The 119014-nt window shown below is 48.7% G+C and overlaps 1 protein-coding gene across 1 annotated transcript; it reads left to right on the plus strand.

Moving 5' to 3' along the window:
• Window positions 1–1901: 1901 nt before the first annotated feature.
• VSTM2L (V-set and transmembrane domain containing 2 like) lies at window positions 1902–106990 on the plus strand. The gene is made up of 4 exons (XM_081196747.1): window positions 1902–2440; window positions 78115–78284; window positions 87488–87538; window positions 104516–106990. Exons 1-4 carry the CDS (start codon window positions 2329–2331, stop codon window positions 104849–104851), a joined length of 669 nt encoding a protein of 222 aa, XP_081052873.1. The 5' UTR covers window positions 1902–2328; the 3' UTR covers window positions 104852–106990.
• The last annotated feature ends 12024 nt before the right edge of the window (window positions 106991–119014 follow it).

The following is a 119014-nucleotide window of genomic DNA, read 5'->3' on the forward strand; positions in this document are numbered from 1 at the left end:
TAAATCTGGCACTGTGCAGAGGTCTTCTATCTTACCGCATTCCAGAAAACTTTAAGGAATTGGGTTGAGTAACTGCAGTGCTGTGTCATGACCGCACCAGGGAAGACTGATTATTCACACAGTTACAGGGAGAACTTAACTTTTGCATTGACCTTGTCACCTGAGGACCAAGTAAGGGCTGAGGCTTTCCGTAGCTAGGCTAAGAGCCAGTGTAGTGTAGTGGTTAGGGTTTCAGACTAGGACGAGGGTTCAAATACCCCACTTGACCGCCATGAAGCTTACTGGGTGACCTTGGGCCAGTCACTGCCTCTCTCCCTAACCTACCTCACAGGGTCGTTGTGGGGATTAAATAAGGAAGAGGAGAGAACCATGTACACCTCTTTGGAGAAAAGGGTGGAATGTAAACACAATACATACATCATCAACATCATCATCAACAACAACAATAGTCCCAGAGTGGCTTAAGAACTGAACACGTAGTGACAGACCTCTGCTGCCCTCTTCCCAGGGGCCTGCTTAGTCCATCAGCCTGACAGCTTGAATAGGCCCTAAAGGTAAAGGGACCCCTGACCATTAGGTCTAGTCGTGGCCGACTCTGGGGTTGCGGCGCTCATCTCGCTTTATTGGTCGAGGGAGGTGGCGTACAGCTTCCGGGTCATGTGGCCAGCAGGACTAAGCCGCTTCTGGTGAACCAGGGCAGCGCACGGAAATGCCGTTTACCTTCCTGCCGGAGCGGTACCTATTTATCTACTTGCACTTTGAGGTGCTTTCGGACTGCTAGGTTGGCAGGAGCTGGGACCGAGCAACGGGAGCTCACCCTGTCACGGGGATTCAAACCACCGACCCTCTGATCGGCAAGTCCTAGGCTCTGTGGTTTAACCCACAGCGCCACCCGCGTCCCTGAATAGACCCTAAAGTTGACCCAGATCTGGAAAGGAATTCCAATCTTGCTCGGGGAGAAAGGGCGCTGTCCCTCCGCTCAGGTGCTGAAGCCAATCGAGCGCTGTCCACAGACATGGTGCTGAAAGCCCCCGTCCTTGGCCGCTGGCGCTGCGGGAGCTGTCCGCGGGCCGGTGCTGAAGCGGTTTGCAGCTGCACCGCCATGTGCTCCGGGCCAGCTCCTGACCTCTGGGTGCCGTCAAGCGACAAGGCCAGGTCCCCTTGCGAGCAACGGTGCAGAGCATTTCCCAATTGTTAGGGAACAGGGAACAGGATGAGTCCCCGTCTCCAAGCTCAGGAATGCACGAGCTTGCAAAGAAATGCGCTTTGTTCTCAAGGCAGGCAGGCGCGTTCCTGTTAAAAATAACACCATAAATTATATATGGTGATAAATAAAGCAGGAGAGATCTAATCCACTTCCCGGGCGTGTCTCGAAGAGATACAGCACCACAGAGTCTGATTCTGTAGTAAAGGTGGGGCGCCTTGTAGGCAGCTGGGGAGGACGAGGGGGGCATTCAGCTGCTCCCCCTTCCCACTTCACCTCCTGTCTACCAATGTCAGGTCAATCCTCCACGCCGATGCATGTCCTGGAAAGCATTGAGGCGGGCGAGATGGAGCGAAGGGGATAAGGACTGGGCTCTTAGGTGGGCTTGAACAGACCCCCCCAGCCCTGTCACCAGAAGAAAATGTGAAACCACCCCCCGCCCACTTTTTAGGTAGTGAAGTGGGTGGGGGAGGCAACAGTAGAATCGCTGCCGAACTAAATTTCACGGGTTTAAATACACGAGACGTGCACACCCTCATGTTAGGTGCCCCCCTTTTATTTTTCAAAAGTCAAGCATCTTTACTGCCCCCCAAGCAGAACAGAAGGCGGAGAAAACCGCCGCCTGTTCTGGGGAGCTGCGGGTCTCATCCGCGCGCCCACTTCCAATTTTGCAAGACGGTGCCTGTCTCTCCCCCCTCATTCCCCCCCCCCCCAGGCCAGGGACGCGCCGCCGCGGCTTTAAAACCGATCCCCTTGGAGAAACTTTGCCGATCAATCAAGCCCTCGGCCGGATCCCTCCGCCGGACGGCAGAGCGAGCGAGCGAGGCGCGCGGCAGCCGCTGCACTGTGGCGCCCTCCGCCGTAGGGAAGAGTCCCGCAGTCTTCGGCTGGCAGAGCGGAGCCGAGGAGGAGAAGGAAGAGGAGGAGGAGGAGGAGGCGAGCGGGACGGGGCGAGGCGAGGCGAGGCAGCGGCGGCTCAGCATCTTTCTCCGCGGCTTCAGCACCACCCGGAGCAGCGGCGGGGGCGACGGATCGGGCGGGGGCCGCCGGCTGCTTCTGGCCCTCCCTGATGTGAGACGGGCGGCGGACGGACGGACGGGAGGAGGAGGAGGACGACGACGAAGATGGGGGGCGCCTTCGGCCTGACCCTGGCCCTTTGCCACTCCGTGGGACTCTACCTGCAGCTCGGAGCCTCCTCGCGGCCCCCGCAGTGGGAGAACCAGATCTCGGGCAACGGTGAGTGGACCGAGCGGGGGTGCTGAGCCGCAGGGTGGGGTGGGTCCTATGGGTGCCCCCGCACCAAATGATCAACTGCTCAATATCCTTTCGCTCCGCATAGTTCGCTTTGTAACCCCCCTTTAAACACCCACCCACACCCAGCTTTGTAGGGCACAAAGTCGTATCTCTCCCCCCCCCCCATTTTTCATGGGTGGCGTGTTAGTTACCCCGTGTTAGTTGCTGCGGGGGGGGGCAAGTCCGGAGCGTTGGCGCAGAGTCCGAATAGGGTTTCTCCGGGAGCGGTGGCAACGGGCACCCCCTGGCGTCCGGGCAGAATCGTGCCTCTGCCCAAATTGGGACCGCGAGGCAGAATGTGGTTCTTCTCCTATTGCTGTCTACGACCAACGCGTCCCCCCCCCCCCTCACCCATTCTTAACTGCTCGGGATGGAAATTGCGAGTCCTCCGGTTGTGGATTGGGAAGTGGAGGCGATATAATTTTTGCCAGTTTGCGGGGCGTTGATTGGGGTGGAGAGAGAGAGAGAGAGAGAGAGAAGAGACCCGGACTTGGTTGTTTGTAAGCGGCAAAGCGATAGTGAGGGCAGGGCTGGCGGCGCGGGGGAGGTCGAGGCAACCTCTTTTCTGTCCACGAAGGGAGGCAGAATCAGTCCTGGCGATTCGGTACGGGAGGCAGGATATGCGCAAGTTAGGAAGAGAACTTTTTTTATGCGGTGTGTGTGTGGGGGGGTGTCTTTCCTCGAAATCCCACCCTTTGTTTGGAAGGAAGACTGGGAGACCCCTCCCCAGGGAAACCGCTCTCCAGTTTGGCATAGCTGAGCAGGAGATGTATGGGAGGAAGAGAGGCTGCGTGGCTGTTGGGGGGGGGAGAGAGCCCCCAGTTAAGCATATGGAAGAGTCAGAAACCTCACATCTGGGCCGGATGTGTGCACAAAACCGAATCTATGAGGGGAGGCACGCACACTACATGTACACAGGCACAGACAGATTATTTCTAACTTCTGGAGTTTCTCTGTAGGGCGTCCTTCCTTCCTCTCTGCCCCACTTGTGGCCACGATCTTGGTCCACATTGCAGGGGGTTGAACTAGACGACCCTTTGGATCCTCTCCTACGCTACAATTCCATGATGTTGTGATAAATACTTTCTGTCCATAGGGAGTCAGCAGGTTGGAGAGGGTGGGCCTTACCTGTGGAAGGTGGGAAACACCTTATTCCAAAGCAGAAGGTCCCACTTTCAGTCCCTGAAGGAGTATCTACACACGGCTTGGGATGTCACCCTTACCTGGAATCCCAGGAGAGCCCCTGTCCCACAGCTCCGAGGATGCTCCTGCCCAGAGTAGCTCTTTCATGCTCTTAGCATCTGCCCAGTTTTCCAACACAGACACCCAAGAACTCAGGTGGAGTTTGAGCATCCCCTTGCAAAGCCTGGCTGCTCAGGATGCTTAAAAAAGAACCCCAAACACCTGGGTGCCCTCCTGGGTGGTTTGGTCCCAGAGAAACTGCCAAGGGGGCACCCTGAACTTCCTTCATCAAGGCAGGAGCCTGAGGGTCTTAGCTGACTGCAAACAGCGTGGTGGCAGGAGAAGGCATAGAGGGTCTCCAGACAATAGCCTTGAGCAGGCACCACCGCAATGGCCTTCCTTAAACCTCTCAGATAGCAGAGGAGGAGGAGGCAGGAGTGTCCTGTGTTGTGCCCAGCTTGTGGGCTTCCTTGAAGGCATCTAGCGGGTTGCTGTTGGATGGAGGGCTCTGGACTACATGGATCCTCAGTCAGATCCTGCATCCTTCCACCCACCCTGGTGCCAGCACCAGCTGGGGTTGGAGATTTTGGAATGGCACAACTCCCTTCCTTCACAGGCTTGCTAAAGTCCAAAGACCTCCTAGAAAGTGTGTAGGACTTTTTGGAGCCGGGGTTAAGGTGAGGATGAGCTTGGGCACAAATCCAGGAAAGAAGCTGAGGGAGAAGGAAGAGGCTGCATCCTCTTTGGGAACAGCAAATGAGCTGAGTGCCTTAAGATAAATAAATCAGGCACCACAACAAGCTGAAAAAACCAAGGGGAACCCTATATAAAAAGGAACACCCCCCCAACCCTGGATGTGGTGGGAACCAGATACACCCCCGGAGGAGAGGCAGCAGTTTGAGCTGGCAGTGTTTGGGGAAGTGTTTCCATCACCCTGCTTTTTTCCCTTGCCTTCCATAACACTTCTCCACTCCTCCCCCTCCATTTGCCCAGGAAGCCAGTTTCTGGCAAGGGGAAGAGGTGCAAGCTGTGTTAGCAACTGGTGGGGCTGGGGGAGTTAGTCAACTTACCCTTCTGGGGACAGAGCTGGCTGCTTTCACTGACCTCTGGTGCAGAAATGTCCTGGAAGTTTAATATCACCCTGTTGCAAGGCAGGGACTGGACCGGATTGCATTGCATATCTGGCTGTGCAGTGGTGTGAGGCTTAGGCAGAGGGGAAGGATTTCAGTGGCGCGCCCATTAGGGAGCAGGCCCCAGGCAGCTTTCTGGGTGCAGCAATCCCTCCTTGGCTTGACCAGCAGGCTCTATGAACCAGCCTGCCTTTCCTAAGTCTGGAAGAGTCAGAGACCCATTTGTTAGGGGGTGCTGTGTTTTGTTTCTTGCAAAGCGGGGAAGCAGCGAGAGCCCCAGTATTGCAGAGCCTGCGTCCAAGAGTAGTTCTGCAGCAACTCACTTAATCACAACCAAAAGCCTTTATTAACGAGGCTGAGGAGCAGTGAGTAAGTGGGTCGTGTATAATAAGCCACTCGCGATCAGTAGGTGAATACCAATTTGAGGGAAGTGCAGCTTGCAAGGAACTGGTATCAATGGCTGTTTAGCAGATTGGAGATTGGCCATTTCATTACTTGCTGGAACAGCTTCCTCCTGGCACAGCGAGATGGGGAGGCGGAGGAGGCGGAGGCCACAATAACTCCCTGGGAAGCAAGGAGCATGAACCACAGAGCTGGTGGTGACGTATTGAAAAGAAGGCAGGGGCAGAAGGGGACTGGCTAGATAATCTCCACCAGTGACACCTCCTTTTGGCCGTCATCGTGACACCTTCCCTGAACTGGACTCGGGCAAAGCCCTGGCTCAAAGGCTGGGGGAACCAAAGGGATGGGTTTGCTCAGGCAGCTCCCCCACCATGAGGTGACTTCAGGCAGTCACAGGCAAACCTGTGAAGAGAGTCTCACAGGAGGAGGTAAAAAACCCCAACCACCTTGAATGTGTATGTTGGTGGAGATTGCATGAACCTATTCCAGGCACCACACAAGTCCAGGAGATAGAGGACACTGTGTGGAAATGGAGGAAGACTGAAGCCCAATAGGCATGGTGGGATCAGGAAGGGTGTGAGTTTAGGGCTACAAACATGCCAACCCTTTTGTAGCGCACACAAAAACATGTGTTTTCTCCATCCGGAATCATTCGTGCACATCTTCCCTGCTAGCTTTTGACCCTTGAGATGTATGTCTTTATGACTGTGTAAGCTGTTTCCAATTGTTTTTGATACTGTATTTTAATGCTGCAAACCACCCTGGGACCTTTGAGTGAAGGACAGGTGATTAATGACAAACATAACCATGGATCCTGCCATCCACTTGGGTGTGGGGGATTACCTGATACACATTTGAAAAGCCTCCCCTTGATTAGGCTCTCTGTCCCTTTTCCTTTCTGCATGTGCTCCAGATGAATGAAGAAGGAATTATGGGGATTATGATCTTGCTATATGACCACCCACAGCGTCATTGGGGAGGTGTGGATATGCCCCCTCCCTGCATTTCTGGGACCACCTACATGTGTTTTCAAGTGGATGCAGTAATGCAGAATCAGTCTGTGGTGAGCTTTTGTTTTCAGAATGAAACCAGCTTCTCAAGAAGCACTTTTCGGGGGCAAGAAATATGCAATAGATTTAGGTTGGGGGGGGGGCTATGTAGGTGGTGGGAGAGTGCTCCGTCTCCATTGATTCTGGAATAAAATGCTGGGTGCACATAGCCTGGGAAGGGTTGAAACAGAAGAGCATCTCCTTTGCAGCAGAAGGTGGCAGGGTCAGTCCTTGCTGGTATCTTCAGGAAGGGCTGGGAGAAAACTCTGCTTGCAACCCCAGAGAGCTGCTATCAGCCAGTGTAGACAAGGCTGAGCTCGATGGACTTACTCAGTCCATCTTATACTGGTTCTCACTCAGTATAAAGCAGCTCCCTATGTTCTAAGCCAGCGGTTCTCAACGTGTGGGTCCCCAGATGTTGTTGGACTACAACTCCCATCATCCCTGAGCTCTGGCCTTGCTAGGTAGGGATGATGGGAGTTGTAGTCCAACAACATCTGGGGACCCACGGGTTGAGAAAGGCTGTTCTAAGCCAAAGAGCAGCAGGGAGCAAAGAGGGGAAGCCCAGTGGGAGCTGCTGACCAGCCTCATGGCAGCCGCTGTAAAAGAAGGCAGGAAGAAACTGGGTGAGCCAGACCCAAATGAAGCAGGGAAGTATTGAGGGCAGGTGGGGCCTGATTCCTGACATGCACCAGCAGGTGGCCCAGTTACTATTCCAGTAATAGAACCATAGAACTGTAGAGTTGGGAGGGACACCCAGAGTCATCCAGTCCAACCCCCTGCAATGCAGGAATCTCAGCTCAAGCATCCATGACAGATGGTCATCCAACCTCTGCTTAAAAACCTCCAAGGAAGGAGAGTCCACAACCTCTCAAAGGAGTCCATTGTCAAACAGCTCTTACTGTCAGAAAGTTTTCCTTGATATTTAGTCAGAATCTCCTTTCTTCTAAGTTGAAGGGATTGGTTCGAGATCAGGAGAAATCAAGCTTGTTCTCTCTTCTATGTGACAACAATTGAGATATTTAAAGATGGCTATCATAGCTGTTGTTGTTGTTGTTGTTGTTGTTGTTGTTGTTGTTGTTGTTGTTGTTGTTGTTGTTGTTACCTGGTCCATCTGACTGGGTTGCCCCAAACACAACAGTAACACCATAAGGCTGCAGAAGAGAGGCCAGCGTGCGCCCAGAAGGAAAACCACAAAGCTGAAACTCCTTAAGCCAGGAATGGCAGAGTCTGTGGCTCTCAAAGTATCATAGGACTCCAACCCTCATCAGCCCCGGTTGGTGTGGCTGATCATTGGGGATGATGGGAGCTGTAGTCAAGCTGTTCCTCTCCCCTGCCTGAAGCCCACAGCCTCTTGCAGGAGAGACTTCCCTTGCCCGTGGGGACCAGGCACACTCCTCCCTACACCTCCAGGACCGGCTGCTTGATATTTGCTGCTCTGCAGCTCCACTGCTGCAAATGGCCAGAGGGTGTATTGCATCTCTCAGGCTCAAGTCCCCTGTGGATTTATGCAATTGCTTTGAGGAAATTGTTGCAGGGTTCAAGCTGAGCTGCCTCAAACAGCTTGGGAGGCCCACTCTGAAAACTGCATCTGGTCTCTGAAAACTCCCCAGGAACTCATTTCCACGATGCTGTTGGGTGCAGGTCCAGCTTGGATTAGGTCCTGTGGAAAAGCATTAGGGCAGGGGCGTCTTTTTTGCCCAGGAGATTGAGGAGGGGGCTTTGCTCTGGGTTAGGCTGCAGGTCTCGGTAGTTTTGTAGATCACAGGAGCTTGTTGCCCACCGCTATGCAAGGGACTGTACTGCAAAGATCACTTCTCTGCTTTCATCGGAGTTCTTGAGTTGCTCAGTCTACACACCAAGGTGTCATGAGATGGGAATGAAACATGGTGATTTAACTTGACAAAGTTATTGGGATCAGGTGGAGATTGGCATAGCACTGACTGTGTCCTTCGCAGTAGGATTAAGCCACCCAAATATCTCTTGCAGAAGACACCACCCAAACTCCTCTGATGCCAGTCGGAGGCTTCAGTTTCAGCCCATTTCCCTGTCAGGGTTTTTTCCTGTGTAGCTAAAGGACACCTTGTGCTGAAACTCCAGCCTTTGACCTTCCATCCTTCACAGGTTCTTCTCTCTTCTGCCTGACCCACGACCTCTGCAAACTACCCAACAGACCCTCCTTGCGCCCGGGTCTCAGGGCCTCCTTTCTGCCCACCATAATTTCCCAATGTTGCAGTGAGCATGTAGCCAGTTAGAATCCCTTCTTTCTTTAATTGGTCAGCAGGAGTGGATGGAGTCCCCTCCTCCCTCCCTCCCTTTCCCCCCTTGAGCTTCCTGGAAATGTAGGCTGTGTGCTCTGCCAACCAGGCAGGCAGCAAAACAAAGCCTCCAGCTCGGCGTCTCTTTCTCTGTGTCCAGCAGCTAGCCAGGCTCCAGGGCACCCCAGGAGGCAGGTTTTACTGCAGTGCACATCCCTGCTCCCTCCTTCCTCCTCTTCCTCCTCCTCTACCTCCCTGCCTCTTAGCTTTCCCCTTCAATTATTCATGCCTCCATTGCTGGCAGTCAGCGAATGCCCGGCGGTGCCACGCCTGCTTGCCCTCCTTCCCTGCCAGCAAGAGACTTTCCTCTGCCTGAGCCTGACAGCGGACGGGCATGCTTTGCTAGGCAGCTACAGGAGAGTAGCACCAGGTGTGTGGCCATCCTTTCCCACTGCATTTTCAATCTCCATCGATAAACCACTTAGTGTAGTGGCCGGACAATTAAGAGCCCCTTGCTGGACCCCTGTCCTCATTTGGCTGCTCTCCCCTTTGTCTCAGCCTCTGATGATTACTCTCTCCATTATCTCCCTGCAAACACTTTGCATTCAGCTGGATTTCCTCAAGCTTCCAGTGGCGAATTCTCCGCCCACCTGTGTTTTCCTGCTGCTGTGATGCAGGCCTTCATCCAGTGAAATTGCTTCTGACACAACTCCCCACCCCCACCCCATAAAATGTCCCAGCACCCCATCTCCCAGCCCTGAGAGGCTTGTTTGCAATGGCCAAGATGGAGGGAAGTGGGATTTCATTCCTAGTTTTGAATTCTCAAAACATGTGCGACAGCAAAGCCAAGAACTAAAGCCAACCCCTTTCCTTGCCTAGCAGAGATGAGCTCTGTTTGACACCGTGGAATGTGGCTTCCTCGGTTCCTATGATACTGAGTCAGGTTATTTGTCCAGCATTGTCTACTCTGACTGGCAGTTGTACCCCAAGGTTGTAGATAGCAGACAGGGAATGATCCCGGACTCTTTCCCTTGCAAATAAGGTTTCTGCTGCTGAGACAGTTGAAGAAGACGCAGAAAGAAGACTGAGAGGGGAGGAGGAGGAAAGCAGCTGAAAGGAGATAGCAGTCAGCATTTTGCAACCAGCTCTCCATCTTCCAGCTGTTTAAGGTTTAGGTCAGTGGTCTGCAGCTGGTAGCTTGTGGATCAAATCTACCCCATGTCATACTGGTTGACACACAACCCCTCAGTGCCCTTCTCTTGGCTAAACCCCAGAAAGGAAAACTGCCCCAACCAGAACCTGCGGTGTGGATTTTAGCTCAGGATGCTTGATGGAGGCAGGCGGGTGGTTTGAGTGATGGCTTCTTGCCTATGACCCCCCCCCCCCAAGTGGCCCACTGAGGAGGCTAGTGGCCACCCACAGGTTTCAGGCATACCCAAGGTCACAATCACACACCCATGACAAGGCAGTTGGAGAGATGCTGGGGTTGTAAAGAGCATGTTTTCTGGGTCTTTTGCACGGCATCCTTTTCAGCCTTTGCTAGGTCTACAGTTACCTGCTGCAACATCAGTAGGGCAACGGATGACGAGGTCCCTGGGATGTTTTCGCCATATCTGGCAGGAAGTGTGTTTGTGTCCTGTGCAAGCAAAGCAGCAGCTGCCCTTGAGATGCTGGGTCTCCATCCACCATCACCTCTTGTTTAACCCTTGGTGGCAAGGAGTGGGGTGTTTTCAAGACCTGCCATGCGTCACACATCTTTTAGCCCCTCACCTGCCCCAATACTTAGTGCGATAAAAGAGATGTCTTCTTTTGAGGCCTCTCACACACAATCTGTGCACTGAAGTGGGTGAATAGAATAGAAATCAGGACTAATGAATAGAAATCAGGACAGAGAAACAAAACACCCATTGCTGGAAGCCACAGGAGGGGAGAGGGGTCTTGTGATAGAATCCTGTTTGCGGGTTTCAAACAGGCACTTGGCTGGCCACTGTGAGAACAAGATGCTGGGCTAGAGGGGCCACTGGCCTGATCCAGCAGGGTCTTCTCGTGTTCTTGTGTAAGTCAATGGTGACTACTCATGCTTAAGCTACCTGGACTAAAGCTCTGGTGGTTTTGTGAATGAACAGACTCTTCTCAGTGTGTGAAGTAGCTTAGCGTGTTGAGTTGGCAGCCTTGAAATCCTCTTCTGCTGTGGTCCTCGGTCTCTGACTGGGACGTGCTGAAGCAGCCACAAGCAGGCAGGCAGTCTGGAGGAGGCTGGCAAGGTCTTGGCCTTCTCACTGGGGCCGGGCTCAGGAGTGACATCCAGAAGGTGGGCAGGATACTCAGCACACCTGCTACCCTATTCATTACCTCCGTCGTCAAAACCTGATTAAAATCTTGCTCCTGTAATAATAGGTTTGCTTTATTTATTTCACACAATTAAGGAACAACATGAGGGTAAAACAACAACAACCCTCAAAGTGGTTTTACAAAAATGGCAGAACAATAAAATCATCAGTAAGAAAAATTAATATTAATAATTTAAAACTTTCTAAAAGTCTGTTAAGGACAGATTAAAACTTGCATCAACTTTCTAAACATCTAAAGGTAAAGGTACCCCTGACGGTTTGGGAGCTCACCCCATCACAGGGATTCGAACCACCAACCTTCCGACCGGCAAGCCCAAGGCTCAGTGGTTTAGACCACAGTGCCACCCGCATCCCTTAGAACACTTGGGTAGGCTTGTCTAAACAAATGTGTTTTTAGCAAGCACCCAGAAGGGCTCGGCGAACGCACCTGCCTGGTGTCAATGGGCAGGGAGTTCCAAAGTGTAGGTGCCCCACTAAGAGATTGAGTCCTTGCAAATGTGGAATGGGTATTATGTGATGCCTCTAACAGGGGCAGTTCTGCTGATCAAAGTAGTCTAGTATATGGTTCCTGTTACCCCTCTGGCTCCTATGAACTAGCTCTTTCCAGTGTTCTCCTTTTTAAGATTCATTCCAGGACTCTTCCCTCTCTGCAGGCTGTGGTTTTATGGATGTTCAGAAGGCCTGCTGTCTTGGATTTTGAAAGCCACTTCTATGTGTAGATCTGAGTTCATGGGTGTGTGGCACACAGGCCACTTTATTAATGGTGCTCTGTGAATCGTTGAACGAGGGACCCTTCCTGCTTCTGGATGTTTTCACAGGCAGATCTCTTTGTCTTTCTCACAACGCTTCTCAAAGGAAATGTGTCTGCTTGTTTCCAGGCTTTAAAACTGAGGTGTACATTCAATTTGTGGTTGGAAGGAACGGGGGCGGGAAGTGAAGTGTCTCTTGTGGAAACAGACTTCATTTCTGCAGCACTTTTTGGTCATTTTCTTGCTAGATACTAGATCTCTTGGCATCTGTGCAGAACATGCTGTGTGTGTGTGTGTGTGTGTGTGTGTGTGTGTGTGTGTGTGTGTGTGTAGTGTATGGCATATCCCTTTGAGGATTCTAAAATCCATTTTTTCAAATAAACATCTGGATTGCCAACACTGAGCGTTGTAGGCATCTCTTAGGCTGTGCGGAGAGAAGTAAAGGGAGAAGTTTAGATCAGGGGTCAACAAACTTTTCAGCCGTGGACCGGTCCACTGTCCCTCAGACCTTGTGGGGGGGGCGGACTATATTTGGGGAAATGAACAAATTCCTATGCCCCACAAATAACCCAGAGATGCAATTGAAATAAAAGGACACATGCTACTCATGTAAAAACACGCTGATTCCCAGATCATCCGCAGGCCAGATTTAGAAGGTGATTGGGCCGGATCCAGACCCCAGGCCTTAGGCTGACTACTTATGGTTTAGATGATGCAACTTCTCCGCTTACTGTGGCAGAAGCCACACCTGCCCAATCGCTCTGTACTGCTTCAAAACAAAAGGAGGCTGCATCTCCCTCTTCCTTTCAGCTCCTTCTTAGGAACTTTGGTCCTATTTTTGATAGAAAGCAAATGATGGAAGCTTTTAAGACTCATTTGCAGTGACGTCACCCACATCCACACTCAACTGATTCCATTCATCCCCACATTTATTTATGCCTGTTAGGTGCTGTTGTGCTCAAATCCTCCTTGTGGGCTTCCCACAAGCACCTGGTCAGCCACTGTGAGACCGGGATGCTACGCCAGGTGAGCCACTGGCCTGTTCCAGCAGAGTGGTGCATGCTCTGGTTATCTCTCGCTTGGACTACTGCAATGCACTCTACGTGGGGCTACCTTTAAAGGTGACCCGGAAACTACAACTAAGCCAGAACACGGCAGCTAGACTGGTGACTGGGAGCGGCCACCAAGACCACATAACACCGGTCCTGAAAGACCTGCATTGGCTCCCAGTACATTTCCGTGCACAATTCAAAGTGTTGGTGCTGACCCTTAAAGCCCTAAACGGCCCCGGTCCAGTATACCTGAAGGAGCGTCTCCACCCCCATCGTTCACCCTGGACACTGAGGTCCAGTTCCGAGGGCCTTCTGGCGGTTCCCTCCCTGAGAGAAGTGAGGTTACAGGGAACCAGGCAGAGGGCATTCTTGGTAGTGGCGCCTGACTTGTGGAAAGCCCTCCCATCAGATGTCAAGGAAATAAACACTATCTCACTTTTAGAAGACACCAGAAGGCAGCCCTGTATCTGGAAATTTTTAATGTCTGATGTTTTACAATTTTTAATGTGCTGCAAGCCGCTCCAGAGTGGCTGGGGAAACCCAACCAGATGGGTGGGGTATAATATGCTCTTCTGAAGTTCTTAAGGGATTATATTATAGAATCCCAGTCAAATGTGGTTCATATAGTGAGCATATTATACCACTATGAAGCCCATCAGATTTGGCTATATAATACTGTCACAGGGCAAGGGAAGTCTCTCCCCTCCTTCTACACCAAACCATTGGCCTTACTCTCCAAATGGGAGGGAGATACAGTGGTGCTTCGCAAGACGAAATTAATTCGTTCCGCAAGTTCTTTCTTCTTGCGAGTTTTTCGTCTTGCGAAGCACGGTTTCCCATAGGAATGCATTGAAAATCAATTAATGCGTTCCTAGGGAAACCGCTTGCCAGGCTGGCGGTGCGGAGAAGGGCTTTTCTCCGCACCGCAAGCCTTCAGGACAGGTACGGGAACAGAGGGGAAGGCGCGCAGCGCTTCTCCTCTGTTCCCGGGGCTTGCGTGGGAGGAGGGTTTTTCCTCCCCACCGCCAACATTCAGAACAGCATTCTGAATGTTGGCGGTGGGAAGGAAAACCCTCCTCCCACCCCAAGTCTTCAGGACAGCCATCCGATGCCGGGCTGCGGGAGGAGGCGTTCCCCCCCCCCCGCCCGGCATTGGAGCTTCGTTCCGATGTCCGTTGGAGGGAGGAGACGTTCCCCCCCCCGCCGGACATTGGAGCTTCGTTCCGATGTCCGGCGGCGGGAGGAGGTCCGAGGACAGTGGGGAAGACGCGCTGCGCTTCCCCGCTGTCCCGGAGATTTCCCTATGGGCTGTCGTCTTGCGAAGCAAGCCCATAGGGAAATTCGTTTTGCGAAGCGCCTCCAAAACGGAAAACCCTTTCGTCTAGCGGGTTTTCCGTCTTGCGAGGCGTTCGTCTTGCGGGGTACCACTGTATCTGCATTGCTCAGGCAACTGGATGGATGTGTTCCACAGAGGGTTTCCTTGCCTGCCAGCTCTGTGAAGCAATGGTTTTGCCTTCATCCAGCTCTCATCGTTGGTCATTGGAATAAATCTGGGGTGTGCAGCCCTGTTCTGCTGATCTATACAGGACCAGGGTGGTGGGTTCTCAGCTTGGCAAGGGGGATCTGTTCACATTCCCCTCTCCTGCCAACATCCAGCCCCATTTGAACGTTTTTGCACCCTTTTCCAAAGGGATGTGAACAATTGCTGAAAGGCGTGCTTGCAAGTGGGGTTGCATTTTGTACGCAACTTTGGTCAGTGCCCCCTTTTGGTTCGTTTGGCAGCTCAAAGGAATTCCAGTGTGGGTAACACCAGATTAAAAATGCAAAGTGTTTTGCTCAGACTCCACTAGAAACCAACAAAGTAGCAACAAACAGAAGGCGGCCTTTGCAAATGAGATTTGCTATCCCTTTGCAAACAGGCAAGTGTTCCCGAGAGACGGGCCAGGGACTTGCATTGCGGGAAATTGAGTAATAAGTCTGTGAGTTCTGAGCTCGGCATCAGAATTGTTGGAGGAGCCTTGGGAACATCTTTGGCACACAAGAAGTTCAGCTTACAGAATCATAGAATCACAGAATTCAAGAAGAAGAAGAGGAGGAGGAGGAGTTTGGATTTGATATCCCGCTTGATCACTACCCAAAGGAGTCTCAAAGTGGCTAACAATCTCCTTTCCCTTCCTCCCACACAACAAACACTCTGTGAGGTGAGAGGGGCTGAGAGACTTCAGAGAAGTGTGACTGGCCCAAGGTCACCCAGCAGCTGCATGTGGAGGAGCAAGGAATCGAACCCGGTTCACCAGATTACGAGTCCACCGCTCTTAACCACTACACCACACTGGCGAGAGTTGAATGTCATCTAGTCCAACCCTTGCAATGCAGGAATCACAGCTAAAGAACCCCTGCCTGGTAGCCATCCAACCTTTGTTTTAAACCCTCCAATGAAGTAGAGTCCACCATCTTCTGAGGGAGTCCATTCCATGGTCGAAAGCTCTTCCTAATGTTTAGTGGAATCTACTTTCTTTTAATTTGAATCCACTTGTTTGGTTCCTACCCTCTGGAGCACCTGAAAACAAACTTGCCCCATCTTCCCTGTGACAGCCCTTCAGAAGTTTGAATATGGCTGTCCTGTCACTTTCACCAGCAGAACCTCATTGCACGACAGATTGCAGTATCTCTTGTGCACTGAAGTCACCAGCAACCTGCTTCTTCATTCTCTTGAGCAACAAAGTTCCACCGGCGCCAAATCTTTCACCAGCGGAACAAGTTTACCACTAAGAGACTTAGCTCCGCATTGGAGGCAGCCCAAGACAAGGAAGTAGTAACTTGAGAATTAAAAATAGACTTTCAGAATTCAGCTCAGATCGGACCTCTGAAATAACACATTCAAAGCTAATTTGCATGGATTTCCAACCCAATCAATCCCAGGATGGAGCACAATAATTAAAGACAGAACAAAACACTTCAATTCCATTCATAGTTTTCATCCCACCATTTCACTAGGGAGCTTGGAGCAGGGAATGGGGTTCCCCTCCCATTTTAATCTGAAGGAAATGCATTTTATGTTATCTGGGCCGAGGTTACTCCATGACTGAGCTTTCATTTTATCCCCATCTCCAGCACCATTTCTGTCCCACACATGAAAATCCTACCAGGTCCCCAAAGATGGAAAATATCTGCAGCTCTCCTGACTTCAGCCACAATGTTTAATAGCAGTTTGGAAGATATGGAGGCCAATAGCAGGCAAGTATCCAGAAATAAGGCTATTCACAACTGTGAGGGAGCTATGAGTGGTTTTCTATATGCCCATGATGCCAGTGTGGTGTAGTGGTTAGAGTTTTGGACTAAGTCCTGGGAGAGATCTGGGTTCAAATCCCTACTCAGCCATGACGCTTGCAGCACCCTCAGCTCAGCACCCAGCGCAGGCAAACTGGTTGCCCACTGCTAAATCCACCTCTTGCTGTTGTCAGCAAGTATGTGGGGAAAATCAATCAATCAATCAATCAATCAATCAATCAATCAATCAATCAATCCACCTCTGTTCAGTGGCTACTAGCCATGATGGCTTTTTTCTGCCTCCAGGGTTGGAGACAGCAATACCAGGTGCTGGAAAGCACAGGAGGGGAGAGGGCTGCTCTTGTGCCCAACTCCTGTTTGCTGGTTTCCCACAGACACCTGCTTGGCCACTACGAGAAGAACATGACGCTGGACTAGATGGGCTGCTTCTTCTGTTCCTCTGCTTGGCGGTTCAGAGGTCCTGCTAGCCAGAGCGAAATCCACTCACCCAGATGGCTGCTGGTCCAGATTGCTTAACAGAGGGCACTGGAGAGCCTTCTTCTCCATGGAGAACCGTCTTCCAAACTGCCCTTCTGCCTGGCTTCATAGACTCTTGGCAGAACCCAGCCCAAGGAGAGGTCTCTGCCCAGCGTCCCCTCCACCTGACAGCACTAAACCAGAGAGCCCTCTCCCTTCCACGCACCCACCTCCATCTGTCCCCCTCCCCTCCGTCGGGCTGGTGCTGGAGGAGAATTAGAAATGCCTGCAGGTTTCAAGGTTAATTCAAGTGCCTTGGCAAAGGCGCACTCCAGTCCTGATGGCAATCTCCGAGCTGGCTGGGCTTTCTCTTTCTTTGCCTCTAATTTACAGTGCAAATTCGAGATAATTCTGCCACTAATATGACAATAAATAGGGTCAGGGAAACTATTCTTCTCCGCCCGCTCAGAAAACAATCGCCCTCCCCTGGTGCCTGGCGGCACGTTCTCCGCCACTTCCCCGCCAAGGCCGGCACTTTCATCTGTGGAAAAGGGCAATTGCATAATTACTGGAAGGAATCGGCTCATCAGTTGATAGGGCCCTCTCCAGTTTTACAAAGCGAGAACAATAGAGGCCAGATGGCTTGCAGGAGCATCTCCTGCCCTGCTGCCCGCCAGATACCAGCTGAGGGCAAGCAGCACTCTCAGAGAAAAAGGGCCGGATGGAGGAGAGCGAAGCAGCTGCGCAGGCAAGGGAAAGGCTGGCCTGTATTCTCCATCACTTTTGCCTGTGATTCCTGGCCAGTTTGTGCCTCTAGACTCTTCGGTTTTGAAGGGGTTACTTCCTATAGGCAGTGCTGCAAATGGTTAGTGTTAACCCCCGTCCAGTGTAGAAAGTAGATATTCACCCAAGGATGCAACCTCTGACTAGGGCAGACAGGGTCTACTTAGGACATACGAACATAATGAGAGCCCTCCTGGATCAGGCCCACCTAGTCCAGCATCCTGTTCCCACACCAGATGTCTGTGGGAAGCCCAGAAGCAGAATCCTAACACAAGAGCAACTCTCGCCTCCTGGGTTTTCCAGTAACTGGCCTTCAGAAGCAATACTCCACCAGCTGTGGAGGTAGAACAAGCATAGCCTTCATAACTAGTAACCAGCGATAGTCCTCAGAGGGTCACCCAGTCCAATCCTATGCAGTACAGCAATCTCATGTAAAGAATTGTAAAGCCAACAGTGTGACGCGGCAGCTAAAAAAGCCAATGCAATTCTGGGCTGCATCAATAGGAGTATAGCATCTAGATCAAGGGAAGTAATAGTGCCACTGTACTCTGCTCTGGTCAGACCTCACCTGGAGTACTGTGTCCAGTTCTGGGCACCACAATTCAAGAAGGACACTGACAAACTGGAACGTGTCCAGAGGAGGGCAACCAAAATGGTCAAAGGCCTGGAAACGATGCCTTATGAGGAACGGCTAAGGGAGCTGGGCATGTTTAGCCTGGAGAAGAGGAGGTTAAGGGGTGATATGATAGCCATGTTCAAATATAGAAAAGGATGTCACATAGAGGAGGGAGAAAGGTTGTTTTCTGCTGCTCCAGAGAAGCAGACATGGAGCAATGGATCCAAACTACAAGAAAGAAGATTCCACCTAAACATTAGGAGGAACTTCCTGACAGTAAGAGCTGTTTGACAGTGGAATTTGCTGCCAAGGAGTGTGGTGGAGTCTCCTCCTTTGGAGGTCTTTAAGCAGAGGCTTGACAACCATATGTCAGGAGTGCTCTGATGGTGTTTCCTGCTTGGCAGGGGGTTGGACTCGATGGCCCTTGTGGTCTCTTCCAACTCTATGATTCTATGAATTCTCAGTCCAGTATTGGAAACTGGGATTTACGTTAAGAGGGAGCCTCCCTCCTCTCAGCTTTGGTGACTGCTAGTGTTGATATGAATCTGCATTGAAGGCAGTTGCGGGGGGTCGAGTCGTCTCTTGGAAAGGCCCCCCAGAAGCGGAGTGTGCAATTCTCTGCTCCCTTCTCAGTCCCACAATCATTGTTCTCATATATGGAACCTTCTCCAGGCTTCATCCATGCAATTCACCCAACACTCGTCAGCTAAATTCCAGCTGCAGAATTAATTTTAGCAATTCTCCTAGTCGAGTGGGGAATTTAGGAGAGGGGGATGTAGGTCACAAGGAGCTGGAAGGACCCAGAAAGCAGGGACGGGGACCAAAGCTCAGTGGCAAAGCAGCTGGTTGGCCCGCAGAGGGTCCCAGGTTCAATCTATCGACGGGGCAGAGCCGGATTTAGGTTTGATGAGGCCCTAAGCTACTGAAGGAAATGGGGCCCTTTTATATGTCCAGCTGTCCTTTGTCAACAACCAATTGTCACTGCTTTTTGTGTTGAATAGATGCTATATGGCCCTAAAGCCATTTGCACATGTTGCTATGCTCCCATGCAGAATGTCGGCACCCTATAGAAAGGAGCAAACCAGTGATATTTGAGGGAGCAGGCTAGCAGGCGGGGCCCATGACTTACATCATAGGAGCTGACACAACACAAACACTGTTGCTGTATGTAGGTTTTATTTTATTTGTTTTTTATTTTGGAAATGTGCAGTGGTACCTCGGCTTACATACACTTCAGGTTACAGACTCCGCTAACCCAGAAATATTACCTCGGGTTAAGAACTTTGCTTCAGGATGAGAACAGAAATCGTGCTCTGGTGGCACAGCGGCAGCGGGAGGCCCCATTAGCTAAAGTGGTGCTTCAGGTTAAGAACAGTTTCAGGTTAAGAACAGACCTCCGGAACGAATTAAGTACTTAACCTGAGGTACCACTGTACATCCAGGGGTCTTTTCTTTAAATTTTTCGGGGGCCCCCAAGAGAGTGGGGCCCTAAGCCAGAGCTTGTTTAGCTTATACGTAAATTGGGCACTGTGAGGCGGCCACGGTGGCTCAGCTCTGCCTCCACGGCCAGTTGGTGGGAAACGCAGGACTGGAGAGGACCCTTGTGTTCAGGTCCTGCTTGCAGACTTCCCAAAGGCTTTTGGTTCACCACTATGAGAACAGGATGCCGGACTCAGGGGCCTTTGGCCTGATCCAGCCGGCCCTTCTTACATTCTTATGCCGCCAGTCAGAGTAAGCCACTTCTGCCCTTTGGAGGAGGTGGAGTTGCAGGCTTCACGGCCCCAGTCCATGTGCGAGTGGGGGGATTCCCAGCCGCATCACCTCCTGGCCAGCCAATCGGCTGCTCTGGGGGTGTGGCCTGCCTTATTTAAAGCAGGACGCGGCCGGGGATCTCCCTCTTTGCCACCTAGAATCATAGAATCATAGAATCATAGAGTTGGAAGAGACCACAAGGGCCATCGAGTCCAACCCCCTGCCAAGCAGGAAACACCATCAGAGCACTCCTGACATATGGTTGTCAAGCCTCTGCTTAAAGACCTCCAAAGTAGGAGACTCCACCACACTCCTTGGCAGCAAATTCCACTGTCGAACAGCTCTTACTGTCAGGAAGTTCTTCCTAATGTTTAGGTGGAATCTTCTTTCTTGTAGTTTGGATCCATTGCTCCGTGTCCGCTTCTCTGGAGCAGCAGAAAACAACCTTTCTCCCTCCTCTATGTGACATCCTTTTATATATTTGAACATGGCTATCATATCACCCCTTAACCTCCTCTTCTCCAGGCTAAACATGCCCAGCTCCCTTAGCCGTTCCTCATAAGGCATCGTTTCCAGGCCTTTGACCATTTTGGTTGCCCTCCTCTGGACACGTTCCAGTTTGTCAGTGTCCTTCTTGAATTGTGGTGCCCAGAACTGGACACAGTACTCCAGGTGTGGTCTGACCAGAGCAGAATACACTGGCACTATTACTTCCCTTGATCTAGATGCTATACTCCTATTGATGCAGCCCAGAATTGCATTGGCTTTTTTAGCTGCCGCGTCACACTGTTGGCTCATGTCAAGTTTGTGGTCAACCAAGACTCCTAGATCCTTTTCACATGTACTGCTCTCAAGCCAGGTGTCACCCATCTTGTATTTGTGCCTCTCATTTTTTTTGCCCAAGTGCAATACTTTACATTTCTCCCTGTTAAAATTCATTTTGTTTGTTTTTGCCCAGTTCTCTAATCTGTCAAGGTCGTTTTGAAGTGTGATCCTGTCCTCTGTGGTGTTAGCCACCCCTCCCAGTTTGGTGTCATCTGCAAATTTGATCAGGATGCCCTTGAGTCCATCATCCAAGTCGTTGATAAAGATGTTAAATAAGACCGGGCCCAAGACAGAACCCTGTGGCACCCCACTAGTCACTCTTCTCCAGGATGAAGAGGAACCATTGATGAGCACCCTTTGAGTTCGGTCAGTCAGCCAGTTACAAATCCACTGAGTGGTAGCAGAGTCAAGACCGCATTTTACCAGCTTCTTTACAAGAATGTCATGGGGCACCTTGTCAAATGCCTTACTGAAATCAAGGTAGGCTATATCCACTGAGTTCCCTTCATCTACCAGGCTTGTAATTCTGTCAAAAAATGAGATCAGGTTAGTCTGACATGACTTATTTTTCAGAAATCCATGCTGACTATTGGTGATCACAGCATTCCTTTCTAGGTGCTCACAGACTGTTTGCTTAATGATCTGCTCCAGAATCTTCCCTGCTATTGATGTCAGACTGACTGGGCGGTAATTATTTGGGTCCTCTCTTTTCCCCTTTTTGAAAATAGGGACAACATTTGCCCTCCTCCAGTCTGCCGGGACTTCGCCTGTTCTCCAGGATTTCTCGAAGATGACTGCCAGTGGTTCTGAGATCACATCTGCCAGTTCTTTTAATACTCTTGGATGCAGTTCATCTGGCCCTGGAGACTTGAATACATCTAAACTAGCCAAATATTCTTGTACTGTCTCCTTAGTTATTCTGGGCTGTGTTTCCTTTGCAGAATCATTTGCTCCAAATTCTTCAGGTCGGGCATTGTTTTCTTTATCGGAGAAGACTGAGGCAAAGAAGGCATTGAGGAGTTCAGCCCTTTCTGTGTCCCCTGTTTGCATTTCACCATCTTCTCCTCTGAGTGACCCCACTGTTTCTTTGTTCTTCCTTTTGCTACGAACATACCCATAAAAGCCTTTTTTGTTGCTTTTAACCTCTCTAGCAAGCCTGAGTTCATTCTGTGCTTTAGCTTTTTTGACTTTGTGTCTACACGTGCTGGCTATTTGTTTGAATTCCTCTTTGGTGGTTTCCCCCCTTTTCCATTTTTTGTACACATCCTTTTTTAATCTTAATTCAGTTAAAAGTTCTTTAGATAGCCACCCTGGCTTCTTTAGGCACCTTCCATGTTTCCGTCTCATTGGTATTGCCTGACGTTGTGCTTTTACTATCTCCCTCTTAACAAACTCCCAGCCATCATGAACTCCCTTTCCTTTTAGTATTGCTGTCCATGGGATCTCACCCAGCACTTCCCTAAGTTTTATGAAGTCGGCTTTCTTAAAGTCAAGAAATTGAGTCCTAGTATGCTTGGCTGCTCCTTTCCGCTGTATAGTAAACTTCAGAAGAGCATGATCACTCGCGCCTAATGATCCTTCCACTTCTACCCCACTAACCAGGTCATCAACATTGGTTAGGACCAGATCTAAAATGGCTGTTCCTCTTGTTGCTTCTCCCACTTTCTGGACAATGAAGTTGTCTGCAAGGCCAGTGAGGAATCTGTTTGACCTTATGCCATATAACTTCTGGGATGAGGGATTGGTTGCAGGTTTGAGGGTATTGGCGGCGAGCCTTTTGCTCGAGTGGCGGTTAGGCATTGGTATTGTTCTGTAGATGGAAGAGGGGAGGAAGCGCCATCACCTGCCCCGCATATTGAAGGGTAGTCCGATAAAGGATTCCGGGGGGCGTGGCCCTGTCTGAAGCCTGGGGAGGTGAGGGCCCAAGGCACACCCCCTAGCGGTGACCCCGGGGGAGTTCCTAGTTGATGTGCACCAGCAGGACTCCCCGTACTGGTGGTTAACCCTTCCCGGACTTCAAGCGGATGGGCTGAAGCTGGATATAGTCGGTTAGGACCAATGCCTAAGCCAATACTGCTCATCACCTGTAACCAATAAAGTTGTGGCCTTATTTAGCCCATTAACCTTAATAATAGGGATGCGGGTGTCGCCTAGGACTTGCCGATCGAAAGGTCAGTGGTTCGAATCCCCGCAACGGGGTGAGCTCCCATTACTCAGTCCCTGATCCTGCCAACATAGCAGTTCGAAAGCACGTCAAAGTGCAAGTAGATAAATAGGTACCGCTCCAGCGGGAAGGTAAAAGGTGTTTCCGTGCGCTGCTCTGGTTCACCAGAAGTGGCTTAGTCCTGCTGGCCACATGACCCAGAAGCTGTACGCCGGCTCCCTTAGCCAATAAAGCGAGATGAGCACCGCAACCCCAGAGTCGGCCACGACTGGACCTAATGGTCAGGGGTCCCTTTACCTTAACCTTAATAGTTGTGTCGTGTGTCATTATTTCCACTGGGGGGGGGCGGGAACTCGCCACGCAACTCAGTGCTGGGCTAGGTGGACAAAGAATCTGAGCTGGGAGATGGCAGCATCCTTTGTTTCTATGACTGGTGGGAGGGGTTTCCCTTTTCCTGGTCGAATTTGGCTCAGCCTGGACAGAACAGACGCCTGCCTCGCTTGCTTTCAGGCTCCCTGCTCCCTCCAAAACCAGGATGAGCCAATCCACTGGGGGGGGGGAAGGAGTTTGCAAGAGGCTCAGCTCCCGCTGACAACCTGCTTGGCCATTTTCCTGTTGTTAGGCCAGGCATGCAGGGAGGAAAAGAGGAAGCCCTTCATCACCCGAGAGGAGCTGAGCCGGCAATTAGGTCTCTCTGAGCAACTCGGCTCACCGAGCCATAATAAACCATGAATGATGACAAGGGGCTTTGTGGAAGGCAGAGAATAAGCGGCACTCCATCACTGCCCCACACATAATAACAGTCATCAAAAGAGCCAGAAACATTAGGAGCAATATTGATAGCAGAGCCGGAGCAACACGCCCCCTCCCCAACCCCACGCTGCATGTCAGCTCCCCAAAGCCCAGCGCTCTCCACTGCCTCCCACTTTGGGCCTTTTGAGTTTTGCCACTGACTACCTTCTGCTTGTTGATGGAACCACAGAATTGTAGGGTTGGAAGGGAAAAGCCGTTCAACTGGGGAAGGTGGTAGACTCTCCTTTGTTGGAGGATTTTAAGCAGAGGTCGGATGGCCATCTGCCAGGGATTCTTGAACCGTGGTTCCTGCATTGCAGGGGGCTGGACTAGATGATCCTTGGGGGTCCCTTCTAATTCCATGATTCTACGAACTTCCAATTCTATAATAATAATATTTTTTTATTTGTACCCCACCCATCTGGCTGGCTTTCCCCAGCTACTCTGGGCACTTTCCAACAGAATATTAAAATACAATAACCTATTAAACATTAAAAGCTTCCCTAAACAGGGCTGCCTTCAGATGTCTTCTAAAAGTCTGGTAATTGTTCTTCTCTTTGACATCTGGTGGGAGGGTGTTCCACAGGGCGGGTGCCACTACCGAGAAGGCCCCCTGCCTGGTTCCCTGTAACTTGGCTTCTCGCAGCAAGGGAACCGCCAGAAGGCCCTCGTGCCAGACCTCAGTGTCCAGGCAGAACGATGGGGGTGGAGACGCTCCTTCAGGTCTACTGGGCTGAGGCCGTTTAGGGCTTTAAAGGTCAGCACCAACACTTTGAATTGTGCTCGGAAACATACGGGGAGCCAATGTAGGTCTTTCAAGACCGGTGTTATGTGGTCTTGGTGGCCGCTCCCAGTCACCAGTCTAGCTGCCGCATTCTGGATTAACTGCAGTTTAAGAGTCACCTTCAAAGGTAGCCCCACATAGAGCACATTGCAGTAGTCCAAGCGAGAGATAACTAGAGCATGCACCACTCTGGTGAGACAGTCCGCGGGCAGGGAGGGTCTCATCCTGTGTACCAGCTGGAGCTGGGAGACAGCTGCCCTGGACACAGAATTGACCTGTGCGTCCATGGACAGCTGAGTCCAGAATGACTCCCAGGCTGCGCACCTGGTCCTTCAGGGGCACAGTTACCCCATTCAGGACCAGGGAGTCCCCCACACCCGCCTGACTCCTGTCAAACAGCATGGCAGTTTTCCTTTCTGCCTGTCGCCTTTCAGAGTCGGTGTCTGGCAGCTTGGCAGCAACATCCTTGAAAGGCCCGGCTGGCGGCTGCTCAAGACCTTCCAGTCCCCTTTATCTGATACAGCCTTGATTGAGATCTGCCCTTCATTTCCTCCTAGGATGTCATTTGTGCATCTGCTCAGTTCGGCCTGTCCCCACAGCCGCCTTCGCTTTCCGCAGCTCTCCAGGGGAATTTTAATCCTCTCAACGCTGCTGCTGTTCTTCTCCTTTCTCTCCTTCCTCATCTCTCTCCCTCCCACGGCCACCTCTTGGCCCTCAATAAATCAGCAACTCTGCCACACCCAGAGATTTTGCTAGAGAGCTCTCTGCATGCACTGGGGCCAGTGGGCCAAAGAACTTATTTTGGGGTCAGCAACCTTTTTCAGCTGTGGGCCGGACCATGTGGTGGGCAGGACTATATTTTGAGAAAAAATGAATGAATTCCTATGCCCCACAAATAACCCAGAGATGCATTTTAAATATAAGGACACATTCTACTCATGTAAAAACATGCTGATTCCCGGACCATCCACGGGCCGGATTGAGAAGGCGATTGGGCCACATCCGGCCCCTGGGCCTTAGGTTGCCTACCCTTGACTTATTTCTATCCCCTCAAACAACAAGTGGCTCAGTTTCCCAGGCACCAGAAAGTGCACTCCAAGCCCCCAGAAGCCGTCTGGGGATCTGTCAGAAATACCCAGCTGTTCCTTGAACCCCAAAGCAACATCACTTGAGGAGTAAAGACCACCTCATGCCAACATTTTGCAAAGCAAAGACCTCTCAGAAACCCAGTTGATGTAGAATAAATCTGCAGTGTATATTTAGGGAGTATCTTTGGGGGATGAGGTAGAAATGGTAACCAAGGGTTACCCACTATTGCTGAAAAGGTCAGTCCACCTTGCAGTGGCACAAGCATAATCTCTGCTTCTGGCTTAACTGTCTCGCCCGTTGCCTGCTGTCCTTAGATTTTCGGACCAGGCTGCTCTTTTTTCTCTCTGGGGAGGACAGACACCATCCACACGCTCGCCTTTCTGCAGACAGATTGCCATTCCCAATTGCCTGAAACTGACTGAAGGAGAGTTTTTTTCCTAGCAACATACCTGTGCATAATTTGCGATCTGCCATCAGGCGGCACTGACACCGCTTCTTCTGCATTCAGACCACCCTTCCGACTGGCTGATCCCAGCTTTGGAAGAGAATCCTGGTGGGGGAGATTTTGCTTGCAGGCCCCTCTCTAAAGATCTGCTTCCTGGGACTCTCAGGTTCTTTGCAACCAGGCCTTTGGGGTTAAGGATCTGCAGCAAAGCACTCGAGAGCCCAGTGCCTGCTGGAGGAGACATGGAGCCTCTGAACGGAGTGTGTGCAGTTCTGATCCCCTCACCTCGAAAAGGATACTGTAGAACAGGAAAAGGTTCAGAAACCACAGTGATCAAGGGGCTGGAGCAACACCCCTATGAGGGTTTGGGACTTTGTAAGTTTAGAAAAAAAGTGAGTGAGAGGTTTGTAAAATTTCACATAGCATGGAGAAAGTGCTAGAGAAAAGTTTTTCCTCCCTCTCTCATAGCACAAGAATTCTCAGGAATCTAACAAAGGTGAATGTTGGGAGATTTATGACGTACACATAAAAGGAAGGACTTCTTTATTATCACATTTTTGTATTGCATTAGATTGTTACAAGATGTACATTTTTTGTTTCTTCAGGTTGTAAACCGCCTTGAGTATTGTAAGATAGAAAGGCGGTATACAAATTAAAAATGATGATGACGATGTGCAGCAGACCAAATCACGACCCGTGAGTGCGCAGATGCGGCGCTGCAGGTTGCGAACACAGCGGGTTGCGAACGTGCCTCCCGCATGGATCACGTTCGCAAACCGAGGTTCCACTGTATTGTTTTGATATGATCATTCTTCGCTCACGCTAGAGAGCAAACAGCAGAGCATGTTCCCTTTGCAAATTATGGGAAACAAGTTGATGATTCGTTAGAATCCTTTAATTAAGCAATCCTGCCTGGCTTGTCCAGTCTGGATTGTTCCTGGTAAGTTTCCCCTTAAAATAATAATAACACAACACAGTCTTCTTTAAAAGTAAGACTTAACATTCGGTTCACAGCAGTAATCTGAAGGCAGGCTTTACCTTGTGGTTACAGTGAAAAGAAATCTGAGCTGACTCTCTGCTTGTGGGCTCCATCCGTGTGATGGCTAAGAGCCAGGAGAGCCAGAGGTCAAGAGGGAGAGGCCAAGACAGAGATGGCTGAGTGGTCAGCCCTTCTATCTGGTCAGCTAGGGTCATGCCCATCTACCTGGCGACACACAGGGGGAGGAACCTCCAGACCAGGTGTGACAGGAAGTCCTCTTTCTCTGGAGCCACATTCCCCTGTGTGTCCATTCCAGGCAACAGGAAAATGTTGCACTTGACTGCTCTAGTAATACTACACCCCACAAAATGGGACAAGGGGTTTTGGCACCTGTCGACCAGGTTTAATTGCTGCAGTGGTGAGCCTGTATTTTTAATTGGGACAGGGAGAGAGAAAGCTCACATGAGGAATTATTCTCTCCCACTCTCTGAGCAGGTGCACCACCCATCTGTAATGTATTATGCCCTGGAGCATAGAAATATGTCCTATTCATAATCTCTAGAGGGAACATACAGCCTATTGAACCATTTGCTTGTAATCATGAATGTCTGTTGAAATTTGTGGCGCTGCATTAATATTACTAAGCAGTGATGAGAATCGGGCTATTTAAGGATTATATTTTATTTTTAGAAAAGGACTCAAAATGTTCCGAGGCCGGCCATGAAAAACACATCCAGTGGCTTTTGTCTAAACAGGTCTTACTATGCATTCTCTGCGCTCAGTTTCTAGAAGGGCGAACAGTTGCTCATTGGCGATATAAGGCAGGAGTGAAAGGAAGTAAGACTTGGGGCGTCTACAAGAATGTAAGAACATAAGAAGAGCCTGCAGGATCAGGCCAATGGCCCATCTAGTCCAGCGTCCTTTTCTCACAGCGGTTGACCCAATGGGAAGCTCAGAAACAGGTCCTGAGTTCAAGAGCAGCACTATGGTTTCCAGCAACTGGCATTCAGAAGCACTTTGTCTCCAACAAAACAGAGCCATCCTGACTAGTAGCCACCCATAGCCCTCTCCTCCGCCGTGAATTTGTCCAATCCTCTTTTAAAGCCATCTAGGTTGGCGGCCACCTCTGCTTCCTGTGGCAGGGAGTTCCATAGTTTAAAGGTAAATCTTTCAGACCACATGAGCCATGGAGCAAGCTGCCATGGAGAGGCTCGGCCGGCCAGCTCATCCTTGCCCCTGAGCTGGGTGGCAACGGTGCTAGAGGGTGACAGCAGGCCATTCCCCGGTCCAGACGGAAGCTTCTGTGAATGCAGGAGCGCCCCTCATAAAAGGGGGGGTATGCTCTGAGCATGTGCAGAGAGCCACATCTGCAGCCAGGGTGCTAACTGGTGATTGGGGTCAAGGCTGGTGGATGTGTCGAGTTCCCAGAACCTCTCATTTTACAAATTAGGGATTTCAGGCGTACCGAAGCATCGGAAAGCTGCTGGAGAGAGAGAGAGAGAGAGAGAGAGAGAGAGAGAGAGAGAGAGGCTTCTACCTGAAAGCAAATGTGCCAGCAGGTGCCCTCCCACAACCCCAGGCCTTAACGAGCACTGCTAATGAGCCACAAGGCAGAGAAGCCTCTCTGAAACTGGGGAGGAGCCCTTGGCTTAATTCCTCTCTGGCAAAGAGCTCTCTGACTCCAAGGGTCCACCAGAGGCCAGGGAGAGACCCCTTTGCTAGCTGCAGGAGAGGCAATTACCGTGCCTTCGCCTTCCCTCTCTGATCCTCCCGGGGTAATAGTGGATGGTGCCAGGTTAGTTAGGAAAATTGCCTTTCTCTCCTTTCTCTCTCTCTCTCCCCTCCAGTGCTGTGCTTTGCCTGAGCTGAGGAGTCGGGTTTTGCGGGAGTCTCCTGGGCTGTTAACTGCAAGAATCAGAGGGCCTTGCTAGTCTTCCCTCTTACTTTGGGGTGTGTGAGTGAGAGAGAGGGGGAGAAAATGCTCTTTTATATTGACCCTGATGGAAGGGAGTTGCAGGACGGAACAAAGATGGCTTAGGAGAGAATCGAAGCAGAAGGAGAAGGCTACCAGCCACAATGACTCTGCTCTGACACAGAGGCAACAGTCCTTCTGAATACCAGTTGCATACTCTCCAACATTTCTCCGATGAAAATAGGCATGTCCTGTTCCATAATAATAGTAATAAAAATGTGATTATTGATACCCCACCCACTCTGGGCAGCTTCCAACATATATAAAAGGACAATGAAACTTTTTAAAACTTCCCTATACAGGGCTGCCTTCAGGTGTCTTCTAAGGGTGGTAGAGTTTCCTATCTCCTTGGCTTGGTAGTCGCAATACTCCATACCCGCCAACATTTCTCCAGTGAAAATAGGGACGTCCTATTCCATATCCTCCAACATTTCCCAGATGAATATAGAGATATCCTTAGGAAAAGAGAGACATTCCGGGATCAGATCAGAAACCAGGACGGCTTCTGTAAATCCAGAATCGTCCCTGGAAAATAGGGACACTTGGAGGGTCTTCAGTTGCTGGAAACCACAGGAGGGGAGAGGCCCTCGTGCCTGAATCCTGCTTACGGGTTTGCGTGGCGAGTTCCCCCCCCCCAGTGGAAATAATGACACATGTCACAATTATTAAGGTTAATGGGCTGAAAAAGGCCACAGCTTTATTGGTTACAGGTGAAGAGCAGTATTGGCTTAGGCATTGGTCCTAACCGACTATATCTGACTCCGGCCCGTCTGCTTGAAGGCTGGGAAGGGTTAACCACCAGTAGGGGGAGTCCTGCTGATGCACATCAACTAGGAACTCCCCCAGGGTCACTGATAGGGGGCGTGCCTTAGGCCCTCACCTCTCCAGGCTTTGGACAGGGCCATGCCCCCTGGAATCCTTTATCGGACTACCCTTCAATGTGCGGGGCAGATGATGGCGCTTCCTCCCCTCTTCCATCTACAGAACTATACCAATGCCTAACCACCAATACCCAGAAAGTTGTGACGATTTGCTATGAGGTAGGCGAAAACCAAGTGGCTGGTGCCAATTTGCCAAGTGGAAAAATTCCTACCAGGCCCCTCAATGGCGACCAACTGAGAAGAGGAACAGCTGGCAGGTGGGAAAAGAGGGAGATCACCAGCCTGTGTTAAATAGGGCAGGCCACGCCCCCTGAGCCAGCTGATTGGCCGGCCAGGGGATGACGCAGCCAGGAATCCCCCCAATCATGCGGGGGCTGGCTCCGCCCGCCGCACATGTAGAGGGGCTGTGAAGCCCAGAACCCCACCTCCTCCGTAGGGCGGAAGTGGCTGGCCACTGTGAGAACAGCATGCCTGACTAGATGATTCAGCAGGTGCCCTTCTTAACTTCTTAATTTCTTACAACATTTTGAAGCTGATACTTCTTGGTACCCTTGTTTCACCTTGTTTTTGTTAATGTGCCTTTATAATTTTTAAAGCAACCCAGCTGCAGACATGTTTTAATAAGGCAGCACAGGGCAAGAGGACTGCAGCTAAAATGACTTCCGAGTAAACGTGGTTACGGAATGGGGAGTTAATCCCCTGGATTGCCCTGGTGGAATGCCAGCTCTGCAGTCAGCACAGCAGGATCTAATCAGGAAGCACAATCTGGTCAGTTTCACAATCACACCCCAACACCCACACAAAAAAAAAATGCTGGCTTGATTTTCCCTGCTTCTTAGCTGCGCTGTTCTACCAAGAACACAATTGCAATTGAAAGGGAGGAAAGAAACCAATTCCCGTCCCTGTAGCATAGGGCTAGAGGGATCAAAGCCACAGCTAGAGGATTTGCAGCCTTGCAAGACACAGTCACAACCACATCTGGGAGGAAGCATTGCTGTTTCATAGAATCATAGACTAGAGTTGGAAGGGACCCTGAAGGTCATCTCTTCCAGCCCCCTGAAATGCAAGAATCCCAGCTAAACCGATGGCCATCCCAGTTTGCTCCTGCTGGGTTGAGGAAACCTCCTTCCAGGAAGCAATTACTAAAGGCTGAGAGCAGAGGTAGATTTAGGGCAGTTCCACCACACTGGGTGCCAAGTCTAGTGGGCACCGCAGGGAATCACAGCTATGACGTACTGAACCGAGCAGAACAGAACAGAAGGAAGGCAAGAGGTAGGGGGGTCACTGAATTTTCGCCTGAAATCTGAAAGACCCAAGTCCTTCCTTGCTGAGAGCCAGTTGTTGTTTAGTTGTTTAGTCGTGTCCGACTCTTTGTGACCCCCTGGACCAGAGCACGCCAGGCCCTCCTGTCTTCCACTGCCTCCCGCAGTTTAGTCAAACTCATGCTGGTAGCTTCGAGAACACTTTTCAAGATGCTGTCTATGTTTGTCATTGCTTTTCTCCCAAGAAGCAGGCGTCTTTTAATTTCGTGGCTGCTGTCACCATCTGCAGTGATCATGGAGCCCAAGAAAGTAAAATCTCTCACTGCCTCCATTTCTTCCCTTTCTATTTGCCAGGAGGTGATGGGCCCAGTGGCCATGATCTTCGTTTTTTTGATGTTGAGCTTCAGACCATATTTTGCGCTCTCCTCTTTCACCCTCATTAAAAGGTTCTTTAATTCCTCCTCACTTTCTGCCATCAAGGTTGTGTCATCTGCATATCTGAGGTTGTTGATATTTCTTCCGGCGATCTTAATTCCGGTTTGGGATTCATCCAGCCCAGCCTTTCGCATGATGAAGTCTGCAAATAAGTTAAGGAAATGTATCACTGGACATGCCCACATCGTTTGCCTCAGTGAGGGATTTTCAGCATTACACCTCCAACATCCATTTAGAAAGTTTGTATCAGCTTTCTTTTAGTCTATGTTCTATTGTGGTTTTAACTTTCTGTAGGTTTCAAATTATGGCTACAGACTTTCCAGTGATGATTTTATTGTTTTATATTTTCTGTAAACTGCTTTGAGGGTTTTTTCCCCTACAGTCAAGCAGTATATAATTTTTATGAAATAAAATCAACAAATCAGTTAGCATTAGACAATATTTCCTCTTAAACACACAAACACACACATCTCATGCATAATTTTATGAACTTCTATTAAGCCACTTCTCACTCTCTGTAATGTTTCTTTCAATGTCATAACCTGGAGAGGTTTGTAATTTACACGTTATCGAGAAGAGGCAAAGCTCAGTGGAGGAGCATCTCCTTTGAGAAAGAAGAGAGAAGTTTTGTTCTTTATGCAGGTTTCATAGTTCAACTGTGGAACTCACTCCCACATGAAGCAAGGATGGACACCAACTTGGACGCCTTTAGAAGAGGATTAGACAACTTCACAGAGGAGAGGGTTGTTGATGGCTGCTGGCGCAATGGCTATGCTCTGCCTTTATGCTCAAAGGCAGTATGTTTCCAGACCTTTGACCATCTTGGTAGCCTTTCTCTGCACAGTCCCAGCTTCAACACAACCAGAAGCCCGGCTGAAATCCAAAGGCAAGGAAGGGCAATTGTATCCATTGGGTTTTTCCCCCTTGGAGGACTGCAGACGTTCTGGAGGAGGCATGGGGCGGAACTGGCCATCAGCCCTGCAGGGGTTAAGTCCGCCTTTCCCTCGTCCACCATGGGCCTCCCTCTGCAGCAATGGATATTGGCTCTGGGGCAGGAAGATAGCGGAGCAAGCGGTATATCTCAGGTTTATGAGAGCACCAAGCTGTCCCAACAGGCGTTTTCAATTCTGTTTATCTGCGTTTCCCCACTGACTTCGTTTTATTTCCCCTAAGTTTTGTTTCCTGGAAGATTTATCCATCCTGATTTTCTCAGTTTATGACGGCAAGAGTGCCATAAACTGGCAAGCAGGCTGAGACCATTCTTCTCTCTTTCTCTCTCTGGCTTTGTCTGTGTTTAAGAGAAGCTGCTTAGCAGGTGGACTGGCAGCCCGGGCAGCGGTGGGTGCTGGTGCTGATGGTGGCAGTGGTGGTGGGGACTGGGAAGGAAATGGCAAGGCAAACTGGGGGTACAGACTCTCCTGAAAGGCAGCCAGGAGGACGTCTTAATGCCAGGACTTGTGGACACCCACATTGGAAGATTCAGAGCAGATTTCTTCACACAGCACATAGTTTTACTCTGGAAGTCGCTTCCCCAGGAGGCAGTGAATACCCATTGCTGGAAACAGCAGGAGGGGAGAAGGGTCTTGTGTTCGAATCCTGATTGCTGGTTCCCCACAGGCATCTGGCTGGACACTGTGAAAACAGGATGCTGCACTAAATGGGGCACTAACTTGATCCATCACACTCATCTTACGTTATTTTATTTGACCTCAGCTTTTCAAAAGTCCTTCTCATGCCAAAATGTGCCCGGTTCAATGAAGCTAAAGTCCTAGGCTTCAATATTCCTCCAAGTTAGGATAATCAATGCATATTATTGTTGTTGTTAACATAATCCAGGCGCTTAAAGCAGCCAAGAAATTTTTAAAACCACCAGCAACTTAAAGCCAATGCAAACACTCAAAAGTTGAAACCTTAACAGCACACAGCGACCGTAAAAAGCCAGCTGTATCGTTAAAAAAAACTCAGCTCAAATCTTTAAAAATAAACAGGCCTTATGTTGGTTCTAGAAATTAAAAGGGAGATACATTAAAACGCGTCTCTTGCAGGATGCTGCTCCATGGCAAGTCAGAGAGACAGGAGGAGTTTCCAACCCTGGGGAAGAGAGACCCTCCGTTTCCTAATGGATTGACAGGCCTAAGAGTAAAAAAGAGTCAAAGGTTCCCCTGCCAGGGTATTACTTCTGCAAACAGATCCCGCCACTTCCAGCCCCCCAAATGCAAGCCTCAGTAAGAGCAAGGGGGGGGGGCCTTCGTTACTCTGAGCAAATGCCAGGAGGCTGCTGAAATTTTTCGTTTATTACACTGCCTTTTCCTGGAGAGGTTTCCAATGGGTTAGGACAGGTTTCCTCCAGTCCTGGGGAAGTCTCAGTCATCCAGGGAGGAGACCACTGGTACCAACCCTATCCTTGGACAGTGGCAAAGGAAGCTTCTCGGGCACCTGGGGTGGCATGTCGAGGGGCGGGGTGAACCACCCACAGGGACGGGACAGGGCATGCAGTGCCCTTTGAGAGGGCTGGAACGGGGCACTTGCCACCCATTGAGAGCAACTGGCAAGGCAATCAGCGCCCATTGGGGGTGATTGGTGTGGCGATCAGTGTCCAGGGGGGTAACTGGTGCTGTGATTGGCACCCAGAGGGGCGGCGCTGTGATCTGCCATGGGGGGATTTTTGTGGGAATGTTCAGGGATGCAGGAGAGGATATGTTGTCTGATAATAGCCTTTCCAACTTGTGATAACAAGTTCACACTTTAGCAGAGGAATATCCCCCCTTTTAAACTCACAGCGGATGCGTTTGCTCAGGCTCACTAAAGCCTCTGTAATAACTGTTCTGGTATTTCCCCCTTATTCCCTCATAAGACACGGCACAGTCTTCTATAAAAGTATAAGGTTTACTCACACATCATTCTGTTCACAATAGGATCCCAGAAGGCAGACTTAGGTTAGAAAAGTAACATACACCTGGAAACTATCTCATAAGAAGACAGTCCCTTTGTCCTCTCTTGACTGGAAACCAAGAGAGCATCTTTGGCTAAGCAGATGTTGCTTCTTCGATGCAGGTAGTCAAAAGAAGGGAGAGATGGCTGCCCTGCCCTGTGCTTTTGTCATTACCTGCACAGGTGAGGCCACGCCCACCTCTAGTCACATGCAGAGGAAGTCTGTCCCAGCCCAGAAGGAAACAGGAAGTTTAGCTGCTGGCTGGACAAACATTCCTCCCCATGTGTAAACATGTTCACTCTAGGAATGTTGTCCTTGACTGCTCTTGTGTTTCACATCCCACAATTTTGTCACACACACCCCCCTTCAGGGATGACACCCGGGGTGGACAGCCCTCACCCACCCCTTCCTATGCCCCTGACCTTGGAGAAGGCTCAAGCAGGTTATCAGAGAAGAGACCGCTCCCAGCAGCCACCAGACAAAACCCTTCAGCTCAAGAAATCCCTCAGGTGCCTACCCTGTTGATGAGCTTCCGGATGCAGAGGAGAACTCAAGAGTTGCCTGCAGGATCAGACCAATGGCCCACCTAGTCCAGCCACTCTTGGTGACTTCAAACAGAATATTAAACTACAATAACCTATTAAACATTAAAAGCTTCCCTAAACAGGGCTGCCTTCAGATGTCTTCTAAAAGTCTGGTAGTTGTTCTTCTCTTTGGCATCTGGTGGGAGGGTGTTCCACAGGGTGGGCGCCACTACCGAGAAGGCCCTCTGCCTGGTTCCCTGTAACTTGGCTTCTTGCAGGGAGGGAACCGCCAGAAGGCCCTCGGTGCTGGACCTCATTGTCTGGGCTGAATGATGGGGCTGGAGACGCTCCTTCAGGTCTACTGGACCGAGGCCATTTAGGGCTTTCAAGGTCAGCACCAACACTTTGAATTGTGCTCAGAAACGTACTGGGAGCCAGTGTAGGTCTTTCAAGACCGGTGTTATGCGGTCTTGGCAGCTGCTCCCAGTCGCCAGTCTAGCTGCCACATTCTGGATTAGTTGTAGTCAAGGAGTCCTTCCTTTTATCTGCCCTGAATCTTCCAGTGCTCATTTTCATTGGGTGCCCATGAGTTCCAGGAGAAAACCTTTCTCCATCCACTTTCTCTGTGCCAGGCATCATTTTATACACATCTATCATGTCGCTGGGGCTTTGGCACCAGTGGAATTGGTACGTGGCCCCCAAGAGAATTCAGCCTGGGGACGGGAGGAGAGACAGAAGTGAAGCCCTCCTTCTGCGCACAAGGTGTCACAAGAATTAAATTAGGGGATTCACAAGTCCAAGATGTGATTGCCATGGAGGCGGCTGGCTCATATCTGGCCCAGCAAGGCAATTTCTTCCATTTACCTCCATTTGGACCTGCTGTTTGCTGGAGCCAAGTTAACGGCACACCTGCAATAGGAGCTCCCGCTCCCTCCTCCTGGCTTGGCTTTCTGCAAAACTTGTCTGCAATCATGTCTTCCTGGCAGAAGCATTCATGGAAAGTGAATCACAGGTGAGGGAGCTTTTGGGAACCTCATTTTGATTCATGAGCACAAATATTTGCAAGGAAAATAGAAGCATCCTCTCCCTTGCCTGTATTTGTGGAAGCAGCCGGAGACTTTTGACTGCCGCAGATTGCTCGGTGGAAACTGGGCGGCTGCCTTGGCTGCAGTGTTGTGTTGTGGTGTTATGTTATGTTTTATGTTGTGTTGTGTTGTTTTATTTCTATGCTGACTTCTGACCAGAAAAGATTCCCAGGGTGGCTCACAAATAATGCAAATCCAAACATACCATTGCAAATACCATACAACAGGCATAGGCAAACTCGGCCCTCCAGATGTTTTGGGACTACAACTCCCATCATCCCTAGCTAACAGGACCAGTAGTCAGGGATGATGGGAGCTGTAGTCCCAAAACATCTGGAGGGCCGAGTTTGCCCATGCCTGCCATACAATAAAAATCGCACTAAATCTTAGCATTTCAAAAATAATAAAATACATTCATTTCCCTGCCAAAAGGGCAACAGTTTGTCCCCCCCCCAAAAAAAAAAAACTTAAGCACTTAAACATTGGCTCTTGCTTGCCAGGGTCCCAGGCAGAGGGGTGGGGCAAGGCAGGGGGAATAGTTTGCCCCTGATGGTTCCAGCATTGTCATGGCATGAATTGCCTTCTGGGAAAGGGGCACCGCATCTCCAGCACCCGTGGCCATATGTGTGGGTGCTGAGCAGCCGGCCGTGGTGGGCAAGGAACTTGGCATGGAAGTAGGAGCTGAGCACCATCTCACTGAGCAATTTCTTCTTGCTTCTGTAGCTGCCTGGCCTGCATCATTGAAAGCTGCTGGAAAGAGTGAAACAAAACCAAAAAAAGCAAAAATAATTTCATAACAGATTACAGAAGCTCTGTTTCCAAAAGGAGACGCTTGGGTGCTTCGCCTGTGATGAAATTTTATTCATTGCTTGGTTTTTCCCCCCACCCTCCCCACCCCGAGAGCTGTAAAAAGCAGTTACGGCACTTTCTCTTCGAAATGCTCCCAAGAACTCCTCTCTGTTCCGAAAACATCCGGAACCTGCGCTTTTTGGCACTTCCTGTCCCCAGTTCCTTTTATGAACCGGGTGGTGCAGCAGCTAGCAGAGCAATCCTAACTATAGCAAGTTGGCTCAACATTGTTGTTGTGTATTCGTTTAGTTGTGTCCGACTCTTTGTGACCCCCTGGACCAGAGCACGCCAGGCCCTCCTGTCTTCCAATGCCTCCCACAGCTTGGTCAAACTCATGCTGGTAGCTTTGCGAACACTGTCCCACCATCTCGTCCTCTGTCGTCCCCTTCTCCTTGTGCCCTCCATCTTTCCCAGCATCAGGGTCTTTTCCAGCGAGTCTTCTTTTCTCATGAGGTGGCCAAAGTCTTGGAGCCTCAGCTTCAGGATCTGTCCTTCCAGTGAGCACTGAGGGCTGATTTCCTTAAGAATGGATAGGTTAGATCTTCTTGCAGTCCATGGGACTCTCAAGAGTCTCCTCCAGACCAGAATTCAAAAGCATCAATTCTTCGGCGCAACATATGCTTGCCTAAATTGCAAAAGAACGTAAGAACGGCTGGCTGGATCAGGCCAAAGGGGGCCCATTTGGTCTAGCACCCTGTTCTCACAGTGCCCAAGAAGATGGCCCAGTGGGAAACCCACAAGCAGAATCCAAGCGCAACAGCCCCTTCTGCTCCTGGGGGTTCAGCAACTGTGGACACAGAGCAGAGACATTGTGCTTTCCAGCAGGTGGTGTTCAGAAGTTACCCCTGTTCCAAACTCCACCCAGGAACCTCTGTAAGGAGCTGCTGCCGGCTGAGCTGGCAGGTGAGTGGGGGCCCAGGTTTTGAGGGTAGGGCCCTGGGCCACGTAACTGAGCAGAGCAGGGTTTGGAAAAGGTGTAAGTCTCGACGTTACATCAACTTGAATTCTGCCAGGAGAGCCATGGCTGAGCTGTGGAGGAAGAGGTAGGAATTCTGGAAAGCCCAGGACTAGGGAGGCCAGAGTTACTACACAAGACTGCAACAAAACCAGTAAGGATCAGTTTAAAAATGTAAAGGGACCCCTGACCATTAGGTCCAATTGCGGACGACTCTGGGGTTGCGGTGCTCATCTCGCTTTATTGGCCGAGGGAGCCGGCGTACAGCTTCTGGGTCATGTGGCCAGCATTGACTAAGCCGCTTCTGGCGAACCAGAGCAGTGCACGGAAATGCCGTTTACCTTCACGCCGGAGCGGTACCTATTTATCTACTTGCACTTTGACGTGCTTTTGAACTGCTAGGTGTACAGGAACAGGGACCGAGCAACAGGAGCTCACCCCGTTGCGGGGATTCGAACCACCAACCTTCTGATCGGCAAGTCCTAGGCTCTATGGTTTAACACACAGCGCCACCCACGTCCCAAGAATCAGTTTAGGAGGAACCTAATGACTGAATGCTACAGTGGGAAACATCTCCAAATAAAGCAGGGCTCTGCATGTACAGTCAAAAAAAGAAATAAAAGATCAGTGGCTCCAAGGATTGCGATTGGATGAAGACAAAGGAGCTAACTCCTAGGGGCAGCGGTTCCTTCGACCCCCCCCCCCAATAAAATATTTGAGGGGACTGCCCCCCCCAAGTTGATGGTCATTGCCATTCAAATGGTGTGGGTGTTCTGCATCATGCAACTGATTATGTGGGGTGGGGTTTCTTCTTCTTCTTCTACCTTCTTCTTTCTTTTATTTTTTTATTTATATTTTATTCCAGTTGGCACCCCTGGATGAAGAGATGGTAGGGTACTGAGGTGGCAGGAGGGGGCATATTTTGGCTGTATTGTGTGTCAGGGGTCAGCAAACCTTTTCAGCAGGGCGCCGGTCCACTGTCCCTCAGACCTTGGGGGGGGGGGGCAGACTATATTTTGAAAAAAAGAATGAATGAATTCCTGTGCCCCACAAATAACCCAGAGATGCATTTTAAATAAAAGCACACATTCTACTCATGTAAAAACATGCTGATTCCCGGACCGTCTGTGGGCCGGATTTAGAAGGCAATTGGGCCTGATCCGGCCCACGGGCCTTAGTTTACCTACCTATGGTGTTATGTACTGAAGTTCTCACCCTGGGCCAGCAGGGGGATACTGTAGATCAGGGGTGCCCAAACATTTTTCAAGGAGGGCCAGATTTGATGAAGTGAAGGGCCGTGAGGGCCAACCAAAGTTGTTGCGCTTTTTTTAGGATTGAAATTGTTGAGCTTTTTTTTTTTTAGGGTTGAAGTTGTTGAGGGGTTTTTTGAGGATTTTACCCCATAAACTGCCGAAGGGGCCGCATTAGGCCCCCGAAATGGACTTTGGACATGTCTGTGGTAGAGCCTTTGCCCAACAAGAGAATCAAAAGTGTGCTAAAGGTGGGAAAGGAGGTTGCAGAGGAGCTGAACGGATTACTTGCATCTGTCTTCAGAGCAGAAGACTCGCGAGTAATAAGGTGAAACAGGAGAGATGCGAGCCGGGAAGGGCGACAGAAGGGCCCGGCCGGGCGGCGACTCACCTCGCAGGCGGTGCGCCATCCCTTTGGCCCAGGCGAGGCGGCGGCGGCTGCTCAGCGACCTCCTTGCCCGTCTCCTCGCGAGGGAAACGCGGCGGCAGCGGCGGGGCGCCTCCGGCGGAGCAAGGCCGCTGGCCTGCCTCCCCCCCCCCCACTTCCTCCTTTTCGCCGCGCCGCCTGCACCTCCGCTGCCTCCCGCTCTCGGCAGGCCCTCCCGGGCGTCGGGCTCTGAGGGCGAAGGCACCCCACTCCACCACGCCCATCTGCAGCATGGCCCCCGCCGCCACGCTCCCGCCAGCCGCCCTGGCCGCTTCGCCCGCCTCCTCCTCGGGCTCGAAGCCCGGGTTGTCCCGGCTCCAGGCCTGCCTCGAGCAAGACGAGAGCGGCGGCAACGGCGAGCAAGACGAAGGAGGAGGAGAAGGAGAAGAAGTGGCGGCGATTCCGCCGCCGCTGCCCGGCAGGTCCCGCAGCCGCCCCAGCTCCAGATGCTCCAGGCCGCCGGGAGGGCAAAGTCCCGCTATGGCCCCCCGACCCTGGACGAAGGCTGCCGCCGCCTCAGAAATTTTCTCTCAGGTCGGCCGAGTAACGGCGCGGGAAGGGAGCGCCTTCGCTTTCTCCACCGTCCGCCTTCCAGCCCCCCCATCCGTCCGCCTTCCAGCCCCCCAAACCCGCCCACAGCGCGCCGCCTCGCAGGGGGAAGCGGGCTGGCAGCTACACGGGCCACATGATGAGGTCTGGCGGGCCAGATTCGGCCCGCGGGCCTTGTGTTTGACACCCGTGCTGTAGATAGTTTTCACTCAGGTCTGCATATGTAAACAAGGAATTGAAAGTGACGTTCAGTGATTGGATAGCTACAGAAAGTTGTTACTGTTGTTTTGTAGTTGAGCTCTATATAGGCAGGCTGGTTGAACCCTTCAGTTCAGTTCTGTCCTGGCCTGTGAATAAACAAGAGCTGTCTGAAGAATCGCTGTGTCGTCTGATATGTTCACCCACAACTTAACACATGGTGTGTGTGCTAATGGAAATGCTCTCACAGACTCTTTTGGACTCTGTCGGTAATGCACTTCTGAATAAAGCCAGACTCTTGGGGAATCTGGCGTAAGGCCCCCCCCCTTCCATTGATCCCCCAAAGTAAACCTTCTCCCACCAGGGGCTTTGCCAATGTGGCTCAAGATTTGCTGATTTGGATCTTGGGTTTGTATTGCACTGTAGGAGACTGAGCTCTGAAGTAGGAAGTCACCGGTTTGAATCTCCAGCCCCCACCCTAAAAATCATGAAGGTGCCTTAGGGAAGCTGCTCTCTCTATCAGTCCCCCTCCTGCCCCAGATTCACCAACAGAGATAACAGGGTTATTGTTCAGAATGGAATCAGATCATATCTGTGTGAACTGCTTTGAACATCCTAAAACACAAGATGATGTCTAAGGCTGCCATTATGAATTGCATAAAGTCTTCTGCCATTCTTTTTCACTTTTAGAAAAACCCTTTGTGTTGTTGCTGATTCATCAGAACAGTATTGATTCGAGGGCAGATTTCCCCCCATTTTCAATATTCCCAAACTGAAACTATTTCTCTGTCTGGCACCCTGTAAACCAAGCGCATTTCCACCTCCTCCATAACATTTATATACCACTTAAAAATGCTAAACCCCTAAGCAGTTTACCTAAGGCGCAGTAACATAATTAGGAAAGGAACAATGCATACATAACATTTAAAACCCAAAAAACAAAGAAATGTCTGCTTTCTTAAGTATCTGAATCTTTAGGAGGCTGCCACTGTTTCTGTCTCGTGAAGAGTGCATGGAAGGGGTTTGGCCATTGGTCATGCCGCCTGAGGTGTCCTCACTGAAGGCTGACTCTGAAAATTTGGGAGGTCTCCTCTCTTGGAGTGGGGCCAGGCTGTGCCCTCCCTGGCTGGGTGGAAGACACCAAAGTTAAAGGCTCTTTTTGAAAATACTTAAAAACACCCCAATTCTCCTCTCTCTCCCCACCCTTCTGCTCTGTGCCTGCTGCAAGGGTAAATAGAAACATCTGGAGCAAATCTGAACTTATTTTGTTCCCATTTTACAGTGGTACCTCGGGTTACAGATGCTTCAGGTTACAGATTCTTCAGGTCACAGACTCCACTAACCCAGAAATAGTACCTCGGGATAATAATAATAATAATAATAATAATAATAATAATATACCATGCCCTCGCAGTGCAGAGCTGGGCTCAGGGCAGCTAACACCAATAAAATCATAGTAAAAACATAATAGGGGGGAAAGAGGGAGAGAGAAAAAACCAATTTAAAATACAGGTTAAAATGCAATTTAAAAGGCAGCCTCATTTTACAAGTAGCCGATTAAGAACTTTTCTTCAGGATGAGAACAGAAATTGCGTGTTGGCAGCACGGCGGCAGCGGGAGGCCCCATTAGCTAAAGTGGTACCTCAGGTTAAGAACAGTTTCAGGTTAAGAACGGACCTCCGGAACGAATTAAGTTCTTAACCCGAGGTACCACTGTATTTGTTTCATAACAAAGGACAAAGGATCGACATGCTTCCCCTGTGTTCCATTTTCCCATTTGCTTGGTACTGAATCATAGAATTGTAGACTTGAGGGGGACCCTGAGAGTCTTCTAGTCCAAACCCCCTGCAAGACAGGAATCGCCGCTAGAGAATCTTTGGCAGGTGGCCATCCAGCCTCTGTTGAAGGGCTCCAGTGAAGCAGAGTCCACCACCTTCTGAGGTTATAGAATCACAGAACTGTACAGTTGGAGGGGACATCAAGGACCATTTACTCCAACCTCCTGCAACGCAGGAATCTCCACTAGAGCATCCCTGACAGATGGCCACCCAACTTCTGTTTAGAAATCTCCCACCACCTTCCAAGAGAGCCCACTCCACTGCTGAACAGCACATACCACCACCAGAAAGATCTTCCAGATGTTTTGTTGGAATCTCATTTCATGAGACCAGGGCCCTGCGGGATCTGATTTCTTTCTGCAGGACCTGTAAGACAGAGTTGTTCCACCTGGCCTTTGGCTTGGAATCAACTTGATCCCCTTCCCCTCTTTCCTTTCTCCTTCTGTGATGGAACTCCTATTTGGGGACTTCCCTGGCTTTTTTCTGGCCCACGTAGGACCAGTCTGGATAGTTGGCCTTGGTGAAGACTTGACGTTTTCATCCCCCCCAAAATTTGAATTTCTACTGAAATGAGGCTGCATTTTAATGTTGTACTTAATCTTGTTTTTAAGTTGTATTTTAATCAATTGTTTTTACCTGGTGTTAGCCGCCCTGAGCCCGGTCTTGGCTGGGGAGGTCGGGGTATAAATAAAACTTATTATTATTATTATTATTATTATTATTATTATTATTATTATTATTATTAATTTGGGTCAGGTCCTGCCTTCTGGAGAAGCAGAAAACAAGCCCGTTCCATCTTCCATGTGACGGCCCTTCAGCTATTTGAAGATGGCTTTCATACTACCTCTCTATCCCTAGCCCAAGCCCCCCTTCTCTGGACTCCGCCATGCTTTCCATGGCACCTGTCTCACTCGCCCTGCTCCCATGAGCTGCCCTGGGCATGTCTCCCGTCCCAGCGACTGCCTCCTGTGCCACCCCACCTGGTACAAGCTGGTACTCTGCCCACCCTGCTTAGCAGTGTCCCTGCCACAAGAAGGACTGCCAACAGGGAACTGTGCCATCTCCTCTGGCTGCGGATTTTACACTCGGCTGCTCGGGTTCAGGAGGGTGTTGGGGGGGGGGGGTTGGTTGGCAAATGATGCACTCAGAATGCAAACATCTCCCATTACTGTGGGAAAAAGGCATCTGAGAACGGAATGATAAGGAGAAGCAGCCGAGAGCCAAGGGGCCAGGGCAGCCGGATGGAAATGGATGCTGCTCTCTTCACGGGGGCAACGGATTCAGATTTGCTTTCCCCAGACACTAGAAATAAATTCCCGAAAGGCAGAATGGCCAGCTCTCCATTGCTGGGGCCGTCTCCTTTACTGAATGATCTACAGTGCTTTTGCAAATATTGAAGAAAGGTTAAGCGGCAAATTAATATTTAAAGATGCAGCGGCTACGTCTCACTCTAGGAAAACGCAACATTACCAGACTCTGCCTTTTGCTCCAGAGGTGCTGTAGTCCAATAGAAGGAACAAAAACCCCACAAATATATCGGACGGGGGTGAGTAGCCCCCGTGTCATTAGACATCTGTCCCATCTAGCTAATAAAGCAGAACACTGGTCTTTCTGAAAGCAGACTTGCTTGCTAATGCATTGAGGGATGTCCAGTACAGCTCCCTGACTGCCTTGGTTTTGACTGCCCTCTGCGTAGGCCCCAGGGGTTGGTCACAGATGGGTCCAAAATGGCTGGCCTCCTTTTGCCTTTGATCCAGAAAGGGTGCAAGCGGAACAGAATAGCGTAAGGAGAGTAGATGCTCTTCTGCCTGAATCCTGCTTGCAGGTTTCTCACATCTAGCTGGCGACTGTGGCAACAGCTGATTAGATGGGCTTTGGGTCTGACCCAGCAGGAGTTCACTATGTTTCTATAATTCATGGATAATAAGGCTTTTGATAGGCATTACTGTACAATGGTACCTCAGGTTAAGTACTTAATTCATTCCGGAGGTCTGTACTTAACCTGAAACGGCTCTTAACCTGAAGCACCACTTTAGCTAATGGGGCCTCCTGCTGCCGCCGCACGATTTCTGTTCTCATCCTGAAACAAAGTTCTTAACCCGAGGTACTATTTCTGGATTAGCGAAGTCTGTAACCTGAAGCGTCTGTAACCCGAGGTACCACTGTACTAGAAATACTGACTTACTACAGAGCAGAGATTTGTGGACTCTGTCGTCCGAATGATCCGCAACAATCTAGTGTGAACATAGGGTGCCTTTCCTGCTGCATTTTGGACTGGCCTACCTTGGTTCAGTTTAACTCTCTCAGTCTGCAGTTTTGGGCCTCAAGATCCCATGGGTGGATTACTGGAGAGCGTTGCTGTATTGCCGATCCTTCCTCCAGCCTCCCTCTCTCACCACCTGCCCCCGAGTCTCTGTTTATCGCGCACATAGCACCGTGCTGCCTCTCAGAGCTATCCTATCCTGCAGAGCATCTCTCTGCCTGTCTCTCATCACTCGAGAGTGGGTCCCCTTCCATATCAGCCTTGATTCAATGATCCACGATATGCTGGGAGGCAGCATCGCTTTCTAATGTGTTACACAAAGGGAACCCGGAGGAGAAGAAGAAGAGGAGAAAAGGCATTTTCTTCCTCCGGCCTGAGCTATAGGCAGGTGCTGGGTTTGCAGCGGCGTGTCTATGGTGACAAAAGTACATATGGCATCTGTGCGCACTTGTGCATATAAATCAGGAAGCTGTTTCTCTGTAACTTACTGCACCGCAGTGTGCATTGGGATGGAGGTCTGTTTTCCCAGCCACAAGCTGAAAGCCCAAGCAGGCAGACGAACGAGAAAAGGCAAAATCCAATTTTTTATATCTCCGATTCACTGTGTGTTGCTTGGGGATTCTCTGCTGTTTTAGTGGGATGCTCTGCAAAGTCAACAGGCCAGTCTGGTTCCTTGTGGGAAAATGGCTGGTCAAAGAGACTGACCTTGCATTCTCCATGCTGCCCAGCTCTTGGATGATGGAGAGAGCAAGGGCCCCGCAGAGCTCATAAGGACCGCCAGCACCTCCCCTGCCGCAATATCACCACCAGCAGCACTGTAGCAATCCAAGGGAGAAAGGTAGGAGAGGACTGGGAGATCCAAGGAGGCCGCAAGGAAGGCACAGCCTAGTCCAGCCCCAGCCCCAAACTGACCTCCCTAGCAGCTGGCACAAAAAGAGCAGGATGGGGCGCAACCAGGAAACGTGTGCCAGGGATCACCCGGGAGAACCTTATAATTCTATACTTGCAAAGTTGAAATATACTCAAAGTCGAGTGTGGTTTTCATGGTCTTTATTCAGCTCATAGTAGTGAGGAATGAAAGTTCCCCCAAAATATCTGCTTTATATACATTATTTACACAATGGGCAGCATGTGATTGGCTAATTCCGGGATTCTCCTGTAGGCCAATCAGGTTGTGGATTCACTTCCACCTGGAGCTGGATTGGGTGGCTCCTGCGGACCAATCATACTGCTGCATTGTTCTAGGACCAATCAGACTGCTGCATTCTGAATCCTATTGTTCTAGGACCAATCAGACTGCTGCATTTTGGATCCTATTCAACTCAGTACATAACAAAAGTCAAATAAAAATTATTTCAAAAACGCAAACCAAGTATGACATAGGCTATGAAATTAACGCCACCCAATGGGCTAGAATGTGGTCCAAATCTCCCTTTAAATCCATATCAGCGAAAAGAAAGAACTCACCCTGAAGCTCACTCACAGATGGTACATAACACCATGGAAACTAGCGCTGATACATCCAGGAGCCTCACCAAAATGCTGGAGAGGATGCACCTCCACAGGCACATACCTCCACATGTGGTGGGAATGTCCCAAAATCCAACTCTCCTGGATACTAGTTATATAAGAAATAAGCAAACTAACTAAGCAAGTATTAGAAGTCACCCCAGAACCTGCCCTACTGAACATCTTCCAAGAGAATAATGCCCACTCACATCATCTTCTTCTTCTTCTTCTTCTTCTTCTTCTTCTTCTTCTTCTTCTTCTTCCTTTTGCGATCACGCGTAAGCCAGTAAGATTGTCTTCCATGAGCACGGCCTTAACAATGAGTCCGTAGGTGACTGTGGAGGCCAATTCTGGATCCACACGTCCTTCCACAGTGGGGACATTGGTTTCCGGGTGGGAGTTGATCACGATGTGGATTTTCCAAGTGTGCCTTCCTCCTAGCACATTTCTCCCTTGCGTTCTGAGTTTGAGTGTCTTCAAACCCCATGACACCTTTGGTCAAGGCTGTTCTCCAACTGGAGCGCTTGCAGGCCAGTGTTTCCCAGTTGTTGGTGTTTATACTACACTTTTAAAGATTTGCCTTGAGACAGCCTTTGAACCTCTTTTGTTGATCACCGGCATTACGCTTTCCATTTTTAAGTTCGGAATAGAGCAGTTGCTTTGGAAGACGATCATCAGGTATCCGCACAACATGACCAGTCCAACGAAGTTGATGTTGAAAAATCATTGCTTCAACACTGGTGATCTTTGCTTCATAAAGAGCTCATAACCCACCTACTCTCAGCAGCCAGAAGAAGACACTAGAGAGACCTGTCAGGAGCAAACATGGACCAATAGTATAAAATAGTATGGGAAACAGCCTTACTAGAAAAACTAACCAATAAACTGAAATTGACACGGGGACAAATAGAAGAAGACGCCTTCACCCCGGTACGGTTCCCCTTTATCACATACACAGCCCAAAAAGACAACGACAAGAATCCACCAACAGCATACAAATCAATCTGGCTAACCTGATTCAAAAAATCCACCCTCTCACACATGTGTTTACACACATGTAAGTATGTAAGTATGTGAGTACACACATAAACAAATCTCTCTTTTTAAAAAAATATTTATTGAGATTTTACAGGGGGGAAAAACAGTATAATAAAAAATACAAAAAACAGACATTTAAACAAGTAAAAAAAGAAGAAAAAAAGGGAAAAAAGAAATAATCCATTTTTCAATATCTTTAGGCTCATTTGCTTATTTCCTTGACCTCCTCACACCTCCCCTTTTTGTATTCCCATTTATTAAATCCTTTCAGCAAATCCTTACCCTCTTTCATTTATCTTTACTCTATATTCTTAACCTATTATAACTATAAATTTTCATCCATATAACTATCTATATTTACATATTCTTATTAGCTTTAATACCAAAACCACTTATTTTCAGTCCAACATCATTTTAACATTCATTAATTTTACAGTATTTCTGCAGATAGTCTTTAAATTTCTTCCAGTCTTCTTCCACCATTTCTTCTCCCTGGTCTCGGATTCTGCCAGTCATTTCCGCCAGTTCCATATAGTCCATCACCTTCATCTGCTATTCTTCCAGAGTGGGTAAATCTTGTGTCTTCCAATACTTTGCAATAAGTAATCTTGCTGCTGTTGTAGCATACATAAAAAAAGTTCTATCCTTCTTTGGCACCAATTGGCCGACAATGCCTAGGAGAAAGGCCTCTGGTTTCTTCAGGAAAGTATATTTAAATACTTTTTTCATTTCATTATATATCATTTCCCAGAAAGCCTTAATCCTTGGGCACGTCCACAAAAGGTGAAAGAATGTACCTTCTGTCTCTTTACATTTCCAACATTTATTATCGGGCAAATGATAGATTTTTGCAAGCTTGACAGGGGTCATGGCTTCACTATTACCAAAAAAGAGAGGTCTATAATTTAGACAAAAAAATTGGCTTCCAGGTGGAAAAATCAAAGTTGGAAACAGAATTGTTAGATCCTAAAACAAAGATACTTTCAAGAATGTATAACTTGCTGTTAAAATGGAACACTCAGGACGAGACGGTTAAATCTGCTATGATTAAATGGGCACAAGATATTGGAAATAACATTATGTTTGCTGACTGGGAACAGTTGTGGACCACAGGTATGAAGTTTACGGCATGTAATGCCTTGAGAGAGAATATTATGAAAATGATTTACAGGTGGTACATGACCCCACACATAAACAAATCTCACTACAGGCAACCAAAGACAACCAACCACACCCTAGGCCACCCCCAACCTCTCTCACCACCAAGGAAATACAACAAGCGAATAGTAAGAGAACTCACACAGGTGACACAAAACCCCACATATACACTAAGTAGAAGAATGGAAGCATTGTCACCCCACTCACCATCCCTCCTTTCCCCCTCTTTTCTTCCCAACTCAATACTGCATGCCACACTAATGTCTCACAACAAATGTAACTGATCTGTAGAAAAAAGAGACAATGCATGTATTTTTGTAAACTAAGAAATCTTAAATAAAAAATATATTTATTTTAAAAAAATCATATCTCTGCTGCTGCTTTTTATTTAAAAGGTACTTTCACTTTTAATTGATTGCAGCATTTCCTTTCCATACTGAGACACATATCCCTGCTTAGATTAAAACAAGGTAATTGAAATGGCTTGCAGCTTTAATTACAGGGCATTATTTATTTATTCAGTTTATTTATTATCGTTATCTACAATATTTAGAGCCCATTCTTCATTTAATGTTTTCAATCCCAGAATGGGGAGCGGAGTAATAAAAATAAACAGAGGGCGAGGAACATACAAAAACTACAAAACCACATAAGCAGGGCCATGAAGCAGCAATTCTACCATAAGGCAAACAAGCAAAATTGCAACATCAAAGATTATTATTCCCAATTAACTGGAGTTCAGGGCTCAGAGTCAGCAGGACTGCCAGGTAGTGATGGGCAGGTAGATTTTCTTGCCCTCCTTCATCCCTCTCTTCTCCTTACCAGCCGGCACAACCACAGCTCCAGAATCGTGCAGGGTTAGCATCCCAGTGTTTGGGAATCAGAACGCAGAGCAATCCTTCATTTTAACCAGAAGAGAAAAATGCTACTCCGTCTTCTGGGCACCACAATTCAAGAAGGACACTGACAAACTGGAACGTGTCCAGAGGAGGGCAACCCAAATGGTCAAAGGCCTGGAAACGATGCCTTATGAGGAACGGCTAAGGGAGCTGGGCATGTTTAGCCTGGAGAAGAGGAGGTTAAGGGGTGATATGATAGCCATGTTCAAGTATATAAAAGGATGTCACATAGAGGAGGGAGAAAGGTTGTTTTCTGCTGCTCCAGAGAAGCGGACACGGAGCAATGGATCCAAACTACAAGAAAGAAGATTCCACCTAAACATTAGGAAGAACTTCCTGACAGTAAGAGCTGTTCGACAGTGGAATTTGCTGCCAAGGAGTGTGGTGGAGTCTCCTACTTTGGAGGTCTTTAAGCAGAGGCTTGACAACCATATGTCAGGAGTGCTCTGATGGTGTTTCCTGCTTGGCAGGGGGTTGGACTCGATGGCCCTTGTGGTCTCTTCCAACTCCATGATTCTATGAATTCTATGATTTCTATGATTTCTTCTGTGTGTCCCCACTTCTAATGAATAAGAGAAAACAGACGATAGAGGTCACAACCCCACGGCTCCTTCGATGCTTGGTAGATCCTTCAGACCATCATGGAATCTCTGAAGAAATCAATGCAGCCCTTACAGAGAGCATGAGGCTTCCCTTCCATAAATCAGGCTGAAGGTTTGAGTGCTTTGGGTAGGAATTTAATTAACGCAGAATATGGCGGCAATTTCTATGGCAAACCAGAGCTTTCCTCCCTCCTAGCAGTCCCCGCTTTTGGCCCGTGATTAAGCAAAACATGGCAAACTCATTTTCAGCAACGCCGGCTTGAGCCGAGTTTCCAATGAAATGTGAAAGTGTAGCACCCTGCTTGTGGTTAACGCTTAGCTGGAATGAAATATTCAACGCAGCAATAGAGAAATTAAAATAATTATTTATTTGTCAGACAAATAAATGAGAGGCACAGTGGTATATGGTTACCAAGCTCTGGCCTGGCCTCCTGCCATTATGGCCAGCACTTATATTCCCTTAATCCAGCCCCCTTTGCTCCTCCTTGGGCTGCCTCTGTCCAATCAGCCTGGTTGGATTTCCTATTGGCTGATTGCTATATCCAATCCTAAAAGATACACCCACATCCTCCTGTCCTTATAAGGAACACAAACAGCTATATATTGTTACATCTATAAATGACAAATAAGTAGTAATATATCTTACATGTGTCTCAACAAGGAATCTTAATTACCAGCTCACCTCTTGCCCTCCCTGCCCTATTGCCTTTTAAAACAAATGGTTAATCTTAAATTTTTATCTTAAACATATGTCAAGGATCTTGAGTTTCACATCAACATTGAAAGATATCCTTCATTTGAAGGTTTCTAAACAAATGTTCTGACAGCTAATATATCTGGACAGCATTTGATGGCGTCTTCTTGTCTGGCAAGAGGCTGGGCTCAATGGCCCCTGTAGTCTATTCCAACTCTAGGACTCTATGATTCTATGAAATAAGAATTTAACATCTAAATTTGTTACTTTCTAAATCCTTTGCATAGTTACATTTAAGCCAATATATTTAAGCTAATATATTTCATACATTATCATAGGTAACCTTTTAAAAGAATAAAGCTTCTCAAGGAAGGAACTCAGTAAAAAAACAGTTTTTAAAGAAACCTCTTCAGTTACATTCCCCCCCCTTCAGCCTCCTTTCCAGCCTCAAAATAAAATAGGAAGAAGCTTCTTTTTCCCCAGCCAAGCCAGTTGCCTTTTCTCTCAGTTTAAGAAAGAAACAGTTTTAAAAAGACTTCCCAGCTAGATGCTTTAAAAAGCCTCTGGCCTTAGAAAATACAGCTCAAGGTTTTAAGAGAGGCCCATGGTATCATTTTACTATTTGCCCATTCCTAATTATTTATCTCTGCCTTTGTTATCTTCTGTAACATGTAGGGTCAATGTCCTGCTTTTAGTCTGTAATTTCAGCTTTTACGACTTTGAGAATTGTTTTCTGCTATCAATCAAGGGGCCCCTTGTCTTAGGAGAATGGCCAAGGTTTTCTCTGCCTGGCATGAAACATTGAAAATTAAGCCCTCTTTAATATACAAGTCCTGATCAAACATTAATAAAATGCAGGCTTATGCCTGATGCCTCATTCCCCCCTTTCAAGCTCAAGGACCTTCATCCCAAGTGTCCTTGATAGCTTGACCTTCATCATGTTCCTGAGGTAAAGCTCTGTATAGGGCCATGATATGAGGTAGAGTTTCATTTGAAACCATCTTGCTAATTGTACTTCTAAAACATGAAATGATACATGGCATCATACATAAAACCATTACCACTACTGTCAAGAAAAACAAGCAAGACAATAGTATCCCTTTGAGTCCTGTGACATTAGGTAACCAATTGGTGAGCCATCCCATATCCCATCCTTCCCATGTTTGTACTGGGACATGTGCTATATTCTCCATCTTTGTGGCCAACACACGGATTGCCTCACCATTATCTGAAATGTTAAAGCAACAGGCATTCCCTGTCAAGTTCAAGACTCCACATAGGCCTCCCTGCTTGGCAAGTACATAATCCATTCCCATTTTCAGCTGCAAAATGGCGGCTCTACTTTCATCCAACTGTTGTGCAATAAGTCTCAAACTCCGGGCCGTTGCATTGGTTACAAGTTCCACTACTGCTTGCAATCGAATTATTCTGTTTAGATTATAAATAGGATCCCGTGCCCCTTGTATGAGCTCACCAGGATTCCAGGAGGCAGGATCATAATAGGCTATAATGCGCTCTGGTGGCCAATCATCAGTACCGCTCCAACTTTGGGTACTTCCTCCTGCTATATGAGAAATATCAGCGTTTCTTCGTGTACGCTTGGGCAAATTAGTGGGCATAATCCACATTGGTGGTAATACCCATCCCAGAAAACAAGTCCCACTCCATTTGGAGGGGAGTTTCTTGTATGCCCATTCTCCACATATCCACCACAACCATCGTGTCTGAGGTCTTTGGTACGTGGAGTACAGAAGGCGAAATAGCAAAAGAGGTAGAGAGTTCACAGTGCAGTATGTTAGATTGCCTTTTTCTGTCACAGTTATGTTCCATACCACTTTCCATGCATGAATAAAAGGAGGTGCACAGGGCAAGGCATCCCGAGTTCGATAGGTAGTATCGTGTGCCCAGGTATTCTTAATATTATCCCAAGTATAGTGACAATGAGAAGAGCCTATCATGGTAGAATCAGCTGCATCTGATGATTTATGTACACAGAATTCCCCTTGTACAGGTATAACTCGTAATGGTTTAGTTGAGTTCCATCCGGGGAAATTCTGTACTTCTGTTTGTTGTGGTATTTCGCTTACCATACCAATGGCATCTAATGGTATCGGTAATAAGGGCATACCTCCCTCTGAATCATCTGGCCCGAGAGAGCAAACAAGGCAATTGGTCCTATTTGCAACATTGGCTACCATTTCAGCTAAACCTACCCACATATTGTGGTCATGGTGGAATCCATATTTAGTCAATTTGGCCAGATTTAAGGACCCTTCCCCTTCCCAAGGGATCAGGATTAATAGAATCATGTTGATGTCTAGCATATGCATTCCTCCCACAAAAGATTACCTTATAGTGATAGCAAATAAATATTAGTCCCAATATAATTCCCCCAGTGACAGAAATGGGGAACCACCAAGACCAAAACATATATCCCGAGGATCCCCAATGAGTAATATCTCTGATAATTGTTCCACAAGGAGGTGGGCAGTCAATTAATTGTGGGGCAGTCAATCAATTGTATAAGAGAATCTTTCCTTTCACAATCGCTGGTTCAGATGCTCCTCAAGCTTCAGGCGTGCGCAGGTCAGCCAGCTTCCAGGTTGTGGCTGCAGCAGGCCGGTCGTCTAATGTTGCCCGTGACCTAGCCCGTTCCCGGTAGGGCTAGATACAGGGGTTTTTGGAGAGAGTCAGTTTAAGAGGATTAGAGGGGTCACCTTTGCACGTCCAACTGCCTTCGGACTTCTTCAAACGGGAGTGATGAATCCAGGGGGTCACCTCAGCTACCTTCACCGCTGTTGGAGTAGAGAGCAAGACGGTGTAAGGTCCACGCCACTTAGGTGCAAGTGGATCACGTTTCCACTCTTTCACCCATACGTTATCGCCAGCCTGGAACTGATGAATCGGCTCGGCAATGCTGCACGGCGTGCGCTCGAGGGCCCACCTGTTAAGAGAAACAAAAACACGGGAGAGAGATTGCACTTGTCCCTGTGTCACATGGTCTCCTATTTGTTTAAGATCAGCTGGAATATCCTGAACAAAGGAGGGCGGTCTCCCATACAGGAGCTCAAAAGGTGACAACTTAAGTCTTTTTGTGGGTGCACACCGAACACGAAACAGTGTTATGGGTAACACATCTACCCATCCCAATCCCGTTTCCTGGGTTAATTTTGCCAATTGGGTTTTCAGAGTCCGATTCATTCTTTCAGTTTTCCCTGAACTCTGAGGCCTATAGGCTGCATGCAGTCTCCATTTCACTTGTAGGACTCGACATACTTCTTGTACTACTTGATCAATGAACGCTGGCCCATTGTCACTTCCAATGCATCTAGGTAATCCAAACCTCGGGATCAATTCAGTGAGGAGTCTCTTAGTTACCTCTCGTGCCTTTTCAGTTCGGGTGGGAAAAGCTTCAACCCATCCGGTAAGAGTATCTACAAACACAAGGAGATACTTGAATCCCTTAGAAGGGACCAGCTCTGTGAAGTCCACAATTAGGCTTTCCATGGGGACATATCCCACATGTTGGATTCCAGGAGGTTGTACCGGTCCCTGCCTGGGATTGTTTTTAGCACAAAGAACACATTTCTGTGAAATGCAAGTTGCTAATTGTGATAGATTAATAATATACAACTTCCGACTGAGACTCTCTCTGGTTGCAGTACCGCCAAGGTGAGTAGATTCATGATAATTTCTTACAATTGTGCCTGCTAGATGATGAGGTACATAAATCCTATTGTCTGGCAGGATCATCCAACCGTCCTTCACAACTGCTCCTTCCTGTTCAGCCCACTTCCTCTCTTCTGGGGTATAGTGAGGTTTAACTTCTTCTGGAACTACCTCTGGTATGAGGGCTGCTATAAATCCTCCCACAGGCTTTTGGGCTGCCTCTCGAGCTGCTTTGTCAGCAGCATGATTTCCTCTGGTTATTGGATCCCTTCCTCGTCCATGACCTTTGCAGTGCATTACAGCAATCTGTTCTGGAGCCCATACTGCTTCTAACAGGGTTCCTACTTCAGGTCCATATTTCAAGGCTTTCCCGTGGGCTCCTATTAGACCTCTTTCTTTCCATAGAGCACCATGTGCATGCAGGGTTAAGAAGGCATATTTAGAATCAGTATAGATGTTTGCCTTACATCCGGCTGCCAATTGCAGAGCTCTAGTTAAACCTATAAGTTCAGCTTTTTGTGCTGAGGTGCCAGCAGGCAAAGCTTCAGCTTCCACAACTTCCTCATTGGTGACCACAGCATATCCTGCTCGTCTGGCACCTTCATGCAGGTAACTGCTACCATCAGTATAATATACAACATCTGGATTTTTCAATGGTTCATCTTTCAGATCGGGTCTACTGGAATAAACTTCATCCATTATTTGGAGACAATCATGTGATTCTTCATCATCTACCTCTGGTAGGGGCAGCAAAGTCGCTGGATTGAGCATATTCACTACTCGTAGATGAATCCTGGGATTTTCACACAATAGGCCTTGGTACCTAGCCATCCTTGGGTTCGTTAGCCAATAACTACCCTTATATTCCATGAGTGTCAGAACAGCATGAGGTACATTCACATACATCGTCTGGCCGAAGGTAAATTTATCAGCTTCTTTGACAAGGCTTGCAGTGGCCGCTACTGCCCTTAGGCATGGAGGCCATCCTTTTGCTACTGAGTCCAATTGTTTTGACAAATAGGCTACTGGACGGTTCCAACTTCCTAATCTCTGGGTCAGGACTGCCGCTGCAATCCCATTCTGTTCATGTACATACAGCTGAAAGGGTTTTTCCGAATTAGGCAGTCCAAGGGCTGGGGCCTCCATAAGTCGTTGTTTGATAACTAAAAAGGCTTGTTGCTGCTCAGGTCCCCATACGAATGGGTCCTTTTCTGCACCTCGAGTGCTTTCATGTAAGGGTTTGGCCAGACTGCTGAAATCAGGTATCCATAGTCTACAAAACCCTGCTGTTCCCAGGAATCCTCTGAGTTGTTTCCTTGTGGTAGGTTCCTTGATAAGGCAAATAGCTTCTTTCCTCTCTGGCCTCAATGCTCGTTGTTGGTGTGAGATGTCAAAGCCCAAATATTTGACCTTTTCTAAACATATCTGTGCCTTTTTCTGGGAAACTCGGTAGCCAGCTTCCCAGAGCAAGTGGAGCAGTTCCTCTGTACCTTCTTTACAGGTATCAAAATCCTTTGCTGCTAGTATAAGGTCATCTACATATTGCAGAACCACCTTTTCTCCAGGTATTGAGGGGTAACTTGTTAGATCCTTCGCCAAGGCAGTGCCAAATAAAGTTGGGGAATTTTTGAATCCCTGGGGCAATCTCGTCCAGGTTAGCTGGCCTTTTGTTCCTGTTAAAGGGTCTTCCCACTGGAAGGCAAATATAGGTTGGCTCTGTGGTGCCAGCCGGCAACAGAAGAATGCATCTTTCAAGTCCAATACAGTAAAAAATGTTGCTTCTGGTGGGATCAAACTCAGCAGGGTGTATGGGTTTGGTACATTTGGGTGCAAGGTCTCGATAGCCTGGTTTACGAGCCTCAAGTCCTGCACTGGCCTGTATTCATCTGTCCCAGGTTTTCGAACAGGCAAAAGGGGTGTGTTCCATTCTGATTGGCAGGGCTTAAGCAGACCATATTTTAATAGGCGGTCCAAATGTTTCTGGATGCCCTCTGCTGCTCGCCGGGGTAAAGGATATTGCTTTACAGATACAGGGGTAGCCATAGGTTTTAAGGTTACTACAATTGGAGCTATATTCTTGGCCATTCCTGGTGGGCTATTTTCGGCCCATACTCCTGGTGGCACCTGTAGAGTTCGGAGGAGCTTGTTTAACTCTGTATCCAATGTGGGTTGGACTTGCAGGGCTGACATTAGGCGCCATGATTGTTCCTTAGGTACTGAGAGGGAAATTATTCCTGCTGCCTTTGATGGCAATTTCATTTCTGGACCTCGAGGAGTGAAGGTGATTTGGGCCTGCAATTTGGACAGCATATCTCTACCTAAGAGAGGTATTGGACACTCAGGTATATACAAAAACTGATGGGTTAAACGATGTCCCCCAATCTGGCATTCCAAAGGTTGGAGGAAAGACCTCTTAGCTGACTGACCAGTGGCACTTTTAATGACTACACTTTTGGATGCCTTTTTCTGCAATAGTTCTGGGAGTACTGAGTATTCAGCCCCAGTATCAATCATAAAGTCTATTAAATGGCTTCCTAATTGGATCGTGACCGTGGGCTCCTGGAAGCCTAACTTTATGGAGTCCGGTCTTTCCTAGTCTTGGGTAAAATCCTCCTCTGCCAGTCCAATGACATTGTCCCTACTCCGTCCTTGTCCAGGTCTCTGATATCTTCCATCTCGGATCATTCCCCGTCCCCGTCCCTGGTTTCTTGGGCCGGAGCCTGGGCCTGGGCCTGGGCCTGGGCGTACTTCTTCCAACCTCAGGGGTTCAGGACACTCCCGCTTCCAATGACCCTCCTTCTTGCAATTTGCACATTGATTCCTTCCCAGTGGTGGATTCCTTCCCCGCCCTCTTCCTCCATTTAAGGGGCGGTAGTCTTGCTTCACTGCTGTGGCTAGCATTACCATCTTTTCCTTCTGCCACTTCTTCTTCTCTTGTTTCTCAGCCTCATCCCTATTCCGATAAACTCGGCGTGCAATGGCCATAATTTGGCTCATCAGCATCCCTTCCCATCCTTCTGATTTCTGAATTTTCTTACGAATGTCAGAAGCGCACTGGGCCACAAATGTAGCAGTAATCATTCTGCTGTTTTCAGGGGCTTCAGGGTCAAAAGGAGTCCATATACGATAGGCTTCTTGCAGCCTCTCTAAAAAGTCTCCTGGACTCTCATTTGGTTTCTGTTCTACTTCTGAGACTTTAGACATATTAGTGGGCTTCTGGCATGCCCTGCGGATACCTTGCACAAGCGTCTGGCGGTAGGTGGTAAGTCTGGCCAGGTGAATTACATTGTTTGGATCCCAATTAGGATCTTCCAAGGGAAAGTTGTCTTGGAGATGACGGTCAATATTAAAAATATTTCCCACTCTGGCCTGCTCACGCAAATATATCTGTGCCTTTTCAATTATGTCTCTCCTTTCCTCAGTGGTGAACAGAGTATTCAGGAGCTGGCGGCAATCTGTCCAAGTAGGACTATGAGTATTTATTATTGAAGTCACCAAGTCCATCATAGCCTGAGGTTTTTCTGCAAAAGATGGGGTGTGTGTTTTCCAATTCATCAGATCCGTAGTTGTGAATGGAATGTACTGGAGGGTCGACGTTCGAGGTGGCCTTGGTCCAGGTAGCCCGTTAACCAGCACAGGCTCCTCAAGTGCATCAAATACTCTTCTGAGAGGGGCTACTACGTGATCTTTCTCTTCGCCTTGCTCTAGGGGCCTCAAATCATAGGGGATGGTATTTGTCCCAAGGCGTTCTTTTAGCAGCTTTATACGCCTGGCTGTATTGCTTGCTGACCGATTAAGGTCTCCCTGTAACTTCTGTAATAATTCTCTAGGACTTGGATGTACAGGGGTTTGGGGTAGGCAATCAGTTGTTTCACTAAAAGAGACTGTAGATGGAGTTCTACTGGGACTCACAGATGGAATAACCACTTCTGCTTGGGCTTTATTATAGGCCTCCAATGCCTCCTGAAGATATTTATCATAATCTATCAAGGAATCAAGTTCTGTGACTCCAGCCCCATTATTCATTCCACTTTCTTGCCTTGGGGTTACAACTGGTGGAGTGTTTGGATTAGGCTCCCTTCGATGTGGAGCATAAGGTGGAGGTGGAAGCAGCTCTTCCTCTGGTCCCTCAAAAATGGGTTTGAGTTTATTTGGCAAGATTCCTTTCCTAGCTTCGGCTTTTACAGCCAATAATTTGCATCGTTGGACTTTGCATTCCCTTATCCATGGAGGATTTTTATTTAATGTGCTCAGCCAGGAATCTATATATGAAAATTGTTCTGGGCACCCTCCAATTTCTTTGGCGATGTTAGACCAAAGTTTGCTTACTAAATTTATATCAAAGGTTCCTTGAGATGGCCATTCAGTATTTTGCTTCGGCCACTCTAATTCACATAACGTTCTCAGGCGCTCTGGCGTCATTTTGACTCCATACGCCCCTGAGAAGGCTTTCTTAAAATTATTTAACATACATTCAAGAGGTGTATTTTCCCCTTTTGAACCCCCAACTCCCATTGTATGGCCCTGTGAAGTATCCACTCAGTCACTCACACACACGCTTCGTGGGTTTCCTTGCCTGGTGAAGTCGCCTTACCAGGAACCGAAGTACTGCCCACTCCACACTCAGGTCAGCTACAGATTGCTCTGTACTTTCTCACACATACAATGCGCTAGATACTTCACCACACACTACCTCCCATTCTTCCCTTTTCCCCCACCAGATCACCATCTGATGTATCCAACCACCTAGCGTACTCAGTTCCCACTTACTGAGACGCAGAAGTTTGATCAAGACTTCTCTTCCTCCCAATTAATTGGAGGGCCAAAAATCCCTTTGTGCACTTACCCCTGGTTGGTTCCGTTTCCCCCCGGTCCGTCGCCGCCAGTGAGCAGGGTATCAGACAGACGAGACTTCTGCGTTCCCCCTGGAAAAATTTACCAGTGCGCGCTTGGGTAAGCAGTTTAAAGATCCTCTCTCTTGTACCCTGCTCAGTAGAGCGAAGGGGCTGCGTTCCAGCAGACCACTTATCCGAGTCACGGCACCATAAAATGTAGCACCCTGCTTGTGGTTAACGCTTAGCTGGAATGAAATATTCAACGCAGCAATAGAGAAATTAAAATAATTATTTATTTGTCAGACAAATAAATGAGAGGCACAGTGGTATATGGTTACCAAGCTCTGGCCTGGCCTCCTGCCATTATGGCCAGCACTTATATTCCCTTAATCCAGCCCCCTTTGCTCCTCCTTGGGCTGCCTCTGTCCAATCAGCCTGGTTGGATTTCCTATTGGCTGATTGCTATATCCAATCCTAAAAGATACACCCACATCCTCCTGTCCTTATAAGGAACACAAACAGCTATATATTGTTACATCTATAAATGACAAATAAGTAGTAATATATCTTACATGTGTCTCAACAAGGAATCTTAATTACCAGCTCACCTCTTGCCCTCCCTGCCCTATTGCCTTTTAAAACAAATGGTTAATCTTAAATTTTTATCTTAAACATATGTCAAGGATCTTGAGTTTCACATCAACATTGAAAGATATCCTTCATTTGAAGGTTTCTAAACAAATGTTCTGACAGCTAATATATCTGGACAGCATTTGATGGCGTCTTCTTGTCTGGCAAGAGGCTGGGCTCAATGGCCCCTGTAGTCTATTCCAACTCTAGGACTCTATGATTCTATGAAATAAGAATTTAACATCTAAATTTGTTACTTTCTAAATCCTTTGCATAGTTACATTTAAGCCAATATATTTAAGCTAATATATTTCATACATTATCATAGGTAACCTTTTAAAAGAATAAAGCTTCTCAAGGAAGGAACTCAGTAAAAAAACAGTTTTTAAAGAAACCTCTTCAGTTACATTCCCCCCCCTTCAGCCTCCTTTCCAGCCTCAAAATAAAATAGGAAGAAGCTTCTTTTTCCCCAGCCAAGCCAGTTGCCTTTTCTCTCAGTTTAAGAAAGAAACAGTTTTAAAAAGACTTCCCAGCTAGATGCTTTAAAAAGCCTCTGGCCTTAGAAAATACAGCTCAAGGTTTTAAGAGAGGCCCATGGTATCATTTTACTATTTGCCCATTCCTAATTATTTATCTCTGCCTTTGTTATCTTCTGTAACATGTAGGGTCAATGTCCTGCTTTTAGTCTGTAATTTCAGCTTTTACGACTTTGAGAATTGTTTTCTGCTATCAATCAAGGGGCCCCTTGTCTTAGGAGAATGGCCAAGGTTTTCTCTGCCTGGCATGAAACATTGAAAATTAAGCCCTCTTTAATATACAAGTCCTGATCAAACATTAATAAAATGCAGGCTTATGCCTGATGCCTCATTAGCAGACAATTAGTCAAGGCCTCTGACCAGGCTGGGCGCCTCTGGCCACCGAGATCCATCATTGCCACCAGATGCAGGAGCAATAAAGTTGCAATTAAAGGACCCCGCCAACTTGTTTACCCAGGAGCAAACCAAGAGCTCCCCCCCCCCCGCCCTGCTGGCATGCTTTCATTTATTTTAAGGTTAGCAAATTCACCCGTTGCCTGCTAAGGGAAAATTAAAGAGCTGGTTCGTGTATATGCACAACCCAAAAAAGCAGGTGAGGGAAATTAAGCCCAATGATGTAGCCACACATCCAAGTTGGTCTATCCCAGATTCACAGCGTACTAAATTTAATTTCCGTGCTAAGTGAAACATATATTCAAGCATGTTGGGTGATTGGTCATCCAATGTTCTTGTTGTTGTTTAGTTGTTTAGTCGTGTCCGACTCTTCGTGACCCCCTGGACCAGAGCACGCCAGGCACTCCTGTCTTCCACTGCCTCCCGCAGTTTGGTCAAACTCATGCTGGTAGCTTTGAGAACACTGTCCCGCCATCTCGTCCTCTGTTGTCCCCTTCTCCTTGCGCACTCCATCTTTTCCAACATCAGGGTCTTTTCCAGGGAGTCTTCTCTTCTCATGAGGTGGCCAAAGTCTTAGAGTCCTTCCAGTGAGCACTCAGGGCTAATTTCCTTCAGATTGAGTAGGTTTGATCTTCTTGCAGTCCATGGGACTCTCAAGAGTCTCCTCCAGCATCATAATTCAAAAGCATCAATTCTTCAGCGATCAGCCTTCTTGATGGTCCAGCTCTCACTTCCATACATCACTACTGGGACAACCATAGCTTTAACCATATGGACCTTTGTTGGCAAGGTGATGTCTCTGCTTTTTAAGATTCTGTCTGGGTTTGTCATTGCTTTTCCCCCAAGAAGCAGGCGTCTTTTAATTCCGTGGCTGCTGTCACCATCTGCAGTGATCATGGAGCCCAAGAAAGTAAAATCTCTCACTGCCTCCATTTCTTCCCCTTCTATTTGCCAGGAGGTGATGGGACCAGTGGCCATGATCTTCGTTTTTTTGATGTTGAGCTTCAGACCATATTTTGCACACAGTGTCCTTGCCTCTCCCCTTATCCATCAGGTGGACTGTCATCTTTGTGTGTGTGTGTGTGTGTGTGTGTGAGAGAGAGAGAGAGAGAGAGAGAGAGAGAGAGAGAGAGAGAGAGAGAAATTGCTCTGGTGTGTGTGTGTGTGTGTGGTGTTGATGGTACAGGTGCTAGCCAATACACACCCTCCATCAAGCAACTTTTCCCTGGTTCACACTGACCTTGCTTGAAGCTTGTGGAAGCGTTTTGTCAGAGCTCACAAAGTTAAAAAGTATGTCCCTGCTGAATGTAGCCCAGGCACTTCCAAACTGGCCCAGATGCTCTGAAAAGGTGACATTTGTCTTCACCCTCATTGTGCTGACAGTGGCTTGAAAGACAGGGCTTGGCATGCCTCCCTTTTTCTGCCCCTGCTAAATGACTTCTGCAAGTCTCTTGCTGTTTCAGAAGCCCTTTTGCCCAGAGATGAGGGTGGGATAAAAGATGCCACTTCTGCCAGCAGAGCCAGCTGAGTCTCTCCCAAGGGAGTTTCCTTCAACTCTCTCCTGAAAAGGACTATTAATAGTCTCCAGCCAAAAGGGAGAACCTTGGACTGTGAACTTTGAGAAAGCTTCCTGCGGATCGGCAGGGGAGGCATTGTGCAAACAGAGGAAATTTTAAAAAGGAGCACAGTTGGGGCCTCCCTCCTGCAAGCAGCAAATCCATTTCCACCTTCTTTCAAATACTGAAATTTGCAAGCCTGCAGCTACAATCCACAAAAGCAGAAAAAGCAAGGAAAGGAAAAGGAAAGGAAAAGGAAAGGAAAAGGAAAAAAGGTTAAAGAAGGGAGAAAACAGGAAACAAGTAAGGGAGAAAATGATGGGCTGCTGGAAGGGAACATGAGAACATACCGTATTTTTCGCTCTATAACACGCACTAGACCATAACACGCACGTAGTTTTTAGAGGAGGAAAACAAGAAAAAAAAAATCTAAACAAAATAGTGGATATATGATTTTTGTGGTTCATGCTGTGGCCACAGACATGTGATCTGACAGTGAGTTTGGAGTAGCCCAATGCAAAAATCCTGAGGATCCATGTGGATCCATGCTTTGTAACCACGGAGGAGGGAAGGAAGGGGAACCATGGATCCTCTGCTCACTACTGCAGCAGATCCCCCCCCCACCCGCAGGCATTCCCTCCATAACATGCGCAGACATTTCCCCTTACTTTCTAGGAGGAAAAAAGCGAGTGTTATGGTGCAAAAAATACGGTAGTAATAGCCTGCAGGATCAGGCCAATGTCCCATCTAGTCCAGCATCTTGCTCTCACAGTGCCCAAGCAGGTGACCCAAAGGGAAACCTGCAAGCAGGATTCACGCACAAGAGCAGCCCTCTCCCCGCCTGTGGCTTCCAGCAGCAGCTGGGACTCAGAAGCATCGCTGCCTCCATCTTATTTATAATGTACGGCTCCCAGAACGTTTCCAGGCACAATTCAAAGTGTTGGTGCTGACCTTTAAAGCCCTAAACGGCCTCAAAGGCCCAGTATACCTGAAGGAGTGTCGGGGTACAAATAAATTATTATTATTATTATTATTATTATTATTATTATTATTATTATTCCATCTGTGGAGTGCAGAGCATAATCATCCTGGCTAGGATTCACTGGCAGCCCTCTCCTCCTCCATGAATTGGTCTGATCCTCATCTAAAGCCATCTAAAGTTTGGTGGCCATCGCTGCTTCCTTCCTGCAGCAGGGAGTTCCATGGATTTAACTACGCCTTGCATGAAGAAGGGCTTTCTTTTATCTGCCCCGAATCTTCCAACACTCAGCTTCACTGAATGCCCACGAGTTCTAGAGTCTCCCCTATCTTCCCCCTTTCTCCACGCCACACATACTTTTATAAACTTCTATCGTGCAGCCTCTTGGTTTTCTTTTCTCTAAAGTGAAAAGTCCCCAAACACGGCAGCCTTTCCTTGTAGGGGAGTCCCTCCAACCTCTAGATCATTTTGGTTGCCCTTTTCTGAACCTTCTCAAACTCTACAATGTCCTTTTGGAGGCGAGCTCCCTTGGCTCCCTTGGCCAGTAAAGTGAGATGAGCGCCGCAACTACAGAGTCATCCGCAACTGGACCTAATGGTCAGGGGTCCCTTTACCTTTAATCAAAAATATTGGCAGTTTTATTTTTCCTTTCCTTTCCGAATGACCCCTGGGCATGGAATTTGCCTTGCTCATCGCCGCCTCCCGCTGTGTCCACATCTCCTTGGAAGTGGGCTAAAGGGGGCGCAGGGTGTGTTGAGGACCAGAGAGAGGGAGCTGAGGACATGGACCCTCCCCGCCCCCCACCTCCATCAATAGCTGTTTCCAGGTTGTTCTCCTCTGAATGGATGATTTTATCAACTGTCTCTCAGACCTTCCTTGCCTGCCATTCACTGTTGCTTAGCATCTCCATCTTGCTCAGATGCTGCCACCTCTGGATTCCATCAATGATGCTTCCTAGGGACACAGATACGTTATGGCGGGGCAAGGAGGGGAGCAGAGTCCCGGCTACTAAATTTATGGCATTTTGCAAGGGGGAAGGAGGCATCGTAAAGGAGGTCAGGGGTAAAGTTTTCTTAAACCCAACAGTTTTGCATTTATTGATCACTGGTAATGATACAGCAACTGTTGTTTGTAGCAAACCATTATATCCATTTCGGTTCCCCTGGAGAGAATATTTTGCTGTTGTATAAATAACAACTCTGGACTCACTGATGACCTTCCTGTCTTTCTGTTCTTGTTATTTATTGGATTGGGCCACCGCTTTTCCTGAAGGCTCACAAAAGCGCACATAATCATAAATACAAAATGCATATTACAAACATACATATTACATCTCAAAAACAACTTTTGGAAAGCTGTATGTAGGGGACATTTTCCCAAGCCACAGTAGCAAGATTTCCACTGTTCTCTTACTGGGTATTATTTAATATCCTGCACCAAGCTCCTTGGGACGCAGGTGGCACTGTGGGCTAAACCACAGAGCCTAGGGCTTGCCGATCAGAAGGTCGGTGGTTCGAATCCCCGCGACAGGGTGAGCTCCCGTTGCCCGGTCCCTGCTCCTGCCAACCTGGCAGTTCAAAAGCACGTCAAATGCAAGTAGATAAATAGGTACCAGTCAGGTGGGAAGGTAAATGGCGTTTCCGTGTGCTGCTCTGGTTCGCCAGAAGCGGCTTAGTCATGCTGGCAACATGACCCGGAAAAACTGTCTGCAGACAAACACCGGCTCCCTTGGCTAGTAAAGCGAGATGAGCGCCGCAACCCCAGAGTCGTCTGCGACTGGACTTAATGGTCAGGGGTCCCTTTACCTTTACCTTTACCAAGCTCCTTAGGTTTTTTAAATACTGCTTGCTGCAACTAAATCAGTTGGGGAATTGTGGGATGTAGGTGTTGCCCTTAACACCTGTATGGAAAAAACAAATAACCTCTGAACATTTCATGTGACTTCACAGGGATTCCCCTGCCCCTCCCCCAGCCTTTTGCTCAACATGGAGCTGAAAAATACTGTTTGGCATCTGTGCCTTAGAGTTTCACAGTTTCCAGAGTCTTAGATTTTTCTCTCTCTCCCTGCGATGCGGTGGCTGGAGGAGGCTCAGCCTCTCTGCTTGGGGGTTGTCTCGGTGATGCTTCTTGGAGCAGCGGCAGCTGAGCCGTTGTGATGGGTGAAGGAGATGTGGCAGGGCAAGGTGCTCTCCTCCTCCGCTGCTTCCTTTCCCCATGGAAACGTCACCTGGAATGTCCTCCTTGAACTGGCAGAACTCACCCACCTGCCACATCGATGGCCACAAAGAGAAAGCAAAATCAATTCCTCTGTGGCTGCTGCTGACAAGAGCCACAGGACGCCACAGGTAGTTACTGCTCCTGAGATTCCTCCGTGTGATTTGATCACAAGCTTAGATCCAGTTCCAGCTAGAATCATGGAACGACAGAATTGGAAGGGACCCAAACGGTCATTTAGTCCAATCCCCAGCAATGCTGCTTTTCTCTGGCCACCCCACACATTATGCAGCAAGGAAGCCAGGTCTGAGTTTGTATCCTTCCAAAGAACTGCAATGGGCATATTGAAATTTGCTGTATAATATTTCTGCATCTGCTTGGCTCATTCACACATTACATATTCGGGTGTACACTTCAGAAAGGCCTAAGTGCACAGCTTAAAAACTGCAGCATCTGAAGATAAGTTCTCCGTGTGCTTGCATTGCTTTCCCTGCAGCAAGCAACCTTTACAAATCAGGTCCTTTTGCTGGGATTTGAGGCGGAGACAGTGGTCTGGGATCTCAAGGTCTGCGTGTGCATATGTGAACTGATTTTCCTGGAGGAGTGCATTGGATCTCTGGTGACCTTGCAGATCAGGAGAATCTAGTCCTTTTATGGTTCCATGTAGCATGGGATATAGACCAGGCGTGGCTGACCTTGGGACATGCTAGCAGAGGCTGAGGGGAGCCCATCCAGTTGACACAGAATCATAGAATTTTAGATGGAAGGTGTTAGGATATTGAGTTTCCGTTCCACCTTTAGAACAGGCACGTGGAGTTTTTGTATGTCACGTGTCTGTTTACTTCCAGCAGAACCTGCTGGGAACTTCTGTTGTATATAGCTTTTGCCCCTGCTGTTTGCTTGAACATGAAGGGAAGCAGACATGTTTTTCCTTTGTTCTAATGCTGAATAAATGCTTGTAAATATGCTTAGATATGCCTCTGTCCGCTACTTCCGTTGCAAAGAGTTCTTATCTTTGCTGGCTTGCGTGCTCAGTCTCTAAAGGTTTCTGAGGCTTGAGTCGCAGTTTTTGATGCTGTTCTGAGAACTGGAGTTCGGCCGGCTGATGGCCGGTGGGCTGGAGCCAGCTGTGGGCCTGCCAATTGCCCCCGTCTCCCAGGACGCATCCCAACAGAAGGGACTCCGAGGGTCATCTAGTCCAACCCCCTGCAATGCAGGAATCTCAACCAAAGCATCCCTGACTGATGGCCCTCCAACTTCTGCTTAAAAGCCTCCAAGGAAGGAGAGTGCACCACGTCCCTTTGAAAGGACTCTTCCCGTCAGAAAGTTCTTCCAAGTGTTTAGGCAGAATCTCCTTTTTTTGTAGCTTGAATGGTTTTGTGTTCTACCCTCCATAGCAGGAGAAAACAAGCTTGCTCCCTCTTCCACGTGACAGCCCTTTAGATATTTGAAGATAGCTTTCATATCACCTCTCAGTCTCTCTGCTGCAGAATAAACATACCCAGCTCCCTCAGCTGTCTGAAGATGGCTTTCTTGTGCTCACATGAATTCTGCTCAGATCTGTAGGCGAATGCTTGAAAAATACAGCGGTGAGGTGGGGATTAGGGTTGGCAGTTGTGTTCCAGCTTTCCCCTTCCATGCATTCTTGGGACAGGGCCCACTTTAGCAAGAAGCTTCTGCTGCAGCAAATGTGTCAGCCTCCAGTGTGTCACAGCGCGAAGGAGCTGACATTAAGATGGGAAAAAATCCCACAATGTTTAGGGCTTCCAGTGGGAAAGCAGCCATGCTGCTGGCTGCCCCAGAGATAAATGACTTTCCCCTGGGATGAAACTGTCTCTTGTGCGTAGGCTGCTATCCATTAAAGGCCTTGGAGGTGTTAATGAGGTTTATTTTTCTCAGAGGCATAAGGCGCAGTTCCCACATGACCTTTCACAGCCACAGGATGGCAAGCTTGAAAAGGACAAGTTGTTGATCGCAGGATAAACTGCAAACTCTGATATCGGCTACCCACTCACCTGCTCTGTTCGGCTTAGGCTCAGGTTACCTTAAAGACTGTATCTCCCTTTACCAACCTGCGCAGGTGCTAAGATCCTCAGGTGAGAACCTCCTCTTGGTCCCATCCGCATCCGAGGCATCGTTGGTGATGGTGCAAGACGGAGGCTTTTCTGTGGCTGCTCCCATGTTGCTGCATTCCTTCCCAAGGGAGTTCAGACTGGCTCCCTCTTTGTTATTCTTCCGCCACCCAGCTCAGACCCTCCGGTTCAAACAGACAACGCTGACCACTGGGCTGCTGTCAGGGAAAACTGTGCAAGATATGCTGTCCAATTTAACAGTGAACGTTCTTGATAGTTAGCATGTGAAGGGGTTAAGGTCATAGAGCTGTATTGCTGACAGGCAGACTCGGACCACAGAAGTGTAACTGGTAGACAAGGCTCTGTGTGACGTCATTTCCTCTCCTCTCCTGGGAGGGCAGAAGCAAATAAGTACCGTATTTTTTGCACCATAACACTCACTTTTTTCCTCCTAGAAAGTAAGGGGAAATGTCTGTGCGTGTTATGGAGGGAATGCCTACGGTTGGCGGGGGGGGGATCTGCTGCAGTCATGAGCAGAGGATCCATGGTTCCCCTTCCTTCCCTCCTCCGTGGCTCGCTTTGAAACAGCGGGGAGGAGAGAGGGACAGAGAGCCTGCTTCTTTAAAGGAGCAAAGCGGGAGGGGAGAGGAGCCTTCTCCCCTTATGCCCCTCTTCTTCATTATTAGCAGCATCCTTCTCCACCCACCCCACGCGTGTTCCTTGTCCCTTGAGTGCTTTTCCTTCCTTCCCCAATTAAAACGTGGTTACAAAGCACGGATCCACATGGATCCTCAGGATTTTTGCACTGGGTCACCCCAAATTCACCATCAGATCACATAGCATGTCCATGGCTACATCTTGCACCAAAAAAATCACGCACCCACTGTTGCCTGGGGCCGCAGTGGTGCAAAAACGTGGTTACAAAGCATGGATCCACATGGATCCTCAGGATTTTTGCATTGGGCTACTCCAAACTCACTGTCAGATCACATGTCTGTGGCCACAGCATGAACCACAAAAATCATATATCCACTGTTTCGTTTAGAATATTTTTTTTCTTGTTTTCCTCCTCTAAAAACTACGTGCGTGTTATGGTCGGGTGCATGTTATAGAGCGAAAAATACGGTATTTCCTGTTCCTTCTTGCTCTCTCTGTCTTTGACCAGCCATGGGAGCGGACGTCTGTCTGCTTGCACCAACATCATGCACATGCCTAAGGCTGTTTTTGCTGTAAATACAAGAATTTTACCTGCAGTTATTTTTACTGCTGTTGCTGCTAAGGATGAATGCCTGAATGTGAGTGAAGTATATGTTTTAAAGTTACTTTTTAGTCTGTGGCCTGCTTCTCTGAAAAGTAGGGTGACCAAAGGGAGAAAGCAGCCTCATAGCTAATTCCTATGCTTTCAGTTAAACTGTTTAAGAGGAGATTCAATCTCTGCTCAGCCCCACACTTTTAAACACAAGCGATAAGCTGATCCTTTTCTCTGCTAGCGCACAGACGAGGGTCTGTGGAAGGATAGAATATAGGGAATACAGGGAATACCTCCTCAAACTACATTTTAATAAAGGTAAAGGTAAAGGAACCCCTGACCATTAGGTCCAGTCGTGGCCGACTCTGGGGTTGCGGCGCTCATCTCGCTTTATTGGCCGAGGGAGCCGGCGTACAGCTTCCAGGTCATGTGGCCAGCAGGACTAAGCCGCTTCTGGCGAACCAGAGCAGCGCACGGAAACGCCGTTTACCTTCCCACCGGAGCGGTACCTATTTATCTACTTGCACTTTTACGTGCTTTCAAACTGCTAGGTTGGCAGGAGCAGGGACCGAGCAACGGGAGCTCACCCCATATTTTAATAGCTGGCTCTAAATGTGTTTTGACATATTTTAACTATTGTTTTGAATTAATTTGTTTTTATTACTTTGCGTTCTATAACAGTGTTTCTAAATGTTGCAAGTCGCTTTGAATCCTAGTTTGGGAGAGAGGCAGGATATAGAAGTACGTACATTAAAGCATCACCATCCTCCCCAGTCTCAGGGGAGCAATAAGTGGTCTACATCGTAGAACCTCACAATATATTTGATTACCCAGCCCAATCCCACCCATGTTTACTTGGACTCAATGACTAAACAACAACAACAAGCCTCCCTGAGTTCCATGGGACTTAAAGAGCCCCGTGAATTAAGATTGCGCCTGCAGCATTTGCAAACCCGAAGGGCAAAGGGAGAAATCCTGACTCCTGACTGGGAGCAATGGGGCTCAAAAGGCAGGGCACCTTGACACTCAAATCCCTGCCGCTTGCTCTGGCCAGAAGAGAAGGCAGAGATGCCCTTTTTCTGCTGAACCAGGAGGCAGCTCACAGCCACAGCTTCCCTCCAAGGCTGCCTCCGTCAGAGGAAACCGATCCCTTCAGATGCCCCTTGGCTGAAGGAAGGCAGGGGCAGCGCTCTGATTTATTTAAATACATGCAACTTTTGAAATTGCTTGTTGCATCGCATGAAATAAATCCGGTCAGGCTGACTTAGACCTAGCCAGGTGGAACTCAGAGTCTCCCTCTTGAGTGCCCCTCTTAAGTGGAGGTTAATTGGGGGCGCACAGCCTTCTCCTCCGCCCCAGAGCACCCCAACCTCATATGCAAAAGAGGGAGCAATGCTTCCTCTCCCGCTGCCTGGCCGGGGGTCTTTGCTGTCCCCCAGGGGCCTGGGAGGATTAGCCAAGCGGAAGGTTGGCTTCCGCTGACCCTTGCAGGCTCAAAGCGCCACCAACTGCCGGGCCATTCAGGGGCTCAGTCTCATTTTAATAAGCTGATTTAAGACCTTAAGCCTCCAAAGAACCCAGATATTGTAACAGATGCAGCTATGAGAGTCGGATTTATTTCCTGCCTGTCCTCGCCCTCCTTGGCCTCCAGTCTCTTTCTCTCTCTCTGATTACAGCTGTTGCTGCCAGGCGGGGGGGGGGGGGGGAGAGATGACCAAATGCAAAAGAGAGAGGAATTTTAATGCAAAAATTGAGCAGGCAAAGCTTTCTTCTTCTGGGGAAAAAATCATAATCCTGCACACAAGTTTCTTTTGCTGACTGAAATGTCCTAAAGGTCCCAGGCATATTTTTTACATTTGGCCGCCTGATGGTTAAAAGTATTGGGGAGGGCCAGGTTCACTCCCCTGCTCTGCCAGGGACCTTGGACTGTCGCTCTTGGTCAGCCTGGCCTACCTCACAAGGCTGTTGTAAAGATAAAAAGGGTTGGGGGATTTTTGTGAGGGGGCAGGACTTGCTTCCAAGAAGTTGCAAGGGGAATGAGCTCTGCTGTTTACTTACTAGCGTGAGTGAAGAGGGATCATGTCAAAACAATAAATCCTCTCCTACCTTCCTTATAATTCCCACACCTGTTCCTCCCTGGCAAGGCAACTGCACTGGTGTTAAACTGTGGAACTCCCTGCCACAGGAGGCAGTCATGTCTGCCAACCTGGATGGCTTTAAAAGAGGATTTGACAAATTCATGGAGGAGGAGGGAGTTGGAGGGAGCAGTGTTTCTAAACACCAGTAGCTGGAAATTAAAGGAGGGGAGAGGGCTGCTCTTGTGTTCTAATCCTGCTTTCTGGTTTCCTGATCCAGCAGCTTCTTCTTATCTTCTTACGGGTTGTTGTTGTTGTTTAGTCATTTAGTCGTGTCTGACTCTTCGTGACCCCCTGGACCAGAGCACGCCAGGCACTCCTGTCTTTCACTGCCTCCCTCATGCTAGTAGCTTCGAGAACACTGTCCCACCATCTCGTCCTCTGTCGTCCCCTTCTCCTTGTGCCCTCCATCTTTCCCAACACCAGGGTCTTTTCCAGGGAGTCTTCTCTTCTCATGAGGTGGCCAAAGTTCAGGATCTGTCCTTCCAGTGAGCACTCAGGGCTTAAGAATCTATTCCTTCAGAATGGAGAGGTTTGATCTTCTTGCAGTCCATGGGACTCTCAAGAGTCTCCTCCAGCACCAGAATTCAAAAGCATCCATTCTTTGTCGATCAGCCTTCTTTATGTTCCAGCTCTCACTTCCATACATCACTACTGGGAAAACCAGAGCTTGAACTATACGGACCTTCGTTGGCAAGGTGATGTCTCTGCTTTTTCTTATGGGTTTAGAAGATCCCTATTCCCTCCTGCTCTCCTTCTCCCTCGGATTCGCATCCCCACCTCTGAGCAGGGGAAAGGGCCAGAGGGAGTTCCTCCCAGCCGTTGCTCCCTCTGCTAGTGAGGATTTGTGCCATGAGATGGGCGAGGCAACATTTCCAAGAGCAATCGGCCCCTCTGCACCACCATGCACTCACACTCACACTTGTGTGCGCGCGTACACATATATATGCAGCATCCGTCCGCCTTGCTCTGGCTCTGAATTCAGAAGGCCAGGCCCTGGGGTTAATTAATACCGTGGCTTCCCAATTAAAGCCTGACAGAAAAAAGATGTTTGATTCAATCAAGCCTCTTTCTCTGCTCCTCCGCTGAATTTCTAATCTTTAGGAGCGGATTTTAATTGTGTTCTGAGCAATTTAGACCCGGTCTCGGGACCTCGGGGCAACGGCGGGATGCGGTGTGTTCTCCTTAAACTTGATAATTAAAGCCGCCTCCCTGGAGGGGATTGTTTTTGCAGAGGATGCTGCCTGAAAAATACAGAGGGTGGCAGAGATGGGGGGTGGGCATTGGCGGAGGGGGTTGCAGAGGAGCCCTCCGCAGAGGGAAATCTCAGGGGGGGAACCACCCTCTCCCTGACACCCCATTTAACTGGAGCTGGGGCTTGTCAACTCCAGATCCCAGCTCTGAATGCGAAGTAATTTACATAGTGCCTCTGAGCTCGTGCGAAGTGCTTTCCACTCAACCCAGTCTTATTTTCTCCAAGGAACTCAAGGTGAAGAACATGTTTCTCTCCCCCTCCGCATTCAATCCCCACATCAACCCTGAGAGGTAAATTAGGCTGAGAGGCAGCGACTGGTGTCCCAAGGTCCCTCCATGAGTTTCGTGGCCAAGTGTGGATTTGAACCCTGGTCTCCCAGTCTGACCCTCTAACCACTAAGCCATGCTGGTTCTGGGCTGGTCCACACATATTGGGGCTTAGAGGACACGGCTTCCTTCCAAGCCAGGGGCTACTGAACAGTAGAATTCTAGAGTTGGAAGGGACCCCAGGGGTCATGTAGTCCAGCCCCCTAATATGCAGGAATCTCAGCTAAAGCATCTATGAGAGGGAGCCCTCCAACCTCTGCTCAAAAACCTCAACTGAAGGAAAGTCCAGGGGAGTTTTCAGGCTGAAGTACCAGCAATTGCTATGAACAGGAACAGCTCTATGCATTATCTCATATAATAACATGCCCCAATATTAGGAAATGGTTGGCCTGTCTCTGTCTGTCTGTCTGTCCCCATCTTTTCAGAAAGCTAATGTGGCTCTACATTTTTTTCAGAAGCTAAGATGCACGTCACCATCTTTGGCCATTGATTGTTGGGTCTGCACATAATTTTTGTTCAATGCAGCGGTCCGCAAACGTTCAGGGGCCACCACTCCCTTGGTTCCATAAACTACCCCCCCACCTTATAAAAAGCTTTATTCAGAATAGCAGTTTACACAACCCACTAAGGGTCACACAGTAAAATTCAAAACAGCAACAATTCATTGCACATTCATTCAATATCCAGTGAAAAATATTCGGTTTAATTTATTCAGCAAAATCGATGAACCCAGTATACCTGAAGGAGCATCTTCGCCCCCATCGTTCAGCCCACACACAGAGGTCCTCCTCTGTGGGTCTTCTGGCAGTTCCCTCACTGCGAGATGCAAAGTTACAGGGAACCAGGCAGAGGGCCCTCTCGGTAGTGGCCCCTGCCCTGTGGAACACCCTCCCATCAGATGTCAAGGAAATAAATAACTATCTGACTTTTAGAAGACATCTGAAGACAGCCCTGTATCAGGAAGTTTGTAAAGTTTGTTGCTTTATTATGTTTTTATATTTTCTGTAAGCTGCCGTGCATGGCTGGGGAAACCCAGCCAGATGGATGGGGAATAAATATTATTATTATTATTATTATTATTATTATTATTATTATTATTATTATCATCATCATCATCATCATCATCATCATCAACTTGAGCCAGCGATACCAGCTTTTCAAAGTCGTTTATATCTCCAGCGCCCCCCCCCCCGCTACCCCCTTGCCCCACAGTGCCCCCTCCTGGTAATCCCACCCCCGCCAAGCGGCAGGCCCACCCTCTTTCGGAACCTCTGGCAATGGCTCTGAAGGCAGCCCTGGGTGGCAACAGCCTATAATAAGAGGCTCTGGAAGAGTTGCCTTGAACCTCTCCAGAAACCTCTGCCTGTTTGCGTCTCCCTCCAGACTCTCTTGCCTTCCATTTGTCCTCTGACTGAACGGACGGCGAGAGGCTCTTGCGAAAGCAGCAGGGAGACGGGGCTGTCATTAAGCCTCCCTCCCCATTCTGTATTTTCCAGTGTTCCCCTGCTAAAATGGATTAAAGGAAAGCAATAAGTCTGTGGGATTTCCAGGCATCCAGGGGGACAGAGAGACATTAGAGGTATTAACTTTTTCTGTCTAGCCTGATAATAATTCACTTTTCAGACCAGATCAGAAACTCAGGGGAGGCCGCAAATTCACTTGCCGGTCTCCTGAGAAGCCCCAGCCGGGTCCCATAAATGAGGAAAGGGGGTGTGTGAGGCCTGTGATGGATTAATCTGTGGGGGGAGTCACTTTGACAACCCCGGCTTCTGTTAACATCGGGTCTCGGACCCCACAGGCTCCTTTCATGAATATCTTTAGGCAGCTGCACTGAAGTTCAGAGATTTCTGGGGCATCCAAGTTGTTGCCAGGAAAAGTGCTGCACTGTGCAGGCAACGGCCTCAGACACACCTGGCATTTGATCCGCACAACCAGTTTTATAGGGTGTTTGCTTTATGTGGTACAGATGCCGGGCGCTCAATGCTTGTGCATGACAATCAGCCTTGGAAGGGCATCAACACATGGCCAAGGTGGCGCTGTGGGTTAAACCACAGAGCCTAGGACTTGCCGATCAGAAGGTTGGCGGTTCGAATCCCCGCAACAGGGTGAGCTCCTGTTGCTCGGTCCCTGCTCCTGCCAACCTAGCAGTTCAAAAGCACGTCAAAGTGCAAGTAGATAAATAGGCACCGCGCCGGTGGGAAGGAAAACGGCGTTTCTGTGCGCTGCTCTGGTTCGCCAGAAGCGGCTTAGTCATGCTGGCCACATGACCCGGAAGCTGTACGCCGGCTCCCTCGACCACTAAAGCGAGATGAGCGCCGCAATCCCAGAGTCGGCCATGACTGGACCTAATGGTCAGGGGTCTCTTTACCTTTACCTTTACCTCCCGATTTGGCAAGCACGGTTGTGGCAGCGAGGGGGGGGGGGAGAAGACAGAGGGGAGCAGAGGAGGGCAGACCCCCCCCCAAAAGCAAATATATTTTTATTAATTTTTACATGAAATTTCAAAAAAACAACAACAACATATTTTCTCATCTTATTCAGGGTTTTGGACTTCCATCAACCACATCTGAAGGCTTTTCAATCTTCATCACTTAATCTGCATTTCATTAATTCCACTATTACTTTTAATAGTCCTTCACTGATAGTTCACTTCATACTTTTCTCTGCAATATTTCACATAGTCCTCCTTAGAAAACTTCTTGCAATCCTACTAGCGTAATCTGTTGATTACAATCGCTTTTCAGATAGTTCACATATTTACTCCAGTCTTCTAAGAATCTCTGATCCCACAGGTTTCGAATATTTCCTGTTAATTTATCAAATTCTGCATAGTCCATTAATTTCGGGGGTCTGGCAATCCTATTTCATATTTGAGTGGGGAGTGAATTGGCGGGGGGGGGGCAGCTGTCAATGTTCACTGATATCCAAACGCTTGACTTGGGAGTAACAAGGTTCCATGTCCTGTCTCGCTGTGGCAGAAGAGGGAAGACGGCCAAGACACCAGGATTCCACCCCCCTTCCCCAGTCTCCGAGAGTCACACAATTCTTCTAAGTGTGATGATGAGGAATCCCTTGCTAGGGGCTCCAGTGACTAATCTCAATTAGGTTTCCTCCGCCCGTTCCGGAAAGGTTCCAGCGATGCAGAAGGAACTGAAGTGGAACCGACGTTGCTCCAGGAACAGAGATGGCAGATTATCTATGATTAATCCCGATCTCCCCTTTTTAGTATTCCGCTTCTGGCCTGTCACGTTATCCCTCAGACGGATGTGCGGAAGGAGGCGGGGGGGGGGGGAATCCTAGTGCGCGAGGTGAGGGTTGGGTGGGGTTGGTGCAGGGAACTCCGCACATCTCCCAACAGCTGCGAGGGCTGACTCTGCAAGCCCACTGCACACAGCCGGAGCCCGGCTTTGATGTGCATCCATTGTGCAGTATTGCAGAGCAGGGATTTCTGCACTCGGAGGCAGTTCAGGTGCCTTTAGACAATCTCGTGGGAGCCATCCTGAAGAACAGGAGAAGGGGCTGCTGGATCAGACCAATGGCGCATCTGATCCAGCATCCTGTTTTCACAGTGGCTGACCAGTTGCCTCTGGGAAACCAGAAAGCAGGATCTGAGCACCAGAGCAGCCCTCTTGCCTCCTAAGCTTTCTGCATCCTTCTGCAACATGCTCCCAGAAGGTCTGTGTGCGAGTGATGCAGGCATGTGAGTGGGGCATCCACAAGTCCACAAGTCGGGTGCCACCACCAAGAAGGCCCTCTGCCTGGTTCCCTGTAACCTCATTTTTCACAGTGAGGGAACCGCCAGAAGGCCCTCGGTGCTGGACCTCAGTGTCCGAGCTCAATGATGGGGGTGGAGACGCTCCTTCAGGGATACTGGGCCGAGGCCGTTTAGGGCTTTAAAGGTCAGCACCAACACTACCAACACTATTATGCTCAGGATATATGGTTTTATATATGACAGGCATATCCAACTCCCAAGAGACTGTGATCAACTCCCAGTATAAAAGACTGGCAGTGATTTACCCGTTGTCATTGGAGGGAGTCGGAGCGTGCGTGGGGTGGATGGCCCAGAGTTGTTGAGCTTTTGGGGGAGCAGATTGCACAGTTTTTTAGCCTTTTCCCTGTAACTTTTTGTAGATGATAAGGATCCCGCAATCTACCAGGATCAGCCAGGGATCCACCGGTAGATCACAATCCACTGGTTGGATGCCCCTGATATACAACATGAGCGTAAGATGGAGGGGCTCAGGGCATTGACATCCTAGGAGATCTTGCTTCCCCAGCACAGAGCAAGGAGGTCTCTGGGTCTCCAGCTTCCAGCGTCCTCCAGCTCAGCTCTCACACAACTCTGTGGCTCTTCTTCTCCTACCTATGAGAGCCAGTGTGGTGTAGTGGTTAAGAGCAGTAGACTCGTAATCTGGGGAACCGGGTTCGCGTCTCCGCTCCTCCACATGCAGCTGCTGGGTGACCTTGGGCCAGTCACACTTCTCTGAAGTCTCTCAGCCCCACTCACCTCACAGAGTGTTTGTTGTGCGGGAGGAAGGGAAAGGAGAATGCTAGCCGCTTTGAGACTCCTTTGGGTAGTGATAAAGCAGGATATCAAATCCAAACTCTTCTTCTTCTCCTACCTAGCAGCAGGGTGATGGGGGTGGAGGCAAAGTGCCCTCATTAATGTGGAGGGCCCCATCCCTTAGTTGTGGCTCCTGCAACCTGGCTCTTTCTTTTGGGATGCTGAAGAGGACACTTAAGTGGCCTGCCAAGGACATTGTCTTGACATGCTTGTCTGACTAGTTCAGCAATATAATCTTCTATTAGTATCTTCTATGAGATCCTAACCCTTGCTGGGTCCAGGACCTCAGGAACTGGAAGGGACTCAGGGCATCATCCAGCCCTGACCCTGTTAACGGAGAAATCTGAGGGCTCCCTTGGACAAAAACAAGGACACCAGCCAGGAGTACCAGAGCAAAACAGCAGCCAGTAGGCTTGGTCTTTATTGAAGACTGTTGCCACAGGACTCCCACCTGCCACAAGGTGGAACAAGATGGAAGCCCAGAACAAAAGAGAACCCAAACTTTTATTAGCTGCTAATGCCCCTGTTACACCCCCCCCCCAAACTACATCACTCATACATCACGAAAGGGGAGGTCTGGTGGCAGTAATCTGAGCATCCTGGACCCTGCCCCATGGTTCCCCTTGCCATCCACCAAACACCCATCAAGTGGAACAAAAGAGATATTTACATTTCCCTGTTTCCCAGCCACTTTAATGACACCCTTTTGTCTTCATCTGGGTTTGTTATTTCTGGAATGGCTACCTGTCTGGCACTCAGGTATCAGGATGCCAGGGATTATCACTCAGGCAGAGGGGCTGCTGAGTAGCTGAGCTCACATGTCTATAGGAATTTCTGAAGTTTTCCCTGTGAGCCAGAACATAGATACATTGATCAGTGAATTCTTACATTTGGTATTGTGCAGCAGATGCCCTTTGAATAGATAGGAAGAAACTGTGATGAAGTGTTTTGTGGGGACAAATCGCAAAAGCGATTGTGCTGATTTTGGTGGTGGGCTGCATGTGCATGATATCCACTGGAGGGACAACCCCCCCAACCTATAAATAAATTCCTGCCTCCCCAAACCCACCACATCCTGTCTGTATGCTTGTGCTATCCAGAGCTGGAGGGAAATGTGCTTGGCTGTCAGAACCAGACGTGGAAGCCAGCGCTCCCTGCTGCGTGCAGGATTGCTGCGGCCAATCTTTCTGCATCTCCCCATCGCAGCAATGCACCGAAGATGATTTCCCCAACAATAAATGGCTTGTCTGTGTTATTTAGTCAAGAGCAATTGCCATCTTAATTGCATATTCTCAAGATAACACCTGTATTGAGTTACTGTAGTATTTATTTTAATTGGCTAATTGATTAATCATTTGAAAGGAGATAGCTAATTAGCTAAAGGGCCGTTAATGGGCTGACAGCTCTGATTTTTAATTGTTGGAGAAATGTTTAAAAAAAGGGAAGGAGAGGAAAGAACTACCCTCCCCCCTTGAAATCTAAACCCCCCAATGTGCCAAAGTATTGTGATAAATCCAAGGCTTTGTTTCTGCCAGCAGCCACCCAGCCAGCCTGGCTTTCAAGGGGTTACCAAGCAACCCAAAAAGTATGCTGGTTTGAGGAGCGCAAAGGTCGACATGGAGAAAAGCGTTGCATCCTCCTTGCGCCCCTTGCATCAACCTGCTGCGAAATGCAGAGCTCAAGACTCTTGAGGATGACCTGCCTTGCTTGTGGCACTTTGTCTCCCCCGCAGCGTTTTTCACAGAGACCCCCCACGACATGACCGCCCGGGCTGGTGAGGACGTGGAGATGGCCTGCTCCTTCCGTGGCAGCGGCTCCCCTTCGTACTCGCTCGAGATCCAGTGGTGGTACGTGCGCACTCACAAAGACTGGACGGACAAGCAGAACTGGGCCTCCAACCAGGTATGGCAGACCCACTCCTCCCCACCCCCAGACCCGCCCTGCCTCCACCTCCACCTCCACCTTTCCATTTTTTTGCAAAGAGCTCAATGCAGCTACATCCCCACTGCAGATACCCTCTCTGCAGGACTCCCCTTGGGGGAAAGATTCCTGGTCAGGAACAACCCCCTGGAATGCCTCCTCCAGGGATCCTTTCGGTGCTATGAAGAGCAGGCCTAGAGAAGGGTCTAATATCCATGCATGCATGCATGCATTCTGTGAGGAATGTGTGTGGTTGTATGTGATAACAGCCATGTGATATGTGATAACAGTTGTATGTATGTGATAACAGCCAGGACTCCGACCTGTCTTTTACGGGTTTTATTGAGTGCAAAAACTATGTACAGTGAATAAGTCCAAAATCCATGTCTGCCTCAATCACTAGCAGATTCAGGAAGTGGTTTCTTCCGGTTCGCCCTCCAGCACAAAAGCCCGGGGAAAACCCCTCTCCGCCTCTTTTCCTTATGCTTAATTCCCTGGTGAAAACTCTGCGACGGAAGAGGCATTTCCAACTCCTTGGGAGTTGTGTTGTGGCTCATCTCCGCCAGAGTGATCCTCTGCCGCCTTCATCTGTTGCTCCTGAGGGCTCACCTTCACCAGACTCTGAGGAGGTGCAGCTGCTCAACAAAGGGGGAGGCTCTCTGCATGTTCCTGCCTCTCTCCCCCCCCCCATGGCAGCCCCCTGACACATTCATTTATTTATGCATTCATTTATATATTACATTTATATCCCACTTTTTTCTCCGAGGAGCTCACAGTGGCATATAAGGTTCTGTCATTCCACTTTTAATCCCCACAACAGCCCTGTGAGGTGGGATAGGCTGAGCGACTGTGACTGGCACCCAAAGTCCACCCAGCGAGCCTCGGGGCCAAGTGGCGATTTGAACCCTCCAAAGGCCTAGTCCAACACTCTGACCCCCTAGACCACACCGGCTCTAATAGGGGTGTGCAAGATTTATTATTATTATTACTTGTTATTATCGCTATCTGGAGATTTTAATTTTCATTATGAAAGCTCAAATTCGTTTTGTCTCTCGTTCATTTAAACTGCATTCATTTCATTATCGAAATTGCTCCCATCGCTGCTTTGACGTCGATCTCTAGAAGTCTCAAAATAATATTATAAATACTGTCTGAAGCCCCTAACAATAAATCTGACTACTTGGATATTCTGCCATCACAAATCTTTCTGAGGGTGGCCCTGAGAGGCGAGAGGGGGAAGAAGGAGAGCAGGGGAGAGGGCGCTCCAAGCTTGAGCCCCATTGTCCCAGAGTGACATTGGGGGTGCACATGAGAACACAGGGTTGCACCCCAGCCAAGCCTTGCGAGATTCCACAGGTTCCAGGCACATTTACCCAGTGTGTGTTTCCTTTTGCAAATAAGGCACAGCAGAGACTGTGGTGTCTTTCGGATAGATCGATATGAGCACATTTGTACAACTTAAGCCTCTCCTGCCAACCTAGCAGTTCAAAAGAGTTGGCTGGAATGCGATCTGGAGAAAAACAGGTTGCACTCTGGTAAAGGCGGAAAGCTGGAGAGAGGGCCAGGGCATGGTAACATCTGTTTGAATCCAAAGCTGCAGTTATGTGCAAAGCAAGCCCCTCTTGGAGTGTCAGTGCTGTGAGCCCCTCCATCATAGGCTTAAGTTGTAAGGTAAAGGTAAAGGGACCCCTGACCATTAGGTCCAGTCGCAGATGACTCTGGGGTTGCAGCGCTCATCTCGCTTTATTGGCCAAGGAAGTCGGCGTACAGCTTCCGGGTCATGTGGCCAGCAGGACTAAGCTGCTTCTGGCGAACCAGAGCAGTGCACGGAAATGTCGTTTCCCTTCCCGCCAGAGCGGTACCTATTGATCTACTTGCACTTTGACATGCTTTCAAACTGCTAGTTTGTGGCAGGAGCAGGGGCCGAGCAACGGGAGCTCACCCTGTTGTGAGGATTCGAACTGCTGACCTTCTGATCAGCAAGTCCTAGGCTCTGTGGTTGTACCCACAGCGCCACCCACGTCCCATGATGTGGATATAGCCATCTTCAAATATAAGAAGAACTTTAAACCAGGAAGAGTTATTTGACAGTGGAACGGACTCCTTTGGAAGGTAGTGGACTCACCTTCGTTGAAAGTGTTTAAACAGAAGCTGAATGGCCACCTGTCAGTGATCACTGCATTGGAGAAATGATTTTCTGAATGCTGATCTCTGTCTCTCTTTCCACACCCCACCCTCGTATGCCAGGGCCACCCGAGGGAGCCCCGCTCTCCCTGCCGACTTACGGAGTGCAATGCATTGATCGGTGCAGTTGTGCTCCTCCAGGCCTGGCCGTGGGTGCAGAAAGCTTTTATTATCCCCCCATTTGACCGCATAAGGCGCATGCACATTGTTTCGTGCTTCAGTTATCAGAATATGTTCTGTTAGTTTTAATTCTCACCTTTTTTTAAATGCAATTTTAATCTACGGAGCATGCATAATGGAACCATCTCCTTCACACAGATACCAGGAAGCCTCCTGCCACAGCCAAGAACTAATTGGCTGAAGGTTTAATTTCACTGTTCTTCCTCCCAAGGACCTGCAGGCCTGCAGGGCTGGAATGTGGGCGGTGGGGGCGGGCTTCTCCTGCAGACGATTCTCACTGCCCTCACCAAATGACAGTCCCCAGATTCTTTGAGAGAAGTCACTGCAATGAAACTGGGTTGTTGTTTTTTAAAGGCAACCTATTTTAAATGCAGAGAAGTGTCATAGAATTGTAGAGTTGGAAGGAAATCTCAGCATCCATGACAAATGGTCATCCAGCCTCTGCTTAAAAACCTCCAAGGAAGGAGAGTCCACCGCTTGTTCCACTGTCCAGCAGCTCTTACTGTCAGAAAGTTTTTCCAATGTTTAGTTGGAATCTCCTTTCCTATAACTTGAAGCCATTGCTTTGAGTCCTACCCTCCAGAGAAGGAGGAAATAACTATGTGGTGAAGGCACCAGGTGAGACTCCTTGGGGAGAACATCCCACAAACAGGGAGCCACTGCAGAAAAGGCCCCGTTCTCGTGTTGCCGCCCTCCAGACCTCTCACAGCCTCTGGCCCTCAGATGACGACGTCAGTCAGTTTATAGGGGGAGAGGCGGCCACTGAGTCATTGTGTTCCGGATCCTGCTTGCTCAAGTGCGAATGGAGAAGCCAAGCCTGTTGCTCACGTCGTTTCTTTCTCCTAAAGGACCTTTCCCCCAACATAAGAGCGTAAGAAGGGATCCAGCCAGTGGCCCCGTTCAGTCCAGCATCTATCTCTCTGGATTCGTGGAAGAAATCCTGTCTTGTCTTCATTCCGCACATGCACCTTCTCTCCCCAATAAGAGCATAAGATGTGCCTGCTGGATCAGGCTGGTGGCCCTTCTAGTCACAGAATCGTAGAGTTGGACGGGACCCCCAGGGGTCATCCAGTCCAGCCCCTTGCAATGCAGGAATCTCAGCTCAAGCATGCTTGACAGATGCCCACCCAACCTCTGCTTAGAAACCTCCAAGGAAGGAGTGTCCGCCACCTCCTGAGGGAGTCTGTTCCACTGCCACACAGCTCTTACTGCCTGAAAGTTTTTCCAGGTGTTTAGTTGAAATCTCCTTTCTTATAACTTGAAGCCACTGGTTTGAGTCCTACCCAGAGCAAGAGAAAACAAGGTTGTTCCCTCTTCCATGCGGCAGCCCTTCGAATGCTGAAAGATGGCTATCATGTCACCTCTCAGTCTTCTCTTCTCCAAGATGTTGTTGTTGTTTAGTCGTTTAGTCGTGTCCGACTCTTCGTGACCCCCTGGACCAGAGAACGCCAGGCACTCCTGTCTTCCACTGTCTCCTGCAGTTTGGTCAAACTCATGTTTGTAGCTTCGAGAACACTGTCCCACCATCTTGTCCTCTGTCGTCCCCTTCTCCTTGTGCCCTCCATCTTTCCCAACATCAGGGTCTTTTCCCGGGAGTCTTCTTTTCTCATAAGGTGGCCAAAGTCTTGGAGCCTCAGCTTCAGGATCTGTCCTTCCAGTGAGCCCTCAGGGCTGATTTCCTTCAGAATGGAGAGGTTTGATCTTCTTGCAGTCCATGGGACTCTCAAGAGTCTCCTCCAGCACCAGAATTCAAAAGCATCCATTCTTCGGTGATCAGCCTTCTTTATGGTCCAGCTCTCACTTCCATACATCCCTACTGGGAAAACCATAGCTTTTACTATACGGACTTTTGTTGGCAAAGTGATTTTAAAAATGTACCCAGCTCACCCCATAAAAGGCTGCCTGGTCAGGCAACAAACTCTGCAGCAATCCCCAACTGCCTCAACCGTTCCTCACAAGGCTTGGATCATCCTGGTCGCCCTCCTCTGCACACCTCCCAGCTTGTCAATATCCTCCTTAAATTGAGGCCCCCACAACTGGGCACGGAACTCTAAGTGGAGTCTGACCGAGGCAGAATAGATTGGTGTCTGTACCAAATGCAGAGAGCTCAGCTCACTGCTAAGATTAGTCGGAACAAAATAAAAAAATTCCTTCCAATAGCACCTTAGAGACCAACTAAGTTTATTATTGGTGTGAGCTTTCATGTGCATGCATACTTTTTCAGATTCAGAGTGTATCTGAAGAAGTGTGCATGCACACGAAAGCTCATAACAATAACAAACTTAGTTGGTCTCTAAGGTGCTACTGAAAGGAATTTTTTTATGTTGTTTTGACTACGGCAGACCGACACGGCTACCTACCTGCTAAGATTAGCTGCCTCCGTATGCACTGCATTGATGAAAGGTGAGATTCAGGGCACTTTTGTGTCTAGAAGCAGAGCAAATGCATGCAAAATAAGCAAGGATATAGGGATCTTAATGTGCAAATTTTATTCCATTTTTCTGGGCTATGAATCTGATTTCTCTGAGCACGGAGGGCTTGTGCAGCCCTGCTAACAGAACATGCTATACCTACTTTTGCAAACTGGCTGGAGGGAAGGAGGAGGGCAGCTGGGCTATCCTGCCTCCTTCCAGTCCCAGGGACCAGGTGCCAGGTGGGGGTCAAACCAGTGCATCAAAATACTTGCCTTGCAAATACATTTCCCCATGAAAGCAATCTCATCCCAAGACCACGTCTTCGTCTTGGTTTGCTCAATACCTTTATTGATTTTTAAAGTAAATGTTAAACAAGAGAACAAACACAGTTCCTAAAGAATATAAGGACAAGAAATGTCCACATACCATTTCATTTTAGCAAGTTCTAAATATTTGCTGCCGGGAGTCTTCCAGCTCTTCTTCCTTTTAAATGCCTTTATTTGAAAAAACAGAGATTTGAATGACCCTCAATCACGCAATGCAAATCAATCCTTTCCTCTGACGGATATGCCATCCATCAGTGGCTTCAGACGTCTTTTTGCCCAGGCTTTTCCTGACCCAGAAGACCCGTTGCAGGGGGTTGGAATAGATGACCCCTGGGGATCCCTCGCAGTTCTACAATTCCATGATTTGACCCTGTTTCATATGTTTGAATGCCGTGGATTTTTGTTTTATTTGCTTTTAAGCGCTCTTTATACTTGTGGCCTATTGATTTTAGGCTGCATATTTGTTCTAATGGATGTTTTAACACTCTAGATAGTGTATGATGCTTAGAGTTTTATTTTTTTAAAACAAACAAACAAGCCACTGAGCTGTTAAATAATTAAAATGAATGCCCCTCTCCAATTCTTGACCCAATTTGTGGCTGCGGAGGCAGCCCACCAGACCTTGCCACCCTACCCACTGGACATGACTGCCCAAGGTCTGAGATGCCGCACAAGCACACACACAGGTGGGCCGAAATATGGCATGGAGGGGACCCCAAGGGGACCTCAACGCTGAAATGATACAGGTGCAATATCTAAAATGCATTGACCTAGCGGCATAATCGATATATGTTCCCCCCAGCGCAGGTAGGGGAACAGCCACAATGGCACCCCACTGGGATCGCGCTGCCGGGGGCGGTGCGCTCCCCCCACACTCCTCTTCCTCCACCAGTGGGTTGGACTATGATTCTATGAGAGAAAGCCCAGGGCCCACGATAGCGGAGTGAAAAGTGTGCGTTGGGAAATCTCCAGCTGCGGACTCCATGGGACTCTGCTCCCTCAACACCACTCTCTCCTATCTGCAATGTGAGGGAAATATCATCATTTTTAATTTGTATACAGTGGTACCTCAGGTTACATATGCTTCAGGTTACAGACGCTTCAGGTTACAGACTCTGCTAACCCAGAAATAGTACCTCAGGTTAAGAACTTTGCTTCAGGATGAGAACAGAAATCACACGGTAGTGGCAGGGTGACGGCAGGAGGCCCCATTAGTTAAAGTGGTGCTTCAGATTAAGAACAGTTTCAGGTTAAGAACGGACCTCCAGAACAAATTAAGTTCTTAACCCGAGGTACCACTGTACCGTCTTTCTATCTTACAATACTCAAGGCGGTTTACAAATGTGATAATAAACGTAACTTTAAAATAGGCAACCTGCATCAAAAAGTAACATTCAGCAATCATTAGAATGGTATAGAATAATAATACCAACATATAAAAGTTAAACAGAAATCCACTCAACAGTTACAATAAATAATATCTAAACTATAATCAACAAGACAACGGCAAGCCACAGTACATAAAACAATACAATACACATTGAGAAGCAGAGACTAGAGGGTGGAGCAAGGCAGGTGGAAGGAGGCCTTGCCTGATGGAGTCTCTCCCCTCACAGTGGAGAAAGTGGACCGAGAAAAGTTTCCCACCCTCACTCAGAACACTAGGACTCGTGAACATTCAACTAAGCAGAACGTTGGAAGATTCACGACAGGCAAAAGCACGGTGTTAAACTGTGGAACTCCCTGCCACAGGAGGAAGTGAGAGCCACCAACCTGGGTGGCATTCAAAGAGGATTGGACAGGTTTAGGGAAGAGGAGAGGGATATCAAGGGCTGCTAGCCAGGATGGAGGCAGCAGGGCTTCTGAACCCCAGTTGCTGAGGAGAGATGTTCTAGTGCCCAAGTCCTGCTTGCTGGTTTCCCACTGAGGCATCTAGTCAGCCACTGTGACCACAGGATGCTGGATTCAATGGACCACTGGCCTCATCCAGCAGGCTCTTTGTGTTGCAAGGATCACTAAGTTGATATCTATGAAATGTGTTGGGCTGTGCAATATTAAGTTTGTTGTTGTCAGGGGTTTAGGAGCAGAGGCAAGGGCAAGGGAGGAAACAGAGAGCGAAGGGGAGGAGGCAGAAGAAAAGATGAGTGATGACGACGACCCGAGATCTCCGAGTCTTTCCAGTGAATCAGAGGATTCACAGAAAGGAGCACCAGTGGCCAGGGCAAGGGGGGAGTTTAGGGGGGCACCCCAGGAAGATAGAGCCAGAGGGGACTCAGAGGAGAGCAGTTGGAAATCGGGACCAGCGTCACCGCTAGGGAGCAGGGAGGAGGAAGGGAGCCAGGGGGCAAGCGCTGGCAGCTCACCACAGGAGGGAGGGCATGAGTCAGGAGTGGCCACACCTCCATCGGGGAGCGAAGAAACGGTTAAGCGGAAAGTGGAAGGTTGGGCGCGCGCGCCAAGTTCAAATGCAGAGGAAGGCGGCGCAGTAAGCAGCCCGGAAAGGGAGCCAGGTCCTAAAGCCCGGCGCAAGGAGGCAGGAGGGTCCGGGTCAGCGTCAGAAGAATCCCGGAAGGAAGAAACCCCGGGGGGCAGAGGGACCCAGAGGAGAACAGTCAGGCGGAAAAGGTGGAGCAGGGCTAGGATATTAAGTTGGTGCACAAGGGGCGGAGAATCAGACGGAGCTTCGCCGATCTAGCTACTAGACGTAGAGTTGCACGCAGCAGCTTGAGAATGGAAACTGTAACTCAATAAAGACTTTTACTTAATGATCGCTGGCTAGCGTGATCCTCTGTGAGCTAGGATCTTCGAGCAGCTCTGACAGTTGTGTTGTTGTTTTTGTATATAAGTTTTATTAATATTCTGTTTTACAATTTAAAATGCTCATTTTACATCCTTAAAATATCAATGACTTCCATTCTTATGTTTCCATTTTTTTTGGAATATTATAAATCCCTGCATTTTTAACAAAAACTAAACCATTCAGTGGGACACGGGTGGTCCTGTGGGTTAAACCACAGAGCCTAGGACCTGCCGATCGGAAGGCCGGCAGTTCGAATCCCCTTGACGGGGTGAGCTCCCGTTGCTCGGTCCCTGCTCCTGCCAACCTAGCAGTTCGAAAGCACGTCAGAGTGCAAGTAGATCAATAGTTACCGCTCCGGCGGGAAGGTAGACGGCATTTCCATGCACTGCTCTGGTTCGCCAGAAGCGGCTTAGTCCTGCTGGCCACATGACCCGGAAAAACAGTCTGCGGACAAACGCCGGCTCCCTCGGCCTATAGAGCAAGATGAGCGCGCAGCCCCAGAGTCGTCCGCAACTGGACCTAATGGTCAGGGGTCCCTTTAGCTTTAAACCATTCAGTATTCCATCATTGCATCCATCAAAACTTACGTATTTACACCACTGAATTTATCTTAATGCTGCCAACCTTTTCAAGTGTACACAATTATTCCCCACATATTCAATAAACATCTTCCAATCTTCTTTAAATGTGTGTTCTTCTTGTTCTCTTATTCTATATGTTAAGTCTGCAAGTTGTGCATATTCCGTCAACTTAAGTTGCTGTTCTTCTTTGGTTGTTTTCCATTTTGGGGATAACGAAACACAGCCAAAATTGTAGCTTACATAAATAGTTTTTCCTGACACCTGGGAATTTCAGTCTGAATTATCCTCAGCAGAAAGGACTCTGGGTTTTTTGGGGAAAGTGCTTTTAAACACACAATATTACTGAGGCAGTGAACTGGGGCAGTGCAAATTATTTGAGTTACTCCTGGGAAAGCACACGATCCCATGCACCTTGCTCTGTCCTGCCAGCTGCCTCTTCTGGACCACTTCTTTTCCTTGATTCTGCTTTCATGCTTTGGATTTCTTCTCTCTAAATATATCCCCCCCTAATTCATTCCCCCTCTCCCTCCCAGCCCAGTTTTGCCTTTGAAGACTGCATTAAAGGCCAAGGTGTGAATTATTTTGATGGGCTTTCTGTGGCACCCTCCCCCCCCCCTTTTTCCTTTTTGTATCAGGCTGAACTAATGGGTTCTCCTTTCCCCTTCTCTCTCCCTCCCTCTTTCCCTTCCATTCCCGACAGCTAAAAGCATCTCCACAGGAAGAACCCGGGAAGGAGGCGACAAAAATAAGCGTGAGTTTTTCCGATAATGACTTCTCGGGAAGGCTTTAAATCAAGGGCACGGCAGCGGCAGCTTTTCCCTTGTGATGTGGGGAGCGCCCGGGGTTTTTCAGCAAAAATAAAATGTGATGAAGTGCAGAGCTAAGGAGTTGGGAAGTTCTGAGAGAGTCCTTTGCCCTGGCTGCCTGTTTGCCAGGGAAGGAAGCGGCATCAAGAACATAGGAAGAAGCAGCCTTGTATTGCTCCATCCACCTCAATATTGTCTACACTGACTGCCAGCAGCTCCAGAGGGTTCCAGGCCGAAGTCTCTCCCAGCCCCACCAGGAGATGTCACCAGCGACTGAACCCAGGACATTCTGCATGCAGAGCAGCTGCTCTGTCACTGAGCAGGGGCACATTCCGCCAAAGCAGGCGCTCTCAAGGCAGCCATTGCCAACCTGACGCCCTCCAGATGTTTGGGACTAAGACTTATGAAATCTACTCGGAGTCGAGAGTGGATTTCGTGCTCTTTATTCAGCTCATAGTGGTGAGGAGGAATGGAAGTTCCCCCAGAATGTCTGCTTTATATACATTATTTACACAATGGGCCCCACGTGATTGGCTAATTCCGGGATTCTCCTGTAGGCCAATCAGGTTGTGGATTCACTTCCACCTCGAGCTGGATTGGGTGGCTCCTGTGGACCAATCAGACTGCTGCATTCTGGGTCCTATTGTTCTAGGACCAATCAGACTGCTGCATTCTGGATCCTATTATTCTAGGGCCGATCATACTGCTACATTCTGGATCCTATTGTTCTTGGGCCAATCAGACTGCTGCATTCTGAATCCTATTTTTTCTAGGACCAATCAGACTGCTGCATTCTGAATCCTATTGTTCTAGGACCAATCAGACTGCTGCATTTTGGATCCTATTCAACTCAGTACATAACAACTTCCATCAGCCCCAACACCGTGCGGCTGGAAGGAACTGCCACCCAAAGCATCTGCAGGGCACCAGGTTGGCAAAGTCTGCTTTGAGAAGCTGGGACCAGACAGACAGTCTTCTGCTGAATCTGCCTAGCCAGGCGCTGCTTCCTCTGACTGCCAGGGGCTCCCCAGGATTTCCCAGAAATACGAGTAGTAACAGGTGCATTTGGGGGAAGGGGCCCTGGGACTTGGGGGGCTGGCAAGGAGACAGCTGTGGTAGCAAGGGGGAGCCCCACCGTGAGCCTGGCCAAAACCCAAAAGGGTCTCTGCCCCATTTATATTGCCGTGCGGCTTCTGGAACTAGGAAAAATATACCGTATTTTTTGCTCTATAAGACTCCCTTTTCCCCTCCTAAAAAGTAAGGGGAAATGTGTGTGCGTCTTATGGAGCGAGTGCAGGCTGCGCAGCTATCGCTGAAGCCAGAACAGCAAGAAGGATCGCTGCTTTCACTGCACAGTAATCCCTCTTGCTGTTCTGGCTTCTGAGATTCAGAATATTTTTTTTCTTGTTTTCCTCCTCCAAAAACTAGGTGCGTCTTGTGGTCTGGTACATCTTATAGAGCAAAAAATACAGTACATTCTTATTTTTTCCAGTTCCCTTTATCCGTTTTGATCCCACAAGGCAATTTGCCTCTGAGCAACTTGCACTCCCTATGGTGACTTTCCACCCTTTCCACCCTCTGGTCATTTGCAGTCTTTGTTGGGGTTGCAGAATGGTATCCCGGAAGCAGGGCTGACAAGGTGGAGTGACCGTCTCAGACGGCAGGGTCCCCCCAGACAGCAGACCCCAATGCTGATCTAATGCTTATTACCCCTAAATTGATTTCTGAATTTTGAATTTTATTGTTATTCATGTTTTTATACTGTGTTTTATGCTGCTTTTACAATTAAGTGTTTTAAATTTGTTGTTAGCTGCCCTGAGCCTGGTTTCAGAACTGGGAAGGGCGGGGTATAAATAAATAAATAAATAAATAAATAAATAAATAAATAATTATTATTATTATTTCTCTCCCAGCCCCTTTGTCCCTTACTTAGACCTTCTCTGACCTCCTCCTTCCCCAGCAGGGAAGGGGGGGCATCATTTTGGGGTCCACCTCAGGCGCCAAAATATCTTGGGCTGAACCTGCCCAGAAATAATAGTAATAGTCCCACTCTATTCCGCTTTGGTCAGACCTCACCTGGAATACTGTGTCCAGTTCTGAGTGGGCACCACAATTTAAGAAGGATGCTGACAAGCTGGAAGGTGTGCAGAGGAGGGTGACCAAGATGATCAAGGGTCTGGAAACCAAGCCTGATGAGGAACGGTTGAGGGAGCTGGGTATGTTTAGCCTAGAAAAGAGGAAACTGAGAGGAGATCTGAGAGCCATGTTCAAATATCTCAAGGGATGTCCCATGGAAGATGGAACAAGCTTGTTCTCTCCTGATCTGGAGGGTAGGACTTAAACCCATGGCTTCATGTTACAAGAAAGATTCCAATTTAAACACCAGGAAGAACTTTATGATATGAAGAGCTGTCCAACATTGGAACTGCCTTCCATGGAAGGTAGTGAATTCTCCTTCCGTGGAGGTTTTTAAGCAAGGGTCAGGTGGTCACCTGACAGGGATGCTTTAGTGGAGATCCCGGCATTGTGGTTCTTGAGGGGGTTTTGAATATATTTTTTTAAGAATTTCAACATGACAAATTATCAAAAATACATCATCTTCATTTTTTCCTCCTCCCACATTTAGAGCCAGCTATTAAAATATGGGGTGAGCTCCCGTTGCTCGGTCCCTGCTCCTGCCCACCTAGCAGTTCGAAAGCACGTCAAAGTGCAAGTAGATCAATAGGTACCACTCCAGCAGGAAGGTAAACGGCGTTTCCGTGCGCTGCTCTGGTTCTCCAGAAGCGGCTTAGTCATGCTGGCCACATGACCCGGAAGCTGTACGCTGGCTCCCTCGGCCAAGAAAGCGAGATGAGCGCCACAACCCCAGAGTCGGCCAGGACTGGACCTAATGGTCAGGGGTCCCTTTACCTTTACATTTGTCCCACAGAGCCTAGGACTTGCCGATCAGACAGTCGGCGGTTCGAATTCCCGTGACGGGGTGAGCTCCTGTTTCTCGGTCCCTGCTCCTGCCAACCTAGCAGTTCGAAAGCACGTCAAAGTGCAAGTAGATAAATAGGTACCACTCCGGCGGGAAGGTAAATGACATTTCCGTGCACTGCTCTGGTTCTCCAGAAGCGGCTTAGTCATGCTGACCACATGACCCAGAAGCTGTACGCCGGCTCCCTCGGCCAGTAAAGTGAGATGAGCGCCGCAACCCCAGAGTCGGCCAGGACTGGACCTAATGGCCAGGGGTCCCTGTACCTTTTTAAGACAGCGGCTGGCCATGGAAGCGTCTCAAGGCAGCTGGAGAAGCCTCTGTTTGCAACCGCGTGAAGGATGGTGCCTGAGAGCTGCCGTGGAGATTTTAAATTTCCTGGCGGGTCCTATCCAAGGCCCTGCTGGATCCACAACTATTTTTTACCTCCTGTGGCCAGCTGATAAATTATAGCCAAGTCCTCTGCCAGAGGAAGGACGGCGTGAGAAATAAATTGCTTGGGCCAAGGTCTTCTGCTTTTCCTTTGACTTCCATTTACGCTGATAGATGTAGCTGTCTCTGGCGAGGTAGCCCACAGTAAAACTCTCTCTGAGAGGGGCTTCCTCTTCCTGGCTCAGCTGCCCGGCCTGTTTTCCCATCTCCTGCCCGGATGCCTGTTGTTCCAAGTGTCATAGAATCATAGAACTAGTTAGACGAGACCCCACAAGGCCATCTAGTCCAACCCCCTGCAATGCAAGAATCGCAGCTAAGGAATCCCTGAGGGATGCTTAAAAAACATGCAAGGAAGGAGAGCCCACCACCTTCTGAAATAAACTTTGAGTCTGAAGCCACTGGCTGTTATTTTTAGGACTGGGAGACCAGCACAGGTTCCAGGGTTGCTCTGCATTTTGTGTGGTTTGAAATACATGGCATAATAATAATAATAATAATAATAATAATAATAATAATAATAATAATTTATTATTTGTACCCTGCCCATCTGGCTGGGTTTCCCCAGCCACTCTGGGCGGCTTCCATAGAAACCAAAAAAAACACTAAAATATCATACATTAAAAACTTCCCTGAACAGGGCTGCCTTAAGATGTCTTCTGAATGTCAGGTAGTTGTTTATCGTTTTGACATCTGCTGGAAGGGCTTTCCACAGGGCAGGCGCCACTACCGAGAAGGCCCTCTGCCTGGTTCCCTGTAGCTTTGCTTCTCGCAATGAGGGAGCCACCAGAAGGCCCTCGGCGCTGGAACCTCAGCGTCCGGGCAGAACGATGGGGGTGGAGACGCATATAGAGTTGCCAAATATCCTGTTGCGATGAAAAAGGGGTAAGTTCCAAAAGTGAAAGCGGTGGAAAGAACACAAGGAGAGCGCCAGGTCAGATTTAGGCTTGCAGAACTACACAAAGACCATCCCATTTCAATACAAAAACCCATCTTTGAACTGTCAGAGAGTTCAAATGACTTTCTTGTCATTTGAATCCTCTGGGGGAGCAGAAAACAAGCTTGCTCCGTCTTCCCTTCCCCATATCGCCTCTCTTGTCTCCTCTTTTCCAGGCTAAACCTGCCCAACTCCTTCAACCGTTCCTCATAAGGCTTGGGTTCCAGGCCCTTGATCATCTTGGCCACCTTCCTTTGCACACCTTCCAGCTTGTCAATACCCTTCTTAAACTGAGGTGCCCAGAACTTGACAAAGGACAACAGTGAGGTCTGACCAATGCAGAATAGATAATATTTTTCTACTGAGATGCCCATTTGCTTGAGAGTTCTGGCCCAGCCACTGAGAGGCTTCTGGTTGTCTGGATGTGATGTGCCCTCTCTGGCCAGATCCAGCTGTTTTGGGACCCCAGCCACTTCATCTTCCCACGACACACTTGCCACCGAGGCCGCAGTGCAAAGCGGCTGCCTCTCATCCCTGGAAACATCTCCTTCGATTTCTGCCAGCGTCTAAAGAACAAGTTGACGCTAAGGAGGTAATAATCTAATTTGCTGAGCAGATTAGAATTCCAAAACCCCATTTAGGCTCACGTGAACGGAATGAGGAGATATGCTAATTAGTTAAATAAAACAAATCTCCGCGGCCCCTCGTGTCTCTGCCCGCCCTGCCCCCAGTGCCTTGGCCTCCCTGTCTCTTGCCATTCCCATTCCCATTTGTGTGTGGGGTGTGTGTTAGGTTTGCAGGAGTTGCGTCGTCAATTATCTTCCAGCTCATTACAGCAGAGGGTTTTTGCCCATGCTAAAAACGGAATAATATTTAAAAAGCATTTATTCTAATTGCAGCTCCTCTGACATTGTCTCATTTTAATCATTCTCGGCAGGCATCAGTTCCCTCGGCCGGGGGGGGGGGTGGGCGGGCAGGATCCGCCGATACTGCGGTGGCTGTTGGTCTTCAGAGCCAGGCAGCCTCAGTTGGAGGGTGCAATGCTTCTGAATGCCAGTTACTGGAAACCACAGGAGCAGGGAAGGTCCTGGTGCTCAGATCCTGTTCGCTAGTTTCCCCACAGGCATCCGATTGGCCACTGTGAGAAGAGGATGTTCAACTAGGTCTTTGGCCTGATCCTGCTGCTGCTGCTGCTGCTGCAGGAACCTTCTTTGTTGTTCTTTAGTCGTTTAGTCGTGTCCGCCTCTTCATGACCCCCTGGACCAGAGCATGCCAGGCCCTCCTGTCTTCCACTGCCTCCCCCAGTTGGGTCAAACTCATGCTGGTAGCTTCGAGAACACTGTCCAACCATCTCTTCCTCTGCTGTCCCCTTCTCCTTGTGCCCTCCATCTTTCCCAACATCAGGGTCTTTTCCAGGGAGTCTTCTCTTCTCATGAGGTGGCCAAAGTCTTGGAGCCTCAGCTTCAGGATCTGTCCTTCCAGTGAGCACTCAGGGCTGATTTCCTTCAGAATGGAGAGGTTTGATCTTCTCACAGCCCATGGGACTCTCAAGAGTCTCCTCCAGCACCAGAATTCAAAAGAATCAATTCTTCGGCGATCTTTATGGTCCAGCTCTCACTTCCATACATCACTACTGGGAAAACCAGAGCTTTAACTATATGGACCTTTGTTGGCAAGGTGATGTCTCTGCTTTTTAAGATGCTGTCTAGGTTTGTCATTGCTTTTCTCCCAAGAAGCAGGTGCCAGGGATCTTCTTAGTTTCTTATTATTCCTCAATGGAGCCTCCATGGACAGAGCCAATCTGCCTTAGAACAAGAACAAGAGTGGGAGAAGGCTGTTGCTCTCACCTCCTGCTTGAGGGCTTCTCTTGGGGGAGGCATCTGTTTGGCCACTGTGAGAACAGGACTCAATGGGCCATTGGCCTGATCCAGCAGCCAGCTCTTCCTATGCTTTTAGGACAGCACAGGACGTGGGGCCCTGGGGCCCTTCCAACACATACTGTGGGGGTCGAGGTGTCTTCGGCCCCCTAGAGTTGGTGTGCTTGATTCTGGGCGTCACAACACTTTCCCAAACTCCTGGGCTCTTTTAAAAGTTAGAGGAGTCTGAGCGAGCAGCTGTGGAGAGACGTGTGCCCACATGTCTAAATGCCAACCGTGTAATCATCAATGTTCCCCCTTCTTGGAGAAGACCTAAATTCAGATTCAGAAATGCCTTACTAGACCCAGGGGAGTGAGACACAGCACCTTCTTAGAGATAAGTAACCCATAAATTCTTGCCAAGGGTGAAATTAACTTTTGTGCCAATTGTGCTGGAAAAGACTCTGACGTCCCCCAAGACCCATTCCTGAGCACCATCCTGTTTAAGAGGGACTCGGGAACATAGATTTTTGTCGGTCTGAAGAGGACCGGAAGCTGTAAAAAGAGATGAAGGAGGTGCTTTGAGAGACACGGGGGGAATTTATTTAAACCAGTCTTTTAATGATGCCTCCATTTCAGAAAGACTTACGATCCGCCTGCCAGGCCCATCTCCCGCTTAAAGGGGCTCAGAAGGCAAACAGCCATTAAAGTAATTTGGGAGACGTTGCAGGACTCCTGATGCATCCATGCAAAAGCACATATTCCGGAGAAATGACAGGGAACCATGGCAAGCTGCTGCTGAAGAGAAACTTCATTCTCTGACCCAGAAGTGTGTGAACTGGTTGTGCCTGCATGATGGACCTTGGAAGATGGCGGCACATGCTTAAAAGGAGTCTCTTCATAGTGGTATTGCTTCTCAGGTTAAGAACATAAGAACATAACAAATGCCTTCAGGATCAAGTCAGGATGCAGCCCAACATTCTCTTTTCACAGCGACTGATCAGATTCCTGCGCAAAACCTGTAAGCAGGACCTGAACACAAGAGCCTTCTCCCCTCCTGTGGTTCGCAACCTTTTTTTGGCCATGCCCCACCTAAGCATCTCTAAAATCCTGATGCCCATCCCCTGTGACATACAATTCTTATTATTCAAAAATTGAACTCCTATTCATGTGTAAAGGTAAAGGGACCCTTGACAGTTACTGTAAGTCCAGTCGTGACCGACTCTGGGGTTGCGGCGCTCATCTCACTTTATGGGCCAAAGGAGCCGGTGTACAGCTTCCGGGTCATGTGGCCAGCATGACTAAGCTGCTTCTGGTGAATCAGAGCAGTGCACGGAAACACCGTTTACCTTCCTGCCGGAGCGGTACCTATTTATCTACTTGCACTTTGACGCGCTTTCGAACTGCTAGGTTGGCAGGAGCAGGGACCGAGCAACGGGAGCTCACCCCGTCGTGGGGATTTGAACCGCCAACCTGCTGATCGGCAAGTCCTAGGCTCTGTGGTTTAGCCCACAGTGCCACCCGCGTCCCTTTCACGTGTAGAAAGCCTAAAAGGCCATTAACTGTTAATAACTCGTTCTCAGATTGCCCCCCTTAAAAATCAAATTGGGAACCACAGCAGTAATGGGTCTTCAGAAGCAGTGCTAACTCTAACTAGGGAGGCAGAGCAGAACCATTGTAGCCTGTAGAATGGTAGCCCTGTCCATGAATTTGTCCAATCCTTTTCCCCCCCATATTGGTGGCAGTCCCTGCCTCCTGCAGCGGTTAGTTCCATAGTTTAACTACATGTTGCATGAATAGGGTTGCCATATTTCAAAAAGTAAAAAACAGGACACCCCAAAAGTCGTTGAGAATGCCCACAATTTTTCGACTGACTTACCTAAGATCCAGGACAAAGAGCCACCTTTTGGAAATTCCCCCCGCATATCAATTCCGGATGTGCGTGAAGAAGGGCTTTCTTCTCTCTGTTCTGAATCTCCTAATGTTTGGCTTCAGTGGATCCCCATGAGTTTGAGTGTTATGAGAGAGGGAGAAAAGGGTTTTCTCTACAAATAAGTCTTCTGTTTCAGTCACGGTTGTATCTGCTCTGTCTCCACGTCCCCAAGTTTCCTACTAATATCCTGTGACTTATCGTGCCACAAATGTTCTCTGCTTGGGGGGGGGTGCTTTCCTGCTTCTGCTGCTCTGTAGCACAAGGCTGCCCACCCCCCAGAAGGCAATAACACAGGAACGCTGGGAGCAACTATCAAAGTGGAACCGGGTGCGGACGGCCCAGTATAAATGCACCAGGAACGCAGTCTGATTGCATCAATGACGGGTTGCAGACTACAAAAGGCAACCCCTCATCGGCCTGGGAGGCCCCTTAGATGTGCTGTGCCTGAACTGCGATAAGGAAAGGCTTCCAGCCTTTGCGTCACATGTGGACGGGCGCTGCACCCCAAAGAACACAGTCTCTCTCACACACAGTGCCATCAAGATAACAAGAATATTCCTTCCTGACCCCTGTGATGGAGCATAAAACTCCGTTCTGCTTTTTCCTCCCAGCCTGAATAACTGCAAACATTATTAAGGGCCATAAAGTTACTCAGCCCTTTTATAATCCTCCGGCTCGGAGGAACCCCCTTTCCAAGCTGCGAGTTGTGCAAAGTTGCGTTTCCTTTTATGGGTTCCGAATTTGCCGGCTGTTAATTTCTCTAAGTGACTCCTTGTTCTCGTATGATGGAGTTAACACGGGGGCCTGATTCCTCTCCCCCGCCCACCCTTCGGTCCTTCAGCTGCCGGAAGACGGAAGGGAATGGAAGGAGAAAACGGGGTGTAAGGGGTGCTTTGCCCCTTAGCTCACTGGCACACAGTGGGCATAGGCTGCCCAAGAGGTTTTGCTCTGTGTCCCGAGGAGGCATTGCCTTGCAGGGCCAGGCTGCAGCAGACGCAAGCATTTGAACTGGGGTCAAACCCCATCACATGTGGGAGGTCTCAGGTTCTGGAATGTCCCCCATTTGAAACCCTGGGCAGCCACTGCCAGTCCGTGTAGGTAATCCTGAGCAAGATGGAGCAATCCTCTGACCCAGTAGAAAACATTTGTCTACACTGGTCTGCAGTCCTGCCCAAGAGCCAAACTTAGTGGTGGCCAAACTTAGCCCTCCAGCTGTTTTGGGACTCCGACTCCCATCATCCCTAGCTAACAGGACCAGTGGTATGGGATGATGGGAATTGTAGTCCCAAAACAGCTGGCTATGTGAAACACACACACACACACACACACCTGCCTCCCCATAGCACAGCTTGCCTTGGCTGCCTGCCATCCATGCTGCTTTCTTTCTCACCTGCCTGCCATTCCAGTGTGATGTAGTGGTTAAGAGCGGTAGTCTCGTAATCTGGGGAACCGGGTTCGCTTCCCCGCTCCTCCACATGCAGCTCTGGGTGACCTTGGGCCAGTCACACTTAGAATCATAGAATCATAGAATCATAGAATCATAGAGTTGGAAGAGACCACAAGGGCCATCGAGTCCAACCCCCTGCCAAGCAGGAAACACCATCAGAGCACTCCTGACATATGGTTGTCAAGCCTCTGCTTAAAGACCTCCAAAATAGGAGACTCCACCACACTCCTTGGCAGCAAATTCCACTGTCGAACAGCTCTTACTGTCAGGAAGTTCTTCCTAATGTTTAGGTGGAATCTTCTTTCTTGTAGTTTGGATCCATTGCTCCGTGTCCGCTTCTCTGGAGCAGCAGAAAACAACCTTTCTCCCTCCTCTATGTGACATCCTTTTATATATTTGAACATGGCTATCATATCACCCTTTAACCTCCTCTTCTCCAGGCTAAACATGCCCAGCTCCCTTAGCCGTTCTTTGAAGTCTCTCAGCCCCACTCACCTCACAGAGTGTTTGTTGTGGGAGAGGAAGGGAAAGGAGATTGTTAGCCGCTTTGAGACTCCTTCAGGTAGTGATAAAGCGGGATATCAAATCCAAACTCTTCTTCTTCTTCCTTATGCTGGAGCCAGTGTGGCCCCCTGCTGGTGGTCTTGTGAAGTGCAGCGTGACAACAGTCTTAGATTCTTATGTATATAGCAATCTGAGCAGGCCACCCCACCACCCTGCTTTAACTGGGACTGTGGCATGCAGGGAGGGAGGGGTTAACCCTTCTCTGCATCACCCAAACCAAAATCAACCTCACAGCAGCTGTTAGCCCCAGAATGCAAGCTGCCACTGAGAGCTGCCGTGCTGGGGCATATTTGATTTTCGTCTGGACTGCAGCAGGGAAGGAAAATGTTGACCTCATGTGCACATGTGCCAGATATTCATTATTGCAGCCATGACATTTAATGTGATGCATTTAGCCCTGTGTCTAGTTTGGCGTCTCTCTCCCTCCCCCCCTCCCCCTCCCTCTCCCTCTCCTTCTTTTGCATGTGCTGTTATCGCCCCCTTACCAAAATGCCATAAAACTGTCTGCTCACAAAGGCAGGGGCAAGTAGACAAATGGCCTTAAACTTCTAGAGGTGATTATATAGCAGAGCAGCTCCTGGGACCTCGGGGATGGGCAATATATCTGATTTATAGAGCCAGCAATGGGCCTTGTCACTCCCTTCCTCCCGAGGCTAAGCAGGGAAGCAGCTGGGACCCGGCCCTCCTCTCTCTTGCTCTCGCCCGCTCTCCCCTCTCCTCCTGGCCCTCCTGGTGCTCAGAACAGAGGAGGGCTGCAGAGCAAAGGCAGGCCAAGAAGGGCAGCAGGTTGAGCACAGCGGCCCCTGCCAGCTGAGGGGTTGTGCTTCCAGGGGCCACAGAGCCCCAACCCTCCATCATCTTGGGCGCCCTCCTCTCTGCACCTTCTGCTTGTCAGCACCCTTCTTGATCTGGGGTGCCTAGAATTGGACACAGGACTCCCGTTGGGGTCTGACCAAGGCGGAATAGAGCAGTACAGTTATTTCCTACACATCTGCGGATGCAGCCTAGAATTGCGTTAGCCTTTTTAGCAGCTGAATGACAACTGTTGTTTTTTTTTTATAATCATATTTATTAAAATTTCCAATAAAAACAGAATAGAAAAAATAGAGAAGATAAAGAAAAGAAAGAAAAAGAAAGACCAATTTTAAACCCTTATTTTCATAACCTTCTTTCTGGGACTCCCTCCTTCCCCTCCCGACTGTATTCCCCTTTCCCTAAGTTGATTCCACAAGTTCTCATTCCCAATTTATACCTAATATGTTGTACCTATTAGCCAATTTAAATTACAATCTTAACAACACTCCTCATCTTTAACAAAATAGAACAAAGATTTTCCCCCCAAGATCAGCCCCATTTCCTTCCACGAATTCCCCCTTTTTTTTCCAAAACATGTTAAATCAAAATACCAAAGTTATATAGAAAGATAAAAGATAGAAGATAGAAGAAGATTCCAAAAGTTGGTTACATAGCCTTTGGATTCTAGAATTCCCCCTCCCTTCCCCGGTTTGGATTCCCCATGTCCATCAGTCTGTATGTTGTCGGCCTGGAGGTCTCAAGTCCACAGCCAAATTTTCCTCAATCCATCTTGCCGGTATTCTTTGAATTTGCTTGTTTTGATAATGTTTAATTTCAAAAATCCAGTCTAATAGAGGCCTTTAATTTCCCTTGGTCATTGTTGTTCCTCCCATTGTTCTTTCCGTGGCGTAGTTGGTCCTTTGCTCTTTTGTTTCTTACTTTCTCAGGTTTCTGTCTTGTTCAGCTGCAAAACCATTCTTATTCTGAAATCTAGTATCTCTACAGAGGTTTGTTATTCAGGAACACTGAATGACAACTGTTGACTTGTGAGACTCGCTCACGTGGTTGTCAGGATTGCAGACATGCAGTCCGTCAGAGCAGGCAGGGCAGATGGGTCCATAAAAACAAGGTGGGTCCTAAAAATTCACACTTAAAGTGTCAAAAAGTCAGGGCAGAGAGGTGCTTCTTCAACATCCTCTGGCAGCTGTGCAATGAAGGTGCCAGGCACGCCTCTGCAGGAAGGGAGTCTCCCAGCTTAGGGGCCACCACAGAGAAGGCCATCTCCCCCTGGCCCACCACCCCCTACAAGCCTCTGAAGGTGGAAGGGCTACCAAGAGGGCAGCTCTGCCGATCGCAGCATTCAAGAGGGTCCGTACTGAGGTCCAGCGCCGAGGGCCTTCTGCGAGAAGCCAAGTTACAGGGAACCAGGCAGAGGGCCTTCTCAGTGGTGGCACCCGCCCTGTGGAACGCCCTCCCACCAGATGTCAAAGAGAAGAACAACTACCAGACTTTTAGAAGACATCTGAAGGCAGCCCTGTTTAGGGAAGCTTTTAATGTTTAACAGATCACTGTATTTTAATACATTGGAAGCTGCCCAGAGTGGCTGGGGAAACCCAGCCAGATGGGCGGGGTATAAATAATAAATTAGTAGTAGTAGTATTACTATTGTAGAGAAGGAGGTGGTCCTTTGGGTATTTGGGGCCTGAGTCACTCAGGGCTTTAAACACCAACCTGAGCACCTGGAATTGGGCCCAGAAAAAAAGGGCAACTGGCGCAGTTCTTTTAAAACGGGGTTGTGTGAGATCTCAATGGAACCCGAGCCGGTAATCAGGACGCTGAATTTTGGACCAGCTGAAGTTTCTGCGTCGTCTTCAAGGGCAGCCCCACGTAGAGCACATTGCGGCAATCCAGCTTGGAAGTCACCGCATTGTGATGCACATGCCTCCTGATGCGGCACAGATGCTTGAGGCATTGAGCCATCAAATGGTACCCTGAGAAGGGACCTGCGGGATCATCTAGTCCAACCCCTTGCGAGGAAGGTTGTGCTGAGGTGTCTGAGGCCAGGTGCAGGATTAGAGGCAAAAGCCGTTCTCCTCTCCATCCCCTGTTGACCGCTCTGATTTCAAGAAAGGCCTTTTCCAAGTAAATCTGCCCAGCGCTCAGATCCGTCCAGCCCAACTTTCCTTCTTTCCACATCCTTAGCCCATCAGAAACACGGTGGGTTTTTGTGTGACCCCGATCCCATTACCTAGATGCTATAAAATCTTGAGCTAACAAAGGTGATGGAGACAAGGGCAGTGGGGAGAGAGGGTGGGCGGCCTTTAGCATCCCGCGTGATTAAAGGGAGCAGAGCCAGCAGCCTCCGGGCGGGTAATAAAATCTGATTTATTGACCCAGCCCAATAACAGCAGCAGCAGCAGCAGCTCGGGCTAGTGAGTAAGTCTTAAATTTCATTAGGTGATAAATACTGAGAGCGAATCAATTTGGTAGGAAAGCTAATTAGCTCCCGCGATTCCGCATCGATCTCGGGGCGCCTCGCATTGGAGGGGTCTGGGTCTCATCTTCTGGCGATGGAGGCGGGCGTGGGGAGAAGGGCCCCGGGGTGGAGTCACAGGGTGGGGTGGGGGGCCCAATACCATTTGGGAAGAGACTGCTGGAGAGCAGAGAATGGCAGAGAGGGAAGTCATCTAGTCCAGTGCAGGCAGAAATCCTTGGGCTGGTGGAGTTTGCTGAGTCCTGCCCACTGCTTGCTTTAGCTGAATGTCTGTGATTAGGGTTTTTCTGGTTTATTATTTATAACCTCTGCGCCTCGGACCGCTCAAGGTGGCTTAAAATCAATTAAACCAGCATGGCTTTAAGCAAACAAGCAAATGGAAGAAACCCGAAAAACCACAAATTGCACCAAGGAGGGACTGGCTAAAATTATGAAGTGCGTCAAGATGGAACGAGGTAGAAAAACACAGGGGAAAATATTTTTCTTCAGTAAAGAAAACCACACCCTCCAGAGCCTTATAAACAGGATATCCTGTTTATATCATTTAATTTGAGGCATGCTCCCTAATGGCAAACTTAGACCTTCAGAGGGCTGGCCATAATGCCAGTCACATCAAGGTGAGGCAAATGTGTAAGAGGGTGTCAGAGGGAGGTATTGGCTATTGGTTACGTGAGGCCTTAGTGTGTGGGAAGATTTGGAGGGGATAGAATTCTTTGCAGCTCAATATAGCATGTTCGAAAAGGGACGTGGGTGGCGCTGTGATCTAAACCACAGAGCCTAGGACTTGACGATCAGAAGGTCGGCAGTTCGAATCCCCGGGATGGGGTGAGCTTCCGTTGCTCGGTCCCTGCTTCTGCCAACCTAGCATTCCGATAGCACGTCAAAGTGCAAGTAGATCAATAGGTACCGCTCCGGCGGGAAGGTAAACGGCGTTTCCGTGCACTGCTCTGGTTCACCAGAAGCTGCTTAGTCATGCTGGCCACATGACCTGGAAGCTGTACGCCAGCTCCCTCGGCCAATAAAGTGAGATGAGCGCCAGAACCCCAGAGTCGTTCACGACTGGACTTAACTGTCAGGGGTGCCTTTGTTGGAATACTGCCAGGGAGACAAAGTCCATCATGGCCCCAAGCCGTCTGCCGGACGATCCATCGATCTCCCGTAGGCACGCAGTATCAGCAATTAGTGACATGAGTTTCCTGAAATATCTTGCCACATTCCAGAGCTCATGCACATTCTATCAGCAGATAATGCACAGCAAAAGTCGCACTCAGGAGAGCATTATTTACAAGTTTTATTCAGAGTTGATCAGAACAAAGAAAGACATGACTGCCTGCGTCAGTGTCTCCGGCACAGAGAATGAAACAAAAGCAAAGACACAACAGAAACATCCTGTGAAAACAGGAAATACGCAGGCTGTGACACAAACATCCTGCTCCCTTTTAAGGTGGAACGGAAATATCCTAACAGCCTTTACCTTATATCATGTTCGAATCTTATGTAGGGTTTGGCTCCAAGGATTCTACGCATACACTGAAATTGCATCTGCCCCAACCCTTGGAGCCACCCCATGGCTACTGGGTGAGTGGAGGGGAGAAGGAGAAAGTCCCATGCTCCCACAGCCCATGCGCAGAGTGTGTCTTTCCCAGCCAGCAAGGCAGAGAGCTCCTATTTTGACCGGCCTGCTGTGAAAAGAGGTTTTAAGCTTAGTGCGCAGGCCCTGTCTGGCTAGGGATGCTCACATGAGATCTTGCGGCAACTCGGTTGCCCTGCCAGATTTTGCGTGAGCATCGCAGAGCCGGCACAATGAGCAGGACTTGCCTCCCGCCCCACGCACGCCCCAGCAATGCAGAGAGCTTAAAAGCTCTTTCCTTTGGCAAGCGCAACATGAGCTTTGAAGCTCTACACCTCGCTTGGGTTTAAGTTGAGCCATTTCAACCAGCCGACCTTCAAGCACACATGGTTAAAATGGCGCAAGTTGTGATTGCACTATCTTGCCGCGGTGTGCTGTTTTCTTTAGAGGAAAGAAGTCGTGCGTCTGCTCTGCATGCAGAAGGTGCAGAAGGTTGCCTCCCGCTGGCATCTCCGGTGAGGCTGGGAATGTCTTCGGGCTGCAATCTCTGCCAGTCAGAGTAGACCATAGTGAGCTAGAAGGAGCAGTGATCTAACTCGTTGGTGTGAGGCAGCTGCCTGTGTTCATATGCACACATGATGTTCAGTCTCCTGGTTTTATTTCAGCCCAAATCAGCTACAGAAACTACATTCTTGAGCAGAAGGGGCCCCTCCATCCATGATGGGGGCTGCTTCACCCTTTCCTTTCCTGCCATATTGCAGACCTGGTGCAACTGGCTGTATTTGCACAACATGCTTTTATGATGCAGCTCAGCTCTAAGCTTGGTGCTGATACTTCTTCCCTGTTCTTCCCATCCGCATATAAAATATGGCCGTTAAACCTTTCTTACTTTCCATTCTTCCAAATAATTTTTAAGAATAATCATTGCCATTTTGTTATTTGCTGATTGGATGTTTTTATTGGCAAAGGCTGAAAAAGAAAATTTAGTCTGCAACAATACAATTTTTATTATAGAAATCCTGCCTAGGAAAGAAAAATGTAACTTTCCCCCGTTGTGGGGCAGTACATTGTCTAGAAACACATAATTCCAAATATTTTCTGTCTTCTTGTTTTTATTCCCGCATATCTTACTGGCTCTCACCCACCAACTATATTCTATCTTTTCTTTTATTTCGACTCCTCAATTAGCAGTTACATTGATTTCACATTTTTCACTTTTTCCCTTCCAGCTAAGGGACCAGATTCGGTTATTACTAATTCCATTTCAGTAAAAGATTGCCCTGGTTTAGTTAGCGTCACAGTGACACTGGCCACACATATTTAGTTACTTTTCAATTTTTACCCCAGTTATACACTATTTACTCTTATTTTACTAGCTTAGGCATCTAAAGCTAAGAGAAATATTAAACAGACATCCTTTCCTTTTGCCTTTTGCCAGATTAACCTTTTTTGATAAACTCCCATTAGTGTAAATTCTTTCTTTTGAATCTGAATAAATGGCTTAAATCCATTGTCTGTTGCAAATCTGAAATCAAAAGCTTTAAGAGTTTCCAAAAAAGGAAATGCCATTCTTTATTGTCAAAAGCCTTTTTCTGCATATAGAAACATCAACAAGGTCTCCCCTTGACTTTTGGAGCCAATTAAAGTCTGTGTTGTATGCAATATTAGTGCAACTCATAGTAGACCCATTGGAATTAATGAAGTGAGGTTTATTAATTTCATTGGGTCTACTCTGAGAAGATGTTTATTGGATACAACCAGACATGACTTTTGCAGGTATTGTCACTGCTGTGAATAAAAATGGTTGCTGGGTAGGGATGAGTCTGGGAATAGTTTTGTGTCAGGACCTGAATATCTGCAGTGGCTTCAATCCTGTGCTCTCTCTCCCTTGCCCTGCCCAACCCCTGCAACCTCCTCCAGGTCGTGAAAGTGGTCGGCAGTAACATCTCCCACAAGCTGCGGCTCTCTCGGGTCAAACCGACGGACGAAGGCACCTATGAGTGTCGCGTCATCGACTTCAGCGACAGCAAAGCCCGCCACCACAAAGTGAAGGCCTACCTGCGGGTGGAACCAGAGGAGACCACCGAGCCCCACCGCCACAGCTCCCCCACCGGGCACCTGCAAGACACCCAGCTACTGGGCTTGCAGCTCTCCGACCACAGCAAACTGAGCGGCTCCCACCCACACCACCAGCACCACAAGCCAGGCAAGGAGCTCAAGAAACGCTCCGTGGATGATGCGTCCTGTGCCCTCTAGACTGGGTTGCGTCCCGAGTTGTGTTACTGAATGGCCTAAATGGGGTTTCTCCCTCCTCCACCCCCCCACTCTTCCACACACACACACACACCTGCCCCATCCCACTGGGTGGTGGGAACATGACATCCTCGTGGCCAGTCCGTATTTGGGCCAGGTTGCTGAGGAACCGATGTAAAACGAATGCCACAAACTAGAGTCACCCCGTCCGCATGAACCTCATTGTCAGCATCCCTTCCACTCGGTCATATAGATATGTATTTTTAACATTCCTTTCTAACTATGAATTTCTCCCCTTGAATGGACAATGGGCTGCTTCCGGGACTCCGGAGATGACACGGAGCCGCTCCAGGGTGGATTTAAACGGAGGGAGCCCAGTTGGCCGGGTTACACTGTCCTGCTGACTGCCTATGTCCACATGGGTAGGAGAGGGCATCTTCCCCAAGGAACACAGCTGTGGATGCCCCCTGGCACCTTTACGGGCGTCCAAGCAGGACTGTCTTCTCTGATTGTCTTTTTGGAAGCATTTAGGGTGTCCGAACATGGGCCTGAGGCCACCTGCCTTGCTGTGAGGAGGTTTAATTCAAAGCTGGACCTTCCCCCAGCTCTGGGGACACTTTAAGCCACGCCTGGGCCTCACCCTCCTCACCTTTGCATTGCTAGCTTCTTATGCCATTTGTGAACCCCCCGGAGATGCTCCGCCTTGCTTTGTAAAATGAGACGCCCGAGGGATGCCGTTTAGACCATCCGTTTTAATTCACTAGTATCAAACTGTGTAACTATGAAGTTGATGACTGTATATTGTAAATATAACTGACTGTTTCTCCCTCCTGCATTCCTAGGACACAGACCCAGCCCCCATGAGTTTTCCAAGTGGCACCTCTTTGTAGCTGTGTGGAGAACCAGCAGGATGCATTCTTGGGGGTGCTGGCCCCTGGAAATCCCATCTCAAAAAACATGGGAGGCCACCATTATAAAACTGGTTGTCTCTTACGACACCCAAATTTGCACAGTGATTTCATGCATTGCTGTGTTCTTTTTTAAATGCTCCACTCCAATCTATGTCCCAGATACTATACTAGAGCGATGCTGCAATCTGGTACTAGAGCACAATAATATGGTGACAATTTGCCAGCTGGAAAAGTTGATGTGGAGCTCAGGTCCAAGAGCTGTCAATCACTGGCTATTGAGCACACAAATGGTGGGTGGTGGATTAAATTCTCAGCACTGCTTCTTATGATTTTTTTTTTTTAATTTGGGAAAAGTTTGGGATCAGGTTGGGATCCTCTTTTTTATGTACTCCCTGGAGAAGGGGCACGGACACAACTGTAGTGAGGTCTTTGTATCTCAGTTGCTGGAAGTGAGAACAAGAAATCTCTTAGGAAGCAGACCTTAGCTGGATGTGGAGGCCACGCCGGAGAACCAGTAGAGTCAAATTTGTGGGCAACCTGGGAATATAGACCCACCTGGGTGGATACTTTCTGGGGGGGGATGAGACCCCACCCCTGTGGGAGTGGACGCCCACAGGTGGCTGCCACCCTAGCTTTGGCAAAAACTCATGGGTACACAGAATTGCAGGGACCCAAAAGAGCATCTAGTCCAATGCCCTGCAAAATCAATCCCTAGAGCGGGGTCTGGGGATGCCAAGGCTCCTGACTGAAACAATTCTGGTCCCCCAAAACGAGGGCATAAAATGCAGATTGCACAAGAAATGCCAATTTTCTGGGTATCAAAACCAGACGCCCAAACCGCCCGGTTCCACAAGCCCCTTTCACACACACACACCCTCCCCAGTCCTATTCTTCTTGTATATATTTCTATTTGCTATGTCTCGGGGGAGGTTGTTTGCAGAAGAAGGCAAGGACTGGTGCAGGGAAAGGTAGTCAGCCAAGGGAGGTCAATGTGTGTCTCATCAAGAATACAGTTTCCTGCTGCTGCCGCTGCCTCTGGGCAGAGGGCCAGCCTAGCTGGCTACGAGTAACGACCCCTTCCTTACAGCTCTGTGACTCCAGGCCCAGGGTAGGAGCCCCTTACGCTGCACTAAGAGGGGAGGCCAGCAGCTTTCCCACAATGCCCTGCCCTTACCTGCACCATACAAACCAGTCTGTAACCAGCTGAAGCGAATAAAGTTCTTTAAATGGGCTTGCCATCTCCGAGTCTTCATTCGTATCAAACGCGCCTGGGGCACACTCTGAAGTGGAAAAGAAGTTGAAGGCAATGACCGGGAGCCTGGGAGCCCGTCAGGCATGACTGGGGTGGGTCTGTGGGTGGGTGGTTTGGGGAAGGAGGCAAATGCCATTTTTTTGCTCTATAAGACTCACTTTTTCTCTCCTAAAAAGTAAGGGGAAATGTGTGTGCGTCTTATGGAGTGAATGCAGGCTGCGCAGCTATCCCAGAAGCCAGAACAGCAAGAGGGATCGCTGCTTTCACTGCACAGTGATCCCTCTTGCTGTTCTGGCTTCTGAGATTCAGAATATTTTTTTTCTTGTTTTCCTCCTCCAAAAACTAGGTGTGCCTTGTGGTCTGGTGCGTCTTATAGAGCGAAAAATACGGTATATTGTCGTGTGCTTGCTAATCTCCAAGTGGCGAGGGTTTCCAGCAGCTCCAGCTTTTACCCAGGGTTCAGTTTCCTTGGAATGAAGGTCAGCGGAGACTGTGGTGCATTTAGGATTTGCGGTTTTCTTTATGCGTATGTACAACCTGAGTTGGGGATGGAAGGGTTCACATTTTCTTCTCCAGGAAACACAAGCTTATTTCTGACACCAGTGTTACATGCACAGAAATTGCTGAGGCCAGGAGACTCCAGGGGTGTGGGAATGCAGCTCAGTGGAGACTGCGGCGACTTTAGGATTTATAATTTTATACACACACACACACACACACACACACACACACAACCTGAGCATGGAATGGAGGGACTTGCAGAATTAACACCCCAAAGATTCTGCTTCTCCATTACAGCTTTGGGTTAAGCGCAGAGGAAGCCTCTGTGCCTCTGTCGGTGATCAACAGAGTCGTGCCAGAGCCCTGAACCGGAAGGCGTTTTGGCATGCTGATGATGATGACGATCACCAGAGTGATCATTGTTATGTACTGAAGTTCTCGCCCTGGGCCAGCAGAGGGATACTGTAGATAGTTATGCAAATAAAGGATCGAAAGTGACATTCAGTGATTGGATAGTTTTAGAAAATTGTTACAGTTACGTTGTACAGGAGTTCTATATAAGCAGGCTGACTGAACCCTTCAGTTCAGTTCTGTTCTGGCCTGTGAATAAACAAAAGCTATTTGAAGAACCGCTGTGTCATCTGATATGTTCACCCACAACTTAACACTCATCTTTTGGTCTGGTGCTCACGCCAGAGAGCCAAACCAAAAACAGAAGACGGGATTGGCTGCTATGATCTGGGATGTCCCGCTTAAAACAGGACAGTTGGTGGGTCTGCACTGTGGATAACTTAAAAAGAGGATTGTAGCAATTCATGGAAGAAAGGGCTATCAGCGGCGACTGGCCATTATGACTATGCGCTGCCTCCACAGTTGGACGTAGCAATGCTTCTGAATTACTTTTGGCTGCAGGAGCTGCCAGGAGGCACCACCCAACCATCTTAGGGAATCCCCTCTGGATTTGTGCAGGGTTTAAAAAGGTAAAGGGACCCCTGACCATTAGGTCCAGTCGTGGCCAACTCTGGGGTTGTGGCGCTCATCTCACTTTATTGGCTGAGGGAGCCGGCGTACAGCTTCCGGGTCATGTGGCCAGCATGACTAAGCCACTTCTGGCAAACCAGAGCAGCGCACAGAAATGCCCTTTACCTTCCCGCCAGAGTGGTACCTATTTATCTACTTGCACTTTGACGTGCTTTTGAACTGCTAGGTTGGCAGGAGCTGGGACCGAACAACGGGAGCTCACCCCGTCGCGGGGATTCGAACCGCCGTCCTTCTGATCGGCAAGCCCTAGGCTCTGTGGTTTAACCCACAGCGCCACCCGCATCCCTGTGTAGGGTATACACCTTAGCTTTTTCTTCTCCCAAAGATTTCCCACAAGGCTGAGGGTACGGACTCTCCCTCAGGGTTTACTCCCAAAGTCTTTCCCACAAGTATTGCCACAAAGGCAGGGGAAGTTTAGGATCAGAGTTTTCCTTCTCCTGGATGAGATACCTTCCCAGGTGTCCCTCACTTCCCTCTGTAGCACAGGCAGAACCCACTATGGGCCTCACCCATCCTCCGGAGCCTGTCTTCGCCTGCAGGGGAAGTTCTTAACTCCCAGATAGTTTGAGACCCATCGGATCCCTTCAGCTGGTCTTGCCAGCCAGTCAAAGCCATTCCTGGGGTGTGTTTGCTGTCGCATGCTGACAGCTTCTAGGAGCCACAGGTGAGACCTGAGTGCAGGATGGGGACCAAAGGTGGACAAAGGACCCCAGAAGGAGCACAACGTGTCCCCACACCTCATACGCTCCAATTTAAATTAATTCATTAATAATAATAATAATAATAATAATAATAATAATAATAATAATAATAATATAAGATGACGATGATGATGGAGGCTTTGTCTCCAGATCCTTTTTCATCTCCCCAGATGTCCCAAAGAGAGGCAGAGGCTCAGACCTCGTAGACCAGGACCATCTCTCTTCCTTCTCCTCTGCCCCACAATCACCCCGTTACGCAGAGAGAGAAGGGGGGGTGAACTTGTGCACAGCTCCATAAGTAGCCCTGACGGTCTTGTCAGGAAAGAAATACACAGCCTCTCTGCAACCGTCCCCAGGCCTCGCTTGTCTATCTTCCCCGGACGGTGATTTCTCGCTTTGTCTGCCCTTCTTATGCCTCCTGTCAAGCAAACTTACGTCTCACCCAGCAAGAGGCGGAAGAGTGGAAAGTGGGGGCCGGCTGAGGTTTGCCCAAGGCTGGTGGGAGGCTTTCCCCCCCCCTCCAAATGAAGAGGAATAAATAAGCAATTCCATGATGCACTCCAGACGCAGGAGCCTGGCCAGTGAGGAGGTGCAAATAAAAGCAGAGCCTCAGGCTAGCAAGGAACTTTGCAAAGCCCCCTCCCACTTCACCACATCTCTGGGCTGGGGGAGCGCTTGATTTCTGCCTGCCCTTGTAGCTGTCAAGGTGCAGCAGCCCTGGCTGGACCAAGGAGGGGGAAACCGGATGGAGAAGAGCCTGCGCATGCAGAAGCATTGCACACCGCTGGCACATGGTGCGGACAATGCACAGCACTCTTTGCTGACCTCTCTCACCCACACGCAGCATCTCTGAACATGGGGTTGCTCTCGCTTACACAACAGTACACAATAATGCAATATATACAAACTACATACACATATTATACAGAAAAACAAAACAAAAGAATGAAACATGGAATACATGAAATAAACTTCTGGTAATTCTCATTGTACTGTTTCTCATTTTGTTATTTTACACACACTGCCTTGTTGTTGTTTTTCGTTCTCCCAATTCTTTTCAAGATGTTCTGTTATTTATTACCTATAGATTACAAGAATCAGTCAAGGTCTGCCAGGAGATTTTTGTTATCACAATAATCTTTTTAATACCCTTTAAGTACTGTCAATTCTTTATTCACCTTCACTCTCTGAACCTGGGGCTGCTCCCGCTTCTGTTTGGTAGAGCACGCGATTCTCAATCTCATGGGTTGTGGGTTCGAGCCCCACGCTGGGCAAAAGGATTCCTGCATTGCAGGGGGGTTGGACTAGATGACCCTTGGGGTCCCTTCCAGTTCCATGATTCTGCTCTGGAATCCAGGTGCCAGGAGATGCTCTCGGAAGGGAGTCTGACTGCCGGGGAAACGGAACTGTTGCAGGTTCCAGCCTGGGAAAGTGGGAGAGCCTCTGCTTCCCATGCATGGAAAAGGTCCCAGGTTCAGATCTCACTCTCTGCCTGAAACCCTGGAGAGCCATTGCTGCTGCCAGCCAGTGTAGACAATACAAGCTAGATGGACCAATGACCTGATTTGGTATAAGGCTCCCCAAACACAGTGGTACCTTGGGTTGCAAATGCTTTGGGTTACAAACGCTTTGGGTTACAAACTCCGCTAACCCAGAAGTAGTTGCTCCAGGTTGCGAACTTTGCCCCAGGATGAGAATGGAAATCGCGCTGCAGCGGCGGCAGCGCAGTGATAGCGGGAGGCCCCATTAGCAAAAGCAGGGCTCAGGTTAAGAACGCACCTCCAGAACAAATTAAGTTCATAACCCGAGGTACCACTGTATGGAAACACAGACCACATTGTTCTTCGTTATTTACTTATTAAATTTATATACATATAATTTTTTTATTATTACTTTATTTATTACATTTATATACCTCCTATTCTCCCCAGGAGCTCAAGGTGGAGCAAATCGTTCTCCTACCCATTTCATCCTCACAACGACCCTGGGAGGTAGGGGAGGCTGCCTGAGGTCACCCAGTGAGAAGCATGGCCGAGCAGGGATTTGAACCCGGGTATTCCAGGTCATAGGGACACAGGTGGCGCTGTGGTCTAAAGCACTGAGCTTAGGGCTTGCCAATCAGAAGGTCAGCAATTCGAATCCCCTCGACGGGGTGAACTCCCATTGCTCGGTCCCTGCTCCTGCCAACCTAGCAGTTCAAAAGCACGCCAGTGCAAGCAGATAAATAGGTACCACTATGGCGGGAAGGTAAACAGCGTTTCCGTGTGCTGCTCCGGTTTGCCAGAAGTGGCTTAGTCATGCTGGCCACATGACCCAGAAGCTGTACACCGGCTCCCTCGGCCAATAAAGCCAGATGAGCGCCGCAACCCCAGAGTCAGCCACGACTGGACCTAATAGTCAGGGGTCCTTTTACCTTTACTTTATTCCAGGTCATAGACCAAAACTCTTAACTATTACACCATCACCGTCCTTCATCAGGAAATCAAAGGGCAGTTTGTACTTTCTAGCTTGTCCATCCATCCATCTATAACATGGAAGTTTGTTTTCTGCTGCTCCGGAGGTTAGGACCAGGAGCAATGGGTTCAACTTCCAAGAAAGGAGATGGTAAGAGCTGTTTGGCGGTGGAAGGGACTCCCTTCCTTGGAGGTTCTTAAGCAGAGGTTGGATGGCCACCTGTCAGGGATTATTTAGCTGAGATTCCCGCATTGCAGGGGGGTGGACTAGATGACTCGTGGGGTCCCTTTCAACTCTGCAGTTCTATGATTCCATTATTCTCTTCCAGATGCCAAGAGATACTCTCTGAAGGGAATTCAGCAGCACACAGTTGACAGCACTGTGGAAGCGGCAACACAAACTGAACCAGACAAAATCTCCAGAAAATTCATTGCTGGGGGCAGACAGAATTGGAAGTGTATTTTTGTGGATCTCTGGGGAAATAACCCAAACAGTGCTCTCTAACCGTTCCTTGTCTTCCTGGGGAAAAGGTGGCAAGTGGGAGTTCTGTCTTGGGCCGCTGAGTTCTGTCCTGGGCCCGTTGTCGTTCAACATCTTTAGAAACAACTTGGATGAAGGAATTGAAGGGATTCTCATGAAATTTGCAGATGACACCAAATTGGGAAGGGTAGCAATGCTGTAGAAGACACAACTGGGATTTAACAGATTGGAAAACGGGCCTAAACTAAAGGAATGCATTTCAACAGGCACAAATGTCAGGTTCTGCACTTAGGCAGGAAGAACCAGATGCACAAAGATAGGATGGGGAAAACCTTGCTTACTAGCAGTACTTGTGAAAAGGATCTTGGTGGACTACAGGCTGAACATGAGTCAAGAATGTGAAGCAGCAGGAGAAAAAGCTAATGCTATTCTAGGCTGCACCAACAGAAGTCTAGAGTCCAGATCATGGGAAGAAGTCATAGTCCCGCTCTAGTCTGCCTTGGTCAGACCACACCTGGAATACTGTGTCCAATTCTGGGCACCACAATTTAAGAAGGATGTTGACAAGCTGGAAGGTGTGCAGAGGAGGCCAACCAAGACAATCACTGGTCTGGAAACCAAGCCTGATGAGGAACGATTGAAGCAGCTGGGTGTGTTTAGCCTAGAAAAGAGGAGACTGAGAGGAGATATGAGAGCCACCTGAAGGCAGTCCAGTATTGGGAAGTTTTTAATGGTTGATGCTTTGCTGTGGTTTTATATGTCTTGTAAGCCACCCAGAGTGGCTGGGGAAACCCAGAAAGATGAGTGGGGTATAAATGACAAAATCATCATCATATATCTCAAAGGCTGTCCCATGGAAGATGGAGCAAGCTTGTTTTCTCCTGCTCTGGAGGGTAGGACTCGAACTAGTGACTTCAAGTTACAAGAAAGGAGATTCTGACTTAACATTAGGAAGAACTTTCTGACAGTAAGAGCTTTTGGACAGTGGAACAGTCTCCCTCGGGAGATTGTGGACACTCCTTCCTTGGAAATTTTTAAGCAGAGGTTGGATGGTCATTGTCATGTATGATCTAATTGAGGTACCTGCATTGCAGGGGGTTGGACTAGATGACCCTTAGAAGTCCCTTTCAACTCCACAAGTCTATCCTCTATCTATCTATCTATCTATCTATCTATCTATCTATCTATCTATCTATCTATCTGATAGATGGATAGAACTGTAAATGGACATCCGGTTAAGGATACAAAAAAGAATTTAAACAGTGGCCCTGCATATCATGGGACGCCCTGAGATATACCCTACCCACAGTGACCCCTACAAGGCCCCCCTTTCTGCTCCCCTTGACACCTCTCTTATAGACTTGTGACCCAGCTTAACCGTCCCATCAAGGCATTGATTTTCCCACCTCTGGCTCCCCTGCCCAGGTTATGGCCCTCTTTGCACAGGAAACAAGATGTTTCTCTAAGTTTATGGCGCCATTAGAAATTCTCTGGGAAGCTTGAAGGCTCCAGGCAGGATGGTTCATGTTCCCATTTTTATGGTGGTGTCTGGCTGGGAGGGCGAGGGCAGCGGGGGATGGGGAGGGGGCAGAAGTGACTCAAGAGCTTCGTTATCACCTTGGCTTTATTATAGGCAGAGTAAATTGCTTTTGTTTGAAGCGGCATAATGGTCAGAAAAGTGACTGTGTGGAAATGACATTTTCACGCTGCCTATTTATTCTCAGCTAGTGCTTTGCATATTAAGTTTGCTCCATTTGCAAACCAAAAAAGAATCAAAGCTTTGCACTGGATTTTTAAAGGCATCCCTCAGCTGCCAGTTTGCAAGCTTCTGCCTCTTGCTTCAAAACAGAACCTGAAGGTTGGATGGCGCTGCAGGTTTTTTTGGGAGGGGGTTGTAATATTTTTTTTTGGGGGGGGGGGTTCCTTGAGTTTCCTCCTACCTGCTCTGCCACCTGTAGCCTACCCAAGTTCCAGGGAACAGGATGAATCCCTCAGGAAGAAAGCAGTATGTGGGGGCCCTTCTCTCCCGATCCTGTGTCCAGCCACCTCCCCGGCCAAAGGGAGCTCAGTGTGACTTTTCCCGCCCCCTTAAGCACATTTAAATTTGGTCTCATTCACACAGATACACCCCGCCCAACACTTTGTGTCTTGTTTTGCGATGAGCAAAGCTGAGATGGAACTTGTTCCTGGAAGAGGTTGCCAACTGGTACGCAGGCTGAGACCCTATCTGATCGCGGACTGTCTCGCCAGAGTGGTGCATGCTCTGGTTATCTCTGTTATCTCTGAGCTCTATGTGGGGCTACCTTTGAAGGTGACCCAGAAACTACAACTAATCCAGAATGCAGCAGCTAGACTGGTGACTGGGAGCAGCTGCCGAGACCACATAACACTGGTCCTGAAATACCTCCATTGGCTCCTAGTATTTTTCTGAGCACAGTTCAAAGTGTTGGTGCTGACCTTGAAAGCCCTAAACAGCCTTGGTCCAGTATATCTGAAGGAGCATCTCCACCCCCATCATCCAGCCCAGACACTGAGATCCAGCACCGAGAGCCTTCTGGCGGTTCCCTCTCTGCGAGAAGCCAAGTTACAGGGAACCAGGCAGAGGGCCTTCTCGGTGGTGGCGCCCGCCCTGTGGAACGCCCTCTCACCAGACGTCAAAGAGAAAAACAACTACCAGACTTTTAGAAGACATCTGAAGGCAGCCCTGTTTAGGGAAGCTTTTAATGTTTAATAGTTTATGGTATTTTAATATTTTGTTGGAAGCCACCCGGAGTGGCTGGGGAAGCCAAGCCAGATGGGTGGGGTATAATAAATTATTATTATTTGGATGTCTTTAAATGATTGGACAAATTCATGGCAGAGGAGAGGGCTATCGAGGGCTTCTTCTGAGTACCACTTTCGGATGGTTTATGGGACACCATTTATAAATGGAAGTCCTTCAGGAAGCGCCAAGTTAAACTGTGATGGAAATCTCTCCCAAAGGAGGCTGTGATAGCCAGCAACTTGGTTGGCTTTGAAAGAGGATTGGGCCAATTCATGGAGGAGGAGAGGGCTACCCAAGGCTACCTGTCACTGTCCGGTTCATGGGCAATTGAAGTCCCATCTGGGGACATCGGGAGTGGGGGCAAGATGGCGGAGTGGGAGCTGGAAAGGGAGTCCAGAAGCCAGGAGTCAGAAAGCCAAGAGTCCGAAGGTCAGAGAGCTGGGAGTCATGAAGTCAAGGGTCCAAGGATCAAGAAGCAAGGGGTCAAGGAGTCAGGAGTACAAGGATCAAGAAGCAAGGAGTCATGAAGTCAAAGGTTCAAGGATCAAGAAGCAAGGAGTCATGAAGTCAGGGGTCCGAGGATCAAGAAGCAAGCAGTCACGAAGTCAAAGGTCCAAGGATCAAGAAGCAAGGAGTCATGAAGTCAGGGGTCCAAGGATCAAGAAGCAAGGGGTCATGAAGTCAAGGGTCCGAGGATCAAGAAGCAAGGGGTCATGAAGTCAAAGGTCCAAGGATCAAGAAGCAAGTAGTCATGAAGTCAGGGGTCCAAGGATCAAGAAGCAAGGGGTCATGAAGTCAAGGGTCCGAGGATCAAGAAGCAAGGGGTTAAGGAGTCAGGGGTCCAAGGATCAAGAAGCAAGTAGTCAAACGCAGCAGGGAACGTGTTGCTGTGGAAAAGAGCTGAAGGGAAAATGCTGGCTTTATATCCCTTCCTAGCTCTTGCCACCAGGTGCTGTGAGTTATCCATCGGCCTCACCTGTGTGGCCACACCTTGCCTCTTCAGAACAAACTTAGGAAGGCCCCAGTCCTGCAAAGTCCTATTGGTCACAGGGCCTGGCTACTGCACGCATACCTGGCACTACCCTAGCAGCCCATCTAGTCCAGCATCCGGTTCTCAAAGTGGCCAGTCAGATGCTTCTTCCCACAAGCAGAAACTGAGTACAAGAGCAGCCCTCCCCCCTCCTGCGGTTTCCAACGTCCAGGATTCAGAAGCATCGCTGCCTCCAGGGCGCAGCAGAGCCATTGTGGCAATAGCCATGGAGAACCCTCTCCTCCTCCATGAATTCGCCAAATCTTCTTCCAAAGCCATCCAACTTGGTGGCCTCATGAGGGAGGGAGTTCCGCAGCTCAACTGCTCACTGTGTGAAGAGTGGGAATGTTCAGGGTGGCAGGAGACAATATATTGTTTATTAATATCCTTCCTAACTTGCACTAGCAAGTTCCTTTACTTAGCAGAGTTTACATTCCCCTTTTACATGCACAGCAGATAGCTGGTTGCAGGCTCGTGTGAGCCTCTCACTGTTATACAATTCAGTCTGTCTCAGATTAAATTGTATGTTCCTGGTAAACTCCATTTAATCCCTTTTAAAAGAATAAAGACACAAACAACGTTAATAAGGTTAGTTTTAATAAGGTTAGGATTTATGTTTGTTTGTTTTTTTGTTTGTGTGTTTAAAAATTTGGTGGAAAATTAAAAAAATGGGGGGGGGGATAAAATAATAAGGACACGACACTTCTATTCAAAGTCAATAAAAGAAGTTTACTCAGTTGGATTCCTGAAGGCAGACATAGATACAAATAGATTCCATATGGGGGAATAATCCCAGTGCTTCTGCCAGCTGAAATGCTAGCAGAGCAGTCCTAGTTAAAAAGCTACTCCAACAACGGAGGAAGTCAGAAAGATTGGCAGCATGCCTTGTCCTATTGTTACCTGGACAGGTAAGGTCATGCCCACCTCTAGTCACATGCAGAGGAAGGATGCTCCAGCCCAGGAGGAAACACATGTCTTCTCTAGGAAAACAAGGAATGTTGTGTTTGACTGCTCCCAGTGGATTACATCCTACTTGAAAGACTCTTTTATCTGCCTGAATCTTCCAACATTCAGCGTTATTAGATGCAGGTGAGTTTTAGTGTTATGAGAAAGTGGGGCAGGGTGTCCCATTTTACCCTGCTGCCACCCCTACCCCCATCCCACCTCCCTCCCTCTGTTCCCACTGGGGGAGAAGTTGCACTGCCATAGGCATTTGGGGCAAGGTTATGCCGATCTGGTGTGAGGTCTTGCCCAAAATGGACCCCACCTTGCCCCCTGGGGTGCTTCTGCTGCCTGAAGCAGTGGCCTCACCCTGCCTAACTGGCTGGCTCCGTGAGAAAGGGAGGAAAACATTAATTTGCCCCCTTTCTCCAGCGCCACGGAGAGGTGGCTGCTTGTCCCTGCGGCTACCTTGAGTACGAAGGCCCAGTGTGAACTGCCATCATTCATTCAGGTGACAAGATGATCCTTTTTCTTCTCTTCTGGATCACAGCCCTGGATTCAATTTATCGGAAGCGGCCCTCCCTGGGAAAGGCAGCCGATCCATTTGCTGGAGAACAAAAGACAAGAGCCCGTGCCCCTCCCCTCGACCTTCTCCCGGGAATCCTGGCACGCGGAGAGGCTTTGATGCTCTAATGTCTCTTTTATTCCCTAACAAACGACACCAGAAAAATCTGCCTTTCCTCTGACAGCTGCTTCATCTGTAGCGCTGTAAACCTTGCTCTGTAATCAATAGATGTGATGTGGACAAGCCTCACCTTTTATGCTAAAGCCCTTAATGGGCCAGGAAGGAGGAGAGGTGCCCAGGGGGACCCAGAAATCAAATACAGGGAGATAGAAAAAAAAGAAGAGTCTGCTTGCTCCATTTTTTTTTATGCCACCAGGCCTGTTTTCCACCTTCGATGAGGAACTAACTAGACATTCCTGCCGCTCCATCTCTTTCCCTCCCTCCCACTTTCTTGTACCATCGAAACACAACAAATGAGGATATCGCAGAGTTGGGAGGGGTTCAGAAAAGGGCTGCCAGAAATGATCAAGGGGTGGAGAGACCCCCCCCCCAGGAGGAAAGGGGGCAGCATTTGGGAATTTTTTAGTTTAGAGAAAATAATAACAATTTATTATTTATACCCCGCCCATCTGACTGGGTCTCCCCTGCCACTCTGGGCGGCTTCCAACCAAATATCAAAAACAATACAGTGTCAGACATTAAAAACTTCCCTAAACAGGTGTCTTTAAAAAGTAAAATAGTTGTTTATTGCCTTGACATCTGCTGGGAGGGCATTCCACAGGGCAGGCGCCGCCACCGAGATGGCCCTCTGCCTGGTTCCCTGTAACCTCACTTCTCGCAGTGAGGGAACCGCCAGAAGGCCCTCGGAGCTGGATCTCAGTGTCCAGGCTGGATGATGGGGGTGGAGACACTCCTTCAGGTATACAGGACCAAGGCCATTTAGGGCTTTCAAGGTCAGCACCAACACTTTGAATTGTGCTCGGAAACATACTGGGAGCTAGTGTAGGTCTTTCAAGACCCGTGTTTCTGTGGTCCCAGCAGCCACTTACAGTCACCAGTCTAGCTGCCGTATTCTGGATTAATTGCAGTTTCCAGGTCACCTTCAAAGGTAGCCCCACGTAGAGCGCAGGTTAGAAGAGACATGACAGAAGTTTTTACTGAAGTAGTCAGATATCAACACAGACCTGGCGCAACCCCCTCCCCAACTCTCTGGAAGAAAGGCAGCTACTTTGCATTAACCCTGCATGCCATTCATGACTCACCCGGAAAATCCCCATTTCACATCACCGATTCACCCCGTGCTAGTGCACACCTGAGTGGTTTATATTCAGACGCGATTTCAGCCAGGGATTTGGGGGTCTGTTCTCCTTGCTTTCTACTATTTGTTCTTTCAAGCAGCCCTGCCGCCTGCAGGAGCTGCTCCACTTCAAAAACGCCCTTGTCAAAAGAAGGAAAACATGGACAAAGGTGTCCAGGGAAGGATGGCAGAAGCCAAAGGCAAAGGACAACTTCCTACCTGCTTGAT

This window comes from Podarcis bocagei (genome assembly GCF_964188305.1).
Source record: "Podarcis bocagei genome assembly, chromosome: 5".
NCBI lineage: Eukaryota > Metazoa > Chordata > Lepidosauria > Squamata > Lacertidae > Podarcis > Podarcis bocagei.

What these genes read in the sequence shown, in the direction of transcription:
- VSTM2L (XM_081196747.1), top strand. Translation starts at nt 2,329, where the DNA reads ATGGGGGGCGCCTTCGGCCTGACCCTGGCCCTTTGCCACTCCGTGGGA. An exon ending in GAACCAGATCTCGGGCAACG is followed by an intron (nt 2,441 to 78,114) that starts GTGAGTGGACCG and finishes TCTCCCCCGCAG; the next exon opens with CGTTTTTCACAGAGACCCCC. An exon ending in AGGAGGCGACAAAAATAAGC is followed by an intron (nt 87,539 to 104,515) that starts GTGAGTTTTTCC and finishes AACCTCCTCCAG; the next exon opens with GTCGTGAAAGTGGTCGGCAG.